General features: G+C 42.8%; 1 protein-coding gene across 2 annotated transcripts; it reads right to left on the bottom strand.

Moving 5' to 3' along the window:
- Nucleotides 1–56,420: 56,420 nt before the first annotated feature.
- AHCY (adenosylhomocysteinase) lies at nucleotides 56,421–123,649 on the bottom strand. Of its 2 annotated transcripts, XR_014225939.1 has the most exons (11): nucleotides 123,505–123,649; nucleotides 110,609–110,799; nucleotides 102,740–102,815; nucleotides 102,349–102,501; nucleotides 101,262–101,374; nucleotides 100,938–101,145; nucleotides 98,768–98,855; nucleotides 98,184–98,301; nucleotides 96,258–96,452; nucleotides 89,912–90,268; nucleotides 56,421–56,551 (listed from the first exon to the last, which is right to left on the bottom strand). XR_014225939.1 is itself a non-coding variant. In XM_082272951.1 (10 exons), the coding sequence occupies exons 1-10, from the start codon at nucleotides 123,530–123,532 to the stop codon at nucleotides 90,137–90,139; spliced, it is 1,302 nt and encodes a 433-aa protein (XP_082129077.1). In that variant the 5' UTR covers nucleotides 123,533–123,649; the 3' UTR covers nucleotides 89,793–90,136. The 2 variants fall into 2 exon arrangements, 1 of the variants encoding a protein (XP_082129077.1); XM_082272951.1 differs by lacking the exon at nucleotides 56,421–56,551 and having other exon boundaries at nucleotides 89,793–90,268.
- Between the last annotated feature and the right edge of the window lie 219 nt (nucleotides 123,650–123,868).

The following is a 123,868-nucleotide window of genomic DNA, read 5'->3' as shown; positions in this document are numbered from 1 at the left end:
GACAGTGAGGACTTGTTATATAATTTTTTTATTTTTTATTCAGGTTGTAACTATGTATAATTGAATGTCCTTAGCCTGATCAAAGGTCCACTATTAGGTGAGAGAGCACCAATTCCAGATTCTGTATTTACTAGGGAACACTGTCAAAGTTCTTAAATGTTACACTACTAAAAAATCGCTGATTCTCCTGACTCTTCTGCAGAAATATAAAATTATTGAAACATCATGGCTACAACTTTGTGTTTTACCATCTTCTTTCATTATTATAATTGGCACAGTTAACATGCTCTCATTGGTGACTCACCCCTGCCAAAAATAGACAACCATTGTGAGCCAGTGCAAGCTATGCCAAACTGAGCGTAAGCTGAAGTTTCATCTGGTGTCCAGGGCATGTTGGAAAAAGTGTTTACAAACAGCCATAAAAATTAATTGTTCAGATTTTCCTACAGATTAAATATTAATAGTTTTTTTGGGTAAAGTATAACCCTCATAAAAAATCCATGTAAAGTGCATTACAATAATACAAATATCCCCCCAAAAAAATGTAAATCTTTGCACTGTACACAACACTGAAACTTTCTCCTTGACATCATATTGGTGCATGAATGGGATGCAGCTGTATGTCCTTAAACTATGATGTGACGGACTTGCTCTGCCAATCACTGGGGCTGTGCTGAATCTGTAAGGCTGTCTAATAGGCCTCACTGATAACTATCTAGATAAAGGTGTTTGGGCTGTGTGTTGGCACCTCAGTTTGTTGTCCACAGAGGGATTGCTCCTCCTAGGATGAAAAGGCTTCCCCTGCTCAGGTGGTCCCCTTAGGCCAGAAAGTTGAATAGACGTGGGCAGAATGAAAAAATGTGTTTTGTTTAATTTCAATTTGTTATTTACCTAAACGTGTTTAGTTAAATTTCTTTAATTCATTTTTGCAATTTGTTTTGTTTATTCAAATTCAAATCAATTCAAATTTTCCGAATCCAATTCGACCAAATTTAGAAAACTCAAATTGAAATTGAATTCCATTCAAATTCCAATCTAATTGCATTTCAATCAAATTCCATTCAAAATTGAATTTATTATTTTCCTAATTCGAATTTTGGAAGACGGTCATATTCTTTCTATTCTATTGTTTTTTTCTATTCTATTCTTTTGATTTCTATTCTATTCTTTTTTTCTATTAAATTCTTTTTTATTCTATTCAAATTCAAATTTATTCTATTCAAAATTTGAATTATGGAAAACGATTATATTATATTTATTCTCTTCTATTCTATTCTATTATTTTCTATTGTTTATTCTATTCTTTTGAATTCTATTATTTTGTTTTCTATTCTATTCTTTTCTTTTCTATTCTATTCTTTTCTATTTAAAATTTGAATTTCGGGAGATGGTTATATTCTTTCTATTCTATTCTATTCTAGTCAATTCTATTATTTTATGTTCTATTCTATTATAATCTATTCTTTTCTATTCAAATTCAAATGTATTTTATTAGAATTTTGGGAAATGGTAATATTATTTCTATTCTATTCTATTGTTTTTTTAATTATATTCTGTTCTTTTATTTTCTATTCAATTTTTTTCTCTTATATTCTTTTCTATTGTATTCAAATTCAAATGTATTCTATTTGAAATACAAATTTAAGAATATGGTTATATTCTTTCTGTTCTATTCTATTCTATTTTAGTCAATTCTATTATTTTATGTTCTATTCTATTATAATCTATTCTTTTCTATTCTATTCAAATTTGTTTTATTAGAATTTTGGAAAATGGTAATATTATTTCTATTTTATTCTATTGTTTTCTTTAATTATATTCTATTCTTTTATTTTCTATTCTATTTTTTTCTATTATATTCTTTTCTATTGTATTCAAATTCAAATGTATTATTTTTGAAATTTGAATTTAAGAATATCGTTATATTCTTTCTGTTCTATTCTATTCTATTCTATTCTATTCTAGTCAATTCTATTATTTTATGTTCTATTCTATTATAATCTATTCTTTTCTATTCTATTCAAATTCAAATTTATTTTATTAGAATTGTGGGAAATGGTAATATTATTTCTATTCTATTCTATTGTTTTTTTTATTATATTCTATTCTTTTATTTTCTATTCTATTTTTTCTATTATATTATTTTCTATTGTATTCAAATTCAAATGTATTCTTTTTGAAATTCGAATTTAAGAATATGGTTATATTCTTTCTGTTCTATTCTATTCTATTATTTTCTATTCTATTTTTTTCTATTATATTCTTTTCTATTTTTCAATTTTTTTAAATTTATTCTATTTGAAATTCGAATTTGAGAATATGGTTATATTCTTTCTTTTTTATTAAATTCTATTCTATTTTTCATTCTATTCTATTCTATTCCTTTTGGATTAGTTTAAATTTGTTACTATTGATAAATCCGAATTTCCGAATAATGAAAAATTCATCCAAATTTCAATTCAAAACGAAATGAACAGCACATTTCTAAAGTTGAATCAAAAGTTATAACTGGCAGGATTATGAGGTTGAAATACAAGAAAAGAAAGTCAACAAAAAATAAATGAGTAAACAAAATGCATGAACAAGTATTTAATGATTTCTAATTTTTAGGACATACACTACAGATTGAATGTGCTCTGAATTAGCATTGATGACTGCAGTGTTTTAAGCTCTTCTCCTATATAGCTGTGAGGTCACAAGGCAATGAAACTGCATAAATTACTACACAGTGCACAGAAGCAGATGAATTAGTACACGGTGTTAAATAACATCCTTCACATGTCTTTAATAAAATTTGATAGGCACCTGGTTTTAATTTCCCTTCTGCTTTACTTTATAATAAAGCCGTATAGTGCTTTGTAAATCAGCAAACCCTTTCTTGATTATTCTTTGATTTTTTTCTTCCCCTTAGAATGTTTATTAAACTTTAAAACCAGCAGCCTAAGATAATAGCTGTGGGGTGCCTTGGTAGGTATGAAGTTAAGGTTATCACCACTTGGATCAGGACAGATTTAAGATGAACTCCATGCACACTTCTTATATCTAACCTGTACATTGACCATGCAGATCAAAGGAACAGGTTCACTTTTTTGCGGCCTCACCACTATATTGTCAAAAGTATTGGGACGCCTGCCTTAACACGCACGTGAACTTTAATGGCATCTGGCAATGGCTGATGTTGGACGAGAAGGTCTGGCTCAGAGTCTCTGCTCTAATTCATCCCAAAGGTGTTCTATCGGATTGAGGTCAGGACTCTGTGCAGGCCAGTCAAGTTCCTCCATCCCAAACTCACTCATCCATGTCTTTATGGACCTTGTGCACTGATTCAAATCATTTAGTGGAGGGGGATTATGGTGTGGGGTTGTTTTTCAGGGGTTGGGCTTGGCCCCCTAGTTCCAGTGAAGGGAACTCTTAAGGCACCAGCATACCAAGACATTTTGGACCATTTCATGCTTCCAACTTTGTGGGGAGAGTTGGGGATGGCCCTTTCCTGTTCCAACATGACTGCCCACCAGTGCACACAGCATGGCCTATAAAGACATGGATAAGCGAGTCTGGGGTGGAGAAACTTGACTACCCTGAAAAATCTGAGTCCTGACCTCAACCCGACAGAACACCTTTGGCATGAATTAGAGCAGAGACTGGGAGCCAGGCCTTCTCATCAAACATCAGTGCCTGTCCTCACAAATGCACTTTTGGAAGAATGGCCAAACATTCCCATAGTCACACTTCTGAACCTTGTTGACGGCCTTCATAGAAGAGTTGAAGCTGTTATAGGTGCAAACTCAATATTGAACCCTACGGACTAAGACTGGGATGCCATTAAAGTTTATGTATGTGTAAAGGCAGGCGTCCAAATATGGAAATAGACACCAGGCTAAGTATATTATTTTGAGGCAAAATACAGTAAAGGGCAATGCATAAAATCAATAAACAAGTAAATTAACCGTTTGAATGCAATGGACTAACTGATATGAATACCAGACTATATTATGGCAGTTAATCTGGATCACCACAGTACAGTAAAATTAAGGTAGAGTCAGTAACACTGGTGAAGAACAGCATAAACACTGAAAGGTATAAACATCAATAAAATGTATTACAGTAACTCTGAAACCAATGATCAATGTGTCCCCAAGTGCACTCTGTGTATATATCTCTCGGTGTAGGTATATGTATAATTTTCTGAGTGGGGTACCCCAGGAAGATGGTTGTACAGTACTTGACATCTAAATTGCAAACGTAAGCCAGCTAACGGTGGGGCCTGGTCTTTGTGGTGGTGCACTTAATATCACCACTTTAAGACTGCATGTAGTGAATTGATTTTGGTTTGCTAGACAAATGGGCAGTATTCTCTTGTACAGAATTGCTAACAGTGGCAAAGTAAGCACAGCTTAATCCACTCACCAGTCCTGGCATACAGCAAACCTTGTTCTGGACGCTTGTCTCTGCTGCCCTCAGAAGCCCAGTCCCCAGTAACTCAATTCTCATGATCAGATCCTCACAAGCTCTGCTCTCCCCTCTGATGTAGGCACAGACACACCAGCAACAGGTCTGTTCTTCTCCAGTCCCCACACTACAAGCCTGTTTCCTGTCAGTGGCTCAGTCCTCAATCTCTCCGCGCACACATTTTTAATCTTTAGTCCCCAGACACAAGGACAGATGGCACTACTCCAGATCCTGCACAGCATACGACAGGAAACTTCTGCTCAATTGCCCAGTAATAACTCTGCTCTCAATCTCTTAATTTTTCAGGGTGCTGTAGTCCACATGCTATCCCTCTCCACAGCCCTTAGGTGAGAGTGGAAGATGAGTGGCAGCATCGGAGGGTTCTCTTTCCCCTCACAGGAGCGGGAGAGGGAAGGCAGAGTAGTCAGATGAACAAATATAACTTCTCCAGTTGCATTGCAGCAGGGAGGGGGCTGAAAGAGAGAGGGCACAGGAGCACACAGCCTGCTTCTCCAAATGACAGCATACCTGACTACACATCAATAGCAGTGAAGAGAAGAAGGCCTATGTAAACCTTAGAACAGGACAACAAGCTCAAGAGACATAGAATAGGCCATCTATGTCAAACTGTAACAACTATGCCTATACAGATTTGAGGTCCTTCCACAACACCTGTCACCCACATATAATGCTAACCTGCCATGATGTGTAAACTATTTACAATATCACCTACCCCAGACCTTGTGACACCATGATGATTTGATTATGTACTATAATTGGAGCAGAGTGGTGTCATGAACTTTCACACCTCCAGTCTTTTTTTTTGGACAAACAGTGTGTTAGAGTTACCCATGCAGTTATAAATGCTGGGTAACTATGTTCCTGATACTCATTAGAACTGAGAAAACAACTTGGATGAGTGGGATAAATGTCTTCAACATTACTGAACAAGCCCAGTTCAATTTGACCAACTACTTATAGCTAGGCTATAAGTGGAGACCTTACAGAGGTGTAGCACTACCCTCACAGGAGCAGCTTTGTTGATTGGATTCTCTGTTCTTCTGCCTCGACTCTGAGAAAAACCTCAGTCCTACTTACATGCCAGGTTAAGCAAATGGTTATTACACTGCTACTGGGACCACAAAATACAGATACCCCCAAAACAATTAAGGTTCAGTATCAAAAAGCAAACATCAGACTGGATAGAGGTAAATTAACCCAATATATTGTCACGTGTTTCAGTATATAGCAGTATGCACATAAATTAGTAAATAAAGGATTGGCTCAATTATTTTTCACTGGATTATTGTTCACTAAGCTATAGCAGCATAGAATGGAGTTCTATGCAGCTAAATTAGAGTAAACCTGGTAATCCACAAAATCAGCAATAAGTAATTGCAATAGAAAACAGTAACAGCAATGATAATCAATACTGTCATATCTACTCTGTAAACAGTAGGCTATAACCACTTTAAAAGTGCAATCTATTTGAATGGCAGCAATAAAATGTAAATCTCCCTAAAGAGGTACCTCTTACTATGGACAACAAAGTTCCTGTGAACCAGAAATCTGAGTGAGAAGTCTTAAGCCCTATTTCTTCAATTGGCTAGCATTGGGCCCAGTCTTTATAGTGGTGCACATGTGTACAGTCCCAGTAATGTCTGCATGCAGTAAATAATGCTGCTAGTTTAATTGCCAGACCCTATGTGCTCAGTCTCTGCTAACAGCAACAGGTTGATGGTAGCAGTGTCCTCTCACTAGTCCCAATGATACAGCAACAGGGGGTCCCACTGTTCGGATGTCACATCACTTATGGATCTGCCTAGAAAAATTCAGGTCCTCTGCATATGGCTGCAGCCTTGTAGCAAGTTGATGTGAATACAGGTACCTCCTTTAAGCAAGAAGGAAATTTCTCCGTGTTCTGCCTGATGAAAACTACAGCGCTCTCTCTCTTTATACCCAGCTTGTATTGGAAATTGTAGTTCTGTCGTTTATTTACTCCCATAGCATGATCCTCCCCCTGCACTACATCTCCCATGATTCAGTGCTGCCCACCAGCAAGAATCTTGAGCTCCTTCTGCTTGTCAGATCCTCCTGGTTAATGGAGAAGAGGTATTGCTATTGCTAACCCATTCAGCTAAAACCTTTTGGAAGCACAGAAAGCTGTGCAGCAGTGTCCTATATCATTCTCTGTCTATAGCCATGCACATGACTACACAGGGCTAAAAACTCTCTTCCTATCCTCTTGTGCCATTATTGAGTGCTTCAACAGCCATTTACCAAGCAGCAAAGCTATAATGTGGGAGGAAGGGCTCACATGCTCTCCCATACCAAACATGCCTGGTATTTTCCTTCGTTCCTGGTGCCTAGTGCCCACCAAGGGAGCAAAGGAAAAAAAGCAAGTATGTGCTGCTGGTGAAGATGCCATTAAAGTGAACCTGCTGCTTTGTCTGCACGTAAAAGCTCCTTGCTGCACAGACAATTTATAGGTGAGGGCATTGGCGACTTGTTTGTATTTTTGATTATATCATCTTTGCTGCCATAGTGCTATGTGCTGGGTGATTAGTGTGCCCATGCACCTTTAAGGAGGGGTGACAAAGGCTTAGCTTGACAAGGCACAGGAGTGCGAAACATGTTGCTATAGCGACAGGACCGACCTCAGACGCTTGTCTCTTCCTCCGCCCCCCTGGTGTCCGGAGTCAAAGCGCGGTGAAGGACGTCATCCCCCAGCACCGAGGCAGGCTGACTGTGACCGAAGCGTCCCACGGCCGAGGCATGCAACAACTGACACCCACCCTGGTCACCCGGCTGGATTGCTTCTCCCCCACCAAGCGGCACTCCACAAACCCCCCCCCCCACACACACACCTTATCAGAGAGAGCCCTCTTCTGCCTGCTGCATACATCACGGCTCCAGTGCAGATTCCATCGTGGAGGACGGATTGAGGCTTCTTTTCAAAAAGTACTTTATCCCCTGCACATTGCAGTAGTGGGATTTGCTTATAGATCTGGCTTGCTCTGTTTTATTGCGTTTGATTTATAATAAACTTGGCTATAATTTTATGTCTCTTAGTGCTCCCTGGCTAGGGCACTATTAGTGGAAACCAGCAGCTGTTAGCCTGCTCCTGTCAGCGCTCTTTCTCAACTTGTGTGACAAAGAAATGGCCCCTGCCCCATCCATAACTGGCCTTCACAGCAAGGAGCACATGGAAGGGCAAACGCATGAAAGACAAAACCAGAGAAAATTCCCAGATCAACTCACCAACCAGTCTGATTACCAACAAAATTGTTGGCGCCAAAACCGAAAATGTGTGCTAACTAAACCCCTGTTTTAAATGCATACTGTTGGACAGTTTAATTCTGTTGGTAAGCAGACTGGTTGGTGAGTTGAGCTGGGAATTTTCTCTGGTTTTAAGGAGGGGTGGGCTCCTTCCAGGCTCACCTGCCCTCTGCCTATTCATTAAAATCCTTGTGCTCTCATTGAGGAAAAACTCTGAAGTTAGAGTTAGGGACTACAGAAAACAGGGTGCCTTGACAGAGCCTGTAGCTTATGCATGTACAGTATCTCACAAAAGTCAGTACACCCCTCACATTTCTGTAAATATTTTATTATATCTTTTCATGTGGCAACACTGAAGAAATAACACTTTGTTACAATGTAAAGTAGTGAGTGTACAGCTTGTATAACATTGTCAATTTGCTGTCCCCTCAAAAAAACTCAACACACAGCCATTAACGTCTAAACCACTGGCAACAAAAGTGAATACACCCCTAAGTGACAATGTCCAAATTGGGCCCAAAGTGTTAATATTTTGTGTGGCCACTATTATTTTCTAGCACTGCTTTAACCCTCTTGGGCATGGAGTTCCCAGAGCTTCACAGGTTGCCACTGGAGTCCTCCTCCACTCCTCCATGACGACATCACAGAGCTGGTGGATGTTAGAGACCTTGCGTTTCTCCACCTTCCATTTGAGGATGCCCCATAGATGCTCAATAGGGTTTAGGTCTGAAGACATGCTTGACCAGTCCTTCACCTTTACCCTCAGCTTCTTTACCAAGGCAGTAATCGTCTTGGAGGTTTGTTTGGGCTCATTATAATGTTGGAATACTGCCCTGCAGCCCTGTCTCCAAAGGAAGGGGATAATGCTCTGCTTCAGTATGTCACAGTACATGTTGGCATTCATGGTTCCCTCAAGGAACTGTAGCTCCCCAGTGCCGGCAGCACTCATGCTGCCCCAGACCATGACACTCCCACCATCATGCTTGACTGTAGGCAAGACACACTTGTCTTTGTACTCCTCACCTGATGGCCACCACACACGCTTGACACCATCTGAACGAAATACGTTTATCTTGGTCTCATCAGACCACAAGACATGGTTCCAGTAATCCATGTCCTTAGTCTGCTTGTCTTCAGCAAACTGTTTGCAGGCTTTCTTGTACATCATCTTTAGAAGAGGCTTCCTTCTGGGACCGCAGCCATGCAGACCAATTTAATGCAGTGTGCAGAGTATGGTCTGAGCACTGACAGACTAACCCCCAACCCCCTCAATCTCTGCAGCAATGCTGGAAGCACTCATACATCTATTTCCCAAAGACCACCAGAGACTGGATATGACGCTGAGCACAGGCATTCAACTTTGGTGGAACATGGCGAGGCCTGTTCTGAGTGGAACCTATTTTGTTAAACCGCTGTATAGTCTTGCCACCATGCTGCAGCTCAGTTTCAGAGTCTTAGCAATCTTCTTATAGCCTAAGCCATCTTTATGTAGAGCAACAATTCTTTTTTTCAGATCCTCAGAGAGTTCTTTGCCATGAGGTGCCATGTTAAACTTCCAGTGACCAGTATGAGAGAGTGAGCGCGATAACACCAAATTTAACACACCTGCACCCCATTCACACCTGAGACCTTGTAACACTAACAAGTCACATGACACCGGGGAGGGAAATGGCTAATTGGGCCCAATTTGGACATTTTCACTTAGGGGTCTACTCACTTTTGTTGTCAGCGGTTTTGACATTAATGGCTGTGTGTTGAGTTATTTTGAGGGGACAGCAAATTTACACTGTTATACAAGCAGCACACTCACTAGTTTACATAGTAGCAAAGTGTAATTTTTTCAGTGTTGTCAAATGAAAAGATATAATACATTTTTTACAAAAACATGAGGGATGTATTCACTTTTGTGAGATACTGTATTTGCAAATCTGTGCAGACTAAACCCCTGTTCTCACCCCAGGTCCAACAGGTCAGTTATTTCCTGCAACTTCCTTATTCCACCAGTTCAGGAATAAGAAATGTGAGAGGCATAGACTCTGAATGGCGGCCTCTGCCTAAGCAGTTAAACAGTGCCTCTTCCTTTCTCATTTCTGGTTCTACCAGTGGCGGCTGGTGCTCAATATTTGGATGGAGACGGATGGAAAAGAGGCGATCAGAGGCCTCCTTACCTTAGAAGGCAGATAGTAGGGCTGCTGCTCCTCACTCTGGGGCCGTTGCTTCTCCTCCAGGCTAAACAGGAAATGGGTTCTGAGACCCGATTGGCCAGAAGTCCTAAGACTCCCTGGCTGATCGGGACTCAGGACTTGCTTCCTGATTGGCCAGGAGGAGAATCAGGAAGCCAATAGCAAATAATAATTTGCTATTGTCACACAAGTGGGTGGGCGTGGAACACAGTGCTCTGCGCTCCAAGCCCACCCTTTTTTAAAGCCAATTAAAGACTCAGAATTTAATCATGTGTTCTGAAAAAAATATATATTGAAATCCTTGCGTTCGGCACCCTGCCTGTAGATTAGGGGCTGGGCGCATGGATTAGAGGGGCCCCCTTATGGATGGGCCACCACTGGGTTCTGGAAAACCTACTTTATCTCAAGTACTGTTCTCACTCACAGCTCTGTGTTCCAGTGCCAAATTTTTTACACGTTGAATCATCATCCAACCCACTGCCGGTGAGCCCAGGTTGTCATCATGCTGGCAGGGGCTCACATCATGGCTGCACAGAATGGCCCTAATGCCATTATGTGAGCCATAGGCATGCACACATTGGATACACCCTAATCACCCCAGGCCCATTAGTATTATCGCTCTGTGTGCCAGCAGGAAGATGGGAAAGATCTCCCTCTTATCAGCTCTGCCATAAAAGAAGTGTATGCTCTTCTCTTTCACTGTGCCAGCAGGGAGATCAATGTGCCAGAGTCATATACTGTATATGTAGACACACATACACGTGTTTGAGCTTTAGGGTGCACACTCTAATGCAATAGGTTGTGCACACCTACTGTATGATGTGAGCTCCATTTTGTGCAGGATTAAGGACAGTCCACCCCTTATTCAAGATAGAAAGAGGAAGAACTTGTGACATGTGACCAGCTGGAAGACACCTAGATTTTGGCTCCAGTAGACTAGAGGTAATATAAATTATTTCAGAAAAGTACCAAGTACAATTTTCTGGCATCAACCGCTAAATATGATATCAGTTTCACATGGAATGACCCTTTAAAGACTAAACCACATTAAGTCACTCAAGGTCCTTCACTGAAAGACGAGTAAAGAATTTATTTTACAGTGCTTTTATTTTGGATGGGATCTATTGAAATTGAAAATGCTCCAGTGATTTTGGTGAGCACAGTATGAAATATTACTAAGCAGTGCCAAGGTTCATTCATATTGCTTGTTTTTTCTATTTAATGAACTGAGATTTGTCATATAAATGTCCACACTATTCTAATCTTCTTCTGTGAGATTTTTGCAAAACTAGATTTAAAGTGCCACAATACCTCAACTGCAAGTTTTTTGCAGTAAAGAAGCTGTGGTTGACATGAATTAGGAAATATAGAAATATTTCACTAATGACCCAGACATAATCTCGGAGGTAGGAGTCCAGGACAACCTGGGCTCTAGCGATCACAGGATGATCACATTTAGTGTAAATAACAACATAACAAGACAAGTGGGGAACATAAGAACCCTAAACTTCAGAAGGGCAAACTTTCCAAAATTGTACTCAATGATGGAAAAGGTAAACTGGGACCAAACCCTGGGATCCCTGACCACAGAGGAAAAATGGGAATGCTTTAGGAACATATTAGGCAAAGGCATCTTGCAGTGCATTCCTATGGGAAATAAATTTAGAAGAGACAAAGCCAAACCTGGCTGGCTAAACTGTAGCGTCATAAAACTTATTAGGGGGAAAAAATTGGCCTTCAAGAAGTATAAATCAGAGGGCACAGTATCGGCTTTCGAGCAATACAAGGAGGCAAATAAGAAAAGTAAACAAGAAATCAAGATGGCTAAAATCAACTTTGAGAGACAAATAGCGGAGGATAGTAAAAAAAACCCAAAGAAATTCTTTAAATATATCAACAGCAAAAAAACTAAGGCAGAGCATATTGCACACATAATTAACAATGATGGGAGGATGGTTACAGAGGACACTGAAAAAGCAACCGTGCTAAATGCTTTTTTCTCGTCAGTCTTTACACAGGAAAAGGAGGGGTACACTGACCATGACTGTATGGTTAGTAGTAATAAACAGGACTTGCCACCATGGCTAACAGAGGGGGAAATCAGGGAAAGGCTGGATAAACTTAACACAAACAAATCACCAGGACCGGATGGCATACATCCGAGAGTACTCAAGGAACTCAGTAAAGTTATATCGAGACCACTGTTCCTGATCTTTGCTGACAGTATTAGGACAGGAGATGTACCAGGGGATTGGAAGAAAGCTAACGTGATTCCAATATTCAAAAAGGGCCAGAGGCATATCCCGGGAAATTATAGGCCTGTCAGTTTGACATCAGTAGTATGTAAACTTCTGGAGGGGATGATAAGGGACTATATTGTAGAGTTTGCTAAGGACAACAACATCATCAGCAGTAATCAGCACGGGTTTACAAATGGGCGTTCTTGTCAAACCAATCTCCTTACATTCTACGAGGAGGTGAGCTGTGAGCTAGATAGGGGGAGACCAGTGGATGTGGTGTACTTGGATTTCGCTAAGGCGTTTGATACAGTTCCCCACAAGCGCTTAATTTATAAAATAAGGTCTGCAGGTATCGATAGCAGGGTTTGCTCTTGGATACGGAACTGGCTAAAAAGGCGGGTCCAAAGGGTAGTAATAAACAGCGCATACTCAGACTGGTCTGAGGTGGTAAGCGGGGTCCCCCAAGGCTCAGTCCTGGGACCAACCTTGTTCAATTTATTCATAAACAACATTGAGGTCGGGATCAGTAGTTCGATATCAGTTTTTGCAGATGACACAAAATTGGGCAGGGCAATAACTTCACAACATGAAGCAGATATCCTGCAGAATGACCTGGACAAAATAACAGAGTGGGCAACGACATGGCAAATGAGGTTTAACGTGGAGAAGTGTAAGGTTTTGCACTTGGGGACTAAAAACATAAAATCACAATACACGTTAGGAGGGGAGCCCTTGGGGGAATCAAAAATGGAGAAGGATCTGGGAGTATTGGTTGATGATAGATTAGGAAACAGCATGCAATGTCAAGCGGCAGCTTCCAAAGCCAAGAGAATATTAGCATGCATAAAGAAAGGGATGCATTCCAGAGATAAGACTATAATCCTTCCACTTTATAAAACTCTGGTCCGACCGCATCTGGAGTATTCCGTCCAGTTCTGGTCGCCAGTCCTCAGGAGGGATGTGTTGGAGCTGGAGAGAGTCCAGAGAAGGGCAACTAAACTAATTAGGGGATTGGAGGACCTTGACTATGAAGAGCGTCTACAATCGCTCGATTTATTCTCCCTGGAGAAGAGACGTCTGAGGGGGGACATGATAGCAATTTATAAATATCTTAATGGGGATCCCAGCTTAGAAAAAAAGCTGTTCATTCGAAGGGATTGCATGAGGACTCGAGGGCATACAATGCGATTAGAGGAGAAGCGTTTTAACCTCAGGCAACGCGGGGGGTTCTTTACTGTTAGGGCAACAAGATTGTGGAATTCTCTACCACAAGAGGTGGTTTCTGCGGGTAGTATGGTGGCTTTCAAAAGACTCTTAGACTTACATCTCAAGGATCAGAACATTCAGGGGTATGGGAGATGATTACAGCCACACATGCCTACACAGGTTGAACTGGATGGACTATTGTCTTTATTCAACCTCACCTACTATGTAACTATGTAACTATATGAAAAGTACAATATACAGTACAAGTAAACCTTTCAATTTCCTGTGCAGGGCAATGCAATGATTCATTTAACTGTCTGTAAAAAAGTTGAAGTGTTACGAAAGAAAAAAAAAAATTATTAAAATAACAAACATGTTATACTTACCTGCATTGTGCAGTGGTTTTGCACAGAGCATCCCCCGATCCTCCTCTTCACAGGTCCCCCGCCGGCGCTCTGGGCCCCTTGCTGTGTGCCCCAAAGTAAGCCACTTGCTGTGGGGGAACTCCTGGGTGCTCGCTCCCGTGCCATCTCTCTGCATCCATAAGACACAGAGAGTGCGGCTCAGCCCCGCCCCTGCGCCCACCTCCTTGGTGTGATTGACAAATTGCAAATTAGCCTTCAAAAAGGTTAGGAAGCTCAGCATTATGTTCAGGGCTCATGGACTTCCCATCTGGTTCCCCAAAGTCCAGAGAACAGAACTTTACCCATTCCACTCATGTCTCTCTAGGCTATGTACAGCATGCTCTCAGAGGTAGATGGAGGCAAGAAGAAATTTGCAAAGTTCATGTCGTTCACAAATGTATTCATAAAAATGGGCTAGTTGCCCTTAGCCCTCGTTCACACTAAGGGTGGGTTTGAAATTGTTCAGCTGAACTCACACAATTTGAAACCCACATGTCAGTGCGAGTTCGGGGGCGATTTGACAGACATCTGTGCGGGTTCCTGCACAGATGTCTATTGAAATCTCCCCCGAAGTTGCCAAAAGTAATGCAGAAACTACTTTTGGGAATCGGTGCGGCGCTGCAGGGTTGGCGTTACACCAATTCAGAAGCGGTGCCGTTGCATGCAATAGGCTCAGATTTGGAATGCGATTTGACATGTCAAATTGCATGTCAAATCAGCTCGCTGTGAAGAAGGGCTTACACTGTTTGTTAATACAAATCAAATTAAAACTATTTAAATTATCTATTAAAAACAATCACAGTGTACTTTGGGAATAAAATTCCTCTAATGGATAGGATGCTGGCAAATTCCATGTCTTCACCTGTACTCTATAGACTGAATATCCCTGATAGTCAGCTATCATTTTTTCCCCACCTGCCCCCTCTAGGTGGTTTTGGCGTCACACACCTCGACAGATGAGCCGCTGACTGTCAAAATCATGACAAAGAACAAAGAAAACTAAGGAGAAGCCCTTAACGAGAGCAAAATACTGAAGGAAGTTGGTTCCTTTGCACTGCATATGGTACCTTCCAGACAAAGGTAAGTGACACTTGTAACATTTCGGGGTGAATCAACTCAAGTGGTGCATGCAATTTGAAGAAGTAGTGCCAGTCCAGACTGCATTTTTAAGGGCACGGCAACCCACTTTTATTAAAAGGCATAAGGAAAGTCCACAACATATAGTTTCCCACGCAGGGGGTTCTTCTCCAGTCAAAATATAGTAAACCAAAAATGCTAGCCCACCTGGCTATCAAGCACTCACTCAGTTTCTCAATAGCAGTACCTCTGCTCTTTTTGCTGGCCCCCAGACCATGAATTCCCCGAAGCTGGCAGCTTCACTCTGGCCTTAGTCCTTAGGCCATCTCCTGTCTCTTTCAGACACACGTGCTCTGGCTGCCACCTGCAGCCTCTGACTCCTAGAGACCTCCTGTCTCTCTTGAGCGGAGCTGTCTCCAACTGGGAGCCCTCCTGACTCCTTGTAAGATTCTGGTACCTTTGGTACCCTTATTTACCATTTTCCTTTCAAAACATTGCGTCCCACCTTTCTAGTTAGGTGGAACGCATACACCTTTAAGACGGATGACGTCATCGCTGAGCGCCGCTGAGCAGCTATTTCAATCGCCAGCGTTCTCTCTCACGTTGTTCGTTCAATGTGTGTCTACATGCTCACAAGCCTTGTCTTGCTGTCGGAACCTCCAGCTATTTGCCTTTACCTGGAACAGACCGGAACCTCGCAACTGATCCCGTATCTCGCTACCGGATCACTCCCTCACTACTGGACCCCTCTACTTACTAAACCTTACTAGTGATAAGTACCCCACAGGGGAATCCTCCATAACTAACTTACACTATCATCTTCTGCACATTAAGGACTGTTACTATCTATGCATACTAATTCTACCATCTGCACTGTTACATAGATTGCGAGCTCTTGAGTCTACTATCATCTATCCTTGCACTGGGTTAGTCTATCCTGTCTATGACATCTGCTGTCCTTACCACCTGTTACCATACATGATTACTAACCTATCTGCATTCTACCTATTACCATTTACTACTCTCCTAAACATTACTATCAAGTGCTTACCATTACTGTCACTGCTCACACCTGTCCCTTTAGCACATCACTTCCATACTATCATATACATCCTATCACTCCAGGAACATCTTATTGAGTGTGTGTATATCTGTATGCTGAAGCAGACAGGCCCACAGTGATGAGTCTGGAGAGTTGGATCTGGTATTCCAACACATCTCTACATGACTACTGAGTGGAGATTCTGCAGCTGCAAATCCAGCTTACAATAAAAACGCAGGAGCGTTACAGATTGAACGAACCATAAAAAAATGGATTCAGCAGAATTACCCACTCAAGTGACACAATTAACACAACAAGTAAATGCATTAATGCTTGCTCTTACTGAAGTAAAAGAAGACAATCAGACTCTGAGACAGCAGGTAACCCGTCTTTCCCAGCTTACTGCTGCTCAGCCCCCTGAACCCAAAATAAACCCTCCTCTAGTGTTTACAGGTGATCGGAAAAAATTTTCGTGAATTCAAAAACGCATGTCAATTGTTTTTTTTGCTAAAACCTCGTACTTACCCTACTGATCAAATTAAAGTCTGTACCGTCATTTCATACTTAACGGGTGATCCACGGGCCTGGCCAGACTCTCTCTTTGAGAAAAATGATCAGCTTCTCAACTCCTATCCTTTATTCCTAGCGGAACTCGCTAGTTTATATGATGACCCCAATAGGCAGAGTACTGCTGATATCCAATTGAGGGCTTTAAAACAAGGAAGGAGACCTGTAGAAGACTTTGTAGCAGAGTTCAAAAGATGGACCCTTGATTCAGGGTGGAATGATACATCTCTGCGAACTCAGTTCAGACTCGGGTTGTCAGAAGCCGTTAAAGACAAGCTCGCCCGAGCGGATTTACCTGGCACTTTGGATGCCTTAATGCAACTCAGTATCAACCTTGACAGGCGACTGCGAGAAAGAAAGGCTGAGAAAATGGGAATGCCATTGTCTAGTCCTTCTCGGATTTCGGACGTTGACCCTACTCCTATGGAGGTAGGAACCATACGCCCACCTTTATCAACTACTGAACGAGTCAGGAGAAGATCCAGTAATCTCTGCATGTACTGCGCATCCCCGGATCATTTGATAAGTGTCTGTCCCCTTGTCCGCAAAAAAGAGGGTGAGTGTTCACATGTCTTGCAAGGGGAATTAACGACTTCCTTTTCTAAACCTTATCTCTTTGTTCATTTAACATTACAGTGGGACCAGACTAGAATTACTACCAAGGCTATGATCGACACAGGATCTTGTGGGAACTATATCGATACACGTTTTGTTACCTTAAATAAAACACCTATTATTTCAAAACCTAAACCTGTTTCTGTTAGTTTCATTAACGGTATCCCGTTATCTTCTGGTCCAATCACCAATCAGACACAAGCACTCCTTGTCACTGCTAACGAGTCTCATATGGAGACCACCTCCTTTGATATACTATCTTCACCCCATTTTCCCATTATTTTGGGACTCCCCTGGTTACACACACATCAACCAATCATAGATTGGAAAAGACGGACTTTAACTTTCCCTTCTCACTATTGTGAGATTACGTGTAACCTCCCATCTTATGGAAAGATCCTGTCTGTGGTGTCAGACGAGATTGCACCACTATGCTATCAGGATCTGTCTGAAGTATTCCTTGAGAAAAATGCTCAAGTGTTACCTCCCTATAGGGATTATGATTGCACTATCGATCTACTCCCTAACAGCAAATTGCCTTTCGGTCATGTTTATCCTCTTTCACAGGATGAACTCTCTCATCTCAAGGAATACTTGGATGAGAATTTGACAAAAGGGTTCATCAGACCCTCTACTTCTTCCACAGCTGTAGGGACTTTTCTTTGTCCGCAATAAGGATTTAAGTCTTAGGCCTATTATCGATTATAGGCAATTAAATACCATTACAATAAAGGATCGCTATCCTTTACCGCTCATCCCTGAACTCATTGAACAAGTGCGTGGGGCTACTTACTTCTCTAAATTGGACTTAAAAGGGGCATACAACCTAATCTGAATCCGTGACGGAGATGAGTGGAAAACAGCATTCAGAACCAGATACGGATTATTCAAATATCTTGTGATGCCATTCGGGTTGTGTAATGTTCCCGCAGCTTTTCAAAGGTTCATAAACGACATCTTTAGAGACTTACTTGATGTCTGTGTTGTGGTATATCTGGACGATATACTTATCTATTCTCGATCTCTGTCTGAACATATAAAACATGTAAGACTTGTGTTATCCAGATTACTCGCACACAATCTATACGTGAAATTAAAAAAATGCCTATTCCATAAAGAAGAAATATTATTCTTAGGATACATCATATCCAAAACCGGAATCAAGATGGATATGAGCAAGATATCCTGTATTCTGGATTGGCCTATACCTACAGGATGATTGGGTGGACCTCCTCCCTCTGGCGGAATTTGCTTATAACAACGCAACCCACAGTACTACTAAGCAAAGTCCGTTCTACTTGAACTATGGGTTTCATCCCACACTTCTTCCACCACGCATTCTACCATCAAGTAACCTAGTAGCCTCGGATTATCTTACCCAAATAAAAGACTCTCTGGGTTTACTTAATACCACCATCACACACGCTCATAGTCAACAAAAAAGGTACTACGACCTTCGTAGAAGACCTTCTCCGCAATATGCTATTGGGGACCTCGTTTGGCTATCGACAAAAAATTTAAGATTAAAGATCCCTAGCAAAAAGCTTGGACCTTTATTTCTGGGACCCTTCCAAATTAAGAAACTCATTGGAAAAGCTGCAGTGCAACTCACCTTACCGGCAGATCTCAAAATACATCCCATCTTTCATGTGTCGCTACTGAAGCCACATGTTCCTAACCAAGGAATAAGGCCTACCATCTTGCCTCCACCTCCAGTACAAGTTGAAGGCGGAGAAGAATATGAGATTAAGGAGATTTTGGATTCTCGTATCCACAGAGGAAGACTCCAATATCTCATAAGATGGAAGAACTATGGACCCCAAGACGACACCTGGTTGGATACCTCTGATGTTCACGCACCTAGGCTTATACGAAGGTTTCACTCGAAATACCCGGAGAAACCAGTGCTATAGGCCTTCCGGAGCCGGCCTTAAGGGGGGGTACTGTAAGATTCTGGTACCTTTGGTACCCTTATTTACCATTTTCCTTTCAAAACATTGCGTCCCACCTTTCTAGTTAGGTGGAACGCATACACCTTTAAGACGGATGACGTCATCGCTGAGCGCCGCTGAGCGGCTATTTCAATCGCCAGCGTTCTCTCTCATGTTGTTCGTTCAATGTGTGTCTACATGCTCACAAGCCTTGTCTCGCTGTCGGAACCTCCAGCTATTTGCCTTTACCTGGAACAGACCGGAACCTCGCAACTGATCCCGTATCTCGCTACCGGATCACTCCCTCACTACTGGACCCCTCTACTTACTAAACCTTACTAGTGATAAGTACCCCACAGGGGAATCCTCCATAACTAACTTACACTATCATCTTCTGCACATTAAGGACTGTTACTATCTATGCATACTAATTCTACCATCTGCACTGTTACATAGATTGCTAGCTCTTGAGTCTACTATCATCTATCCTTGCACTGGGTTAGTCTATCCTGTCTATGACATCTGCTGTCCTTACCACCTGTTACCATACATGATTACTAACCTATCTGCATTCTACCTATTACCATCTACTACTCTCCTGAACATTACTATCAACTGCTTACCATTACTGTCACTGCTCACACCTGTCCCTTCAGCACATCACTTCCATACTATCATATACATCCTATCACTCCAGGAACATCTTATTGAGTGTGTGTATATCTGTATGCTGAAGCAGACAGGCCCACAGTGATGAGTCTGGAGAGTTGGATCTGGTATTCCAACACATCTCTACATGACTACTGAGTGGAGATTCTGCAGCTGCAAATCCAGCTTACAATAAAAACGCAGGAGCGTTACACTCCTGGGCCAGACCTCCTGTCTGCCCGGGTGCAGCTGTCTCGGACTGGGAGCTCTGAGTGCTAATCCTGGGAATAATATGAACCCAGCCCACAGGTGTGCAATCAGCAGGCCTGTCTTAATAAAAACCAGGCGTAGATTGCTAACATACATAGTGACCCGGGGTCGCCTCTCTACACTCTTCACCTTTTACACATTTTGTGGGAGAGGTCAATGTATAAGGTTAAATGGTTATCCTCTAAAATTACTGCTGTAAGTGACACCTACCTTTCTCACAACCTAACTTACAGCTTCTACAGTGGGTGGGACTTAATCAGAGAGGGGTACAACTCATTATGTTTTTTAAAATGCACCAAAACCTTCATAAGGAGGCAAAGCCAAACCCGATCCTCCCCTCGCCTCTTTCTACCCGCAATGCACTCCCTAGTGGGGCCTTTAAAGGGTCATCGCCAGCACATGGGACTGGCTGACCATTCAATAGACTTGTCATTGGCCAATTCTAAGGAATAGCAGAATTGGCCATGCAGCATTTCACATTTTCTTCACCTCACATGCATAGGGTCTAATTTCTATAACCTCAATCTTTCTTTTCTATGTACAGCATAATGTATTCTTCATCATGGAATACCTAAGTGGTGGACACCTGCTGGACTTCATAATGGAAAGGGCACCACTAGATACTGAGACGATAAGGTAAGGCAATGGAGTAGCATGATAATAGGGATGGAAAGTGTTTTTTTTGTTTTCTGTTTTGGCCTTACATACACTTTAGGAATGACTGTACAATCATATTCAATCACGTTTGGCCACCTTTACTATCACAAAAGACTTTTAGTGAGAATCTTCAGATATCTTTATAAAACACTTCTATGCATTTTTTTTAAATTTTGCCTGATGTTTTCTTAAAGATGATTTAGTTATAGCCAACATACATGACTGTACCTGATAAAGTGTTGGGATCAATTTTTTGATTCATTTTTGGCTTAGATTACAAAATGCTTCACATCGATGTTCTCTATCTCTCCACCAGATTCCTCACTACGGAGATGCGTTGCAGCCTGCAGTCCTTTCATGACCGGGGATTGTACACCGGGATCTCAAACCAAACAACATTCTCCAGATTATCATTGGACATGTGAGAATCGCCGACTTTGGCGTTTCAGAAATGGGTGTGGGCAAAGCCTCAACCCTGACTCACATGATAAGCTCTCCAAATCTCTCGGCACCAGAAGTAAGTATTGGATCATTTTGGTTTTGACATTTCCACAGATCTTTGTGGGTAAGCCATATGGATTTGCCGTTGACTATTTTTCCCTGGGAATTATAGTCTATATGATGGCGACAGAATATCATCCATTCATGTGCAAAGACAACAACAGGACAGGCGATGAGGTTTACACAGATTCAATTATCAACCATGATCCAGATTACCCTGAGGATTTTAGTATGGATCTCAAGGACATCATAGAAAGAGTAAGTAAACACCCATTTGTAGTCCCAGCAAAAAATGGCTTATCTGTTAATATTATGAAAGTAGAATTGTATAGGTATTGCCTTTGAACCATAAATAACCTACTTTTTGTAAATTTTTACAGCTCCTATGCAAATGCCCAGACCAAAGACAGAGGCTTGTTGAAGATCTGAGAAGCCACCCATTTTGTGAGGATTGAGGAACCATCAATGATTTAAGGCAAAGGAAAAAGAAACAGAAAAAGAAACAAACAAGAACAAGGAAAAACACAGCTTGAGACTCTCCCAAAATATGATGTTTGAATTGAGAGTCCACCAAAATATGAAATGCACATTGAAAGTCCACCAAAATGTGATGTCCAATCTGAGACTCTACCAAAATGTGAAGTCAACAATAAGACTCCTCCCACTGAGGTGCTATCAGCTCCCACTGCAGAACCCCCCCCCCCCCCCCCGTCATCCCAGGCAAAAGAAAAGGAAACTGAAAAAAAAACAAAGAATAAACAGTTAAGATAAGTGTAGTAGAGGATCTCCATGTCAAACCATCATCACTGGAGCCTCTTCTACATCATCACTCTATTGAAGGATTCTCATCAGCACCCAAGAGAGCAAAACCACCAACTCTCTTCACCAACAGTACTGCCACAAAAATATTTTTTGCAGGTGTGGGCTGGACTGGCTGCGAGAGGAGGTTAGGGGCTGAAAGCCTTTTTTCTGCAGGCGTGGATCGGGCTGGCTATGAGGGGTGGTTGGAGGCTGGTATTTTTTCAGGGATGTGTTGAACCAGCTATGAGAGTAAGTTGGATGCCGGTACTTTTTTCAGCAGTGTGTTGGATGGGCTGTGAGGGGAGGTTGGAGGCCAGTACTTTATCAGGCATGTGTTGGATTGGCTGTGAGGGGAGGTTGGGGGTCGATACTTTTTTTAGCCGTGTTCTAGCTTGGCTGTGAGGGGAGGTTGGAAGCCGGTCCTTTTTTCAGGTGTGTGTTGGACCGGCTATGAGGGGAGGTTGGAGGCCTGTACTTTTTTAAGGCAGGTCTTGGACCAGCTATAGGGGAAGGTGATTTCACAAATGATTGCAAAGAATGCAACCAAAACCTCTGTTTCGTAATTAATTTCTAGAGTAGAGTTAGAGACCGCACTGTACAGGTGCCTTGACATGGCAGCGTGGCTTTACATATATTTGAAATTGTATCCAACGTAGACCGAACACAAACTGTCCAATTAATTTGGACTGATATTTTGCTGACAGGCTGTGAGGGGAGATTAGAGACCGATACATTTTTCATGCGTGTGTTGGATCGGCTATGAGGGGAAGTTTGAGGCTGGTACTTTTTCAGAGGTGTGTTGGATCAACTAGGAGGAGAGGTTGGAAGCTGCTATTTTTTTAGACATGTGTTGGACCGGCAGTAAAGGGAGGTTAGAGACTGGTACATTTTTTACGTGTGTGTTGAACCGGCTATGAGAGGAAGTTGGAAGCCGGTACTTTTTTCAGGAGTGTGTTGGACCGGTTGTGAGGGAAGGTTGGAGGCTGGTAATTTTTTTCAGGCGTGTGTTGGATCGACTGTAAAAGGAGGCTGAAGGTCGGTACTTTTTTCAGGCATGTGTTGGACCAGCTGTGAGGGAAGATTGGAAGGCAGCACTTTTTTTAAGGACCGTGTTGAAACGGCTGTGCAGGGAGGTTGGAAGCCAGTACTTTTTTCAGGCATGCGTTGGAATGGCTGTGAGGGGAGGTTGAAGGTTGGTACTTTTTTCAGGCATGTGTTGGACCGGCTGTGAGGGAAGGTTAGAGACTGGTACATTTCTCAAGTGTGTGCTCGACCGGCTATGAGGGGAAGTTTGAGGCCAATACTTTTTTTGGGCGTGTGTTTGACCGGCTGTGAGGGGAGGCTTGAGGCCGGTATTTTTTTCAGGGGTGTGCTGGTTTGGTTCTGAAGGGAGGCTGGAGGCCCGTACTTTTTTCTGGCATTTGTTGGACCAGCTGTGCGGGGAGGTTTGAGGCCCGTACCTTTTTCAGGCATGTGTTAGACCGGCTCTGAGGGGAGGTTGGAGGCCGGTACATTTTTCAGGCATGTGTTGGCCCGGCTGTGAGGGGAGATTGGGAGTTGGTACTTTTTTTAGCCTCATATTTGACTGGCTGTGAGGGGAGGTTGGAGGCCGGTCCTTTTTTCAGGTGTGTGTTGGGCCGGCTATGAAGGGAGGTTGGTACTTTTCTCAAGCTGTTCAATTAATTTTTAGAGTAGAGTTAGGGACTGCACTGTACAGAGGTGCCTTGACGTGGCAGTGTGGCTTCACATATATTTGCAATTGTATCCAATGAACACAAACTGTTCAATCAATTTAGACATTTTGCTAACTGGCTGGTCAGTGAGTGGGCGGGGCCTGCTTTGGCTTGCATATGAAGGTACCTTTTTTTCGTGGAGTGTGCTCATCAATTCCGGGGACCAGGCAGGGACTGCGATCATGTGAAAAATCGAACATTAAGACCATTCCCTGACCTAGAGATGAGCCTTCACTGTGTTCAGTAATAAAGCACAGAGCTCCTTAAAAAGTACTGTTCCATGTCACTACACACTGTAACTGATGGATATGGCATTAGATGGGACGTGCTGAGCCTGCGCCCAGTGCTGGATTTAGACCTTGGGGGCCCCGAAGCACTTTAAGTTCGGGGGCCTCTTAACATAGAAATGAAATTATATAACAAATAAAAAAGTAGCTCAAACGAATGATAAACTGCATACAAAAATGAGTTAGGTTCCGAAGAAGATACTTGCCTGAATTTTTTTTACAGTCAATCTTATTGTCTGTAAGAATACACAAAATACAAGTAACTGGAACTGGCAAGTCATAAATCACAGTTATAGAAGCAGGTAGTGACCCCCATCATCTATAAACAAACATGAGATAAAAGATACATAGTGGCACAAGCAAAGGGCATGTTAAAACTGAATCATGTCCATGGGGCAGTCTTGAAGTAAGTAAGTATATTCAGATGTATGGGTGATCCGGTGTCGGGGGTCTGCATGGGTCCGCCTCTTGGGTCAGAAGGTGCCTCTCGTCTCGTGGTCCTGTCCAGCAGAAAGTGATGTTGCCATCAAGGGATGAGTCCAAGAGCTGGACCACAAGGTGAGCCACAGCGTCTGCCGTAGGTCAGTCATCGCATTTTGAAGCATGCGCACTGTGATAAACTAACAGCGCGCTCCTTTCTCAAGCTGGTGTGATGGAAGTAAACCGTGCCTATTTATATGCTCAGGATTAGTGCCGCCCGGTGGAGAAAATGCGCATGACGCTCCATAAGAGAGGCAGGGTACAGAGCACTCCAATGCCATCCAGTGGGAGAGATGCGCACTGACCCATTGGGAGGCATAACTGCGGGAAGGATATATGGGTGAAGACATCAATAAATGCATACAATAATGGAAAATAGGTATGCTTTTGGATAAATCAATCTATAGGTCTCATGATAATAGAGATGGATAATGTGCCTAAAAGTGTGGAAAAATAAGATAATGATAAAAGGATAAAACAATATTAATGAAAATACAGAAGAAAATAGAGATAAAAATTAGAATAATAATAAAAATAAAAATTAAATGTAAAAAATTAAAAAACAGATAAATGACAGATAAAATAACAGATAAAAAGTAATTTAATTTTGAATAAAAAAATGTTTTTAATAAAAAGAATTAATGGATAATGACACTAAATGGCTAAAAAATGTTAATGGTGCTGATAAAATATATACAGTATATAAAAAAAAACTGCTATATGGCCATAAATTAGTCCATATGGAAAGGCACCTTCATCCCAAATAGAAATATAGAAAAATAGAAAAAATATTCCAGAGAGTTTCCGCGGAGCAGATGCGGGATACCCCGTGCCCAGGCGGTGAGGGACGCCAACCCACCGCGCGGCCACGGGTCATCACAGCCGCAACACGGGGACTCAAAGGAATGAATGGGGGGCTTGTGGGATTTTTATGGTGCCATGAAAATCAATTAGCAAAAACAATCATATAGAAAAAAAATAGAAATGTATTGTTTTTTATTACAACAGACATTTAAAAACACTCACAAAAGAGTTCCAAAATCTATTCAGAGAATACATTAGTACAAAAAGTAGAGAAGTACTACAAAAGATGGATCATGGAGAGGTAAATATTCCAAAGAACCAGAAAATCCGGTAGGCTGGTAACAAAGAGGATCCATGTCCATCCACAAGACTTTACATGTTTTGCGGTGTTAAAACCGCTTCTTCAGAAGTTTGTTGTGTAAAGAGATATATATACTATAATCATAAATGAAATAGATAAAAGCGTCAGTAACATAGACATTTTATACATCACGTTTCAACTCATTGATTCCACATAAGAGCCACCACCGGTGTTGAGCTCCATCCCATGCCGTACATCCACAGATGGAAAACAAATAAGGGAAGCCCCCAGCCATATCAGGAAGTCCCCCGGGCGAGTGCGGTGACATGCAAAAAAAGAGAGGCCAGCCCCATGATGGACAGAGAGTTGTTAGAATGAAAAACAGAGGAAGTTGTAGATAGGTATTGATGTATAATGATAAAAGAGCCCAACTGTAGGCTATTTAAAGGAGATTTATGACTCCTATGTATATACGTGTATCCTCTGATGTTTATGTAGATTTCATAAGGGTGACCAATAACATAATGGAATTAATCAACGGCCGTACCCTATACCTAAAAAAAGAGATATGGGGTATAAAGGATCATGGGCAGTGTTGGGGTAGTTACTCAAAAAATGTAATTAGTTAATAGTTACTAGTTACTTCTGTAAATTGTAATGAGATTACTTTACTAGTTACTGCATTTGAAAAGTAACTTCACTACTTATTACCGGTACTTTACCTTCCTCTTTCTTAATTGACCGTGTAGAAGAAGATACATGACACTCTTTCTGCATAGAGTTTATTGTATAAACACAGGCTTTGGGAAACATGAGAACAAAACCTGAAAAAACTGAATAAAACATAAAGTGCAACAAAAAGTCATAAACTTCATCCCTCTCTATTCTTCGAAATAACGATTGTATCGCACGGCTTGGGTAACGCAGGAAAGCGCATTCCTATAGCCTAGTAAAGTAGTGTAGTTACCTCCTATAGCCTAGTAAAGTAGTGTAGTTACCAATATTAGTATTGTAACTAGTTACTTTACTTAGTTACCAAAAAAAGTAATGTAGTTACTGTAATTAGTTACTTTGTAACTAGTTACCCCCAACACTGATCATGGGGGTATATATGATAAACAGTGTATAGCATACTTGGAATCGTAATATACTCCTACCATAAGTGCAGCCTTCAATGGGCCTGAATTATGGTCAGAAAAAAACAGGTCATAGGGCCATCAACTAGGGATGTAGTTCAGACAGTTGGCATATTATGATGGAAATCTAAGCCGATAAATCTCTCTCTGCAGAGTAATGGCCCATACAGCATGTATTGTAACCTCCTCCTTGTAATCACAGCTCCAAACAAAGAGGCTAGATAGATAAGGGACAAGAAAAAGATAAAAAATATGTATTGGTTCAGAAAAGGAGTCAATATCCATAACGGATAAAAGAATTCCAAAGCTGAGGGTCAATTAGCAGAGAGATGGAGTCTATTACCTGATGTCTGAACACTGCTGAAGAATGACCGCCTATCTCTGTCATCATGCTGGAGCAGCGTCTTAAATTGCGCCACAATCCGGGCAGCCTCCAATCCCGAAGGACTGGAAGTGATTCACCGGCCCCGGTCAAAGGGCGCATGAGCAATGATGCGCGTGCGCACTGTGCGTTACTCAGCTGAGCCGGAGCAATGCTCCACAACCGGACGAACCAGGGGAGGTGGTGGCCACGGGCGGAGCCCCGCCCAGCGGACCGTCGCCACCCCTCCTGACAGCGCACACTCGCCCATTGGACCACGAACAGCCGTAGAGTGCCTTCCAGTGGTGGAAGGCAGAGGTAAAGAGATACAAAACAGAAGGAATCAATGAGCCGAATTACAAAAAAAACACATATATACATATAATATAGGGTACCTAAAAATGTGAAGAAACAGAAATGAAAACATTAGTGTCTGAACTACATCCCTTGTTGATCCCTAGTTGATGGCCCTATGACCTGTATTTTTCTGACCATAATTCAGGCCCATTGAAGGCTGCACTTATGGTAGGAGTATATTATGATTCCAAGTATGCTATACACTGTTTATCATATATACCCCCATGATCCTTTATACCCCATACCTCTTTTTTTAGGTATAGGGTACGGCCATTGATTAATTCCATCATGTTATTGGTCACCCTTATGAAATCTCCATAAACAATCAGAGGATACACGTATATACATAGGAGTCATAAATCTCCTTTAAATAGCCTACAGATGGCCTCTTTTATCATTATACATCAATACCTATCTACAACTTTCTCTGTTTTTCATTCTAACAACTCTCTGTCCATCATGGGGCTGGCCTCTCTTTTTTTGCATGTCACCGCATTCGCCCGGGGGACTTTCTGATACGGCTGGGGGCTTCCCTTATTTGTTTTCCCACTGTGGTTGTACGGCATGGGATGGAGCTCAACACCGGTGGTGGCTCTTATGTGGAATCAATGAGTTGAAACGTGATGTATAAAATGTCTATGTTACTGACGCTTTTATCTATTTCATTTATGATTATAGTATATATATATCTCTTTACACAACAAACTTCTGAAGAAGCGGTTTTAACACCGCGAAACATGTAAAGTCTTGTGGATGGACATGGATCCTCTTTGTTACCAGCCTACCGGATTTTCTGTTTTTTTGGAATATTTACCTCTCCATGATCCATCTTTTGTAGTACTTCTCTACTTTTTGTACTAATGTATTCTCTGAATAGATTTTGGAACTCTTTTGTGAGTGTTTTTAAATGTCTGTTGTAATAAAAACAATAAATTTCTATTTTTTTATATATGATTGTTTTTGCTAATTGATTTTCATGGCACCATAAAAATCCCACAAGCCCCCCATTCATTCCTTTGAGTCCCCGCGTTGCGGCTGTGACGACCCGTGGCCGCGCGGTGGGTTGGCGTCCCTCACCGCCTGGGCACGGGGTATCCCGCATCTGCTCCGCGGAAACTCTCTGGAATATTTTTTCTATACAGTATATCACATAAGTGAGTACACCCCTCAAATTTTTGTAAATATTTTATTATATCTTTTCATGTGACAACACTGAAGAAATGCAAATGTAAAGTAGTGAGCGTACAGCTTGTATATCAGTGTAAATTTGCTGTCCCCTCAAAATAACCCAACACACAGCCAAAACCGCTGGCAACAAAAGTGAGTACACCCCTAAGTAAAAAATGTACAAATTGAGCCCAAAGTGTCAATATTTTGTGTAGTCACCATTATTTTCCAGCACTGTCTTAACCCTGTTGGGCATGGAGTTCACCAGAGCTTCACAGGTTGCCACTGGAGTCCTCTTCCACTCCTCCATGACGACATCATAGAGGTGGTGGATGTTAGAGACCTTGCACTTCTTCACCTTCCGTTTGAGTACAAAAAGTGAGTACAATCCTAAGTGAAAATGTCCAAAAAAAAGTGAAAATGTCTAAATTGGGTCCAATTAGCCACCCCCCCTCCGGTGGCATGTGACTCGTTAGTCTTACAAGGTCTCAGGTGTGAATGGGGAGCAGGTGTGTTAAATTTGGTGTTATCGCTCTCACTCTCTCATACTGGTCACTGGAAATTCAATATGGCCCCTCATGGCAAAGAACTCTCTGAGGATCTGAAAAAAAGAATTGTTGCTCTACATAAAGATAACCTAGGCTATAAGAAGATTTCAAAGACCCTGAAACTGAGCTGCAGCACAGTGGCCAAGACCATACAGCGGTTTAACAGGACAGCTTCCATTTAGAACAGGCCTCATCAGGGTCCACCAAAGAAGTTGAGTGCACGTGCTCAGCGTCATATCCAGAAGTTGTCTTTGGGAAATAGACGTATGAGTGCTGCCAGCATTGCTGCAGAGGTTAAAGGGGTGGGGGGGTCATCTGCTAAAGATGATGCACAAGAAAGCCCACAAACAGTTTGCTGAAGACAAGCAGATTAAGGACATGAATTACTGGAACTATGACCTGTGGTCTGATGAGACCAAGATAAACTTATTTGGTTCAGATGTTTTCAAGCGTGTGCAACGGCAACCAGGTAAGGAGTACAAAGACAAGTGTGTCTTGCCTACAGTCAAGCATTGTGGTGGGAGTGTCATGGTCTGGGGCTGCATGAGTGCTGCCACCACTGGGGAGCTACAGTTAATTGAAGGAACCATGAATGCCAGAGCATGATCCCCTCCCATCAGAGAGTGGGCCGCAGGGCAGTATTCCAACATGATAACGACCTCAAACACACCTCCAAGATGGCTACTGCCTTGCTAAAGAAGCTGAGGGTGAAGGTAATGAACTGGCCAAGCATGTCTCCAGACCTAAACCCTATTGAGCATCTGTTAAACGGAAGGTGGAGAAGTGCAAGGTCTCTAACATCCACCAGCTCTGTGATGTCATCATGGAGGAGTGGAAGAGCACTCCAGTGGCAAGCTGTGAAGCTCTGGTGAACTCCATGCCCAAGAGGGTTAAGACAGTGCTGGAAAATAATGGTGGGCACACAAAATATTGACACTTTGGGACCAATTTGTACATTTGTACAATGTGTACTCACTTTTGTTGCCAGCAGTTTAGACAGTAATGGCTTTGTGTTGAGTTAATTTGAGGGGACATCAAATTTACACTGTTATACAAGCTGTACAATCACTACTTTACATTGTAGCAAAGTGTAATTTCTTCAGTGTTGTCACATGAAAAGAAATAATAACATATTTGCAAAAATGTGAAGGGTGTACTCATTTTTGTGAGATACTATATATATATATATATATATATATATATATATATGTGTGTGTTATGAAAGAAAAAGTTTTTTATATATGTATATATATATATATATATATATATATATATATATATATATGCGTGTGTGAAGGGGATTAAGATGGAGAAAAATTTAGGGAATACATTGGTATTACTCTTGTTGGGTAGTTTTAGTTGAGGGTGAAAGAATTATTTTGCTGGAGAGGTGGATTTATCAGAGACAGAAAGGAAAACCAATAGTGGGGGTTATTGAAGATAAAATATAATAAAAAGACGGGACGTTGTGTGTATATAAAACTGCATTCTATAATTATAGGGATATGACTAAAGAGAAAATTAGACAGTCACCGCTGGGGTGACCGGAATATTGGGAAATGCGGGAGGGATATGGGGACTAAGGTCATAGGAATTATTCTGTATAATGTGAAAGCCTAAAAGACCGCGGATCTAAATAGTGTATGAAAAATGTATCTATGGTAAATGGGATGGGTAGGGTCTGACAGATGCAGAATAGTAGGGTAAATATTTGGTTATTGGGAGATGTACTAGTTACCCGCAACAAAAATATATGTGTGTATCTTGGTTAATGGTGTGAGTAGATGTGTTAGGGAGCCATAATGAAGGTATGTGTTATACGTGTGACCTGTCATGGCGAATATGTCTACTTATTCCCAAAAAGAAAAAAAAAGAAAACTCAACCACCACCCAGTTAATTTGAATTCATATGATCATAGGAGGAGCGATTGGGGATCTTACCTAGGGAAACAAAGGGAAAGGCAAAAAACAGATTTTATTAATGATAATCATGTTTATAAGATGGTGGATACTTCTAATTCTTCATTGAACCCATTGAGCTAGAGGGTGTTGAGGAAATATATCCAGAATGTTTCACGTTCTTAAAGCTTATGGAACCTCTTGGCTTCTGAGATATCTTTGGGCATTTGCTCTATTATTCATACCCCCAAGCCTATGGTGGATTTGCTGTGGTGTTTTGCAAAATAACGGGGAACACTGTGCTTGTCTTCAGGGCCGGGACAAGGGGTGGGCAGGAGGGATGGTTGCCCTGGGAGCAATGGTTTATTGCAGGGATGGGGGGGGGGGCACCTTGACCCTAAACCTAAGGGAAGGGGGGGCGCACTTTGGCATCCTTGCCCTGGGTGCTGGTTGACCTTGTCCCGGAACTGCTTGTCTTTACCTAACTCTATCTTTCTCCGGTGCTCACCGAATCTTTGTCGGAGAGGACGGATGGTACGTCCTACATACAATAAATTACAGGGACAACTAAGGTAGTAGACTACATGGTCTGAAGAACAATTGTAGAATGAATCTATTTTATATGCTTTGCTTTGGGTGGAGAAATGTTTTTTACTGTGTGTGACAAAGGCACAGGTCTTGCACAGTTGCTTTTTGCACTGGAACATGCTTTGTAGGGGTATAAGGCACATCCTGGAAGAGGGTTCTTTAACTCTAGATTTAAACTTACTAGGTGCAGTTTTATTTTTGAGGTTGGGGGCTTTTCTATATGTGACTTGAAGTGTGGAAGGAAGGTCAGTTTTTAAATGGATGTCTTCTAAAATAATCGGCCAGTGTTTTTTGAGGATGTGTTCCATTTTCTTATGTTGGTAATGAAACTTGGTGGTGAACCGGACGGATTGATTGAACGATTCCTGTTGTTTGGTGGAAGTGGGATCAATCGGATAATGGGTATATGCTTGGTTTTTATGGGATTGTTATTGCACCCTGTTAGATTAAACCTCTATTATCTTACTCAGATGCACCTGTTTTCTCTGCTTCTATAAACAAACAGCATGTAGTGACCCCCATCACCTATAGACAGAGCATGTAGTGACCCCCATCACCTATAGACAGAGAGCATGTAGTGACCCCCATCACCTATAGACAGAGAGCATGTAGTGACCCTCATCATCTATAGAAAGAGAGCAGGTAGTGACCCCCATCACCTATAGACAGAGAGCGTGTAGTGACCCTTATTATCTATAGACAGAGAGCATGTCGTGACCCCCATCACCTATAGACAGAGAGCATATAGTGACCCTCATCTATAGAAAGAGAGCATGTAGTGACCCTAATCACCTATAGATAGAGAGCATGTAGTGACCCTCATCATCTATAGAAAGAGAGCATGTAGTGACCTCCATGATCTATAGACAGAGAGCATGTAGTGACCCCCATCATCTATAGACAGAGAGCATGTAGTGACCCCCATCATCTATAGACAGATAGCATGTAATAACACCCATCATATTTACACAAGAAGCATGTAGTGACCCCCCATCATCTAAAGACAGTCAATATATAGTAAACGCCATCCTCTATGGACGGTCAACATGGAGTGACCCCCAATTATCTATAGACAGGCAACATGTAGTTACTACCTTCATGTATAAAAAGGCAGCATGTAGTCACCCTAACATATAGATGTTTCATGTTGTGACCCCAATCATCTACAGACAGGCAGCATGTAGTGACCCCCATTATTTACACACAGGCAGCATGTAGTGACCCCCATTATTTACACACAGACAGCATGTAGTGACCCCCATTATTTACACACATACAGCATGTAGTGCACAGGTAGGCAACATACAGTGTAACCACCTGTATTTACACAAAAGCAGCATGTAGTGACCCCCATCATCTATAGACAGACAGCATGTAGTGACCCCCATTATTTACACATAGGCAGCATGAAGTGACCCCCCCCCATTATTTACACACAGGCAGCATGTTGTGGCCTCCATTATTTACACATAGGTAGCATGTAGTGGCCTCCATTATTTACACACAGACAGCATGTAGTGACCCCCATTATTTAAACACAGGGAGCATATAGTGGACCCTATTATTTATACATAGGCAGAATGCAGTTACCCCCATTATTTAGACAAAAGCAGCATGTAGTGACCCCCAATTTTTTTTCCATACAGGCAGCATGTAGTGACCCCCATTGTTTACACACAGGCAGTATGTAGTGACCCCCAATATTTAAACACAGGCAGTACATAGTGAAGCCCATAATTTACACACAGACAGGATGTAGTGACCCCCATTATTTAAACGAAGGCAGCATATAGTGGACCCTATTATTTATACATAGGCAGAATGCAGTTACCCCTATTATTTACACAAAAGCAGCATGTAGTGATCCCCAATATTTACACACAGGCAGTATGTAGTGACCCCTATTATTTACACACAGGCAGTATGTATAACCCCCCATTATTTACACACAGGCAGCATGTAGTGACCCCCATTATTTTCACATTAATTACACACACACATAGCATGTGGAGACCCCCATTATTTACAGACAGGCAGCATGTAGTGACCCCTATTATTTTCACACAAGTAGCATGTAGTGACCCCCATTATTTACACACAGGCAGCATGTAGTGATCCACATTATTTACACACAGGCAGCATGTAGTGATCCACATTATTTACACAAAAGCAGGACATAGTGTCCCCCATTATTTACACACAGGTAGCATGTAGTGATCCCCATTATTTACACACAGACCGCATGTAGTGGTCCTCATTATTTACACACAGACAGCATGTAGTCTCTCAGACATGCTTTGTCTCCAATGACACCAATGCAGCAGCCAGTACAGACACAAAGTGCTCCCATCTGACACTCACATCCACGGTGCCCCACTCCGGCTGTAGTTCTCTTACCTGGCGGGCTCCCTCTCCCCAATCTGGGTGCGAAGGTCAGTGAACATTGGGTGTCCCGTTCACAAGGACAGAAAAGCCGCCACTGCCTCCAGCACACACACACTTCAAGGAGAGGGAAGGTGAGAGCATGCGCCCGGATCTTTTCTCCAGTTCACCTGCTTTACTCTGTGCTCATCCAGCGCTCTGCATCCCCCTCAAACACTCTGCTGCTTGTCCCATCTGTACACCGGGCCAGTGAAATACTTTGCATAGACCCCCCTGAACTCTGCAGATAAGGGTGCATTTTACCACACCCCCCCCCCCCGAATCCTGGTACCCTAAGGCAGCCCTAGGTGGCGCCAGCCCTGGGCAGCATCATGCTGTGGAGATGTTTTTCAGCAGCAAGAACTGGGAGAGTAGCCAGAATCGAGGGAAAGATGAATTCAGCCATGTACAGAGACATCCTTGACAAAAACCTGCTCCAGAGCGTTCTGGACCTCAGACTTGGGGGAAGGTTCATCTTCCAACAGCACAACAACCCTAAGCACACAGCCAAGATAACAAAGAAGTGGCTATGGGACAACTCTGTTAATGTCCTTAAGTGGTCCATCCAGAGCCCAGACTTGAACCTGATTGAACATCTCTGGAGAGATCTGAAACGGCTGTGCACCGACGCTCCCCATCCAACCTAATGGAGCTTGAGAGGTCCTAAAAGGAAGAATGGGAGAAACTGCCCAAAAAAGGTGTTCCAGGCTTGTAGCATCATACTGAAAAAGACTTGAGATTGTAATTGGTGCCAAAGGTGCTTCAACAAAGTGTTGAGCAAACGCTGTTAATACTTTTGTTTGCTTTCTGTTTTTTATTTTTAATAAATTTGCAAAGATTTCAAACAAACTTCTTTCACATTGTCATTACGGGATATTGTTTGTAGAATTTTGAAGAAAATAATGGATTGAATCCATTTTGGAATAAGGCTGTCATATAACAAAATGTTATATTACATAATAATAATGTATACCAGGCTCCATTGGTGGTTTTTACAGCTGCGTTACTCCACCCATCAGTGGGTGTCATAGGGTTTATGGTTTGTGATGCTTTGATTTATATAATTTGTTTGATGTGGTCTCTGCTTTCAGCTTGGTTCTTCCAACTTTGCAGGTCTCCCATTTTACATTCATATTTTTAAACAATCCAGTAACGTATGCCATTTTTCTTTGTCTGATATTAGTGTTTTCTCTTCTAAACCCTTTTCCTGCCTCAAGTTTCACCTTTTGATAACCCAGGCCTATACCTTATCCCCAATATGTCTCTGTGTGTCCTCGACACATTAAAGGCTTTAGAAGCAGAAAGGTTAAATCAATAGAAGTAGTTTGTTCTAATTAGTCATGGAAAATCTGGAATTAGATGCAGTTTGGATATGCATAACAAGAGCCATACATGTTGACCGAGATTAACTTGAAGATTGCCAACAAATGGCCAAGAATTCTAACAACCCTTTTCTGTGCATGAAACTCATCCAGGCTCTAAAGTAACTATATTAGTTACTCTGATTTTCAGACAGCTGTGACTGATTTATCGACTATAAAGGGGATATATCCTTAGAGCACAAGAAAACTAAGCAAATGAGATTTGTAATGCAGTGGGTAAATCTAAAGCCTAATCATGTGTGTAACTCATATATGCTCCATATGCTAATTCCTAAATCAGAACATTTGGCAAGTAAGTGGAGAGTAAGCCTGCATTATATTATTAAAAATATGACACTTTGGTACAAAATCACTGCATATTCTGTACCTTAAAGACCAATTGTGCCTTTCCGAAAATTATAGCAATTAAGTAAGGTTGAATTAACGAGTAAATGATAATAGTCTCATTGTTCTTTATTCTTTTTAAGTGGACCTGAAGGCAAAAACTGAAGATTTGCTATTTTATAGGAAACATCTACAATTGTTAGTTGTGCTTAATTCTTAAATTCCTCTGCCAGGAAGGACATGTCCACGCTCAAAATGGTACATTATTATGGATATATGTACCCTGTTCTTTTTGGTTTATAGCTAGCTTTAGCTTGGGGGTCAATATTCAGCAAAAGCTAGATCCAGGTTAGGCATCCAACGGCTCAAAGGTAGTTGGAGGTCCAGTCATATGGCAGATTAGAAGCTACTAGGAACTAAGATGCAGAGTAGATGGTTTGAGTTCCAGTGCCACACCACGGTTTCTGCTGGTGGGACGCTGGATCCCATGCTGGTTGGATAATGGCTGGAGGATCTGCCCATTTTTCCTGATCTTGTCTTTAGGTCTCTGACATCAAGATGGCCATATCATGATCATCCTCATGGGCCCCTGCAACTGAACTTAGCTGCAACATTCATCGGGAGGTGTATTTATCGGCAAGGCTGATATATCGGGGGCCGATATGCACTTTCCCTGATATATCGGTATCGGCCCCGGAACTGGGCGATATTGCCGATATTTTTGTGACGTCATTCTGCCTTCTTAGGCCGCCTCCCTCACCTTGGACAGCCTCGTCTGGAGTTGGGACTAGTCTTGTGGAAGTGTATCACAGCCATACACCGACCCACAGCAGCCCAGTGCCAGCCAGCAACCCACATCCACAGGCTCTGTACCAGCCAGCCAGCCACAGGCACTGTACCAGCAAGCCAGCCAGCTACCCACAGGCCCTGTACCAGCCAGCCAGCCACCCACAGGCCCTGTACCAGCAAGGCACAGGCACTGTACCAGCCAGCCAGCCACCCACAGGCCCTGTAAAAAGCCAGCCACCCACAGCCCCTGTGCCAGCCACCCATCCACCACAGGGTGCCAGCCAGCCAGCCACTTACCACAGGGTGCCAGAAAGCCAGCCACCCACCACAAGGTGCCAGACAGATAGCCATCCACAGACAGGGTGCCAGACAGCCAGCCACCCACAGGCCCTGTACCAGCCAGCCACAGGCATTACACCAGCCACCCACCTACCACAGGGTGCCAGCCAGCCAGCCAGCCACCCACCACAGGGTGCCAGCCAGCCAGCCACCCACCACAGAGTGCCAGACAGCCAGCCACCCACCACAGGGTGCCAGCCATCCACCACAGGGTGCCAGCCAGCCACCCATTCACCACAGGCTGCAAGCCAGCCAGCCACCCATCCACCACAGGGTGCCAGCAAGCCAGCCACCCACCACAGGGTGCCAGACAGCCAGACACCCACCACAGGGTGCCAGCAATCCAGCCATTAAGCATTAAACAAAAATGAACATGTTCAGTACCAGATTTGTGTCGAAAATTTTCTTTATTTTTCAAAATTTTAAATGTACAAAATATCGGCCCATATCGGCCGATACTGATATGTTGTGACCAAAATATCGGTATCGCCCCTGAAAAAAACATATCGGTCTATCCCTAATATGTACTGTAAATGTGCATCTATATACATATTGTTAATGTTATACGCTGGTTGCAGTAGTTCCTCTGCTCCCAAATACTTTGATTAAATTACTGGTTAGTTTTCTAGCAAGGGAATACCCTCTGTGGCTATACTACCTTGCTTTAGAGCTACAACACCTTGTACAGTACTTGGATATGCCACTTGGAAACAGCAGAGGGTTTAGAGTGGCTCCACTATCAAAATTATCAGCTATACTTTAAATAAGGTTGATATTCCTGCAGCACTAGAGCCTCAAAGCCTTGGGAAATCTAACAAGCTCTATCCCACCTACGTCATGATGCAGAAAACCTGGAATAAAACTAGGCAGCTTCAATCGGTTACTGGTTTACTCCTTACATTCCTATTTGGGACAATGCCTCTTATCCTTAAAATCTTTTACTGCCCTACAGACTCAATTTGCTTTAACACTTGTAACCACTTAAACACAGGGGAGTTAGATAGTTATGTCCACATTTTAATAAATCATTTAATTCACTAAAACTCTGAAGGCTGAGGCCGAGGCCTCAACCTGTAGCACATAGGCTGTCAATGTATTGCTATTAACGTCAAGGGTGGAAAAGACCATCATTAATTGTGTATGAAGAAGACATTCTTTACAACTCCAGCGATCTTCTCCATGTTAGCATTTACCCAGTAATAGAGTGCTACAGACTTGATAAAGGGCTGTAAACTGTCTTTGGACCATGAATGTGCTGCATTGAGGGTATACTGAAATGGAGACCATAGCTCAACAAACAGAAAATGCAGTTAGCATGACTAATGTAACTCTCATCTTAGATTTGCCCTAACAGAATCGAGTCCTCTGTATTTGTATTAATTTGCTGTTTTACAATGTCCTCAGATTCAAGGTTAGCTTGGTTTAATTTAAGCATTGAGCACAGAGTAGCAAAATTTCTCTTCTGGTCACCTCATGTCTCCTCTCCCAGAGATTCCAGAAAATTATTTTAAGCTTGCAGGGGTGCAAGCTGACACTGAGATGAAGCAGAGCTGCCTCAAGAGATGGGTGCGCCGGACTCCTTCAGAAATTCTGGTACATAGCTGTGACTTGACACAAAGCAGAACCATCATCATTGTAGACCTGGATCCAAAATTCTCAACATGGTCTGAATTACTAACTGCGTGTCTACTTTAGAATACACCCCTGGACAGTATTTAATGTTTGACATCCTCAGCTATGTCTTGGATTAGAATGCTGTTTAACCCTTTTGAAGTGCAGGATTAAATGAAAGGAAGGAAGAATTCAGAGATCTATGTATAGAAAAAAATTAAAATTAGCCCTTATTCCTCTATAGCTGCAGACACTGTGGAGCAATCTGGTGGTTGCAATTTTTTATATTTGCGCAACTGTTTATCAAACACATTTTTTCAAGAAAAAATACACTAAAATAAATTTTTGTGTAAAAAACCAATACAATTTTACGAAATTTTCGGTAAAATATAAACTATCACATTGTAAAACAAATCATTCATTTTAAAATAGAAATGAAAGGCAAAACATTTTTATATAGATTTAAAAATACATCATAAATACATTTTTTAATAAGTGGTCACATTCCCTCTGTTCTCAGCTGCATAAGAGCTGGGGGGAGGAGAAGCAGCAGTGCACTAAGCTTTCCAGTGATTGGCTGTGTAGTGGGGGTGAGTGGGGACAAGTCTTAATATTTGAGGAGAGTACACTGAGTTCCCAGCACAGCTAAAGTACTGACTACGGTGTGTTCTTCTGATTAGTGTGTTCAGTTTTTAATAGGAAAGCAGATCGACAGCCAGGAACGCCAGAGATTTCACATAAAGAAAGCATACATAGAGAACAGGACACTTACAATAGGAATATATGGTACAGCAGCCATATTTCTGGAATATGACGTTTTGGGGTAACAAATGCTTTAAATCTGTAAAATCACAAAAAAGAAATTGGTATTTTAAATTCTCGCTATGTGATGCTTTAAAAGGAGCAGCAACTTTATGGTTTCTTGCTATTGCTGCATGATTTATCATGTGACAATCATTGCAAAATCCCATCGCATTTAGGTTCCATTGCTAATTAATGGCACCAGAACGTGCGTAGTGTAGTGCGAGATACCAAAACGCCAGATGTGAACGTGATCTTAGAAATTGTTATCTGGGGCTTCATTGTCACAGCAACGACAGTTTCACCAGAGAGGTGGTAAAGGAAAATATTTTACAGGGGCATAGACAGCAATAAAAAATGAAAGGGGTTCTTTTCTTTTTTTCTATGGAGCTTTACAGTGCAATGCCTGTCGAAACCCTTTGAACAAAAAAATTGATTTGTGAAATTACAGCCCTCGAAAAAATGCATGAAGGTACAGAATGGTTTGACTTCCGAAGAGGAAGGGCCTAAATCCCTAAACCCCCTGCCCCCCTGCCCCAACCCCAGGGCGCAAGGCTCCTGACAGGGGCAAGGTACTCTAATCCACCTAGGCCAAAACCAGGCAGGCTCAGCTAAATGTGGATCTGTCAAAACCAGTCCACCAAATACTTAGTGAGGGCTGTTCAGAAGGGAGATCTCCAATAGGGAGAGGAAAAAGACCTGAAAGCAATAGATCCTCTCCCCAACATCAGGGCAGATCCCATAGAACTTGCATCCTCCAACTCTGTGACTAAAAAAAACACATGTGTAGTACTCATGCAATAAATATGTGAACGATAAATAAAAAATGCCAACTGCAGTAAACAAGGCAGGCCTTTCAGGCTAGTAGAAACATTGCTCTAGGCTAACCAAAAGGCCTACTAAAGAAGTGTCCACAAGCAAAGCCAAGTGATGAGGCCTAGTGCTGATAAAACCAGTGGGATTCCAAACCCATTGTGTTTTGCAGTCACACCTTAGGGGGACGCATCCCTGGGAGCTCCTTGCCCCTCCCAGCCCCTGGCCAGACATGAACAGCCCCATCCCAACCAAAAAGGCATTAGCACCTAGGGAGAGCCTGCCTACAACTAGTGCACCAGCCAGAATCAACCACGGGAGTAAAGTATCCCTTCCCCAGTACCCACATTATTACATCAGGAATTGCTAAATGGCACCCCATGCTATTAGAAAGACAGCATTCTGTTTCTGAAATTTGATAAAAAAAAAAAAAAAAGGTAATACACTTAATCTTAGCTAAAGGGATTCTACTCTACAGTAATTCATTTACATTATCTCTGTCTATGTCAACCATTGTCACCATGACAGTAAGTGAAGGGAAATCTCTCAAGTCCCAGATAATATAAAAAAAAAACAAGGGCTCATATCTTTCCACTCTATCCAAAACTAAAACAAAATGTTTTGGGTGGACACTCACTTTAGTGCCTATACGTAATTGCTAATTTTTACATCCAGTATTTCAGCTTCTCAATTTTAGGGGAATTTATTGACAATTAAAATTCCATTTTCCGTACTTGTGGTATACTGTTCGGCTCGGACCTGTGAAAGACAGCAAGTGTTTTTTTAATGATGGCCACATACAAATTATACTAATTGAGGCATAAAACAAGAAGTACTGCCAGCTATTCCTTCTAATCATAACAGTATTTTTAATAATTAAATATGTTTTAAGATGGAATGTATCTGTGTTTCTGGGTTCTTTATTATTAGAAAGTAAACAGCTAATTTCTTTTGAAATATAATTGGCTTTCTAATCAAAGTCTGTGTACTTCAAACTGAAATAAACCAGGGATGTAAAATGGTTTTTAAACTTACAACTGTTTGTTTTTTGGCTTTGTATGCTTCATGAAATATTACCACTATTAAAATGCAAAAAAAACTGTATTACCAGATTCAATGGATAATTATTTACAATAAAATTATTGTATACACAAAAGTAAATAACATTATTCAAGAAATCTTTATTTCCCCAAAAATGACTATTAATGTATCCCATTAAGTATAGATGTCCTGCATATTAGTCCACTTTGTGGGCATAGAAATGTAGTGCATAAATCCAAGGTAGTATTTAGTTCCTGCATGGACCACATATTCATATATAGCACACATCTGCACTGGTTTCCAATTACCAGTGTCAAAACAAGGACATAGCCCAAAAATAAAATTGAGGCTGAACACAACATATACTGTATATCCAAGCACACATCAAGGAACTGTATCCTCATAAGCATCTACATACAGTATGTAAGACAGTCCTTTCATGTTTCAAAATAACCAGAAAATAAATCCAGTCTCTTTCGGACTGAGGATCATTCCGCTAAAGTACCTGACCAGTGTTGCGGTGACTGTTGACATCATTTTGTTGGTGTCCACTGTGATATGAGAGGCCCAGAAGAGACCTTCCCACAAATCCTCTTAACAAAATGGTATGCGAGCAAACTGAGCCGTACCTTTAGCAGCATGCTTTTCGGTGGCCAATATCGGAAGGATGTATCTTGGCTATGTTACCCACAGCTATGACGAGTGTCATGTGTTCTACCAGTGACATTCTAGTAATTAATCTGATTTTTCTATATGCAGCTACTACAACCCTGCACACTGCAGACTCCAGTGATTAGCTGTAATATACAATATAGGATCTTGCAGACCTTGTCCTGGTTAGGAACTGCTTAATTTGCCGGAAACATAGGATGCTGATGGTTCTATGTCTTTGTGAAAACTGGATACATAGAAGGACTGCTACTTTCTTGGGTTTCAGTTGTCCCTACCCAGCCCACACACAGGCTGGTCAGCACACAATACTGAAATTTTGAAATTTTGCACCTGAGACTAGGTCTAAACTTCAGAACCCTTTCTACAATTTCCAAATGGCATCCCTGTTGTTCAGCTGAAGCACGCTGATTTCTTGTTTTTAATACTTGTGGGCAGGCTAATTGTTCGTAATCACTACAGTAGAATATACCACTTTCCAAGGGCACCCCTGAGGAAGGAGTAATCACTGACACTCCGAAACGCGTCGGGTCATTACCCTGGGGCCATGTGGTCACTATCCATCTGTTAATGTGATGTATTACACAAGCTTGCCAATCTTTTAATCTTTTGTAACAATTTTTTCTAATAAATATTATTTGTCAAATTCAATTTGTGTATATGTTATAATCGAGTGCCTATAAAGTCCCACCACTAGGGGAATTTTTCTTCTTTCTCTTCATATAATTATGCATTTCACTTTTGGCCATTTGGCACGTTTCTTAAAGCATAATTTGTATTCATTCATTGCAGGTAAGTTGCCCTATGTTACAGTCAGTATGCAGTTACTGTCAGTATATAGTACATGTGGATATTTGGAAACATTATGGGCCAACTGAGACCACATGCCCTTTTTAGGGCGAAAAATGGCAGGTACTGAGCCAACAGAATGGCTATCATACCAGTCTATTTTAACTGTTGTGATCTACACCTTCTGGTGTCTATATCAAGATAAGGGGAATTGTTTTTTCTCAGTATATCTTTGCCGACCCTGGGCATATACGTACATCAATCCTGGGTGTCAGATGGTGCACACATACTACGACTTACTTTGCCCTCAGTGAAAGGGGAATGCTTCATTATTATCAATCTATTTAAAAACTGTTTCTGGTTATTTTCAAACAAATCATGAATGGATTTTATTGAATTTAGATATTGAATTTAGATAGTATGACCTTTTAATCAAAACCCAAGTTCAGGTCGAGGTTGAGTTTGAGGTGAATCCAACCCAGTTACAGTTCACGGACACAGTAAACTTATGTGGCTTTTCACCACCATTGCATTCACCTACCAATAATGCACTTCCTAGACTCTTAACTTAGGTCTGTTGGCTTAGAATGGCCAATAAGGTAGGGTTCCCAGAAGTCATACTGAAAATGCTTAGATGGGATAGGGAAACGATAGGGACTGCTGCTGATAGGCACTGCTGTCTTAAAGTAGATGTAAACCCTTCACAAGTGAGAAAAGTGCGGTGTATCTTTGGGAGATTGGTGGCGAGGGAAGGGAAGGATTTTACATCCTAGTGCTGATAAAGTGTGTCCTACAGCCTCTTTATAGATTCTCCACATGCACTTTCTACGGTCAGGCTGAATGTGTGTTTTTAAAAGGGAATATTATGTAATAATTGCCGACTGCAATTTTTAAAAATGCCTTTTTTTCGTTAAAAACAGTTTAAAGAACTTGGGAAATACACAAAACCTATTTTTTCATCTGAGGGGGGCTTGTGACAGGGTGATTTGCAGACAGGAGATTGTGATATGTGCTGACAACACTCCATCCCTGTTTTCCACAAAGTGCCCAAACAAGGACTTTTATATCAGTATCGCCAGCTAATCTAATATGAGATTTTTGTGGCTGAGTTTACATCTAGAGATCCAAATGGAAATTGCAGTGCCACTCTAAGCTGAGACAGATCTCCCCGCCTGTTGCAGTGAAGGGAGCTGCCGTCAGTGCACCATTCAGAGGTGTAAGAGCATTATCAAAGAGAAGAAAGGATGCCGCTCACCAACCCAGTGCATTAGTATGAAGATGAAAGTGGCCAGCGTCGCTCCAGCCACCTCCCCCTGACATGTTTTGCCCCGCTCATCGGGTGGTTGGTGGGGGTTTACATCTACGTTAACAAACTATGCTTGAGTTCTTTGAATTGCAGTGCTGGGGTATGTTTTTTTATGTGCAGATTTGTAAACCCAAAAATCCTTTTTATCTGCCTGCAACAACTGATTTATAGCCAGTTTGTAATTTGCCAACTACATCTTCTATTCACTTGGGTCTTTTATTTTTTTTTATTCTAACTTTAAGTTTGGGGTGATTAGAGCACATCATGTAGTTGTTACCAATAGTCCATCCAAGTCCATTCATCATTTGAAAGAAAAAAAAAAGTGCAAGCAATATGTGTACCTAGACCACCCCACTAAGCCACATCACTTACTGTTAGGCAGCTCAAAAGAGGGAACTCAGATGTGAGCAGGTGGGATCCCTCAGGGCAGAGAGACTAGAGGTGGGCTGCCATAGACCCTGTCATGGAAGTTTGGACTTCATATAGGTCATTACCATCAATTTCACCCTTCTTTACCGTGAAGACTAACCCGTAGCAATTGGAGGTGAACAGCAAAAAGGGGGAATTAGCAAAGACAAGAATCATTTTGTGTAGAAGAAACTGATCTGCAAAACAAGCCAAAGGTTCAGGTAGGTATCAGAAAAGCAAATCCAGAGGAAGGTCTGTAAATGTGAAGTCCACCAAGAAGCCAATTCACTGGAAGGGAACTGTTGGAGCAAACATGAATGTTGCTCAGACACAGGATGCTGGAAGGAAGCTCTTTTAGAATTCAACATTTTTATTGACTCTTTTAGTTTGCCCATTGGACTGCAGATGAAAGGCAAAAGAGGAGTCCAGTTTGGTTTCAAAAGAACTAGCCAGGGACCTCCAAAAGCAATCTGTATATTGAAGGACACTGTCCAAGAAGATGTGCTTGTTCATGGTGGTAGAACTGGTGAAATGTACAGTATGTGGGGTACTGAATGTGTTTTTGGTGCACATTAAGTTTAACAACAATGGTCATCATTTGAAAGCCACAGCATACCTGAATATTATTATTTCTATGTATAACTTTTGACCACTAAACCAGGTGTTTCCACTAAAAGGCCCATTGAATGTATGTAGCATGAAAAGAAAAATTTCAAAGAACATCTTACATTTCCTAACAGATGAAGTGACTTTTCTGGTCCCGAATCTCCAAATGATCCTATACTTGATATATGATGCATGTTCATATTTACGATTTAGAGAAAAGAACAAAACTAAATGCGTAATTCTATGTGTTGACTGGAAGAATTAATAATCGTTTTTTTCTTTAATATACAGAATAATATTGATTTGCATTGTATATTAACAATGAGACCTTGTGATTCCCTTACTCCCATTAGAGTGGTGAAACCCCAGCGCAAGCCAAATTACTCACGTCTCATGTTTGACACCATATGTGTGTCACAGACACCAGAGCTATTTTTTTAAAATAAAATACAAGTCCCCCCCCCCCCTCAAACTAATTCTGTTACAGAACAATATGTACTTTTTCATGTTTATAATGCACATGTATATGAATATTTAGGGACATTAAATCAGGAGCTTATAAGAAACAATGTTGCACAATATTCCATGAAAAAAGAGGACTTTACTTTAATGTGTCCTCTATTAAAACTTCTAATTGAGCAAATCTGTAACAACAATGTGATAATTAGACATATTGTTGGTTTTGCTTTTGAAACACACAAAATTTCAACATTTCATGATCAAAAAAAAATAAGAATGTTTAGAAACTATTAGAACCAGATGATAGCCAGGTCACCTATTTCTTTAAGTTGAGGGCATTATTTCTCCCCTATACCTACCTGGAATCCCAGGCAACAAGGACAAAGAAGGTGAGGCTACAGATGTAGGGCTAGAAGGCCAGCAGTTTACTCCTGCTTTATACTTAAAGTTTACTAAACCCAGGAGCCTGCAATCACTATGTCTGGTCTCCCACAATACACAGAACATGGAAATACAATTATTTTAGTAAATATAAACTGCTAAATACCTTTTCTCATCAGCAGTTAAAGCAGTCTTGTGACTTGTATCAGTTTCTGCTTAACTACTTCAGCTCTGGAAGGTTTTGCCCCCTTAATGACCAGGTAATTTTTTGCATTACTTTAACTAACAATTGCACGGTCGTGCGATGCTGTACCCAAATACAATTTATGTCCTTTTTCCCACAAATAGAGCTTTCTTCTGGTGGTATTTGATCAACTCTGTGATTTTTAGATTTTGCGATATAAACAAAATTTAAATTTAAAAAAAAAAAACACAATTTTTTTTACTTTCTTCTATAAAACATCTCCTTTAAAAAAAATTAAAAATCAAATTTTTTATCAGTTTAGGCCCATTTGTATTCTGCTACATATTTTTGGTAAAAACAAAATCCCAAAAAGCGTATTTTAATTTGTTTGCGCAAAAGTTATAGCGTTTACAAACTATGGGATAGATTTTTGGACTTTTTATTTTTTTAATTTGTTTTTATTAGTAATGGCGGCGATCAGCGATTTTTAGCGGGACTGTGACATTGCGGCGGACAGATTGGACCCCTAACTGACATTTTTGACACTTTTTGGGGACCAGTGAGATCAAAGACAGCTCTAGGCAACCATTGATTTTGAATAGAGGCAGAAAAACCCTGCTTAAAGCTAACCTGGATAAACATGCATTAACACCAATGGAAAAAGATACTAAAACCAAGTTTTTACAGCTGCTTTTTCCTGGCGTTAGTAGTGGCTCTGCAGCTCATTTTTTTTAAATGCCCTGTGTGCATGAGGCCTTAGAGGAATATTTATCTCTGCAGGCTCCAGGAAAAAAAAAGGAAAGAACTACTCATATAAACAGATTACTATCAGAGATACATGAGCTGTAACAGAAACATAAAGAAAGCCTAGATATTGAAACACAAAAAGCTTTATTGTTAAAAAGAGATGAGGAAGAGACAAGACTATGTTTTAATAGGGTGGCTAGGGAAAGATATATGTGGGGAAATAAACCTGGAAAATATCTGGCAGGACTATGAAAAATTAAACAACTACATAGAATAAATAAAGAACAGGGGACATGGTGCATTCAACTACAGAAATAGCTTGTGCTTTTCAAAATGATTATAATACTCTATATAACATTCGCCAAAAAGATATAACTGAGGTAGGACAACTTAGAAAACAAAAGATTATAGAATATTTTCAGGACTCAAAGCTTTCGAAAATAGAAACAGAAAAACTACTAGCCCTTGAGGCCCTAATCTCTCAGGAGGAAGTAAAAGAGGCCCTAAAAAATATACCAATTGGAAAAAGCCCCAGCCCAGACAGATATACTATCAGCTATTATAAGAGATTCAAGGAAATACTGGCCCCCGAAAATTTGCTCCTATATGAATGAAATAGGTGATAATGGGGAGAAGAGAACAGAATCCCTGCAGGCAAATATAACAGTAATCCCTAAAGATGGGAAAGATGCATCTCTGTACTCGAGCTACAGACCAATAGCACTGTTAAACACACATACAAAGTTATATGCAAAGATCTTAGTGACCAAACTGAAATACTTGATGGCATAATGGATCCATGCAGACCAGACAGAATTTATTCCAGGAAGAGAAAGTAAAGATAATGGAATTAGAACACAATTGGTACTACATACGTTTAAAAACCATGGTGTCCCGGCCCTCTTGCTGTCAACTGATGCTGAAAAAGCATTTTACAGGGTGGACTGGGACTTCATGGCTGAAACAATAAAGGATTTGGGTGTTGGACCTAAGGTGAACCAGTGGATAGGAGCGCTATATAAAAATCCATCAGCCTCGGTAAATGGTATCGTATCAGCTTGGTTTAAGACAGAGGCGTAACTAGAACCTTCAGGGCCCCGATGCAAGAAACCCATGAAGGGGCCCCCCAGACCCCTGGCTGGGGCCCTTCCCTTCAAGCCCGGGGCTCTTCCCACTAATCCTGGGGCTCTTTAATCTCATTGCATGGCCTTTTATTATGGTCCCACATCAGGATCCTTTCACAAGTTCTGCAGTGGGCCCCCTTCCTGCAATCTTGGGGCCTCCCCACAGTGGTGAAATGCCAGGGCCCGGTCGCAAGTGTGACCTTTGAGATCCTAGAAGTTCACCCACTGGTTTGCTACCGGGCCCCCTGGAGCATGGGGCCCGGTAGCGATTGCAACCCCTGCAACCCCTGTAGTTACGCCCCTGGTTTAAGATAACTAATGGGACAAGACAGGGCTGCCCTCTCTCGCCCCTTTTGTTCATCCTGTCACTGGAACCTTTGTTAGCATCTATTAGGAATAACGTAGATGTAAAAGAGGTGAAGATTGGACAGGACAAACATAAAATTGCAGCATATGCAGATGATGTGTTATTTTATGTTAGTAATTCTAGAATAAGTTTTCCAAATATCATCAAGGAATTGAGGAGATTAAGTGCCGGTTCACACTACCGCGACTTGTTGCGGTCCATTCTGTGCTACGAGAACCGTTCTAATAGGAGCGACTCAAGTCGCTCCGGCTTAGAAAAAGGTTCCTGTACTACTTTTGACAGAAGTCGGAGCGCCTTGCATTGACTTCCATTATGTGAAGTCCGGGCAAGTCGCGCCGAAGTCGTGGTGCACGGCGACTTCACTAGTCGCCCCCAAAGTCGGATCGCCTTAGTGTGAACCGACACTTAGGGAACTGTCAAACTTTAAGATAAACCCAGTAAAGAATGAAAAAGAAGAGCATGCTCTGCAGAAGGAATTTCCTTTTACATGGGCAAAATCAAAATTAAAATGCCAAGGGATAAACATAACACCATCACCTGAAAATGTATATCAAGCCAATTATTTACCTCTGTTAGAGGGGATAAAGGTAAATATCAGGAAAATTTTGCCCTGCCCAATCATATGGTTGGGCAGAATAAATATGTTTAAAATGATAATATTGTCCAAAATATTGTATAGATTTCAGATGCTACCCATTGCTATCCCACCAGCATATTTTTGGGATATAGTTAGGTGGGACCACAATGTTGAAATAGATCAATATTAGAACGATATTAGACCACAATGTTGAAATAGAACGATACGAAAGTTTGGGAATGCCAGGGGAGGTGGGGTTTAGAGGAGAAAAGATGATTTTGTAATATAAGGAAAGTTTTTCTTGTTGTTTGTAAAATTGATGTGAAAATAGTTAAAATTATAATAATAAAAAAAAAAAAAATATATAAAAAGTAAAAGATAGTTGGCATACATTGGGGGGACCAGTTTTCTGTTGAGAGATTATTTGGGTCAGGTAGTTCCTATGAAGTTCTGCCTGCCTGTCTTAGCAGAGATTGTTGTGCCTGTGGATGTCCTGGTCATGTATCCCTCCTTTAATTTGCAGGCCCCTGTGGTGTTTTTATTTCCCCCGTATAGTTGATTGAGTTCAGCAAACAATTAGTATTGAGCAGAGTCGAATAACAGTAGGAGAAAACTCACCTCTCTTGCTGAGGTGATCTGCAAAAGATAAAAAAAAAATAAAATGAAAAAGATAGTTGACATACGTTGGAGGGACCAAAAAATTGTTTGAGTCAGGTAATTCTTGTGGAGTTCTGCTTGCCTGTCTCAGCATGAGTTGTTGTGCCTGTAGATGTCCGGTCCTGTATGCTTCCTCAGTCTCGGTTCCTTGGCCGGTCTTACCGCTAAGAGGACTCAGTGGCTACTGTACTAATTCTCTGAGCCATATGATTTACTGGGTGATGGAAAATGCAATAATAATATAGCCTACCTATATAGCCTACCCCACTTGTTTGTTGTTCACATATGCAGAGGTTTTTCTGCACTGTTTTATAGTTTTATGTTTATTTTATTTCTTTTTTTTTTTTGTTCCTCATGTCTCAGGAATATAGATTATATTTGAAATATTGCACTAGATTGAGTGTCCCGTTTCCCTTTTATAGTATGCTAAGATACGTATTCTGTGAGATCGTGTATGTACTATTGCTATCAGCCACAATTACTGTGGTTGCTTTTTTCTTTTGTATGACTGGCATTTTGCTTAGTTAGTGTATGTACCCTTGTCAACATATAATGTGCATATTTTCAATAAAACAAGTTAATAAAAGCTAGATTTTAACCACTTTGCCACTGCTCACTAGAGCTCTACTGCGGAAAAGTGGTCCGTTATCGTCTGGCGACGTAGACCTACGTCGCCAGACACTCCCCATTCTCGGCGGCGCACGCGCACCGCCTGAGGCTCGCTCCCGCTGTATTCAGTCACAGCGGGAGTAGGGCCAGGGGAGGAGCGGCGTTGATCACCGTCGGGGAATCGAGTCTGGAGATCCGCCCGCTTGTGTAAACAGAGCGGGCGGATCTCCTAAGTGACAGGCATGGTCAGATTGCCGGGTTCAGCATAGCTGAACCTGTGATCTGTCCTTGTGTCACTCAGTCACCTCCCCCCACACACGTCAGTAAGCACCAGGCATGCATCAACCCCTCCCTCTCCAATAAAAATAACCCCTTCCCTGCCAGTGTCATTTTTACAGTAACAGTTCATATGTATAGCACTGATTACTGTAGTAATGTCACTGGTACCCCCAAAAGTGTCAAAAATGTCAGTCAAGGGTCCGATCTGTCCGCCGCAATGTCGCAGTTCCCGCAAAAAAAATCGCAGATCGCCGCCATTACTCGTTAAAAAAAAAACACCAAAAATGACAGAAATCTTTCCCTTAGTTAGTAAACGCAATAACTTTTGAGCAAACCAATCAAAATACGCTTATTGTGATTTTTTTTACCAAACATAGGTAGCAGCAAACAAATTGGCCAAAAATTTTAAAAAATTTTGATTTTTACATTTTTTTGGGGGGAATTTCATATAAAAAAATGCTAAAAATATTGTTATTTTTTCAAAATGTACGCTCTTTTTTTGTTTATAGCGCAAAAAGTAAAAATTGCACAGGGGATCAAATACCACCAAAAGAAAGCTCTGTTTGTGGGAAAAAAAAGGACGTAAATTTCGTTTGGGTACGATGTTGCATGACCACGCAATTGTCAGTTAAATTCGCACAGTGCCGAATCGCAAAAAGTGGCCCAGACGTAAGACAGCAAAATCCTCCGGTGGTAAAGTGGTTAATCAAGGTTAATAATTACTCCAATATGGCATACTCAGAAGGAATAGTTACACAACAGCCAAAATATCTTGTGCCGGAAGCATGAGGATATTGCACAAGGTAAGAATGTTTCGTGGACAAGGTAGTCGAATTTTTAAAAATTATGAATATAGGTTATGTGGCGGTTTAAAATACAAAGTGATGTTTGGTGGAGCCCTTTTAAAGTGTGGGCAGCGGTCTACATCCATAGCCCATTTTGAAATCAAGTGGAATGTTAATGGACACGTAATCTGATTATAGATCCCAGACTTACAGTATATGCCTGTGTTTTTCTCCGTGTAATGAATTAGACTAAAGTAAGTAGAAGATGTATAATTCTGCCATTATAAAATAGATGCCATGTGTGCATGAAGTACAAGTTCCTTGAAAAATTAGTATTCCTCAAATAATTACACATTCCTCAAATTAGACAGATTTTGTTTGGCTGTGTCTGACTAGTGATCTGACACGCAAGACTTTTCCTAAACTGGCTGTAAAAATAAAAAGCTCACCCCCAGAGCACCCACCCCCAAAAAAAATCATTTTTCTTCATTATGACGGCATTAGAAACTTTGCTATACATTACCTGTACCAAGAGGAGAATCACAGACCCTGTGTAAGGGACAGGGCCGGATTAACATAGGGGCTATTGGAGCTGAAGCACCAGGCCCCTCCCTTAAGATAGGCCGGACCCATCCAGCAGTATGAGCCTGATTTCTCCTGTCCATAAATGTCTATGGGACAGAAGAAGCTGTTTGTAAATGTAGGGGTGGCTGGCTGCACAGTGCACAGTCCCCCCCCTGCACAAATGGAAGAAGAGAGAGAGGCTGGATCTGCTCTGCCTTCTCCCGCCCCTCTCCCTCTGTGCCTGCCGACAGATACAACATGAACAGGATATGTGTGAGTGATAAGCCTCCAGGGACCATCCATATGTGAGCTCAGTGACTGGACTCCTTCCCCTGCCTCCTTTCTTCTCCCCCTCCGCCTCTTTTTTTACTTTTTCCTCCAGCTTTAGCTATTAAAGCGGAGTTCCACCCAAAAATGGAACTTCCGCTCATTTGCTTCCTCCCCCCCCTCCGGTGCCACATTTGGCACCTTTCATGGGGGAGGGGGGAGTGGGTACCTGTTTTTGACAGGTACCCCTTCCCCACTTCTGGGATGAGGCGCCGTGGTGCCGTCCCTCGGAAGTTTGGCCCCCTCCTCCTTCCCCCCCGCAACGGAGCCAATAGGAAGGCACAATGCTTTTCACACATGCGCAGTAGGGACCCGCCCGTGAACCCGCAAGGCTTCACTGATGGGTTCCCTTACCGGCAATGGCGGCAGCAGCACCCAACAGCCAATGGAAACATCGGCTGCGGTGCTGACATCGCTGGACTCCAGGACAGGTAGGTGTCCCTCTGTGGGAGATTAAGTTTGGGTGGGGACCCTCGCCTTCAGGCCTGCGGCCTCTGACTATCAGCGGGTGTGGTCCTTTGGATCATTACACACTTACCATAACCTTCAGGATCTCATCTGCAGGTATGACACCATCTTTAGAGCTTGTGCACTGACTCATTTATCTCAATATCAAAGGAATCAATGGATGTTATTCATTTAAATTGTTATATTTTGTTTCTCATATATGTATATTTTATTCATAGTTCATATCCAAATCCCTAAAGAAGCCAACCTGGCGAAAAGGGTCGGATTTGGAAAAATTTCATTCATGTATGACTTCATGGATGTTATGTTTTTAACTTTATTTCTCTTTACTTTACTTTATTTACTTTCATGTTTGTATGTACCAATAAAAATTTATATTTTACATTTATATAAGCGTTCTTTGCTTTCTTTCTAAGGATATGGCTTGTCATTCATATTATATTAGTGAGTACCTTAAAAGTCCCATACCCTAGAATTTTCTAAACTTTTAATATTAAAAGTCAGCAGCTACAGTATGACTTTTAATTTTTGGAGGGGGGAGCGGAACTCTGCTTTAAAACTGCAGCCAAAGTGTTCAGAATTGTGTCATCAGCCTATGGTAGTACTTGGTACTTCATGCTTTTAAGTGGGTTCACACTGGTTTGCTATGGTTTGTCCCATTGCATGTATATCCGCAGTTTTTCTGCATTTTAACCGCAGTCCTATTGATTTCTATTAAGTTGCATGTTTTTTCTGTATTTTCTGGAAGCGCAACAAAATTACTGCATGCTGCATCTTTGGCACACTTTCAGAAAATTAGGCAAAAACTTGCAACCTAATAGAAATCAATAGGACCAGGGCAGATCCTAGGGTCACAGATGCCTGGGTGCAGAAATATTTCTGACGCCCCCAAATGGGCACGGTTATGGCGCCCCCACGGGGGGGGGGGATTCATTTTCTCCCTTTTACAAATATTTCTATGGCAATTGATATGGGGGTGCCAGCACAATTTTGGCAAATGGTTCTAATGCAGCTACATTAAGATTTACGACATAGGAATGAAAGGTGACTGTTGTAAGCACCCCTGGCAGTGCTATCGTTTTTGCCAGCTCCTGTCACGTATGCTGTATAGCTTGGCCTGCATATAAATGTGAATAAAAACATAGGTAAAGCTATATATATGAGAGTTCTTCAAAAAGTTATTTTTTTTTTACTCTATTAAATCTAAAAAATAGCGGTAACTTTTTGAAGAAAGAAGGAAGAAAGGAATTTACACCCTGATAATTGCATTGCAAGTATTCATCAGATATTGCAATCAGATGCAGCATCTTTAATTTTCACAATAGTGGTCCTTTAACCACTTTAAGTCCAGAAGGATTTGCCCCCTGAATTCAATTCGGCACTGTGTTACTTTAGCGGACAATTGCGCGGTCTTGCGACGCTGTACCCAAATAAAATTGATGTCCTTTTCTTCTCACGAATAGAGCTTTCTTTTGGTGGTATTTGATCACCTCACCAATTTTTATTTTTTGCGCTATAAACAAAAAAAGAGCGATAATTTTGGAAAAAAAAAAAATATTTTCTCATTCTGCTATATGACATTCTCAAAAAACAAAATGTAAAAATCAAATTTTTTTAACATTTTAGGCCAATTTTTTTCTGCTATATATTTTTGGTAAAAAAAAAAAAAAAAATCGCAATAAGTATATTTTGATTGGTTTGCACAAAGTTATCGCGTCTACTAACTACAGGAAAGATTTATGTCATTTTAATCGTTTTTTTAACCGATTTTTTGCGAGATTGCAACATTGCGGCGGACAGATCGGACCCCTGACTGATATTTTTGACACTTTAGGGGGGACCAGTTACATTAATACACACACGATTCTCGTATTTGTTTAGCCTGGATTTCATCTTTCATAGAGGATTTTGGGGATCGGTTCTTTTAAGCTAAAGTGGAATGTTAAGTGCACCTGCTGGGGAACAGGAACAGTTTATCCCCGTGTTTCTGGAGTCAATAGGATAAAGGGGTGGCCAAGCAATTGGTTAAATTGCATACTGATCCCCATGTTATGAGCCAATTAAATTTTCTAGAAAATGCTTGGAAAATATAAGACATCTAAAGTGGGCGTAAACTCCCTTGGTTGATTTTTACCTATAGATAAGCCTATAATAAGGCTTACCTATAGGTACAATAAATATCTGCTAAATATGCACTATTAAGGAGATATTTACTTTAGAACCAGCCAGTGACGTTACCAGCACATGCGTTTTGAAGGGACAACATACCCATGTCGTTCTTTCAGAGCCTTGTGCTATAAACAGGGACTCCTGTGCACATGCGCGGGAGGGACGTCATCGCGGCTTGGCCATTCATACAACTGAAGACAGCGCACCACAAGGGGCCTTAGTTTTCAGGTAAGTCTGTCATAATGTGCTAGTATACAGTTCATGCTAACACATTATGACTTAAACTGTGCGGTGCCCAATTTTTAATTATTTTTTTTTTGCTGCAGTTTACTACTATTTTGAAAGCAAACTTCACCTCTGCAATAATTTGCATTTATTTTTTTAATCAGGAGCTTGCAAAATATTGCATCTGTGATCATATCGCACGTGCAATGTCAGGCTCCTGCACACACTACCTACACCCCTGTTGCCCATACCTCTGCACAGGCTGTCATCTGAGCGGTAAACAGTGTGATTGAACTATGGGCACATTGATCAACACACACCCATAGTTCAAACTGCAAGACCAAATCTCCCACAGTGGCAGACGCAATTTATAATTTTTTCAGCCACAAATTGCCATGCATGAATGACCTGTATAGGTGGAGCCAGCACAGCTTTCAAAATCTGACAGTGGTTGCAGGGAAAGGAACCCCTTTTATTCCAATAAAAGTAAGGGGAACAATAAAAAAACAAACCCCCCCCCCCCCCCCACACACCCCAACATGGTTCATGGGTCCAAGAGCATCTTCATCAGGACATTAACAATGTGTATAGACTAGAAGTAAACTGGACCTTTAGGCTGAGTTCACACTGGTGCGATGCGGGAAACACTGCAAATTCTGTGTGGGTTCCCACATCGCACCTGAATAGCAGACAGTTCACACTGACATCTCAAACTGCTGCAGGTGTCAATGTAAGGTTAAGCCCCAGATCGGTTAACAGATGGCAGTGCGAACGGTGAAATGGTACAGGAATCAGATCAGATCACCCATACAAACCGATTCCAGTGCGGACCAAACAAAAGGGTCCTGTACCATTCTGGTCCGAATGCGATACAAACTGTATGGCTGAATTTGCATTGCACAGACATTGCATGTGATCTCCACAGCAATGCAGTGCGAATCACATGTGATGTCTGTGTTCGCACCAGGGCAAACCCAGCCTTCATGTTATTTTTTCACAAGCACAGGCCTAGTCAGCAGCTGGTTTGAAAGCTACTGACAAGGCCTGTGCTTGTCAATCACACTGGAAAAATATTAAAGGTCCAGTTCACTTCTAGTCCATTGACATTGTTACTAATCAACCTCTAATGAAGGGGGTGCTCTTGGACCCCCAAAATGTGTTGGTATTTTTTGGATTGTCCCCCTGACTTTAACTGGAATAAAGGTGTATCTGGACTTCTTAGTAGCGGTGTGGCGCTTCAATTTCCATTTTTTGTTACATTACACTACAACCCAAAAGGAGATCATGGGGATCCTTTGAGATAGCAACACCAGTGTGATAACCTTACAGGTCCAGCGCTATTTTTCACACTTTCTTCAAATTAAAACCTTCTTAAAAAAACAAAAAAACACAAACACACACACCTATTCCTGCCAATTCCCCTTCTGCACAATCTCCATGAGGGAATGCACCCAAGCTAAAAATGGCATAAACTGGGCTTAAAAGCAAAAAGATGGAAACATCATTTGCTGACTCTTGTGCGGGATGGAAGATCCTCTTAGGTGTGTTATCATGGAGGATGTTTGAAGAGGAATTCTTGCAAGGGTGATTTTTCTAGCAAAAACTGGCAATGGACTATCAACACCCTGAATACCAAAATATGACAGACAAAAACCAAGGCACTATAACAAAAGGTGTTTTATATATCTTAAGTGCTTCCATGAAAAATCCGCAAAGCTGAGACAGGCATCTGAAAAGTAAAATCCTGTTTTCTTGAGATATAAGAAAGCAATAAAACAGGTTTAAGGATTCACATGTAACTTTCTCACACATCCAGGTACAAAAAAAAACAGGCACATTGAGGTACAGTCTTGGAAACAAGGTGTGCTCCCTAGGAGACTATAGAACCACAAGGTTTCCTGATCAGGGTTGCAGAGGTAAACCGTTTGGGATTATGAGGAAATGGTACATGGATGGTGACTGCGATCTCTCCACTAGGTCATCTTTGGCTTTTGTAGAAGGTTCTCAATGTCGGCAATGATCAGGATTGAAGGGTCCGTCTTTTCTAGACCGAGATACTTGGCTTGCTTGTCTGAAAGCTTAGTCAGTTTCACTCCTAGTTTATCGAGATGGGCAGCTGCCACTGCTTCATCAAGCTGCAAAAAGTAACAATTGATTAGGATATCAAAAAGGTCTTTGTTAAAATGTCTACGAAAATTTGGAAGGCAAGACCTCACATTTACACGATATACAATGAGACATAATGCCATTTTGTGGCCTAAGTTTCTAGCATAAAGAGCCTACCAGTAACAGGACTTCTGTATCAGACAACAACCCTAAGCCAATGGTGCAGCAACATAGACAGCTGTGCATATAGAAACATAGAATGTGTCGGCAGATAAGAACCATTTGGCCCATCTAGTCTGCCCAATATATCTGAATCCTATGAATAGTCCCTGGCCCTATCTTATATGAAGGATAGCCTTATGCCTATCCCATGCATGCTTAAACTCCTTCACTGTATTTGCAGCTACCACTTCTGCAGGAAGGTTATTCCATGCATCCACTACTCTCTCAGTAAAGTAATACTTCCTCATATTACTTTTAAACCTTTGCCCCTCTAATTTAAAACTGTGTCCTCTTGTGGTAGTTTTTCTTCTTTTAAATATGCTCTCCTCCTTTACAGAGTTGATTCCCTTTATGTATTTAAAAGTTTCTATCATATCCCCTCTGTCTCTTCTTTCTTCCAAGCTATACATGTTAAGGTCCTTTAACCTTTCCTGGTAAGTTTTTTCCTGCAATCCATGTACTAGTTTAGTAGCTCTTCTCTGAACTCTCTCTAGAGTATCTATATCCTTCTGGAGATATGGCCTCCAGTACTGCGCACAATACTCCAAGTGAGGTCTCACCAGTGTTCTGTACAGCGGCATAAGCACTTCTCTCTTTCTACTGCTTATACCTCTCCCTATACATCCAAGCATTCTGCTGGCATTTCGTGCTGCTCTATTACATTGTCTTCCCACCTTTAAGTCTTAAAGTCTGAAATAATTACTCCTAAATCCCTTTCCTCAGATACTGAGGTCAGGACTGTGTCAAATATTCTATATTCTGCCCTTGGGTTTTACGCCCCAGGTGCATTATCTTGCACTTATCCACATTAAATTTCAGTTGCCAGAGTTCTGACCATTCTTCTAGTTTTCCTAAATCCTTTTCCATTTGGCGTTTCCCTCCAGGAACATCAACCCTGTTACATATCTTTGTGTCATCAGCAAAAAGACAAAACTTACCATCGAGGCCTTTTGCAATATCACTTATGAAGATATTAAACAAAATTGGTCCCAGTACAGATCCCTGAGGTACCCCACTGGTAACATGACCTTGTTCTGAATGTTCTCCATTGACTACAACCCTCTGTTGTCTGTCACTCAGCCACTGCCTAATCCACTCAACAATATGGGAGTCCATGCTCAATGACTGCAGTTTATTGATAAGTCTTCTATGTGGGACAGTGTCAAAAGCCTTACTAAAATCTAGATATGCAATGTCTACTGCACCTCCACCGTCTATTATTTTAGTCACCCAGTCAAAAAAATCTATAAGATTTGTTTGACATGATCTCCCTGAAGTAAACCCATGTTGTTTTTCATCTTGCAATCCATGGGATTTAAGATGTTCCACAATCCTATCCTTTAATAGGGTTTCCATTAATTTGCCTACTATTGATGTCAGACTCACTGGTCTATAGTTGCTCGATTCCTCCCTACTACCTTTCTTGTGAATGGGCACGACATTTGCCAATTTCCAATCTTCCGGGACGACTCCTGTTACTAAAGATTGGTTAAATAAATCTGTTAATGGTTTTGCCAGCTCACCACTAAGCTCTTTTAATAATTTTGGGTGTATACAATGGGACCAAAGGCATATGCCTTTGGTCGCATTTTTACTTTAACTACTTTTCACCCAGGTCAATTCGGACAGTTCTAGCAACAAAAGGTCTTCATACCGTATTCCAACATTACTTCTGGTTCTTTTAAACCATGCTGTACTTCATGACATAAGCGGCTGCGACCGTGATTAATAATCCCGTTATGTGTCTTCTAAAATCAATACACTCTTGGAAGAAAAAAAAAAAATCAAAAAATTGACTGCTCTCTCCATAATGTAAAAAAGTAAAGTTTTTCTTTGCAGGAAAATTACTCAGAACCCCCAACCTTTTTTTTTTTAGCAGAGACTCTAGAGAATAAAATGCAACTTGTTATGTAACACAGTATTTGCACAGCAATTTTTAAAAAAATACACATAGAATATTAATGCATTCAAAAAATATATATATAATCCAATTTTTGTGTAAAATTTAAAAGATGTTATGTTGAGTAAATAGAAACCTAGCATGTCACACTTTAAATTTGCGCACAAGCGTGAAATGGCGCTAAACTTTGGTACTTAAAAATCTCCATAGGCTACGTTTAAAACATTTTTACAGGTTACCAGATTAGAGTTACAGAGGGGGTCTAGTGCTAGAATTATTGCTCTCAATCCAACGTTCGTGGTGATACCTCACGTGTGGTGCAAATGGCATTTACATATGCGGGCTGAACCTACGTATGTGTTCTTTTCTGCGTGCAAACATGAGGGGATAGGGTGCTTTAAAATTTTAATTATTTTTATTTTTACACTGTCCCTTTCATTTTTGTTTGATCACGTTTATTCCTTTTACAAGAAAGGTAAACATTCCTTATAATAGGAATAAGACATTCTATGCATGAAGGTAAAAAAAAAAACCTTGTGTGCAGCAGCGCCCTCAATACTTACCTGAGTTCAACTGCAATCCAGGGATGCACACGAGAGCCTTGGCTCTCCAGGGACTCATTGGCAGAGACAGCAGCAGGAGGCATCGGCTCCAACTGATGTCAATCACAGCCAGTGAGCCAATGAGGAGAGAGGGGGCGGGGCTGAGCAACAGCTCTTTGTGAATGGACATGCAGATCAAGCTGCTTGCTCTGGGGGCACTTGGCAGAAAGGGAGGAGCAAGCGGGGAACCCGAGAACAGGAGGATTGAAGCTGCTCTGTGCAAAAGTGCAGCACAGGGCAGGCAAGCATAACCAGGCTGTTTTTTAGACACATTGCCACACATCCACCTGAATGCATTTCAGCAGATCTATTTTGAGGTCAACAGTTTTCACACAACCTGTACTTACTCCGTTTCCAAAGTTCCCACCTCTTTCATTCATACAACACATGATCATGTTACTTTTATGTGCTCTCGTTTAGACCATTACAAAAGGTTGTGTAACATTTCTCAAGCAATGTTTCATGCAATTTCCCATTTTTCTTTGAAACGGTCAGAACCAAGACCATTCAAAGCCTTCTAGGCTGCTTGGTCTTCTCCTGGCGACAACACACAGGCCAATGAAAAAGCTGGTAGGGTGTTGGCAATTAAATGTCTATGGGCTTCAATGCAACATGCATGAATGCGTGCTAAAGGCACTGCAGCCGGCCAATGTTGGAGAACAAATGTTTCCACCACAACCTGTTCATGTGCCATTTCCAATTTTGGGTTTCCCTTTCATTTTTACAACACATGATCATTATGTTGCATTTATGTGTTCTTGTTTAGATCAATAAAAAAGGTAGAACATTTCTCAAGCATTGATTCAGGCAATTTCCTTTTTTCTTTTAAATCTCCAGATCCTGCTGCTGTAGCACAAGACTGTCCTAGGCATTATAGGCTGTTTAGCTTTTCCCTTGGCGGCAACACAAAGAGGCAATGTAAAAAGCTGGTGGGGAGTCAGCAATTAGGAGGCTATAAAAAAGGAGGTTCAAATATTAAAATTCCCATCAGCCATAGCAAATATTGAAGCAAAAGCGTCAGCTCACAGAATGAAAACCAACACACTTGACAAACTAAAGCTCTGCTGCCTTTGGCGTTAGAAAATTTACAAGTTGACCAATAATTGCCAAGGCATGCCCAGTTAGAAGGTCGGACTAGGTAGTTATAGGCTCCCTGTTGGGAACAGCGACACATGATCATTCTAAGTCTGCTGTGTAATTCAAGAATAATTGAAACCACCGTGTTGTATCACCTCGTAGGTTTTACAACTATTATCACACCTTAAGCATTCAGGCACAGTTGTACCTATGTACCACTAATGAGGTGTCAGTTTGTGGCCTATGGCTAAAGGTGTTCCTCTTGCATCAAGTGCTGAGCTAATCTTTATGCTCTAGTTTTGAACATTCCTCCATTCATTCCTATGGGACCAATTTCGCCACAAAAATACCGATATTTTGTGAACCATTCGGCGAAACGTTCCACAAAGTAATAGCCCATCAATCGGGAACAATCCGCACGTTTTGTTATATTACTGTCTATATAGTGTAAAAACTGTGGGAGAAGTTAGGGTGGTAAATTTGGCTATAATAATAAGAATATACAGTCAGGTCCATAAATATTGGGACATGGTCACAATTCTAATCTTTTTGGCTCTATACACCACCACAATGGATTTGAAATGAAACAAACAAGATGTGCTTTAACTGCAGACTTTCAGTTAAATGTGAGGGTATTACATCCAAATCAGGTGAACGGTGTATATATAAGATATAGTATTTAAAACAGTCTGGAATCAAAATACCCACCGCACAGTGCCACCCCCACTCAGATGTAAGGATGGGGAAACATAAGTGCCCGGGAAGAGACTTCTCCCTGGGGGCGGGTGCTGATCATTATGCCGATTGCACCACCCAAGGTGTAATATATCCGAGGACGTGTCATTGTAATATGTTTTATGCAGGCAAGACTATCAAGACAGTTATAGGACTACATCACAAATACGACAACTCAGTCGTCTCATACTTCGTGCTTGAAGTGATCCCTCCAGACCTACGATGGGGGGGGGGGGGGGGGTAGATTGGGATAGGCAAATCCTCCAGAGGGAATCCTTCTGGATTTAACGCCTCAACGCCACCCCCCGAGATAAACAAAGTGCTTACATATAATTATGTCATTTAAAAACAACACAGATTCTTTATTATGTATACACAACATTGACCAAATACAATTATCATTACACCCTTTGGTGCTGTAAAGGCTTGTCTGGATTAAAAAATCCCACAAACCCTGTTGGAGTAGGCTAATTAAATACCCCTTTCTATAAAGATACATATACTAATGTGAGCATCAACATTCCCTCTTGATTCCACTTAAGATTTATCTGTACGTTTTGTCCCTTTGTCCTTGAGCGGGTGGTCCTCCGGCTCTCCGTGGAGAGGTAGGAGACTGAGAGTTCTTAAACTGCAAGCACATTAATTGTTAAATAACCTCTCATTATATTTTGTAATTGTATGCTCTAAGTTTGTATAAGGATATATATATATTTTGTATACAGCATACTACAACTTTCTATACCAGGATACTGATTTTTGTTTTTATTGATACAATCAGTCTGGATTTTTTGGAACCTACATTTGCGCAGTGCCATCCACTCCCACTAGGGGGCGCCTGGTTTTCTTATCCCTCTGGAAATGAACTAATCAACTTTGGGCACATTAACACCAGTGCATTGAGGAAACATGCAGTAAAATGCAGGTTTTTATTGCAATTCATTAAACAGCGTGTGTGTGGGGGGGATCGAATAACTTAATATTAGTCCATTGAGGATATAGCATTTGCAAGAGAAAAAAAAACTGCTGCTGGTCTCTGTCAATAATTGTACGGTGACAATGCAACTACTGCACAAGGGCAATGGCTTTGCACAATCCTGACAATAGGTTTCAGCCTACACAAAAGTATACAGTTCCAGTGTGCAACATGCAGTGGTATTCTCCCCCTCACCCCCAAAAAAATTTTCTTACTACAACTACCTGTGCCAGCAATTGTATTTTTCAGGGTCCCACTTTACAGCCCAACTCTCAGCTTACTGCCATCTGTGTCTCCAGATCATGCACCACACCAAGCTTCCTTGTTTGTTCTATCCCAACACTGTGCAGACTAGAGAATATGGACTACATGTGCTAAAAACATTTCGCAAGCATCCAAAGAATAAAAATTGCAGACATTAATGCGTTCGTGGTTATGGATGTTTGCAAGTAACAGAACTATTACAGAACAATTAATTCTTATTAAATTACTGCTAGCTGTGCAAAATGGTTCAGGCTTGCATCTAAAAAGAAAAATTAGGAGGAGATTGTGCAATTAGGAGTTACTGACCTAAAACCAGTACTGGAAAAGTCAAAAGGGGTAAACCCTGTATGTGGTCCCGGTCAGAAATTAAGGTCTACAATCACCATCAGAGGATAGCATTGGCAAAAAACACTACCTACTTTAACCGCTTTCAGAAAGCCCGCCGCAGAAAAACTGCGGCAAGCTTTCCCACCTGCGCAAATCGCTGTAGGTATACGTCGGTCGCGCACCTGCAGCTAGGGGGCGAGCGCGCACCGCAGTAGGCGCGCTCCCGCGCCTACTCGGCAGCGGGGACTCCGATGCATGGGGCAGGCGGCTCCGATAGCCACCTGCCACCCGCGATCGCTCCCCGCTGAGAGAGAAGAACGGTCAGCTGTTGTAAACACAGCTGACCGTTCTTCTCCCTGGAATGATCACAGAGCTCCTGTGATCCTGCTATATAGGATCACAGGTCTCTGTGATCATTTCACAAGTCCAACCCCCATACAGTTAGAATCACTCCCCTAGGTACACATTTAACCCTGTGATCGCCCCTGGGATAACCCCTTTCCTACCAATGGCATTATTACAGTAACAGCGCTTATTTTTAGCACTGATTACTGTAGTAATGTCACTGGTCCCCCCAAAAGTCTCAAAAATGTCAGTTAGGGGTCCGATCTGTCACCCGAAATGTCGCGGTCCCGCTAAAAATCGCAGATTGTCACCATTACTAGTAAAAAAAAAACAATAAAAATGACATAAATCTTTCCCGTAGTTAGTAGACGAGATAACTTTTGTGCAAACCAATCAAAATACGCTTTTTGCGATTTTTTTTTTTCTTACCAAAAACATGTAGCAGAAAACAAATTGGCCTAAAATGTTAAAAAATTTTGATCTTTACATTTTTTTGGGAATGTTCTATAGCAGAATGTTAAAAATATTGTTTTTTTTTTTTTTCATCTTAGAGGTGATCAAATACCACCAAAAGAAAGCTCTATTTGTGGGGAAAAAAAAGACATAAATTTTATTTAGGTACAGTGTTGCACGACCGCGCAATTGTCCGTTAAAATAACACAGTGCGGAATCACAAAAAATGGCCTGGTCATTAAGGGGACAAATCCTTCCCGGTCCAGAAGTGGTTAAGCAGAGCAGGAGGTGTTCCAATAAAAATGGTAGTAAATTTCCCATTACAACTATTTGCCAAAATGTTTTTCTTCTAAAAATATAAAGTGCCCAGCTGGGACATGCATCGTGCCATTTTATATTGTGGTCTAATTTAGGTCTTTAGGGTTAGTGGGGAGCAAAAAAACACGTGCATATAAAGAGGCTGATTTGAGTTTGCATGGTCATTCAACCATGGAAATTTCACAAACATTCGTTCTGTGCAAAGGGGGCAAAAAAAAACACCAAACAGTTATTAGGCTATACAGTATATGTCATGCTTTCCAATTGCAAACTATTCATTTTAGACAGAAAATTCCACATTTGGCTATTAGATGGAGCTAAGCATTATAAAAAAAATTCCTATGATCCTTAGCGCAATCTAGTGGCCAAATGTGATATTTTCACCTGTGAGAAGCACTCATACTGGATGTGCCTTTACTATAGATTTAATGACCCTCTAAGGGTACAGCACTAAAACGTGATTATGGTTTACCTGCGGCTTAATGTTCACTTTCTAAGCAGCGTTTTCATCCAACCACTTCACGTCAAGTTCAACATCAAAGTGGCCAATGTTGGAAACAATGGAATCATCCTTCATCTGTTCTAAGTGCCTAAGTGTTAAAATAAGGAGGTCAGCTAAGTTGTGTGCATTGGGGGAAGGGGGTTGTAAAGAACTACATATAAGAAGCAGTGTGTGTAGGGATTATAACTCAGCAGCAAAATATTGAAGAAGTCATCCACAACCACATATACATTTACTGGTACATCTTCTCAATTCAAAATGGAAATAAAGTCAGTCCACCCAGCATAGATCAGTTGATATTGGGGTTCCACATTTTTTTGGAATCCCACTGTCCTCTGGTAAACACCCATACCAAGATCTTCCTGTTGCAAAAGCCTATTCTGCCCCACCAAAAAGCTCTATACTGCTGAGATCACATGAGCGGTGCACTGTCACATAGTCATGTCACCAACACCAGGAAACTAAAGTCGTTTCAATGTACCTTTTTTTATAACTGGGGTCATTTACAGTAGATGTCCTTTTTAAAAATGTAATAGTCTTGACTGTTTCTTACCTGCCCTCTATAATGTCTGTGCATGCTGTTGTGGTAACAAAAATGTTCCCTTCTTTGTAAGCTTCATCCATAGTTGTGACCTCATAACCTGCCAAAAGAAGACATTTTTACAGTCCTTGGGATGTCAAGTGGTGGCCTACAGACAATATATGCAGCTGCACCATCTGTGTTTACTGTTTTACAAAGTTCAAATTTCCTTGCAAGATTCAGGTTGACCAATTCCACAAGAATACACTGATTGACAGCCTTTAAAAAGGTAGAATTATGGGCTTTACCCAAATATTCTTAAAATGCTATACTTCCAACCTATGCTAACTAACCTGTGTAGGAAAGATGCAGATACTTACCTATTTTCAATGCTGCTCCATTCCAGTCACATCTCCTGGGTTCTCCTGTGTCAGTCAGTGCTGGCTGCAGGGGAGAGGAGAGAGCACTTGACAAAGGGCTGGTTATGCCTGGGAGCGGTGATGTCACCCATAGGCTTTAATGGCCCACCCATGGTCAACGTTTCCCCCTCCCCTGCAGAGGTGCCAGATCACACGACTGGACTACAATGGGCTGAAAATAGTAAGCATAGGCTTCTTTCTTTCACAGGTTGGTCAGCAATAGGTGTTAGGAGGGATGGGGGGAGGGAATATCAGTTAGGTAAAAGTCAAGAAATCTACTTCATGCTGCATCAAGCCAGAATCATCAGAAAACCTTATAAAGGAGAAAGTACAGCCAAAGTTCGTTTGGCTGTACTTCTCCTGTGGATCACAGGATTGCTGTTTAGTCTGGACTAATGTGAAGCCCGCTGTCTGCACAGAGCCAATCCAGGTTAAGGCAAGATTGCAACAATAGAGTCAGGATCCACCCACATGCCTGGACCGTTGTTGCGTGAAAAAACCCTACCCGTGAAAATTCCCTACCCTCGTCACTTCCTCTGCACCTACGTCATGGAACAGCTGAGCAGCTTACCACTGAGCATGCTCACAGCCCTGGAGGGTAGGAAATTTTCATGGGGTAGGGTTTTGTAACGTTACACCGCAACAGCTGTTGCCGCGGGTACATAAAATCATCTCTGCTGCAACATTAAATCATCTCCGCTCCTACCCCTGTGACTTCCCTGATCTCGGCTACTAAATGTAAAAGCGGCGGCGGGTCTATGAAAATATAAATCACGGAGCCGAGATCTCCGTGATTTATATTTATATTTTCATACACCCGCCGCTTTTACATTTAGTATCCGAGATCAGGGAAGTCACAGGGGTAGGAGCGGAGATGATTTAATGTTGCAGTGGAGATAATTTCATGTACCCACGGCAACAGCTGATGCGGTGTAATGTTACAAAACCCTACCCCGTGAAAATTCCCTACCCTCCGGAGCTATGAGCATCCGCAGTGGGAAGCTGCTGAGCTGCTCCATGACGTAGGTGCACAGGAAGTGACGAGGGTAGGGAATTTTCACGAGGTAGGGTTTTTTAACGTTACACCGGCACCCGGCTCCTACCCTCTCCACAGCCCAGCTCCAGTGAGCAATTTGGGAGGCAGAGCAGAGAGCCAGTGACTGACAGTCAGCAGCTCTCTGCTTGGGGAGCTGTGAGAACCAAGCAATTGGTGGTGTTATATCACTCGGTTCTCAGACTTGTAGGTGACGGGGGACAGATGCAGCATCCACCAAGGCAAGTATGATTACAAAATAAAATAAAATCATTAAAAAAATAAATAAACCCAATACATCACTTTTAAGCTGCCTACACATTATACAATTTTCCTTTAGATTTACCAAAACCAAATAATATGAGGTCAAATCTAAAATTGTATGCAATCAGGCAGGCCCTTGCACTACATAGTTGAAGGTAAATCTAAAGAAAATTGAAGAAAAAAAAATAAATAAAATCCCCAACACTTGCCTGTAGCAAAAACCACTCTGGTCATATTGCTACACACCCCACCTTGGTCTTCCAATAAATATACCATCTCACACTTAAAAGCAAAAATTCAGAGGAGGAGCACATATGAGCATTTACCATTTTTCATAGGATCCTGCAAAGCACTGCACTTGAGATCAGGGGGTGCAAATCATTATCTGATTGGAAAAGGTGGAGAGAGTGATGTCACCGACCCGCCTCCACGCTTTGCATTCAGTGAAGGGATTCAAAACATTCTCTGAATGGCACCTGTGCACAGCTAGCACCCTCCTGTCTTCAAAATGCAGCAGGGTAACAACTCAGCATTGGGCCCGGCAGCAAATACATAAACCACCGAGTTATCTTAACATGTTTGACCTCCGGAAGATTTACTGTGACAGTACTCACCGTCACTGGGAGTGAAAGACAGATATTTAATGGTTTGGATTGCTTCAAATGGGGTCAGTATTTACACTTATGCTAATGTGTATTGTACTTCAATGTTAGACAGGCTCTCCCTATTGTTTGTGTAATGAGGTGGGATGGGTATTCTTTCCAGACAGCTAGATAATTAGTTCAGGTTAATTATATTTCTGTATACAATTTCATCAGCATATGATAATGTATTCAGGCAACCCCTGACCTGTGTGTGGTAATTTGATCAGGAGGGGGATGTGTCCATGCTGTATATAAATTCTGTGTGACTGTTCAATAAAGAGTGATTCCCGTACAAGCTAAGTTGCTGGCTAGCTTTGTATGAGGGTGGCTGGGAAAATCTGGTATATATGTTCATGACTGCAAGGAAGCCGTATACCCACGAAAACCACAAGTACAGTGTGGGTCGGTGGTTCCATTACATTTACCCCCCCCCCCCCTTCATAACCAGGACATTCTTTTGCAATACAGCAGTGGCGTATCTAGAGCCTTTGGCACTTGGTGCGGATCCTATATCTGCACCCCCCCCCCAACTTTAAAATGTAAAAACACCCACAAATTGTTATGTTTTCAAGAATATTTATTGAACACATTTCATAGCCCCCCATCACAGTGCCCCTTGCAGTCTGCCCCCACCCCTGTCTCTCTAATCACAGTGCCCCCTTTTACATTCTCTGCCATCCCTGCACAGTCCTACCTTCGGCATAAACAGATCTCTAATACTATTAGCAATGTGTTTAAGTTTGAGTAAGAGATTGGAGATATGCTACCGGAGATGGTCAGAGACTGCGGACATAATACAGGAGATAGTCAGAGACCACGGACATGATACAGGAGGTGGTAAGAGACCGCAGACATGATACAGGAGGTGGTCAGAGACCGCAGACATGATACAGGAGGTGGTCAGAGACCGCAAACATGATACAGGAGATGGTCAGAGACCTCAAACATAATACAGGAGATGGTCAGAGACCGCAGACATGATACAAGAGATGGTTAGACGTCGGACATAAAACAGGAGATGGTAAGAGACTGTGGACATGATACAAGAGATAGTCAGAGACCGCAAACATAATACAGGAGTTTGTCAGAGACAGCAGACATGATACAAGAGATGATCAGAGACCGGGGACATGATACAGTAGATGGTCAGACACTGCGGACATGATACAAGAGATGATCAAAGACTGTGGCCCTGATACAAGAGATGGTCAGAGATTGAGGACATGATACAGTAGATAGTCAGAGACCGTGGACATGATACAAGAGATGGTCAGAGACTGCGGACATGATACAAGAGATTGTCAGAGACTGCAGACATGACAGATAGAAGAGCACTAGGGGGGCCGGAGAGCACAGGGGAAGCAGAGAGCACTAGAGGAGCTAAAGGGCACGGGGGGGGGGGGGACTGGAGAGCATCAGGGGGGACTGAAGAGAATTAAGGGGGTTGGAGTTTGGAAAGCATTGCAGGGGGGTTGGAAAACGTGTGGGGTGGAGGGCAAGGAAAAACCAGGGGGACGGAGAGCAGGGGGGGGGGAACTGGACAGCACAGGTGGGGACTGGAGAGCACTGGGGGGGGGAACTGGAGATCACTGAGGGGGGGAGCCAGGGAGCACAAGGGGGGTGAAGAGCACTGGGGGAGCAAGAGAGCATGGGGGGACTGAAAAGCACTGTGGGAAGCTGAAGAAAACTGGGGGGCTAAAGAGCACTGGGGGGGCTAAAGAGCACTGGGGGGCTAGAGAGGGGGCGCTGAAGAGCACTGAGGGGGTGCTGGAAAGCACGGGGGGAGCTGGACAGCACTGGGGGTCCAGCAGAAGAAGTTGGATAGGAGAGGAGCGGTGGGGCAGCTGCATATAGAGGAATTGATCTTTCCATATTTCTCCTGCAACCGCTGAATGCCTGCAGAAGGGAGAGGAGGGGAATCAGGCATTCAGCGGCTGCAGGAGGAATATGGAAAGATCAATTCCTCTATATGCAGTTGCCCCACCGCTCCTCCTATCCAGGCACACAGGGAGGCCTTTTTCCCATCCTCTCTGAGCAGCGTGCACTGAAGGAGTTGCTACTGCAGCTGCCTTCACAGGGAGATGCGGGCCGGCTAGGCAGCGCTGGCCTGACGCCCCCCCAGTGCATGGCCCCGGGCCGCCCACCCCCGCACCCGCCATTGGTTAGCCACTTCAACTATTGGTGTGATCCAGCACACAGGTGCCACCCTGTAGTAGTAAAATTGCTATAAGGTGGACCTGAATTAGTTAACCAGCATTCCTAAATCCACCTCAAGCTTAATTTTTCCCAGCTGTATTTCTTTGCATGATTTCAGATTCTGCACTTAAAAATATGAAAATACGCAATTCAGAATTTAAATGTTGGCGTGTTCTTATAGTCCTCACCTTCCATGGCTGCTTGCAGAGCATTGATGGAGGTCTATCTCTGTGATGATGACATGTGCACCAAAGGCTCTTAAAGCCTGAGCACAACCTTTTCCAACATTGCCATACCCTGCAACCACCTCAACCTTCCCTGCAATCATCACATCCTTGGCACACTTAATGCCATCATTCAGAGACTCTCACTAACCGTACAGGTTATCAAACTTGCTCTTAAAAAAACGCATTAATAATTCCAACAAGTAAAGTCCTCACCACAACCAATCATGCATCAAATTAGCCTTTAAAAAATCAGGCAAAGAAGGCCTGAACCTACCTTTGTCAGAGTCATTGACATTGATGGAGGGGACTTTCAAGGTCCCATCAGCTTTCATTTTGTACAGGTTGTGCACACCTGTGGTCGTCTCTTCAGAGATTACTTTAATTCCTACAGGAAAGAGAAAGCATCAACTGATAGGTCAAGGTCATAGTGGATGACCAAAGGCTGGCAGGTCTGTAAGGGGTTCTTCTGGGGTACTGCAATCTGATAGCCAAGAAGAATTGTTTCACATCACAAAAACATAAAAAGATTTTAAGGTTCCCATGTATTCTTACATTTCTGGGAGGTATTCAAGAGACTACTAGCCAGTTTTTCACGAGTCATGATCCAAGATATCTTTCTTTTCAGCAGAGTGAAAGAAACTGTGGGGGTTTCCATTTTTTATAATTTTACATGTAAATGTAGTTTTAACCTTTACAATAAATACTATAATATATTAGCACCTTTTTTGGCTCCGATTTTGTGAGCGTTCCATGCAGCCTGTTTTGAACTCGGCCCGATTTGATTGAATCCGCCAACTATCCTGTTCACCCTGAATAGCAGTGGTTGCGAGAGGGTTAAGGACACCAGGTTCTGACTGTGGGAACGATCCTGGGTGCAATAACAGTTCCTGTTCAGGGGCGTAACTACAGGGGTTGCAATTGCAACCGGGCCCCATGCTCCAGTGTGGCTCCCCTGTACACCTGGGCAGCATGTAGAGAAATCACTGTCCTCCTTTTTCTTTCCGTAGCTGCAGGAGGAAAATGGAGGAGATTGGTTCCTCTGTATGCTGCCCCCGCCACTCCTCCTATCCAGTTCACTTGTGTTCTGCTGTCTCTGGGCCCCTGTGTGCTCCCCTGGTCCCCCCCCCCCCCCCACACACACACACACACACACACACACAATTAAAATACCAAAAATTAAAAACTACTGACACCAGTGGGTGAACTTCCAGAATCGCAAAGGTCACACTTGACCGGGCCCTGGCATTCCACCACCATGGTGAGGCCCCAAGATGGCAGGAAGGGGGCCCACTGCAGAACTTGTGAAATGGTCCCGCTGCAGGACAATAATAAAGGGCCCCGCAATGAGAGTAAAGGGCCCCAGGATTAGTGGGAAGAGCCCCAGGCTTGAAGGGAAGTGCCCCGGCCAGGGGTCCGGGGGGCCCTTTGTGGTTTCTTGCACCGGGGCCCTGAAGGTTCTAGTTACCCCTCTGTTCCTGTTGAATAGGATTCAAGGTGTATATACACCAGACATTTGGTGAGTGTATAGGCACGGTGGAGGGGAGCACTATTTGAGTTGACTTTATATATAAGAAGTGCACTGGTGGCTTTTCATTTAACCTATATAACAAGAAGATCTTCTCCCCATATTCACTATAGCGTTTGAATGACATGCTTCTTCAAGGACTTACTATTTCTTTGACTGGATCCTTAGCAGGTGGACTAGCCTCATTACTGTATAGTTTGATATGTGGCTATTGGTCTCATTTATTTATATTTCGTTATAGCACTGATTTGGACACTCATTATCATTTTAGACTTTTTAGCGCTGCACTTTTTGTTTACATGTCTTTCTAAAGGGTTATATATTCACCTTTGTGTGCTAGCTGATGTTGCTGCATTTAGTTTCACCAGCTCACCTTCCTTGTGTGAGTTTTTAATAAGTGACCTGCTACCACGTGTAAATGGCGGGATGAGGATTCCACCCGTCGATCAACGGAATCCGCAAAAGTTGGTGACTCTTCCACTGGTACCAGAGCCGCTTTATTTAACCTGGACACCGGGGGATGCACTTTTGGTGGTACAGTCCACCTAGTGGACACTGCCTCCACAAAGGGGTAACGGCGTGAAAAATGCTTAGGCACCTTCAAATAAGCGCCACAACACCTATATTTTTACCAATCACCGCCTCTCCTCCCACGGCCCGACTCCCGCTGTGTCTAAACACAGTGGGAGCGCGCCGCCGAAACTGCTTCCCCTCCAGTCACGTAGTACTACATGACTGGACCCAGGGGAGCCGCACTGCCACAGTAATATTACTGTGGGTGGTCGGCAAGCAGTTAAAGGAGTTGTCAAGGCAGAAGGCTTTTCTTTTCGTACACCATGGGACACAGAGCCATAAATCATCTTATATGGGTTATATAGCCACCTACGGGTGAAGGACACTGGCAACCAATCAGAAAGGATGTCCCCCTATATAACCCCTCCCACACAAGAAGTACCTCCGTTTTTTCGCCAGTGTCTAAAGGTGATGGACACCTTGGACAGTCTCTCCACATATTCTTCAAAGGAGACGAAAGAAGATTATGCTATATAGTATATATACCCTGATCAAAGATCACTGAATCTAAGGGGTTAGCTATCTGATCCATCCAAAAAATTCAGTAGACTAAAAAGATGATACCTGAGCCTCAGGAAAGGAGATACAAGGTTTTGCCTGTAATGTTATCCTTTTTAGGCACTGGACCCTGGGATTCGGACCCTTGGTATTACCAAATCCCAAAGGTGCTCCGTGCAGGGTGATTTACAGGTCCAAGGCTGTGGCCCCTTTAAAACAAGGAGACCCAGTCCTTGACGGTCGGCAAGACAAAGCTCACCATGATGGGTGAAGATTGGATTCCTGTTTCAAACAAGTCCAATTTAAAATATTTACACATACAGCAAATGTAAATATTTTATGCACTGTTCCCTAGATAACAGAGTGCCATGTGGGTCTCTACATGAGACGATGGATGTTAAGCTATGCAAAATACCCCTTGCTAAAAGCTCTGGCTTTTCCTCAGGTAATAAATGTGCCAATTGTGATAATATGAGCTTGTGCAAATGTGGTATTGATGCAAAGATTGTTTAAACATTATTTCTTTACTTATTTTTTTTTTTTTAATTCATTTCAAATAAACAGAAAAAAAAAAGACAATACATCACCCAGTTATTTACTTACCCCTCTCCCACCTAATTTTCCCCTTCCCGCCCTCCCCCCAACTACTTCCTTAACACTATTTTTCTTTTTGCCTATTCCACAATCCACTTTGTATAACCCCTTGTTTTCTTAAAGTCCATCCAATCCTCCCAGATGTCATCCCAGTCTATGGTCTCATCTTCCTCCCACTCTTATAAGTATTCCAATGTTCTTATTTTTTCTACTCTTCTCACCCAATCACCTAATGTCGGTGCCTCGTTTTTCTGCCAAAATAACGGGATCAAACCCTTTGCAGCGTTCATCAAATGGGGAATTAATGTCGCCTTATATTGTTTAATTAAGCTTTTTGTACTGTGAAATAGACAGGACCAAGGGTCTTCTGTAATTTCTATTTTCAAAACTTTTTTAATTTGGGCTAAAACCTCCTTCCAGAATTTTTTTATTTTCGGGCATTCCCACCATAGGTGGGCCATTGGGCCAGCTTCTATACAACCCCTCCAACAATATTTTGACTTCTCTTTATGATAGTTGTGGATTCTATCTGGGGTATTATACCATTTTGCGATGCATTTATAGTTCATTTCTGCAGTGTTCACATCTACTGAAGAACTGTGTTTTAATCTAAGACTTTTTTCTAAGTGATAATCCTTATTCCTAATTCCCTTTCCCATTTCTCAATGTATGGCGGTACTCTCGGACCTATCAAGTCCACCAGTATTTTGTATCTGTTCGAAATACTGTTCTTATGTTTTTCCGATGAGCACAATTGCTCAAATGGAAGCAACTCGTCTCCCGATCTTAGTATCGTATATTGTATTCTGGGTTTACTCTTTTTCCATATAAATCTAGAAACTAAAGATTTCAGAATTTTGAAATATACTTGAGGAATCGGTATTGGCAGCATTTGATATTTATAGGCTATTTTCTGTAATATTGCCATCTTAATGATGTTAATTCTTCCAATCCAAGATAACGGTCTATGTGAGATCCTATTTAATTCCGTTTTGATCTCATTTAACAGTGGTATATAATTTTCTTTATATAAATTTTTGGGCTCTGTTGTTAATATAATCCCTAGATATTTTAGACCTGAATTTTTCCAAGAAAAGGGGAATTCCAATCTTAATTTTTCTTCTTTTTTTTAATGTTGATATTTAATATCTCTGATTTTAACGGGTTGGTTTTTAAATTAGAGAGTTCTCCATATTTTCTTAGAATTTCCATCAAATTTGCAAGGGTTATTCTTGGGTTGGAGATGTAAAGCAAAACGTCGCCCGCAAATGCGGCCACTTTGTGCTCCACATCTCCGACCACTACTCCCGTAACATCTGGGCACCTCCTTATTGTTGCCAGTAGGGGTTCCAGAGAGAGGACAAACAACAATGGGATAAGGGGCATCCCTGTCTCGTTCCATTAGACATTCCAAATGGCTCTGAGTGGATCCAATTTACCCTCACCTTAGCTGTAGGGTGGCTATACAACGTTTTTATCCATGTCATCATTTTTACTCCAGTCCCCAATTCCTCCAGGGTTTTAGTCATAAATTACCAACTTACCCTGTCAAATACTTTTTCCGCATCTATTGATAGTATTAGTCCCTGGGATCCACTCCTAACCATCTGTTGCATCAATAGAAGTGTTCTTACTCCATTGTCTCTTCCCTGTCTCCCTGTTATAAAACCCACTTGATTGCTATGGACCCATTTCATCATCAAGTTTTTCAGCCTGGTTGCCAACACTTTTGCAAAAAGTTTTGTATCTATATTTAGTAACGAGATGGGTCTATAGCTTGAAAACAATGTAGGGTCTTTTCCTTCCTTCGGGATAACTGTGATTGAAGCTAGGAGGGCTTCTTTGCTCATTTTGTATACTTGCCCTAGACCGTTAAAATAATCTTTTAATTTGGGTATCAGTAGATCTTTATATTTTTTATAATAGTTCACTGTAAACCCATCTGGTCCAGGGCTTTTTCCTGAGTTTGTAGTATTGAGGGCTATTCTTATTTCTTCCTCTGTGATTGGGGCCTCTAGCTGGTCTAATTTGTCTTGTTGTATTTTGGGAAGTCTCGACTCTCTTAGGTATTGTTGTATTTTACTTGTTTTATTCAGGTCTTTCTCATCTGATGACTCTTTAATATTATATAGTTTCCCGTAGTATTCCTGAAACACCTTTGCTATATCGGTAGTTGAATGTACTATTTCCTCCTTACCATCTTTTATCCTCTCTATATAATTCATTGTTTTCTTTCTTCTTATAACCCTCGCCAGATTCTTCCCGATCTTATTATTCCATTGGTAGTTCTCTTTTTTGATTTTATTATTACCGTGTGATTTCTTGTACTAATATTTTTTTTAATTCATCTCTTTTTATTTCTAATTGATGTTGGATCTCTGTATTCTGTGTGTTTTTATGTCGTTGTTCTAACCCTTAGATGTCATTTATCAGTCTATCTTTTTTTTTCTACTCTCTCTTTTTTCCTCCTGGCCCCTTTGGAGATTAGAATCCCCCTCATATAGGCTTTTTAAGCTTCCCAAAGTATATTTTTTGGTATTTCTTCCTTTTCATTTATTTGGTAATATAGTTCTATTTCTTTTCTAATTTCTTCTCCCCATTTCTTGTCTCTTAGTAGTTCCTCATTTAGTCTGCAGATGCCCATTTTGGTCTGTCCCCCTCCCATTTTCAGATTCATCTCGACTGGGGCGTGAACTGACCATGTCTTAATCCCAATTTTTATCTCTGTCACCGCCTCTATTCCTCTATGTTCAATCAGTATATAATCCATCCTTGAATGTATCCTATGTACCGAGGAGTAGAATGTATAATCCCATTCTTTAGGGTGTAACACTCTCCATGTATCCAAGAGTTGATGTTGAAATAACTTCTTTTTGATCATTTTCAATGTGAAGTTCTACTCCTCCGTACATTCGATGTATTGTCCACCTCAGGGTCCAAACAAAAATTAAAGTCTCCGGCCATTATCACCCACCCCTTTTTAAACTCCTCTAATTTATCTAGTATTTTCCCGAGATATTCCGTGGGTTTGTCATTTGGGCAATATATATATTTACCAAAGTTACCTTTCTGGAAAACAGTTTCCCTTTCAAGAAGAGGAATCTACCCTCATTGTCTGTCATCCTCTCTTCCAGGGTAAACTGTATTCCTCTTGCAATCCCTATGTCTACTCCCTTTGCTTTTTTTGTTGTAGAATCTGCATAGTACCAACTGGGGTGATCCTTTGAGTATAGCCTAGTATTGGATGAGTGTGGGATGTGAGTTTCCTGCAGAAAGACTATATTAGCTTCCATATTTTTAATTTCTTTCATAATTTTTGGTCTTTTTTCCAGAGAGTTTAAGCCTCTGTCGTTATATGTCACAATCACGAAATGTATTTCTGTCATCAATTTCCTAATAGGTTGTATAGCTTTCTTTCCTGACCACTTAATAAGGAGAAATTATTTCTAGTTGGGTAATAGAATAGGTTCTTAGGACAGTAGTTGTTTTTTCCTAACCCTCCTCCCCCCTCCACCCCCCCCTCGTCTCTCCCCTCTCTCGACCCTGGCCCCACTCCATCTCTCCCCTCCCCCCCACCCACAGGCTCTTGCCCGCACCCCAATGGGTTCCTAGGCCCTCACCCTTTGGACCTTTTTAGTCGATCTACTCCCTCCCTCCTTTTATCGACTTTCTCCCATAGGGTGGGGCTCTGCACCTGTACGCCTGGGTCCCCTCCCTTCTTCCCTGGATCCGTATTGGAGAAGAGTTGTAAAGTTCCCCCAGCTTCCCTTCCAGTCTTTTAATTCTCTCTTTATCTTGTTTTCCTCCCCCTTCCCCCCACCAGTCCCTCCCCCCCCCCAACCCCTCTCTCTCTGTGTTGTCTTTATCTCTTTCACTGTGTTTTCCCTGTATTTATTTCTTCTTGGTCTTCAAATGCCACTGTTCATCTTCTGTTCCTTTGTCCCTTGTGGCTGGCCATTCTGGGATCTCAGGCATGGGATTTTTCAAAGTCGCACAAAAATCTTTTAGTTCTTCCGGGAATCTTAGTTTTACTATCTGTCCCTCTTTTCTAACTCCTAGACATGCCAGGAAACCCCAGAAGTATTGTATATTGTGTTGTTTCAGTATTTCAACCATCGGTTTCAGTATCCGCTTCCTAGCCAATGACTCCTGTGATAGATCGGCGTATACTTGTATCTCTAAATCTTTATAATTTAAGAGGGGCGGCTTTTTAACTTTTCCCATATCTGAGATCTTGTTTCATATCTGTGGAACCTCACTTTGACGTCTCTTGAAGATTCTTTTGGTGAATTTCGTGGTTTTCTAATTCTATGTATTCTTTCGATTTCTAATTTTGTTGTTATTTCTCTTCCTAATAGGGGATTAAACACTATTTCCAACATTTCTGCTAATTTTTCTTCTTGCCCCATTTCTGGCAGACCACGGATCCTTTCATTTTTTCTTCTGTCTCTATTTTCCTGATCTTCTAATTTGTAGAGTAGATTTCTTTGTACTATTTGTGTTCTCCTCATTTCCTCTTTAAGTATTTTCAGTTCTTTTCCTTGGCATTCCGTTTTTTCCTCCACCTCTTCAACTCTTCTTAACATTTGCCCCAAATCTCCATGTAAGATTGCCATATCTTTTTTTAATAGATTGTTCCAAGTTAGAGAACATTTCCCTCATTTTATCCCATGTGGGGAGTTGATTTTTAACTCTTTGCTCTTCCTCTCCACAGGTATCAGGATCCTTGTCCGTCTGTACATTACCCATCTGTACGTCCTCTTTGGGCTGGTCAGTATTTCTTTCTTTACTTGTCTCTGTTATTTTCCGATTGCATGCTTTTTTGTTACCTTCATTGCTATCTTTTGGTTTTGTTGATACTTGTCTCTCCTTATTTTCTGTCATTCTCTCTGGGGTCAGTTTTTAATAGACCCTGGGCTGGCACTTAGTTTTGGTGGTTTTGCTCCCACGTCTTTTGTTGGTTTATTTTTCATTTTTCTGCCTTTTTAACATGTATTTAGTAATTTTGCTTTCTTAGATGGAGTTTTATAGCTCGTCAGCCTTCACCCCGTTGGTGATAATTTACAGAAAAGTCTACCCATAGATTTTCAGCATGGTTAATAATTTTAAATACATTTTCCAAAGAAAACTGACAGAAGAAAAAGCCGTCAATCTCGTTTTTGCCTTAGTCTCCCCGGGCCACCTCCCAAGCAATGGCATAAATTTCTACACAGTAGTCCAACCGAATATTCTCCACATAGTCAACAGATATTCCACAGATGAAATTCTCAGATCAGTCTGTATCTGTTAGAGTTAATAATTTTATTTTTGCAATTAAATTCAGAAAACCACCTCCTCAACCATGACAGCAGTCCACAGAGGTGTTTTAAGTATGGTTAATAAGTATTTCCCAAAATGAGGTATCTAGAGAATTCTGAGTTCATCCAAATTCATCCAAAACAGAATTCATCTAAGTTAATGAACTTTCTCCTATGTCAGTTCTACTGCAGCCTCTCCAGTTATAGTAGCATTTTTCATTCAGAAATTCAGCACAGTTGGCAGTTTTGATATAGCTTCATTATCAGTGCTTTCTTATGTAAACTTTCTGTGAATCCTTTTTTCCCCAAACTTTAAAAAGGGGGGGGGATATTACCCCTCTCACCTTACCCGACCACTGAGGGATTGCTGTGGCCGCTCCTCCGCTTGTCACCGCTTTTCCTCCAGCCAAGGCAGTCTTCTGTGTGGCTCAGGGAGATCTCCTCCACCTGAACTCCCTGCACACCGCACGCCGGGCACACGTGACCTCCCGGCGTCCGCGGTGTCTCCTCTCTCTCTCTGAGCTCTCCGGCGCTTATCCAGCGGCTCCTCCTCTGGTGGATGTCTGACTGTGGAAGCAGGCTCGAGTCTGCAAAAGCAGGGACACAGAGCTGAAAGTAAGGGGTAGGAACAGCGGGATCGGCGGGGTTCAGCAGGTACATGTGAGGGAGTGACACTCTGCAGCAGTCATTCTCCTGGAAGGGCGCTTTCACGGGCTCACTCCACTCTCCTCACTGGCGCCATTAGCAGGCCCCTCCCCCCTATCACCGTGAATGGCCAGCAGCTCAGTACTCTTCATTTCTTTACTTATTTGTTTGACACACTGTTTTTACCCTGGGCTGATCACCTGAAAAGGCATCAGCTGTGACAAACCAAATTCGGCCTAAGCTGTTCTCACCCCATGTTGTTGTTTTTGTCTTGGCAAGAAAGCGCCCGTGTGTTCATCTCCTCCCTCGATAGTGTCTGTGGCAAAGGCCCATTCGCGTGCCAATCTTCGCCTTTTAAAACGGGCGTACGTCGCATGCAGGACGTGTTTGAATGCGATTGGCATGCATGTGGACGCCAGGTAGCACACAGCGCGTGCACAATACAGCATCAATAGGCTCGATTTATAAGCAACGGTTTCCAATGCGCTAGCCTCTGTCAGAGGCTGAAGGGGACACAGGGCAGCAGCAGCTGGGTTGCATGAGTCACTGTGGGTGTATGTTACTGGCACAAACAGGTCCTGTATCTTTGGGATAATTAGTGCTGTGTGTGATAAGCTGTATAAGCTTTGCCCAAGCCTTGAGTACACTGAAGCTAGTACCTCAAGGTTTGTCTTGCTATAAAACAATGTCAACCCAAAAGAGGGCAGGGGGGGCACAGTTCTAAGGGGCACTGTGATGCCATTAGGCCTTGAAGGTCCTAGCTGTGCTTCCTCTATGTCTACTCATCCTGAAGAGCTAGAGGCGACTAGCCAATCTGAGGGATTACGGTTGTCAGGCATAGTATCTGCTCCAGGTCCTTCTGCCGCAACCTACGTCACTAAGGACGATTTGTCATTGGCATTAGTCAGCCTTAAGGGTAAGATTGCTTGCATGATTACAACATCACAAGGAGGGAGGAAACGTGATAGATCCCCCCTCACTTGAGCCACCCCCTGAATCAGTTCAGGATTGGGCAGAGGATGTGGAAGAAGTAGCTGATGATGGCCCTATGGAAGGTCAAGCTGAGGTTTCTATTTTTGGGGAGTCAGGGTCACAGGAGTCCTTATGAGCCTCTCAAACCCAGACATTGTTAGTTCAGTCTCTTACTGAAATGGTATGGTCTGGTCTGAATACAAATTTCCTCCCTTAGAGACGGCTGAAGTCTCTTTTTCCTCACTAGGCTCATTGCGCCCTCCTCATAGTCCTCTGACATTTTCCATATAATCCGCTCTTGGAGCAAGTAATGTATAATGATTGGGATCCTCCTGATAGGATTTTTGTTTCTCCTAAAAAGGTTTTTTTCTATTGTATCCTATGGAGGAAAAGTTTACTAAGAAATGGAATATACCCACTGTGGATGCTGCCATTTCGTTGGTTAACAAGAGCTTAACCAGATCCCCTAAAAAGAAGATCTCTCTTTCTGGCGTTGGACCAGCTGGGGGCCCAAAGAGTGATAACGGAGGTTCCAGAGAGCGAAAGGTTCAGGGGTTTTTACTTAAACCTGTTTATAATCCCCAAACCAAATGAGGATGTGAGACCTATTCTGGATCTCAAACCTCTAAATCAGTTTTTCAACGTTCGTACTTTCCGTATGGAGTCAATTCGTTCAGTCTTAGCCTCCCTTCAGGGAGAGGAATTTCTAGCATCCATAGACATTAGGGATGCATATCTTCACATGCCTATATTCCAGGCTCATCATGGGTTTCTACGCTTTGCAGTGAAAAACCATCATTTTTAGTTTGTGGCCCTACGCTTCGGGTTAGCTACGGCTCCAAGAGTGTTCACAAAGATCCTAGCTCCAGTACTGGCTGTTCTAAGGTAACGAGGGATATCTGTAATAGGATATCTGGGCAATCTATTACTTATAGATCGATCGGCTTTGATTCAAAGCCGAAATGTCCTCCAGACAGTACAGTTCCTAGAATGTCTGGGTTGGATTCTGAACATGGCAAAGTCAGCTTTACAGCCGGTCCAGCATCTGGAATATCTGTGTTTCCTTGTGGACACAGTACAGGCAAAGGCATTCTTGCAAACAAGAAAGATCACAGACCTGAAGGATCTGGTTTGGTCCGTAGTAAGGCTAAGATATCCTTCTGCACGTCTTTGCATGAAGTTATTGGGGAACATGGTGTCCGCATTTGAGGAAATTCCCTATAATCAAGTCCATGCCAGACCCCAGCAGAACAACATTCTGTCTACATGGACCGGAAAGGTTCAGTCTCTGGTATGGTCTAGGTCTCTGGTACCAAGAGTACGTCAGAGTCTGAATTGGTGGTTGGTGACCAAAAATCTGGAGAAGGGGAAATCCTTTCTTCCAGTAACCTGGAAGGTGGTGACTACAGATGCCAGTCTCTCTGGCTGGGGAGCTGTTCTGGAGGAAGCCACTGTCCAGGGGAAATGGTCTTGGGTAGAGAAAGGTCTCCCCGTCAACATTCTGGAAATTCGAGCAGTCAGTCAGGCTTTGAAATACTGGATGCCCAGACTTCGGGGTCACCCTGTCAGGGTGCAATTCGACAATGCTACGGCTGTGGCTTATATCAACCATCAAGGAGGCACAAAGAGTCAGTCAGCCGAAAAAGAGGTGGATATCATTCTGTCCTGGGCAGAGATGTTTGTGCCATGCCTGACAGCAGTTTTTATTCCAGGAAAAGAGAACTGGGAGGCAGATTTTCTGAGCTGTCAACAGATGTTTCCCGGGAGAATGGTTCTTACATTCCAAGATTTTTCAATCAATCTGCCTACGCTGGGGGGTCCCAGACGTAGATCTGTTGGCATCCAGGTTCAACAACAAGATTAAAGAGATTTGTGCCAAGGACCAGGGATCCACTCCCAGTCGGAGTGGATGCTTTAGTGACTCTTTGGATAGAGTATTCCCTGATTTATGCCTTTCCTCCAGTGCAGCTGATACCGTGTCTGTTGCGCAGGATCCAGCTAGAGGGGAAACCAGTAAACCTGGTAGCTCCGGCATGGCCGAGGAGGGTTTGGTATGCACAAATCCAAAGGTTGGCAGTAACAAGTCCTTGGGCCCTTCCACTGCGTCCAGACCTACTCTCTCAAGGTCCAATATTCCACCCTGCTTTACGGTCTCTAAATTTGACGGCTTGGCTATTGAAGCCTTAATCTTGAAGGAGCAGGGTGTATCCGGCCCTGCAATTTATACCCTGAAAATGTTAGAAAACCAGTCTCTAGAAGTGCATTTATTACAGGGTCTGGAAATCCTACATTACCTGGTGTGAAGCCAGGAAATGGCATCCCCGCAATTATATCATCAGGAGAATTCTAGCTTTCCTTCAAGCAGGGGTAGATATGAAATTAGCCCTGAAGACTATTAAGGGCAAATTTCAGCCTTATCAGTTTTCTTCCAAGAACCGATCGCTTCCCATTCCTTGGTTCAGACCTTCGTCCGGGAATGTTATGTTTGCTTCCACGTGAAGCCACCGATATGTCCTTGGGATTTAAATTTGGTGCTAGCAGTTTTACAAAAACAGCCTTTTGAGCCCATGGGGCAGGTTTCCCTGATTCTTCTGACCGGGAAACTGGTCTTTTTGATTGTGATAACTTCAGCTAGAAGGGTAACGGAACTACCAGCCATTTTTTGTAAACAGCCATTCTTGATTTTTCCTCAAGATAGGGTGATTCTACATCCACACCCAGATTTTTTGCCCAAGGTGATGTCCGTCTTTCATTTGAATAAGGACATTATACTACCTTCTTTTTTTCCAGATACTCCATAAGAGGAAAAGTTATTGCATTCTCTTGATGTAATGCGTGCACTTAAGTTTTACTTAAAAAGATCAGCTCAGATTCGTGAGATTGATCTCTTGTTTGTGCTGCCAGAAGGGACCAGGAAAGGGTTGGCAGCATCTTAAGTCTACGATTTCTCATTGGATTCGCCAGGTTATTACCCAGGTGTATGATTTAGAAGGGAAGGTTCCACCTTTCCTGTAAAGGCACATTCTTCCAGAGGAGTAGGTGCCTCTTGGACACTTCGCCATCAAGCCTCAATGGCTCAGATTTGCAAGGTTGCGACCTGGTCGTCGGTTCATACGTTCACTGCTTTCTATCGAGTGGATGTTGGGACCCAGGAGGAATCTGCATTTGGCTGCAGTGTTCTGCAGGCAGCGGTGTAGTCCTTTTTGCAGTCTGGTATTTTTGGTGTCCCGTGATGTACGAAAAGAAAAATTGATTTTTAATACATACCTACCTGTAAAATACTTCTTGAAGTACCTCACAGGACACAGAGGTCCCTCCCTTCTTTTATGGGACCTTTATTGCTTGCTACAAAACTGATGCACTTCCTATGTGGGAGGGGTTATATAGGGGAACATCCTTTCTGATTGGTTGCCATTGTCCTTCACCAGTAGGTGGCTATATAACCCATATGTTATGAATTATGTCTGTGTCCCATGATGTACTTCAATAAACAGATTTTACAGGTATGTATTAAAAATCAATTTTTTTCTGTAGCACCCTCCTAGATAGGTAGTGTATATTTGCTCTGCCTGCTTATCAGGGAGAACGGTTTCTATTCAGGCCTGTTGCATTGTCCATGTGTGATTCATCTGGTCTGAGGGAGTGTCCCCACTGTGTCCAATAGGGGAGCCTGTTGCACAGTGGAGGAAACCCAACCAGTGACACAGGGTTTTGTGGATGTCCCAGTGGGTTGACACCGACAGTGGTGCATCCTGGGATAGGCTATGAAAGGCAAGGGCACATGTGGCAGGGAAGCCAGGTCCCTGAAGGAGGGTGACAGCTGTCTCTCCTTCCATTTGCTGTGGAGGGTGTAGACAGGCGGTCGGCCTTGTGGACAGGAAGTGTGGTGCTGAATCCAGAGGTCCAGGAACGCTGACTGGTGGAGTAGACAGCAGAGCAACTCTGGAAACCCAGTGTCCGTGAGTACAGGGAAGCTTGCCAAGGGGTCTGCCCAAGAAGGGGACCACTCCAGTGGATAGTCAGTGGACGGGTGTCAGCACAGACAGGCAGTGAAAGTAAAGGGGATACCAAGTTAGAACCCTGAAGAGAATGACTAAAACAGGAACCATTTAACTACTTTAAGACCAGAAGGATTTGCCCCCTGCCTGACCAGGCTGTTTTGCAATTCAGCACTGCGTTACTTTAACGGACAATTGCGCAGTCGTGTGACACTTTACCTAAATAAAATTGATGTCCTTTTTGGTGGTATTTGATCACCTATGCGATTTTTATTTTTTGCACTATAAACAAAAAAAAAAAAAAAAAGGAGCGACAATTTTGAAGCAAAACAATATTTTTCACATTCTGCTATATGACATTCTGCAAAAAAAAAAATTAAAAATTTGACATTTTAGGCCAAATTTGTTTTCTGCTACATATCCTGTTGTACATTTAAAAAAAAAAAAAAAAATCGCAATAAGCATATTTTGGTTTGCGCAAAAGATCACATCTACTAATCACAGGAAAGATTTAGGTGATTTTTATTTTTTACTTAATAGTAATGGCAGCAATCTGCGATTTTTTTTGCAGGACTGCAACATTGCGGCGCACAGATCCAGACTGACATTTTTGGGGGGACCAGTGACATGACTACAGTAATCAGTGCTAAAAATATGCACTGTTACTATGACACTGGCAGGGAAGGGGTTAACATTATGGGTGATCAAAGGGGTTAAATGGGAGCCTAGGGGAGTGATTCTAACTGTGAGGGGCATGGCTTCTGAAATTACCATAGAGACATGTGATCCTATATAGAAGGATCACATGGGCTCTATGATCATTCCAGGGAGAAGAACGGTCAGCTGTGTTTGCAACAGCTGACCATTCTCTCTCAGCGGGAAACAATCACAGGTGTCAGGCGGCAATCAGAGCCGCCTGCCCACTGCATCAGCTTCCCTGCTGACGAGCGGGGGCAGGAGCGCACTTTCAGCAACGCGCACTTGCCCCCCAGCCACGTGTACGCAAGCGATGTACACCTATGGCAATTTGCCTGGGAGTGGCTGCCTGCCGCCGTATAACTGAAGAGGGTGGTTGGCAACTAGTTAAACTTCCTTCACTGGAGTGGTAAAGTGAAGCAGCAGCCTTGCAGCATTCTACAGCTAGTTGTCTTCAAGTTTGTACATAGTTGGAGTATCCCACTCATCCCTTTTCCTATCCTAGTTCTGAATAAAAACACAAAAACCAACATCCCCTGGATTGATTATTGACTGAGCCAAGGACTTTCAATGCCGTTTGTCTATCAGTTGCTAAGGGTGACCAAGGAGAATCCAGAAAGTGTAATTCTCAGCAGTCCCCTAGTGGGCAGTGCTACAAATGCATTTTATGCATTAAGATAAAAAGCCTTCTGTGTGGAGCAGCCACCCCAGCACTCCCTAATATTTACCTGAGCCCAATCTCTCTCCAGCAATGTCCACGAGTCCTTTGGCCATCAGTACTCTGGCTGAGAAACAGCAGCTGCGCCATTAGCTCCCACTGTTGTCAAAGTCAGTTAGCCAATCAGGAGGGAGAAGGGGCAGGGCTTCTCAGCCACATCAGTTGTCATTACAAGTCAGCCGTCGGCTATGGCCACCAATACCAGGGTGATACCTCTAGCTGCAGGCATCACTCAGGTACATGCACTTTCCCTAAATATCAGTAACCTCAGGTGCCGATTCTGATATCTGGCAAAGTGCATATCGGCCCCCAATAGATCGGTGTTGCCGATAATCAGTCGATCCCCATTTAGAAGTAGCCGGTGACGTCACCAGCACATGAGTTATTGAAAGTGTTATACCCATGACAATCCATTACTGTAAATGGTGACTCCAGTGCACATGCAGAGGAGACATCAATGCAGCTTGGCCAGTAATACAACTGAAGACAGTACACCGCAAGAGGGCTTTGTTTTCAGACAAGACAGTCATTATACTAACACATTGTGACTTAAAACTGCCCGGTACCTTTTTTTTTGCGCTGCAAAGCAAACTTCACCCTCTGCAATAAATAATTTGCAAGCTCCTGATTGAAAAAAAAATAATGCAAAGTATTGCACCTGCAATCATATCACAGGTGCAGTGTCAGGCTCCTTCTTACACACTACTTACACCCTGTTGTCATCTGAGCAGTAAACAATGTGATTGCACTATAGGCACATTAATCTCAACACACCCATAAAACTGCAAGACCAAATCTCCCACGGTGGCAGCCGCAATGTGTAATTTTTTTTTTTTCCAACCACAAACTGCCATGCATGAACAACATGTGGAGGTGGAGCCAGCACAGCTTTCAAAATCTGACAGTGGTTGCAGGGAAAGGAACCCCTTTTATTCCAATAAAAGAATGAAAAAAAAAAAAGAAACCAAACAGCTCATGGGTCCAAGAGCATCATCTTCATTAGGAACATTAACAATGTGAATAGACTAGAAGTGAACTGGACCTTTAGGCTGGGTTCACACTGGTGCGATGCAGGAAACCCTGCAAATCTGTGGGGTTCCCACTGCCATCTCGAACCGCTGCAGGTGTCAACGTTAAGGTTTACCCCCAGATCAGTTCACAGATTGCAGTGCAAACTGTGAAATGGTACAGGAATTGGGATTAGATCAACCACACGATCTAATTTAAGATGGGACCCCAAAAAAAAAAAAAAAAAAAAAAAAGGGTCCTGTACCATTCTGGTCCAAATGCGATGTGAATTCAGTCATACAGGCTGTATGGCTGAATTCGCATTGCATGTGATCTGCACAGCAATGCAGTGGGAATCACGTGATGTCTGTTCACAAAGATGAACCCAGCCTTCATGTTATTTTTTTCACAACTACAGGCCTAGTCCAGTCAGCAGCTGGTTTGAAAGCTACTGACAAGGCCTGTGCTTGCCAATCACACTGGAGAAAAAAAAAAAAAAAAAAAAAGATTTTTGTAAGATCTTACCATAAAATCTCTCTCTGATGTTCATCAACAGATGCAGCTTGATCCTAATGAGCTGAGTGGGTTATGCTGCATCCTGCAGGAGTAGTCTAGGCAGTATAGTACAAAGCTTTTAACCCATCCATGCCCACAGGGCTCTCTACAGACCACATCCACTCTAATGGGGCTGTCCCTCCAGGCATATAACCCCCACTGCCAAAGCCAGACACATCAGTTCAGTTGCAAGCAGTGAAGACAAAAAGAACCATCCCCAGAGGGGTGGGTGCTGCATCTGTCAATGGACATCAGAGAAAGATCTTGCTATAAGATCTTACAAAAATCCTTTTTCTCTATCGTCCATCGACAGACGCAGCCTCATCTTCATGAGCTGAGTGGGCCCATCCCAAAGCAGTATAGGCATGAGGAGTGGGAAAACAACCAGACAGTATCAACTTCGAGAGGCTAAACCTAGCCAACTGGGCAATGTGGAGCTCAACCAAACAGGAGCTCGCCCAGACCAAAAAAAAAAAAAACACCCCCATTCTCTTCTGAAACAGGAGCCTGCAAAACTTTTGTAGCCAAAAGAGGCATCCGAAGAAGCCAACAAATCCCTCTTGTAAAATTTTGTAAAGGTGTGCACAGACAACCAAGTCGCTGCCTTACAAACTTATAAACAGAGGCCTGTTGGCAAAATGCCCAAGAGGAACTCAGCGCTCTAATAGAACAGGGAAAGGAGGAACCTAACCCTTGATTGAATAAGCCTGAACAGTCTGCCTGATGCATTTCAAAAATGGTAGCAGCGGATGCAGCCAAACCTTTGCAAGGATCGTCCAGAAGGACAAAGAGTCCAACTTCCTGAAGGACTCAGTAACCATCAGATAAAGCCTTATTGCCTGAACCACATCCAGAAAGTGCAAGGCAACCTTTGTGATGTTTAGGCTTAGGACATAAAGGAAGGCAACAATGTCTTAGGCAAAAATCAAACACCACTTTAGGAAGAAAAGACAAAATTTATGTAGGAGCGCCACCAACTCAGACTCTGCGGGCAGAGGTGATAGCCACTAGAAAGGCAACCTTCTGTGAAAAAGAAAGAGAAATCTCCCTAATATTCTCAAAAAGGAGGCTTTTGAAGAAAGCCAAAAACCAGATTGAGATCCCATGGAGGCAACATGATCTCCTCAGAGGGGCCATATGACGCACCCCCTGAATGAAGGTGCGAAGCAAACTACTATGAGTAGCCAACAGACGTTGGAAGTAAATAGCCAAGGCCCTTGGTAGTTCCCCACGCCAAGCACTGCTCAACCCCTTTTTGTAAGGCCAAAAGCCTAGCTAAAGAGAATAAGCGAGGGTGCAGCGGCAGTGATTCACACCATGAAATTGTACGATTTCCAAATACGATGATAATCTTCCTAGACGTAGACTTCCTGGCCTTCAAAAAAAAAAAAAAGGGTAGGAATCACCGAATAAGAGACCTCTATCCCTTAACACCTTGCTTTCAACAGCCAAGGCGTTAAAGCCAGCAACCATGAAGCAGGATGGAAGGTCAGTCTTTGGAGATAGTAGATCTTCCTGCAGAGGAAGACGCTATGGAGGAGCCACAACCAATTTTTAGCAGCTCTGCGCACCAGCACCGCTGAGGCCAGTCTGGTGCAATCTCAGGAGAACGAGTGGAGGGAAGGCATAGATCAGGCAATCCTGACTCCAAGCCACCAGAGCGCCTGTGGAATCGGCCAGAAGATCCCAAGACCTGGCCACAAACCTCTGAACTTTCCTGTCGAGTCTCGACTCAAAGATCTACCTCAGAGTCCCCCACTGGGCACACAGGAGATGAAACACCTGGATGAAGGGACCATTCTCCTTGATCAAACACCTGACGACTCAGGTAATCCGCCTGCCAATTCTCCACACCCGGGATGTGGACTGGAGAGAGCCAGAACATTGTGTTCTGCCCACACCAGAATCTCAGCCACCTCCTTGGCCGCCAGGGCACTCCTGATGCCCCCCTGATGATTGATGTAAGCCACAGTCGTGGCATTGTCCGACTGGACGCGAACCGAAGAGACGTGTAGCCGACCAGTCCAGCGAAGCAGGCAGAGCTTGATCGCTCTCAGCTCCAGAATATTGATCGGCAAGGAAGACTCTGTCGTCCAAGACCCCTGGGCACAGAGCTTTCCCAGCACTCCACTCTGACAGATTTGATCCGTGGTGACAGCAGTCCAAAAACCGGCAGGAAGGACGTGCCCTGGCACAGGACAGCTGACTGGAGCCACAAAGCCAAATTTGTCAGATGGCTCAACCGAATCATTAGGTCCAATGACCGAGGACCCATGTTCCATTTTGTCAATCTCCTTCTGCAAATGTCTCGTGAGAGACTGAGCAAACAGGACTGCTTAGAAGGTTGAAAACCATCAGACCCAGAGCCCTCATGCAGGTCCGCAAGGAGGAGGACTGATCAGTCTCCATCAGCAACCGGACCACCCTTTGCTCTGGTGAGGGTCTTCCTTCCCTAACACCAGCTTCAGAAGTTGCAGAGTCGAGGATCATCCCCAGATAAAGGACTCGCACGGACAGTGTCAGGGTAGATTTTTTTTTTGATTGATTGTAAAACCAAATGGAAAAAACACACACACACACACACACACACACACACACACCATGAGGGAATGCAACCAAGCTAAAAATGGCATAAACTGGGCTTAAAAGCAAAAAGATGGAAATGTAGTTTCCTGACTTGTGTGGGATGGAAGATCCTTTTAGGTGTGTTATCATGCAGATGTATGAAAAAGGAGCAAGGTTAATTTTTCTAGGGAAGAGAAAAAAAAAAAAAAAACACACAGCAATCAACACCCTGAATATCTAAATATAGCAGACAAAAACCAAGGCACTATAACAAAAAGGCGTTTTATACATCTTAAGTGCTTCCAAGACAAATCCACAAATCTTAGACAGGCATCTGAAGTGTAAAATTCTGATTTCTTGATATAAGAAAGCAATAAGACAGGATTACGGATTCACATGTAACTTTCTCACACATCCAGGTACAAAAAAAACCAGGCACATTGGAGGTACAGTCTTCGAAACAAGGTGTGCTCGTTAGGAGACTATAGAACCACAAGGTTTCCTGATCAGGGTTGCTTGCAGAGGTAAACCGTTTGGGATGATAAGGAAATGGTACATGGATGGTGACTGCGATCTCTCCGCTAGGTCATCTTTGGCTTTTTGTAGAAGGTTCTCAATATCGGTAGTGATCAGGTTTGAAGGGTCCCTCCTTTTCTAGACCGAGATACTTGGCTTGCTTGTCTGAAAGCTTAGTCAGTTTCACTCCTAGTTTATCGAGATGGGCAGCTGCCACTGCTTCATCAAGCTGCAAAAAAAGGAATTGATTAGGATATACATAAAGTTTTTGTTAAAAGGGCTACAGAAATTTGTAAGGGCAAGACCTCACATTTACACGATTTACAGCGGGACAGAATGCCATTTTGTGCCCCAAGTTTCTAACATAAAAGGCCTACCAGTAACATGACTTCAGTATCAGACAGCAACCCTGAGCCAATGGGCAGCAACATAGCCAGCTGTGCATATGCCTTGGTCCCATTTTTATTTTAACTACTTTCCACTCAGGTCAATTCGAACAGTTCTAGCAACAAAAGATCCTTCATTTTGTATTCCAACATCAGTTCTGGTTCTTTTAAACCATGCTGTACCAAGCGGCTGCGACTAATAATCCAGTTGTGTGTCTTTTCTAAAATCAATACATTTGAAGAAAAACAAAATGGAAACCAATTTTGGGTAAAATTTAAAAAGGTTATGCCAAGTAGATACCCAGCATGTCACGCTTTAAAATTGTGCACATGTGTGAAATGGCACCAACTTTGGTACAGGTTACCAGTTTAGAGTTAGAAGTGGGTCGGACTAGTGCTAGTATTGCTCTCGATCTAACATTTGCAGCGAATACCTCACATGTGGTGCAAATGGCGTTTACATATGCGGGCGCAACCTTCGTATGTGTTCTCTTCTGCGTGCGAGCATGAAGGGATGGGGCACTTTAAAATTTGCATTTTATTTTTACACTGTCCCTTTAATTTCTGTTTGATCATGTTTATTCCTTTTACAAGAAATGTAAACATCCCTTGTAATAGGAATAAGGGAATGACAGGTCCTCTTTATGGAGAGATCTGGGGTCAATAAGACCCCAGAGGAAAGCATGAGACATTCCCTCCCTCTGCCTGTAAAAGCAATCCAGCGGCTAAATAGTCGCTAGGATGGCTTACATTAGAGGGAATCGCCGGCTAAAAACAAGATATCTGAATGATGCCTGTAGCTTCAGGCATCATCCAGATATCACCACTTCAACCCAAGGACATCATAGGAAGTGGTTAAATAGCTTTCCCTCTAGCAATTCCTGAACAAGCTATCCAAACAAGTAGTGCCACCTATCAGATAATCGTGTGTACGAGGCTTTATAGTCAAGTTAACCATCTGTGCTCAATTTGTTCCAAGCTTCTATGACTCGAGCCTTAACTGTTTTATAACAGACTCTCCAACATAACCAACTCTTGGGTACGAAATTCTCCTGAATGCCTCAAGCTAAGTAAGGGAGCTCTATGTAGCTGTAATTGCCTATTTGTTTTCTACATCGCAACTTTTCATTCTTTGCAACTTTTCATTCTTTTGTGAGTATTTATGAACATGTATGCTTGAATGTGTTCAAACACCTGGTTTTTAAAAAATGGGATGCAAACAAACAATGGTGCTCAGATCCAGACTTCACTGCAACATAGCATTAAAGGCTCAAGTTTGTTACCTTCATGCATTCTAAGCATGAAGGTAAAAAAACCTTGTGTGCAGCAGCGCCCCCAATACTTACCTGAGCCCAATCGCAATCCAGGGATGCACACGAGAGCCTTGGCTCTCCAGGGACTCATTGGCAGAGACAGCAGCAGGAAGCATCAGCACAAACTGATGTCATTCACAGCCAGTGAACCAATGAGGAGAGGAGGCGGGACTGAGCCACAGCTCTTTGTGAATGGGCATGCAGAGCAAGCTGCTTTGCTCTGGGGGCACTCAGCAGAAGGGAGGAGCTAGCAGGGATCCTGCAGCAGAAGACTGTCAGACATTAGAGACTGCTTAGCTTTTCCCTTGGTGGCAACGTAAAAAGTTTGTGGGGAGTCAATAATTAAGAGGATAGAGATATATATATATATATATATATATATATATATGAGGTTCAAATATTAAAATTCCCATCAGCCATAGCAAATATTGTAGAAAGTCAGCTCACAGAATGAAAACCAACACTTGACAACCTAAAGCTCCGCTGCCTTTGGTGTTAGAAAATGTACAAGTTGACCAATAATTGCCAAGGCATGCCTAGTTAGAAGGTCAGATTAGGTAGTTCTAGGCTCCCTGTTGGGAACAGCGACACATGATCATTCCAAGTCTGCTGTGTAATCCAAGAATTGAAACCACCATGTTGTATCACCTCGTAGGTTTTACAACTAGTATCACACCTTAACCACTTAAGCCCCGGAAGATTTTACCCCCTTCCTGACCAGGGGGCATTTTGCGATTCAGCACTGCATGATTTTAATGGACAATTGCGCGGTCGTGCGACGTTGTACCTAAACGAATTTGACGTCCTTTTTTTCCCCCCACAAAACAGCTTTCTTTTGGTGGTATTTGATCACCTGTGCGATTTTTTGATCATGCGCTATAAATCAAAAAAAGCGACAATTTTGCAAAAACCAACAATATTTTTCACATTTTTTTTTATATGAAATTCCCGAAAAAAAAAAAAAAAAAAAAAAAAAAGTAAAAATCTAAATTTAAATTTTTGGCCAATTTGTTTTCTGCTAAAAAAAAAAAAAAAATCACAATAAGCATATTTTGATTGGTTTGCGCAAAAGTTATTGCGTTTACTAACTAAAGGAAAGATTTGTCATTTTTGTTTTTTTTTTGTAACGAGTAATGGCGGATATCTGCGATTTTTTTTGCGGGACTGCGACATTGCGGCAGACAGATTGGACCCTTGACTGACATTTGACACTTTTGAGGGTACCAGTGACATTACTACAGTAATCAGTGCTATACATATGCACAGTTACTGTAAAAATGACACTGGCAGGGAAGGGGTTAACTTTATTAGAGATGCAGTGACTGTGTCCCTAGGGGCGTGCTTCTTACTGTGCAGGGATGTGGCTGTGTGTGTAAAAGTACAGATCAACGGTCCTACATAGCAGGACCGTTAGATCAGTGCTTTTACACAGGCAAGAATGACGGGCGGCTTTGTTTACACTAGCCGCCTGGCTTTCTCCCTTCACTGTGGACGCTCGCGAGTGACCGGCGGACATCGGGCCCACCGGTCACACGCACGGAGGTGTCCGTGAACGAGCCGAGGCGGGAGCGTGCCTCTGCTATTGGCTCCCAGGCTAGTGACGTACCGGTACGTCACTTTGCCTGGCCGGGGCTGACCGCCGCAGTATATGTACTTGTGGCGGTCAGCAACCGGTTAAGCATTCAGGCACAGTTGTACCACTAATGAGGTGTCAGTTTGTGGCCGATGGCTAAAGGTGTTCCTCTTACATCAAGTGCTAAGCTAATCTTACCACACAATCAGGTAAGGATCAGTAATGTACATACAGGAACGGTTTTACATGTTAAGACCACTGACTTTTCCCCAACTCATTTTTTTCTAACTGTTTTTCACTAGTTTTGCATTTGTTTAGGGTCAGTGTCACTACTGGTAGCATGAGGCAATACCTGGACTCTATAGATGTTGCACAGCCAGTCCAAGTCCTCCAGGATGGCACATCACTACATTCCATTGCCAGAGGGTTTGCTGTGTCTCAAAGTGCATGGAGGAGATTCCAGGAGACAGGCAGTTACTCTAAAAGCTGGGCAGGGTCGTAGAAAGTCTAACCCATCAGCAGGACCGGTCTCTGCTCATTACGCAAGGAGGAACAGGAGGAGCACTGCCAGAGCCCTACGACATTACCTTCAGCAGACCACCGGAGTTAATGTCTGACTAAACTTTCAGAAATAGACTTCATGAGGGTGGCCTGAGGGCCCGACGTCCTCTAATGGGCCCTGTGCCAAGTGCCCAGCACCGTGAAGCTTGGCATTTGCCACTGAACACCAGAATTGGCAGGTCTGCCAATAGCACCCTGTGCTTTTCAGATGAGAGCAGGTCCACCCTGAGCACATGTAACAGACATAAAAGGGTCCGGAGAAGCAGTAAAGAATGTTATGCTGCCTGTAAAATTGTTCAGCATGACTGGTTTGGTGGTGGGTCAGTGATGGTTTGGGAAGGCATATACATGGAGGGATGCACAGACCTCTACAAGCTAGACAATGGCACTCTACTGTCAGTTATCGGGATGAAATCCTTAGACGTTGTCAGGCATGCATACAAGCACATGGGGGCCATACTAAACTACTGAGTACTATTGAGTTGCTGCAATGAAATTTTAGCAAAATGGACTAGCCCGCTGCATCATTTTTTAACCGATTATAGGGGTGTCTTTGAATTCAGCCCTTTTGTAGTAACTTATTTTCAGTGGGTCCTACATTAGGAATATAATGAAAGATAAATCCCACTTCTTATTAATTCATTTCTCTTAACCCATCTCCCATGGTTAAGAGGTGAAATTTATCTTTTCATTTTATTGATAGCGTAGGACCCACTGAAAATGGGGTTTGACGCAGTGGTTGTTTAAGCACGGTATGGCCATATGGTGTGACTAAATCCCTACATTTACTCATTAAGATTAGGTGTTTTGTAAGATGTGAAAGTAACTTCCTATCTACACCAAAAACCTCTTCAAAAAGTGAACTCATTCTTTAGGGCGGGTTTGAAATAGTGTGAGTTCAGCATATTAGTGAGAATTCGAGGGCGATTTGACAGACATCTGCAGCTTCATGCACAGATGTTTATTAAAAAACCCCCAAAGTCAACAAAAGTAGTGCAGAAACTACTTTTGGGAATCAGTGCAGTACCGTAAAGTCAGCGTTGCACCAATTGGGATGGTTCCGTTGCGGGCAAAAGGCTTTGATTTGGAATGCGATTTGAAATGTGACATCGGCCCGATGTGAACAGGGGCTTAGAGGGGAAACTCCAAAAGTGGAAGTTTCGCTTGTCTGCTCCCCCCTATTACTATTGGTCAGTTTGGGGGGGGGGGGGGTTTTGGGGGGCTGGAAAGTTAACCCCCCCCCCTTTTGAACCCTTCTAGGGCACATCACAGGTCCCAGAAAACTGCAGGACCATTCACAAAGTGCAGCTCGGCTACGGCACGCACATTATGAAGCCCCTAGCCTTTACAGTCTGAAGCCCCATACACACACGCAGATCGTCGTCATACAAATGTTCGTCTTTTCTCCCCGGGATGTCGGTGTCTGTTGAAAAGTGCAAAGACAGCACAAGAATTTCGTCCGCAGACTTCAGCGGACTGCAGAAGTGATGTCATGTAATGGTTAACTTTCCCTGTGTTTTTTATTTTCTGAGCATGCCCAGTCTTGCAAATCTGCGGTCTGTCGGCTGATTTCTGTACTGACAGGCGAACAATCGTCCGTTCTGGTGTCTGCAGACAAAAATTTTCATGTTTGCAAGAAAGACTCTTGTCCGCGGATTGTGTGCAGACATCTGTCGGAGGCACCATACTAACACGCGTACAATCGGCAGATCTTTCGTCCGCCGATGTTTGTATGACGACGATCTGCGTGTGTGTATGGGGCTTGAGTTAAAAAGATGCCAACACTAGGGATCTGAAGCCCAGTGGATAACGAGATCAGGCGAGGACAGTGCTGGATCCCTGGACAGGTAAGTGTCCTAAAAAAAGGTCAGCAGCTACAGTATTTTAATTCCTACTAGGAGTTGCAATAAAGGACCATGCGCTTCCAGGTTCTAGATGAATAGTAGCAGTCTAAACAAAATAAAAAAAAAAATTAAAACAATTGGAGATTTTTTCCCCCTTAAATCCTAAAAAATTTACAGCACTGTGGGAACAGATTAAGCTATGGGGGAGGGGGAACTGAAGCTCCTCTAAGTTTGACATTTAATGGCAACGGTCGGTGTGGATAAAGACAGCCAATCTCCGATCAGGGATTTGGCTGTATTAAGGCAAGATATGGTCAAGCAACATAATTCTGGCAGATGAAGACTAGGAGTGCCTTCTCTTTAAAAACACAAAAAAGAAAAAAAAATAAATTCAGCTTGTGTGTTGGGGCATGATGGGAACCAAGTATACAGAACAGTGCTATTTAAAGTCATTAACAATTCTCACTAAACAAAGACAATAACTAAGCGTTCTGCAGATTTCCAAGTTGCCTCTATGGACATGGCCCTCTTTGGAACCTACCTTTTTGGGCAGGAAGTACACTCCTACAGGATATTTGTCAGTGTTGGTCCACAGTTCAATCTGCGCCATGACCTGGTTAGTGAAGGAATTGCTCATGACGAAGCTAGGGTGACCCATCGCACACCCTAAATTTACTAGACGGCCTTCAGCAAGTAATATGATGTGGCGTCCATTTTTCAGGAGGTACCGGTCCACCTGTAGAAAGCATTGAATTCATTATGAACCTCTTTACAAATTAAAATGGATGTAAAGAGAAAATGTAAACACAAGCTGTTCCACACCCAGCTTAAACTATACAGGGTCACTTGGTACTTGCAATAGCAGACCTGATATATGAACAGAGCATATCCCTCAGGGTGTACTTGTCTCAATTGAAACCAGTAAGGGATTGATTTACTAAAACTGGAGTGCAAATCTGGTGCAGCTGTGCATTGTAGTCAGTTTCTAACCTCAGCTTGTTCAATTAAGCTTTGACAAAAAAAAAAAAAAAAAAGCCTGGAAGCGGATAGTTTCTTTGCAGAACTGAATTAGATTTTGCACTCTTTAAATCAATCCCCAAGTGCAATTTCTTTCTGCTGCCTTGTTCCTCTGCTATCAGCATGAAATCACCTGTGACAAGTTTTCCCGGAAACAAAATGACAGGAGAGGGATCTCCTGCTGGACAGCCTAGGCCAGTGGTGGTGAACCTTGGCACCCCGGATGTTTTGCAACTACATTTCCCATAATGCTCATGCACTCTGTAGTGTAGTTGAGCATCATTGGAAATGTAGTTACAAAACATCTGGGGTGCAAAGGTTAGTCATCACTGGCCTAGGCTCTGTTCATGTGAGCTGGGGGGGAACCCCCTTCCCTTTAATCAGCTCTCCTCACTGAGCTCTGCAGAATAACTCCGCTTACTGCAATCTGTCTCTAGAGCAAGCTCCCTTTTTGGTTCCATCACAACACTCTGCAGACTAGAGATTATGGGCTACATTTGCTAAAAAAAAATTACTGAAGCATCCAAAAAATAATTTGCTGACATGTATGTGTTCGTGGTTATGGATGTTTGCAAGTAACAGAACAATTATTCTTAATCACCGCTAGCTGTGCAAAATGCTTTAGGCTCGCCCAGTGGTGTATTTAGGTTTTGTGCTGCCCTAGGCCTGACTAAACTGGTGCACCCCCTAAAGTAAATAACATACCGGCAGGTAGCAATGTTAGCGCTTTATGGGGGGTGCCACACTGATTTGCTTCCTGGACCCTGCCCTCTGGCCCAATTCGCCCCATAAGACTGTCACTATACTAAAAGTGTAGTGCAAGCCGGCGGGGACCCTTTTTGAAGCCGTGAGGAGGCAGGTTTATTTTCAGTGTGGGGTGAAGCTTTTTTGCTGCCCCCCTGCAAAGTGCCGCCCTAGGCCTGGGCCTTGTCGGCCTAGGCTAAGATACAGCACTGGGCTCGCCACTAAAAAGAATTAGGAGGATTGTGCAATTAGGAACCATTGACCTAAAACCAGTACTGAAAAAGTCAATAGGGGTAAACCCTGTATGTAGGCTCTACAATTGCCATCAGAGGCAAGCATTGGCAAAACACTACCTACTTTATGCAGAGCAGGAGGTCTTCAAATAAAAAAGGTAGCAAACCAAGGAAAGTGCACAAACATTTGTTCTATGCAAAGGGGGCAAAAAATAAAATGTACATGAAAATAATTTTGTTATGTTATTAGGCACTCTCTCATACTTTCCAATTGCAAACCATTATTTTAAAACAGAAAATTCCACATTTGGCCATTAAATGAAGCCAAGCATTATGGAAAATTCCCATGATTCTTAGCTCAATCTAGTGGCCAAATGTGGTATTATGTGTGAGAAGCACTCATACTGATGTGCATGTACTATAAATTTAACGACCCTCTAAGGGTACAGCATTAAAAAGTGACTATGGTTTACCTGCGGCTTGATGTTGACTTTCTTAGCAGCGTTGTCATTCAACCACTTCACGTCAAGTTCACAATCAAAGTGGCCAATGTTGCAAACAATGGAATCATCCTTCATCTGTTCCAAGTGCCTGAGTGGTAAAATAAGGAGGTCAGCTAAGTTGTGTGCATTGGGGGAAGGGGATTGAACAGGACTACAAATTAATAGAGAGTGTAGGGATTAAAATTCAGCAGCAAAATATTCCAAGAAGTCATCCACAACCACAAATTAAAATTTTAATGATACATCTTCTCATTTCAAAATGGGAATAAAGTCAGCCCACCCAGCACAGATCTGTTAATACTGGGGCTGCACATAGTTTTGGAATCCCACTGTCCTCATGTCAACACCTGCAACAAGATCTTCCTGTTGCAAAAGCCTATTCTGCCCCACCAAAAAGCTCTATACTGCTGAGATCACATGAGCGGTAGACTGTCAGTCATGTCACCAACACCAGGAAATTAAGTCCTTTCCGGCGTACGTTTTTTTTTTTTGTTAACTGGGGTCATTTACAAAATATATTTTTAAAAAGGTAATAGTCTTTGACTGTTTCTTACCTGCCCTCTACAATGTCTGTGCACCCTGTTGTGGTGACAAAAATGTTCCCTTCTTTGCAAGCTTCATCCATAGTTGTGACCTCATAACCTGCCAAAAGAACATATTTTTACAGTCCTTGGGATGTCAAGTTACTGTTTTACATAATCCAAGTTTCACTGCAAGATTCAGGTTGACCAATTCCCCAAGAATACACTCATTGACAGCCTTTAAAAAAAAAAAAAAAAAAAAAAAAAAAAAAGAGTGGAATTCTGGGCTTTACCTAAATAGTCTTAAAAATGCTATACTTACAACACCTATGCTAACCTGTGTAGGAAAGATGCATATACTTACCTTTTTTCAAGGCTGCTCCAATCCAGTCACATCTTCTATGATCTCCTGCGTCAGTCAGCGTTGGCTGCAGAGGACAGCGTACTTGACACAAACTCCTGGTTATGCCTCAGGGCAGGACGACGTCATCCATAGGCTTTAACGGCCCATCTGCAGTCAACGTTTTCTCCTCCTCGCTAGCCCAGAAATCTACTTCATGCTGCATCAAGCCAGAATCATCAGAAAACCTTAAGGAGAGTACAACCAAAGCTTGTTTGGCTGTACTTCTCCTGTGGATCACAAGATTGCCATTTGTTCTGTGCTGATGTCAAGCCCGCTGTCTGCTGATGTCAAGCCCGCTGTCTGCTGATGTCAAGCCCGCTGTCTGCTGATGTCACAAAGCCGATCCAGGTTAAAGAGGTTGTAAACCCATACACACTTTTTTGTTCGATCCGTAAAGAGAAACACATAATGAGCTAGTATGCATCGCATACTAGCTCATTATGCAATACTTACCTTAGTACGAGCCCCCGCCGTGCAGTTCGCTTACCTCCATGACGGGCGACATGTCCAGTCGCCAGTCTTCCGGGATCGCGGCATCCGGCCATCTGATTGGCCGGAGCCGCGGTGACGTCACTCCTGCGCACGGGAGCCGACGGTCACGGCACGGGACTCTGAAGGAACGGCATCAGCGGTCGTTCCTTCAGAGCGCATGCGCCAATGACGTCACTGGCTGCATGAAAGGTAAATATCTCCTAAACGGTACATGTTTAGGAGACATTTACAGTACCTATAGGTAAGCCTTATCATAGGCTTACCTATATAAAAAGTGTCAGAGGAGGGGGTTACTTCCTCTTTAAGGCAAGATTGCAACAATAGAGTCAAGATCCACCCACATGCCTGGACCGGCACCCAGCTCCCACCCCCTCCACAGCCCAGCGCTCCAGTGAGCATTTTGGGAGGCAGAGCAGAGAACAAGTGAGAACCAAGCATCGGTGGGGTTAGATCCCTCGGGTCTTGGAGGCACCGGAGGACCGATCCTGCATCCACCTAGGCAAGTATGATTACGTAAAAAAGCAAAAAAAGAAATAAAAACCAAACCCCATACATTCACTTTTAAGCTGGCTACACATACAATTTTCCTTTAGATTTACCAAAACCATATAATATGAGGTCAAACCTAAAATTGTATGAAATAAGGCAGGCCCTTGCAATACATAGTTGAAGACAAATCTAAAGGGAAATTTATGGAAAAAAAAAACCCCAACACTTGCCTGATGCAAAAACCACCCTGGTCTTATACCATCTCACACTTAAAAGCAAAAATTCAGAGGAGCACATATGAGCATTAACCATTTTTCACAGGATCCTGCAAAGCACTGCATCTGAGATCAGTGGGTGCAAATCATTCTGATTGGACAAGGTGAAGAATGACGTCACTGACCTGCCTCCACGCTTTGAATTCAGTGAAAGTATTCAAAACATTCTCTGAATGGCACCTGTGCAGAGCAAGTGCCCTCCAGTCTTCAAAATGCAGCAGAGTAACAACTTAACACGGGCCTGGCAGTAACTACATTAACCACTTCGTAAAGTTAACATGTTTAACCACTTGACCTCTGGAAGAATTCCCCCCCCTCCCCTCGAGACCAGGACATTTTTTTTGCAATACAGCACTTTTGGTGTGGCGCACAGGTGCCATCCTGCAGCATTAAAACTGCTGAGGTAGTTAACCAGCATTTCTAAAACCACCTCAAATGTCATTTTTCCCCAGCTGTACTTCACTACACAATTTCTGATTCTGCACTTCAAATTATTGATACACAAGTCAGAATTTAAATGTTGGCGTATTTTTATAGTCCTCACCTTCCATGGCTGCCTGCAGAGCATTGATGGGGTCTATCTCTGTGATGATGACACGTGCACCAAAGGCTCTTAAAGCCTGAGCACAACCTTTACCAACATCGCCATACCCTGCAACCACCGCGACCTTCCCTGCAATCATCACATCAGTGGCTCGCTTAATGCCATCAATCAGAGACTCTCGGCAGCCGTACAGGTTATCAAACTTGCTCTGAAAATTTAAAAAAAAAAAAAAAAACCCATTACAATTCCAACAAGGGAAGTCTTTACCACAACCAATCACCAATTTAGCCCTTGATAAATCAGGGAAAGAAGGTGTGAACCTACCTTTGTTACAGAGTCATTGACATTGATGGCGGGTACTTTTAATTTCCCATCAGCCTTCATTTTGTACAGGTTGTGGACGCCTGTGGTCGTCTCTTCAGAGATTCCCTTAATTCCTACAGGAAAGAGAAAGCATCAACTGATAGGTCAAGGTCATAGTGGGTGACCAAAGGCTGGAAGGTCTGTAAGGGGTTCTGGTGTACTGCAGTCTGATAGCCAAGAATTGTTTAATATAACAAAAATTTTTTTTTTGTTTTGGTAAAATAAAAATCAAAGCATACAGGCTGTAAGATTACCCAGGTTTTAAGTATACATGCAGTATATAAACTGGAAAGTGACCTATTGCTAGTCTCATTATACAGGCCACCACACAGCTCAATATAAAAAAGTAAAAACAGCGCTGAGGGGGAAAAAAAAAAAAATAAAATGTGTTCCAATACCCTCGCTGCTGCTCCCAACTAGGTGTTGGAATCTGAAACTATTACCCAAGATGATAAAAAAAAAAAAAAAAAAAAATATATAAAAAAAAAAAAACTTGCATGACCAGTGCACAAATGTAAGCTGTGCTGGGATGACAGTGCCTAAAGTTTTTTTTATTTTTTTTTAAACAAGTTAACAGATTAAGTCCCCATTTTGCTTTGTGGTCCTGAGCATACGCGGAAAAAAAAAAAAAAAAAAAAAAAAAAACAAAAAAAAAACAAAAAAAAACAGCCCTGTTTGTAGATGACAGACTTCAGAAAAGTCACTCCATTTACCCACCCCCCCCCCCATAGTACCATTTTGATGGTCTCAATATTTGCCTGGAGTTCAGTTTTAAAAAAAAATACAACTTTTTTTAAGCTGGTAAATATTAGAGGTCTATTGAAGAAAGCAAAAAATACAAGATAACTTGAGCATAGTGAAAACCAAAGTAATAGTCTTTCCTGGCTAACAGAACAAATTTTAATTGTAATTTCATAAACTAATAAAAGCCCTAATCCATGTATGTACTTTACAGAAAATCATTTAGTCTGTACAAGACTCCCACCTAGTGGTAACTTTATAAACTGCAAAATATAAAATGCAATGAATGGATTATCAGTCTATTCACCTTTCAGCAGCTCTGGATGTTTGTCGTGAACAAGGTTTGTGAGATCTCCTCCATCGTCAAGGATCATGTTGAGTGGTTTTCCATCAGGAAAATATATGGTTTGCTCAATGCACCAGATGTACTCTTCATCAGTCTCCCCCTTCCAGGCGTACACTGCACGGAAACAGCTGGATTATACACAAATCCATTTCTGCTAGATAATTAAATTAGAACTGCAAATAAAATTTCTCAAGCAAGCTTCCCCCCCCCCCCCTTTTGCCTTTACAAAAGCAAAAATACTTTGTGTTGGGGGGGGGGGGGGGGGGGGAGGGGTGTGAATACGCTCATTTAGAATGATTGTGCGTACTTGCAAAACAAGGTTTGATTCACAGCACACCTTCTCTGGTCTTACCTGGGACTCCAGTCTTAGCAATGGCTGCAGCAGCATGATCCTGGGTGGAGAAGATATTACAACTTGACCATTGAACCTGGAAGAAAAAAAAAAAAAAATGATGGTATCATGACTTCACAAAATGTACTGCTCTATATTGAAAGACGATGCCACCATCACTCCGTGCCCTTGGCCGTTGTGTGTTTGGATCATTGCCAGATGAGAAAAGTGCAAATCTAAGACCACTGGTACATTTCTGGAGAAAAGGGTGAAAGTGATTTAGTGGCCAAATAGGTCTCCTGATCTAAACCCAATCGAACACCTATGGGGAATTCTGAAGACACAATCTGAGCATATCTCCATCCAGCCTCTAAAAAGTCGTTCTTGAAGAATAGAAAAAGATAGATGCTGCAATACGTCACCAGCTTGTTCATTCCATGCCTAGAAGACTTGGTGCTGTCCTTACAAATCATGGAGGTCATACAAAATACTAGATGGAGCAGGTGTGGCGTGTATTCATTTTTGCATCCACTAATTTGAGTAAAACTGATTTTGTATTTCTGGTTACATTATAAATATATTTTAAATATTACTTTATTGTAATGGAGCTAAAACAGGGCTTGACAAAATTGCTTGGAATCTAGGAGCCAGTTTTCACACATGCCGATTGGCCAGCTTCTGTCGGACCGCCTGCCATACACACGGGACGAATGGCAGCCAGTTTAGTGAGCTTGCAGATGTTGCCTGGCATTCGCCTCGTGTGTACATGGCTTAAAAGTGTGATGGGCAGTGGCTCACTTGGGAAGGACAGTGCCGCAAGGTGGGGGTTGATAGGAGATCCAGTAACTCATGCCACCTTAGGCCCCTTTCATACGGGCAACCTTGGCTAAGCGGAATCCTCCTGCTCAGCTGGGATTTCTCCACTTATCCCAACTGAACAGGCGGATGACAGGTCCGTGTCTGCTCCGCTATGCAGAGTGAACACCAACAGACCCGCTCTCCTCTATGTGGCAATCAGATGGAAATGGATTGCCTGTCCCATTTCCATCGGATTCGATCCGCCGGACGGAAGATAGGACCACCATCCCTCTATTTTTGGAATGGTCTATTTTTGGAATCAGCCGACATCCACCATTCCATAGAAGAGACTGGAGGGTCCGATCAGATCCACCCGAGAAACTGACAGGCAGACCTGATCCAACAGCCCGTTTGAAAGGGGCCTTCAGCTGTGTGGCATGACCGGGAGAGAATAAAAAATTTTCATGAAAAAAAAATAAACTGTTTCCATCTTTGTGAGGTTGTAACTGGAACGGAGGCTGTTACAACCAGCTGCCCCACACTCCCTGTCTACTCTCCGGTAAGGACAGGGCGTCAGATCAAGCCCACAACACCTTCAGCCTCCTTTCTTTGGAAATATGCGCAGGCAGGAGAACCCTCAGCGCCGCCAGTGACTACTTGTTGCAGCCCTGGCCACCACAAGAGGGCGTCAGTTCCCCAATTTAAGAGATCTGGTACCATCACACCACTAAGGGGAGGGAGAAACCACACAGGAAAAAGCATTCAGTGTGGGATGAAGAGGATACATTCACCTTTCATATCAGGTTAACATCCATATTCAGGGTGTAAACATGTTGTGAAAGGATTAGCCACCACTCCTCTGCTGACAGCTGGGGGGGTAATCTTTCAAAATTTGAGGGGGGAAAAAAAACAAAATAAATAAAACACGGCACTCCCGTGTTCTGTGACCACCATTAGGGGCTGTTGGCTTGCAGTTCTCAAACTACCACAGCACTGAGGGCTGTTCATTGATTCAGAATTTGATTGATGTCAGAATATATCAGCTTCCTCATACGAGCAAGCAGATACAGGGACAGATCTGCAGCAGACCTCCATGGCATCAGCGATCTGCTGATCACTGGTGCAATGCTTTACAGGATCCCAAAACAAAAAAGCACATTTTAAAATACCTGCAGAAAGGGGATTTGACTTGCCATAAAATCAATTTCTCTGATGTTGATTGACGACACAGCTCCTGATCTTCTTAACCATTGGGTTATACTGCCCTCTACAGGAGTAGGACACTATGCGGAAAAAAAAGTCTGGCTATGCCTATGGGCAGTCCAGGGGGGGGGGCCATAATCCCTCTGCTATAGGTACTCAGTTTTGTTATAAGCCGTGTCAGAAGAGTTACAACTCCACAGAGGGGTGGGTGCTGTGTCCAGCAATGAACATCAGAGATGGATTTTACAGTAAGTCAAAATTCCCATTTTCTCTTTCGTTCATTGATACAGCACCTGATCTTAACCATTGGGACCTCCCAAAAGCAGTGTTAAACATGGAGGCATGGGAACAGTGAAAAAAATTTAAGGCTAAAACCATAGCCAACCAGGTACACAGGAGCTCAACCAAAACTGGAGCTCACCTGAAAATCTCCTGAAGATTCTCAAAGGGAGGCTTCTGGAGGCCTGAGCACCAAATTGAGGTCCCAAGGCTGCAACAGAGACCGCACTGGAGGAGCCAAGTGCTGAACTCCCTGAAGTAAAGTACACACCAGGGAGAGATTATGGCCAAGGGCAGTTGGAAGACCACCAAGGCCAACACCTGGCCCTTGATAGTACTAAAGGCCAGTTTCTGCTCAACCCCCAGTTGAAGAAGGTCAAGAGCGGAGCCACCGAAAAGGGCGAGGACAAACCCCAAGAGACTTTCTTTTCTAAAGAAATAAAAACTGCCAGGACTAGAAATTTCAGCAAGGAGCTAGGTCCATACTGCTAACAAGGCAGGAAAAAAATAAAATAAAAAAAACCAGATCCTTTAGCAGAGAGAGGGAGTATACCCATTGGGGACTGCCCATAAGCGTAGCCAGACTTTCCACCTAGTGTCCCATTCCTGTAGGGGGCAGTGTAACCCAATAGTTAAGAAGATCAGGAGCTGTGTCCGTCAATCAACAAAAAGAGAAATGTGCATTTATTACTTTATCAAAAGGTAAACTTATCCTTTAACTGAAGTTCCTGACCTGCATCTGCATGATTTTGCTGCACGGCTGCCACATTGTAGACGGGCAGTTATACAGCAATTCCAAAAAAAAAAAAAAAAAAAAATGTTATGCTTGGTGAGAAATTTCCAGAAAGGTTGATAACTGGTCAACATTGAATGAACATGCAGTTTTGCACACCAAACATGGAATGATTTCAGTAACCCGTGTCTATAAAATATGTAGATCCTGAATATTCGCCTCAGCATATGCCAAATGTTCAGCAAATCACTCAAACTTTTGAACTTGTGTTTCTCTTTCAAGGTAAAAAAGGGACCCAGGTGAACTGGAAGAAATCCAGAGACAGCAGGTGCGGGAAATCCAAGTCTCCAACTAATTTTCCCAGAGCACCTACCAACACAGGGCAGGTATTAACCTTCCTGGCGGTATGATTGTTTCAGATTTTAGGTGATGAAAGTGGTACAATTATTTTGCATGTAATTCTTAAGAATGAGCAGCCCAAACCAACTATTTACATATGATTATTTTTACTGTGCGTTCTTTATAACATCTCGTGTATGATAAAGTTTGAAACACAAAATCATAATATAATAAATAACTATTAAGTTAAAGTCTCTAGCTCCCCCTCTCTCTAGCTCTATATAAAAAATACAGTAAAACTGCAGGAAAGGGCACTGGGGGGGCAAACTAATGTCAATTTTGTAATGTAATCCAATAGGATTACAATACATCAAGTGTGTTTGTGTGTTTTACTTTTCAAATTTGCCGCCAGTTCGCAGGAGACGGAAGCCGAGGTTCACAGCATCGGGTGGAAGATCCGGCCGCCGTATGCTGCAGTGACACATCAGGGGATCCCAGGGACAAGGTAAGTACCCTCTACAAGGATCCAGTGATGCTCCCTGGCGGTACCCCGAGTGTGGCTCAGGGTTATTGCTAATGGCACTGAAAATCCACCCCGAGCCACACACAGGAATACCGCCAGGGAGGTTAAAGGAAAAGTTGACCTTAAGAATTTTTTTTTCTCGTGTTAAGGACCTGTAAAGCATTGCACCAACAATCAGTGAAGATTGCGCCTGTAATGCCACAGTCCAGCAGGCTGTCTGCCCATACCTCCGATAAAGCCTGGTAGTTACACCAACACAAAGAAGGAATGAACTACCACAGCACTGGTAGCCTGTACATGGGCATAGGTAGAAGTACAAGCAGACATCTGCAAAGGCAGTCAGAACTGGTAGTTTTCCCTTTCACAATGGATGACGCGGCGTTGTGGTTTTTTTTTCAGACCGTGACGACAAGGGGGGGGGGGGGGATGGACGGTTGGACTGAGAAGTTTCCCCGCCAACTGTGAAAACAGGGGGTATTGGGGACTGGTGTATATGCAACCTATTGTAGTTTACAAAAAGGTGAACTTCTCTAAATCCAGGGGGGTACTACTACAATAGGCCACCTCCCTTGTATTGCCAGCTAATGGGAGGAAAATGGTGAGAACCTCTAAGGTCCTCTCACATGACCGTTCCAATCCAGTCCGCCTGTGTTTTTCAGGCAGACCTGATCAGACGGTCAATTCAACCCTTATGGACGGGTGGGTGTAAATGGACTTCTGTCCGTTTGCACCGCCTACCTTCGATCTGATAAAAATAAACAGAAGTGGATCAGTTTTCCTCTGCGTAGGTGGATCGGAGGTAGGTCATGTGTAAGAGACTCCACTGTCCCATTTACAGCCGTCACCCATACAGCAGAGCAGGCTCTGCAGAACTGTCATCCGCCCGCTCTGCTTCGCTGCCATATCTTTTGCTGATCAAAACGGAAGGTGCCCGTGTGAAAGGGAACTAAGGGTTGCAAGATCTAATCGATGCATAATGGTACCCCAAACAGCTAAGGGGAAGAGAAGGATAAGGCAACTAAAATGGTTCTCTTCCACCCAGACCAAATGCATTTAACACTTGCAGTGTGCGGTGAGCCCCACTGCAAAGGGTAAGGGTAAGGGCTCGTTCACACCTAGCAGTTGGGGTGAGGAAGGGCATAAAGCCCCACAGTTGAGCCACACTTTCTGCCCCAAACGCTACCCCCAATAGACGCCAGTTGGGGGTGTACACATGAAATGGCAGAAACTATACCCACTGTCACTTTTGACAGGTGTTACCTCCCACCGAACTGGACCTATTCAAGTAAATGGGAATGCTCAACTGAATGACAGTGCAGGGGTCAAGGAGGTTAAAGTAGATGGTGAGAGCAATAGAACACCCTCCTCTATACCTGTCAAATGCTCTGAAGCGTGATCCAAATACAGATCACTCTTTAGACAGCAAAGCTAGTGTGAATGAGCCCCAATATTCATTTTACCCAGAGCTCAGTTGTAAATCCATCAGAGCACTGGTAGTGAGACCTCAATTCACAGCTCTTACAGAGCACACAAATCAGAAAAAATAAACTATTTTAAAACCAAACTAAAGCCAGCAATAATTTCCTCCCTGTACGGTCCCAACATCCACAAGGTCACCACCTTCCCTTTCCAAAATGTCAGGTTTTGGGCCAGAGAGAGGATGCAACTCCTGCGCACAAGTTCATCCATCCCAGCACACAGGCACCGTACAGGGAATGTAGACGGAGCTGTGCATGCGCAGCTCTGACCATTTTGAATACTATGAATAAGCAGGTATTGTGTTTCAGGAGACATTGCATGTCTCTTCTGTAATAAAAAAATAAAAAGAGCCTGCCTTTAAACTTTCCTCAATGCACTCTAGCTAGTTCATCAAAATAAAACCCGGCATTTTCTGTCACTTTGTTTACATGTCAAAATCAGTTTTGTTTTTTGCTACAAAAATTAGTTAGACCCCCAAACATTTTTTTTAAAGCAAAGGCAGTTTTTTTTTTTTTTTTTTGGGGGGGGGGGGGGGGGGGCGGTTGGAAGAGATGTCATGCTGAGTAAATACATACCAAACATGTCACGCTTTATAATTGTGCACGCCCACACAACGGCAACAACCAACGTAAAATTTTACTATCCATATTTGACGCTTTGAAAGCATTTACAGGTTACCACTTTAGATGTGCAGAGGAGGTCTAGAGAAAGAATTACTGCCCATGATCTGACATTCATGGTGATACCTCACATGTTTGGGGCATACACGTTCACCTTTGCCCACTTTACACATACATATATAGCACTGCCCCCCCCCCTGCTGCTGAGAATTAAACTTCTTGGGTTCCCCTGGGTTACCATTAGCAACTGACAGCAGATATATGGTATTAAAAGTTTCGGCTCAGACAATGAACAGTCCAAGGGGGGGGGGTTTTTTTTTTTTGTGTTTTTATTGGAATTTGAGAGAAGGGATGAGTGGGATACTTCCAATTGAACTATGCACAATTCCTGAGGACGACTGTAGACTGCGGCAAGACCGCTGCTTCACCCTGCTACTGAAGATAGAGAACATGTAATCTCGTTTAGATTTCTCTTCAGGGTCCAACTTGGCACCCCCTTTCTCACTGACTGTGTGTGCTGACCTTCTGTCCACTGACACTCTACTGGAGTGGTCCCCTTCCTGGGCAGACCCCTGGCAAGCTTCCCGGTACTCACAGACACCGTTTTTCCCTGGGTCGCTCTGCCTTCAACTCCTTTGTCATCATCCACTGGACCTCCTGGATCAGCGCCACACTTCTTGGCCACAAGGCCAACCGCCTGTGACCACCTTCCTCAGCAACAGGAGGAGAAAGAGAGAGACGTCACCCTCCTCCTGGGACCTGGCTTCCTGCCCAAAGACGTCCTGTCACATCTGCCCTTGGCTTTTATAACCTATCCCAGGATGCACCACTGTTGCGCTTACCCACTGGGATAGTGTAAAGCCTGTGTCACTGGCTGGGTTTCCTCCACTGTCCAACAGGCCCCCCTATAGGATACAGTGAGGATACTCCCTCAGACCAAGTGAATCACACATGGACACATGCAACAGGCCTAACTACTGATCAGGCAAACTATTCTTTTTCCTAGCACATAGATGATAAGATAGATGATAAGATAGATGATAAGATAGATGATAAGATAGATGATAAGATAGATGATAAGATAGATGATAAGATAGATGATAAGATAGATGATAAGATAGATGATATTTCCCCCCCCCCCCCCCCCTTTAAGTGCCGGTTCACATTTGTGCGGTTTGGGAGATCGCATGCAATTTGGAGCGCACCGCTCCTTCATTACATGCGATCGGATGTGCGGATGCGATACAAAGTGTATGGCTGAATTCGCACCAAACATGCACGAGGCATTTTTTCAGCCGCATCAGGATCGGATCGCACACTGGTTCACACTTGTGCGAACCGATTATGTGCAAACTGCGATATGCGATCAAACTGGGGGTGTCGTTAACATTTAATTGACACCCCCTGCGTATCGCATATGGCTGTGTGAACTGCTAGATGTGCGGATGCGATGCGGGATCACGCTGCATATTCGCAGCGTTCCCGCATCGCACAAGTGTGAACCGGTACTTTACACAGTTGGAGTTTTTTTTTTTTTTTTAATCACATTCGCCATCACAAGGAATATAAACATCCCTTTTGACAGTAATGGGCATGTGACAGGTACTCTATTTGGGGGGGGGGGGGGGTCTGGAGTCTATTAGACCCCCAAATCCCTCCTTAGTACTTGCATTAAAAAAATGCCAAGATGTGCGTTTTTTTTTTTTTAAAACTTGATTTAAAAAAAAAAAAACTACAGCTGGCGGACATGTTGGCTGGTCGCTCAGTTGGACTGAAGAGCCTGGGGAGCAGTGGAAAGGGAGGGGCTGTCAGGCATCACCTCAGTACACTCACTTGAAGTCAAATGACTTACAGGTACATGATATGGCATTAAGTGGTGTAAATAAAATAAATAGTCCTGTATAACCAGTACATACCTCCGCTCCCAGTGCAGTCAGGGTCTCGATGAGCACAGCTGTCTGCAGAGTCATGTGCAGACAACCAGCAATCCGGGCCCCCTTCAAAGGCTTGCTCTCCGAGTACATCTCCCTCATCTTCATCAGGCCAGGCATTTCATTTTCTGCAATTTCGATGGCCTTCCTGCCCCATTCTGCCAGGGTGATGTCAGCTAGAAGAGAGACACAGATTTCACTGGACATGAACCACAACAGTAGCTGCTCACTGATCAACACCAAAATTACTGCGGGTTTTAGGTTTGCATTCACGCCTGAGCATTTCCTAAACATGCGATAAACCACACAAAATGTGTGTTGTGCTCTTTTGGAAGAAAGCTGCAATCGCAGGCCACACTTGCATTGCCATTAATTGGTGATGGCACCCCATGCATGGGTAGCAGGCACACTTTGCCGCTTGTCAAAATGCTCAGAGAAAGGGAAACGGAAAAAACCCCCCCACAACACAGACTCTCCATAAATCGAAAAAGTTCTGCCGCTACTATGGAGAATTGGTCACACCTAGGTCAGCCCATTCCAGTGAATCGGCTGCCCTAGGCACAACACGTGAAAACAGAAGAAACTTCCTTTACATAATTGACACTCTCGCATGGGACGTGAGGAGAACGTCAATCTCTTTCCCCATCCCTACTCCCTCCAATCCCTCCCAGTGTCGTTACACCAAGTTCACTAATACCCCTGTGTATAATATTTGTGATACTGTTATTATAAAATGCAAGAACACTGAATGTTTACATAATTTTTTGCGGTTTTACGAAATGTGCCATTTTGCTGCACTACAGACCTTGTAACTGTTTCATATGTTCAATAAAAATATATTTAAAAAAAAAAAAAAAAAATGGCAGGAATGCACGTTCCAGCTAGACTCAGGTGTAAATGGGGCCTTAAGAGTACAGGCAGTCCCTGGGTTACAAGATAGGGTTTGCAGGTTTATTCGCAAATTAAATTTGTACACAAGTCGAAACAGGTTCCCTTTTCCAAGTGTAGCTCGAGCCAAAAAAAGTTTACGCTTTTTGGATAGCATAGGAAGTGTTAACACCCCTGGAACGTTTATTTTGCGGTCTGTGCCCCTGTTCAGAAGGGGTCACCTTACTTTCGGTCCCTGTGACAACTGCAGTTTGAACATTTTGGGTTGTTGTGGAAACAAGGATTGGTGATAAAAGCTTCAGTTCAGACACCTTTTTACCCATGAGAACTCCCTTTTCCCTTCCTAGGGGGGAGATTTCCTCTCACTTCCTGTTGTCTCCTTCCATTTGTAACCTGGGGACTGCCTGTACTGGACAGAGTTCACAGGACATTGAACAGCCTATGAAGCATACATACAGTCAATCAAGAGACAAAACTATATGCGATTCTGTCAAGTTTATGAAAGTGTACAAAATCTTCATTCTACAAACCGGTTATACTGTAGGCAGGACAGTTAGCAAATCATACCGGATCTACTGTACAAGAAAGCCCCAGACTGCCTTTACATTTTCCGGCAGAATGTTTATTCGGTATTTAAAGCTAAAACTATACTGCATCTGAGAACAAAAAAAAAAAAAAAAAAAAAAAAAAAAAAAAAAAAATCAAAAACGCCATTTCATGTATTTTTAATATTTAACCACTTAAGCCCTGGAAGATTTTACCCCCTTCCTGACCAGGGCCTATTTTGCGATTCGGCACTGCGTGACTTTAACGGACAATTGCGCGGTCGTGCGACGCTGTACCTAAACGAATTTGACGTCTGACGTCTTTTTCCCCACAAACAGAGCTTTCTTTTGGTGGTATTTGATCACCTGTGCGATTTTTTGTTCATGCGCTATAAACAAAAAAAGAGCGTCAATTTTGCAAAAACAACAATATTTTTCACATTTTTTTTTTATACAAAATCCCCCCCCCCCAAAAAAAAAAAAAAAAAAAAAAAGTAAAAATCAAAATTTAACATTTTCAGCCAATTTGTTTTATGCTACATATGTTTGGTAAAAAAAAAAAAAAGTCGCAAAAAGCGTATTTTGATTGGGTTTGTGCAAAAGTTATCGCGTTTACTAACAAAGGGAAAGATTTGTCATTTTTGGTTTTTTTTAACGCGTAATGGCGGCGATCTGCGATTTTTTTTTTGCGGTACTGCGGCGGACAGATCGGACCCTTGACTGACATTTTTGGGGTTACCAGTGACATTACTATAGTAATCAGTGCTATAAATATGCACTGTTACTGTAAAATTACACTGGCAGTGAAGGGGTTAACTTTGAGAGGGAGGGGTTATGTGTGTCCCTAGGGGCGTGATTCTAACTGATTGGCTGTGGCTTGAGGTGTAGGAACAGTGATCAACGGTCCTACATAGTAGAACCGTATGATCACTATTCCTACACAGGGGAGAATGACAGGCGGCTTGCTTACATTAGCCGCCTGCCTTTCTCCCTCTCCACCGGCGATCTGGTCCGCCGGTCACATGCGCAGGGGGGGGGGGTCCGGGAGCGCGCCTCCGGCGGCGCTCGCTCCCGAGACCCTCACAGGCTAGCGACGTAGACCTACGTCACTTTGCCTGTGAGGGGCTGACCGCCGCAGTAAATAGTCGTGTGGCGGTCGGCAAGCCGTTAAAGCAAGCCAACTCACCCACCCATCTATGCCTTCTTATGCTGAGAAATCACTTTATAAAACACCCCCTAGCATTTCTGGCCATGGTTATCTTGAGTAAAGCCAGATGATTAATGTAGCATTTTCCTTAGATTGCCATCTGCCCTTAGCTCAGGCATGCAGTCAGGAGAGTGCTTAGAGAAAACCCCCTCCACTCCAGATGACTCATGGGATGGAGGACATTTCCCTAGGCATGAAAACCAGGAGGTAGGGCTCCATTCACACTTAAATGACTGCAAAGTTAATACAAATGCTGTACGACCGGTCTTAAAAAACAGAAGTTCCTACAATAAAGACTAAGTGCAGGGTTTGTTTTAAAATGGGAAGAAAAAAAACACACATGACAAAATTTAACAAGCATACACATGCTTCCAAGCCTGGATTCACACTTATGCTAATTTTGGAGGACAAAAAGCATACTAGCTCATTATGCCTTTGTCTTTAGAGGTTTTTAATTCACATTTTTTTTTCAGCGTGTTTACTTCCTCTTTAAAGTCTGAAAAAACATGCAAAAGAAACCCCCCTCCAAAATTAGCATAAACTCGAAGTGCCGGTTCACACTTCCACATTTGCGGCGATCGCATGTAATTCGGAGCGCACTGCTCCTAATTACATGTGATCTGATGTGCGGATGCAAGTTCAGCCATACACTTTGTATGGCTGAATTCGCACATGAGGCTTTTTTTGAGCCGCAGTAGAATCAGATCACACAGTGGTTCACACTTGTGCGATCTGATTCTGTGCGTACTTGCAGATCGCACTGCGATAGCAACTGGGGGTGTCGTTAACTTTTAATTGACACCCCCTGCGTATCGCATATAGCAGTGTGAACTGCCAGATGTGCGGATGCGATGCGGGAACATGCTGCATATTCGCAGCGTTCCTCCATCGCAGAAGTGTGAACCGGCACTAAAGTGTGAATCCAGGCTTGGAAGCATGTGTATGCTTGTTAAATTTTTGTCATGTGTGTTTTTTTTTTTTTTGTCCCATTTTAAAACAACCCCTGCACTTTGTCTTTATTAATAATCATACTTACCTAGGCAGATGCAGCATCGGTCCGACACATCTAAAACTGATAACTGAGCGATCAAACGCCACAGATCGCTCGGTTCTCACAGCTCCCAAAGCAGAGTGCTGCCGACGGTCTTGTTTATAGCGGAAAAAAATAAGCCCAGGAGGTGATCAAATACCATTAAAAAAAAAAAAAAGCTCTATTTGTGGGGGGAGGGAATAGGAACACAAATTTGGATTCAGCGTCACAACTGTGCAACTGTCAGTTAAATTAATGCAGTGCCCTATTGCAAAAAATGGCCTGGTCATTAAGGGGTGGGGGGGGGGGGGGGGTAAAACCTTCCAGGGCAGGTTTTTTTTCCCCAATGGAGCAGTGTGAAAGCACACTAAATGCTGCTAGACACCGCATTACATTACAGCCCATCTAAATTGCCCTAGTGCATTCAGAACTAGATGCCACTTGCATCTTAGATTGTAAGCTCTAACGAGCAGGGCCCTCTGATTCCTACTGTATTAAGTGTATTGTATTTGTACTGTCTACCCTCAAGTTGTAAAGCGCTGCATAAACTGTCAGCGCTATATAAATCCTATAGAATAATGATAATCTGTATGTGGCAGTTCACAACAATGTGAATGCTTCCTCTTCTATTCTACCAACAGTCATGTGTGGGCACACCATCTACCCCTCTTGTCATGGCGTTGAGCTGAGAGCTACTGAGGCAAGTGAGAACGCACATGCGTGGGGTTTTGAACGCAAGCACACGCTCTTCATGGTGCAGCATCTACGGCCTGAGAGGTGACTGAATCATAGCAATGAGGAAGGACAGCAGAATGCCAGATATAGGGGTTTTCCAGGCAGGCTTCTGGAGGAGCAAAAATTGTCTACAGTAATAGCAGGTATACAGGCATACCCCACTTTTAAGTACACAATGGGACCAGAGCATGCATGTAAAACGAAAATGTACTTAACCACTTGCCGACCGCCGCACGACTATTTACTGCGGCGGTCAGCCCCTCACAGGCAGAGCGACGTAATACTACGTCGCTGGCCTGTGAGGGTCTAGGGAGCAAGCGCGCGCCCCCGAGTGGTCACGGACCCCCCCCCCACCCATGTGACCAGCGGACCCGATCGTCCGCCGGTCACTCGCGATCGTCGGTGGAGAGGGAGAAAGGTAGGCGGCTAATGTGAACAAGCCGCCTGTCATTCTCCCCGGTGTATGAATGATGATCATACGGTTCTACTATGTAGAACCATTGATCACTGTTCATACATCTCAAGCCACAGCCAATCACAGTTAGAATCACGCCCCTAGGGACACACCTAGCACCTCCCTCTCAAATAAAGTTAACCCCTTCCCTGCCAGTGTAATTTTACAGTAAGGCTGCATTCACACTTGAGCGTAGCGTTTTTTACCGCTATTTTTTCAGGCGTTTTTCATTGACATCTATCAAAAACGCTGGTAATCAGCCCAAAAAGAAGCTCATGTACTTTTTTCAGTTACAGGCGTTTTGCAAAACGCTCAGATGTGAACAGGGGCCATTTAAATGAATGGGGTTTTACTTGTTGGGCGTTTTGGAAGCGTTTCTTTTGAGCGTTTTTGGAGCTGAAAACGCCCAGGTGTGAATAGAGCCTTACAGTGCATATGTACAGCACTGATTACTGTAGAAATGTCACTGGTAACCCCAAAAGTGTCAAAAATGTCAGTCAAGGGTCCGATCTGTCCACCGCAATACTGCCCAAAAAAAAAAAAAGGGACGTCAAATTAGTTTGGGTACAGCGTCGCACGACCGCGCAATTGTCCGTTAAAGTCACGCAGTGCCGAATCGCAAAATAGGCCCTGGTCAGGAAGGGGGTAAAATCTTCCGGGGCTTAAGTGGTTAAAGTGAAGCAATACCTTTTTTCATTTCTCAATGCATGTAAATACACTAGCTCCATAGGAAATCTTGGTCAGCTTGACATGGCACTGCTCCCAAACCATAAGTGACAAGGACACCAAGCTTGGGGAGCATGTTAAAGGGATCCAGGACTATGACATAGTAGATTACCTAGGCAAGCTGGCCGGCCACAAATAGGATATGTTGTAGTCTTGGATCCCCTCTCGGTGCTCCCCAAGTTTGGTATCCCTGTCACTTATGGTTTGGGAGCAGTGCCATGTCAAGCTGACCAAGATTTCCCATAGACTCCAATGTTAAAAACCGGGAGTAGTGCCATGCCAAGCTGACCAGGCTGTGTCTGTACTCGCGATTTTACGTAAAGTTTGTGTACTTAAAAACGGGGTATGCCTGTACTAAATATTGTTCATAGCAGTGCAGATTGATTTTATACTGACACCCCTTATAGCACACAGGCAGTTTGTTTTCTTATTTTGCAACAGTAATAACCCTTATCACATTTCTATAAAAACACGAGCTGTAAGCCAATTATCCTAAATCCAGGGTACAGCTTACATAAAGCAGGCACACGGAGCTAATCTCTTGTATAATAAAAGGTTAGGCTGGAATTCAGTGCAGGTCTGCTCTAGTGCTGCTGTCAGATCCTGTTACAGCGTGCCAAGTCATGGAAGCTGCTGGGTGTGAAGCATGCTGGGAAGTGTAGTTTCAGACACTAGAGCAACACCCAGCTGACAGTCCATAACACTACAACTCCCAGAAGCCTCTGCCTGGGTTAGCAGCAGCGTGGAGCCCACATGAAGCAGTACACATCCATGATTACATCAGGAGCATGAAGACTACAGCACGGCTTCCTGCCTTGTCATCTTCCCTGAGGGGGTTCGTGCAGAAAAACAAAGAATCTTAGATCTCCTCCTCTACAGCCCCAAAACGTAATGTTCCACCATTGTGACTCAGGAATAACGAAGTGGTAAAACGCCATATGCATTAAAAGGAATGGGTATAAAAAACAATCAGAAAATAAAAGCAGCAAAGAGATCCCTTCTTCGTTGATATTTTCAAATGCAGCAAAGGGATTTCATCATTTAGAAATCTTAATTCAGTAAAAACATTGTTGGCAGTCTTCTTTAGGCCCAAATCACACTTGTGTGACTTGTCCTGCAACATCGCATGACAAGTCGCACCCCATGATTTCCAATGAGTATCGTTCATGTCTATTCAACTTAAAGTTGCAGCGACTTCATAGAAGTCCCTGCACTACTTTAGTGCAACTTTGATGCGACTTGAGGTCCATAGACATCAGGATTACACAGGCATTGCTTCAAGTCCAGGCAAAAAAAAACTGCACGACTTTCAGGTCGCACAAGTGTGAAAGGTGCCTTAACAGTGACCATAGCTGGGCGTTTATATAAACCAACTGCATCCATTGGACGATCCAAAAGCACTTTGTAATTAGGGTGGCTTGGCACACCCACACTATTGGAGCTCATGCACACGGGCATCATAAAATACTGATAACCTAGCTAGAATATGCAACAGCCCCCACCCCCGAAAGAAAAAAAAAAAAAAAAAAGGAGATAACGTATTTTCTGTAAAGTGCTTCCATTTGCAAACACAAAAGTCCATTGAATTATTGTTCCATTCATCCAGCTCAGTTTTTAGTTCCATTTAAAAAAATTAAACGGCTGCCCTTCTGCAAAGTGAACGCTAGGTAATTTGTTTGGAATGCCTTATATTTTATTCAATGTACACAAGGCATTTTCAGAATGGATGAGGTGGAGGGGCAGTGACATCCCGATCTTGACCGTGTCTAATCAGAGAATTCCTTGTAGTCGTAAAAAAAAAAAAATGCCATGCCAAGCGGGCGACTTCCTGTCCATACATAATGAGGCAGTTGCAGAAGCTACTACAGTAATCCTCCAAAATCATAGGTTAACCGGTTGCCGACCGCCGCAAGTACATATACTGCGGCGGTCAGCCCCGGCCAGGCAACGTGACGTACACTACGTCACTAGCCTGGGAGCCAATAGCGGGCGGGCGCACGCCGCTGGAGGCGCGCTCCCGCCTCGGCTCGTTCACCTCCGTGCATGTGACCGGCGGACCCGATATCCGCCGGTCACTCGCGATCGGCCACAGTGAAGGGAGAAAGTCAGGCTGCTAGTGTAAAAGCCGCCTGTCATTCTCCCCTGTGTAAAAGCACAGATCTAACGGTCCTGCTATGTAGGACCGTTGATTTGTGCTGTTACACACACAGCCACATCCAATGACAGTTAGAAGCACGCCCCTAGGGACACACTTAACCCCTCCCTCTCCAATAAAGTTAACCCCTTCCCTGCCAGTGTCATTTTTACAGTAACAGTGCATATGTATAGCACCGATTACTGTAGAAATGTCACTGGTAACCCCAAAAGTGTCAAAAATGTCAGTCAAGGGTCCGCGATCTGTCCGCCGCAATGTCGCAGTCCCGCAAAAAAAAAAAAATCTTTCCCTTAGTAAACGCAATAGCTTTTGCGCAAACTAATCAAAATACGCTTATTGTGATTGTTTTTACCAAACATAGGTAGCAGAAAACAAATTGGCAAAAAATTTAAAAAGAAAATTTAGATTTTTACATTTTTTTGGGGGGAATTTCATATAAAAAAAATGTGAAAAATATTGTTTTTTGCAAAACGGTCGCTCTTTTTTTGATTATAGCGCATTAAAAAAAAAAAAAAAAAAAAATTTGCACAGGTGATCAAATACCACCAAAAGAAAGCTCCATTTGTGGGGAAAAAAAAAAAAAAAGACGTCAAAATCGTTTAGTTACAGCGTCGCACGACCGCACAATTGTCCTTTAAAGTCACGCAGTGCCGAATCGCAAAATACCCCCTGGTCAGAAAGGGGGTAAAATCTTCCAGGGCTTAAGTGGTTAAAGAATATGAAACTTTAATCCAAGCTAGACTAAAGCAGCAATTCTATAGAAGTCACACCTGGAGTTCAGCTTTTAAGGCCGGGTTCACATATGCTGTGGCCGCAGTTCACATCATGGGGTCCAGTGCCTGTGTTCCCCGTTTCAGGTGCAAATCAGGTCTGAACATTTACCTGAATCCAAACCAAAGATGCACAGGACCCTTCTTAAAATGCCGACTGCCGCCACCCTGGAGCTGTGTGAACTGGCTCCATTGAGAGCCAGTCACACTCCCCCCATCATGCGAACTGGATGTGGGGAAACCCAAGTGTGAACCCAGCCTAAAGGCCACATTTGCACTTGGGTGCTCTGAAAATGTAGGCAGAATCGGACGTTCCTGCCTGCGTTTTCAGAAACGCAGTAAAACACTCGATGTGTGTGCAGTGCCATTATTTATTGATCAGTAGGTAAAAGCACTTTTACTCTCCACTAGAACAAGCAAAATAACCCTTGCAGTGCCCATGTAGCCCCACCACAGGGAAGAGTTCAAGTCACCAAGAGTTGGCCTTTAAGGATGTAAAGTGGTTATAAACCTCAGACATGAAATATGAACAAGGCATATCCCTCTATAGTGTGTACTTGTCTCAAGCCAAAGCACTTAGTGTCATTTCTATCTGTTGCTTCGCTCCTCTACTATCAGCATGAATCACTTGACACGTTTGCCTGACACCAAGAGGCGGGAACAAAACAAAAAAGGGTGACAGGGGAGGGATCTCCAGTTGGTTGACAGCTAGGGAATCGGCAAAGCCGATATAACAAGGGCCGATATGCACTTTTCCCCCAAGATATCAGAATCGGCCCCGGGGGTTACCGATATTTCGGGAAAGTGCTTGTACCGGAGTGATGCCTGCAGTTAGAGGCATCACCCCGGTATCGGTGTCCATAGCCGAAGGGCGGCTGTCTTGTAATGACAACTGATGCCGCTGAGAAGCTGCTAGGCCAGTGATGGAGAACCTTGGCACCCCAGATGTTTTGGAACTAGATTGCCCATGATGCTCAACTATACTGCAGAGTGGATGAGCATCATGGGAAATGTAGTTCCAAAACATCTGGGGTGCCAAGGTTCGCCATCACTGCGCTAGGCTGTCATTACAAGGAGCGGGAGGGGGATGTCCCCTCCCGCGGCTCGCCTGGGTCTCCCGTCCCACTGGGAGACCCGGGCAACTAGCCTGCATGGCCGCGAAAGACCCATTGGGCTCTGATCGGGTCGCCATGCAAAAACCCGGAAGTGATGTCATGAGTGACATCACTTCCGGGTACTGTCTGGTGCCAGATTTAAAAAAAAAAAAAAAAAAAAAAAAAAAAAAAATTTACAGCATTCAAAACAGCCAAATTTGGCGTGCAGAGGGGTTTGGGGTCTTTTAGACCCCCAGATCCATCCACAAAAGTACCTGTCAAAAAAAAAATACAATTTCTTTTAAATGTACAAAAATATCGGTATTGGCAACGAGAGACCGATATCGGTCGATAACTTGACAGCCTCTGTTACTGTATGCTGGGAGCAGTGTCCATTCCTTTCAATCAGCTCTCCTCACTGAGATTTGGTGTGTAATTTCAGATCTCCGTCTCCTGCTTTCTGACCGCTCAGACAATCTTTACAACTCCTGGACTTTGAATGATGTAGAGAAGAGAAGACCGCAAATAAACAGGTACAACTTATGCAGGATTTGCTTCATCTCTATCACCTGAGGCCGCTCACTTCAGTGGGTATATGGAAGGGTTTACATCCACTTTAAAGGCCCGTACACACGTACCGATTGTCGGCCGAAAATGTTCGGCCGCCGAACGATCGGCCAATTTTCGGCTTGTTAGTATGATGCTTCCGACAGCGCACTTTCGGCCGAACAGAATCTGTCGTGCAAGCATTAACATTTTTGTATGCCGACACCAGAACGGCCGATTGTTCGCCAGTCAGTACAGAATTCAGCCGACAGACAGCAGATTTGCAAGACTGGGCATGCTCAGAAAAGAAAAAACACACGGAAAGTTAACCATCACATGACATCACTTCTGCAGTCGGCTGTTGTTGGCCGACAAAATTCGTGTGCAGTCTTTTGCACTTTTCAACAGACAAGACAGCCCTCAGACAAAAGACGGCCGATCGTTTGGCCGACGATCGGTACGTGTGTACGGGGCTTTAGAGTCAATTCACACCACAGAAACAATTTGGATTGTTCCAGATTGTTTGTACGTTTTTGATGCATACCATTGCGTTTTTTTTTTTTTTTCTAATGCAGTCAAATGCATCCCCCCCCCCCCCCTTACCATAAAACGGAGTTCCAGCCTAACCGCACACTCACCTGTCCCACGGTCCAGCGATGCGCTGTCTTCTCCCTCTCTGCTCCGCAGCGCCGGCATCACTGATGTGGGCACCCGGCTGTGACAGTTTGCGGCTTCACAGCCGGGTACGCACTGCGCTATGCGTCGTGATTGGCCGGCAATCTTCTGGGACCTCTGACATGTCCCAGAAGATTGCAGGGAGGGAGGGAGAGAGGAGAACTTCTGCTCAGGGCGCCGCGGCACTCCGAGCGGAAGTGGGAGCGGGTACATGTCAAAACTAGATACCCGCCCCCCCCCCCCCCCCAAAATTTTTGGGTGGAACTCCGCTTTAAGGACATGCGTGTTCCAGTGCATTTCGGTGTACTGTATTCTTGATGTATTACACAGCACTCCAGTACAGTGCAGAAAAAAGGCATGTTCATTTTTTGTCCATATAACCTACTATCCAAGGGTTTTTGATGCATAAAAAAAATAAAAACACAGCTGGACTGCAATGTGGTGTGAAGTGGCCCTAGTAGCGGATATGAAATAAAATTGACTAATCCGATGATTTGCTATCCAAATATGCCAAATCTATCTAGTGCCTAGAGGAAAACGCCACCTACTACACCCTTCTTCACACTGAGGGCGGGTTAGAAAATCGTGCAAGTTCAGCTGAACTCACATGGATTTTAAGCCCGCATTTCAGTGGGAGTTCGGGGGAGATTTGACAGACATCAGTGCGGGTTCATGGACAGATGTCTATTGAAATCACCCCCAAAAGTAATGCAGGAACTACTTTTGGGAATAGGTGTGGTGCTGCAAAGTCAGCATTGCACAGATTCAGACAGTGCCATTGGCCGGCAATAGGCTTCGATTTAGCATGCGATTTGGACGTGTCAAAGCGCATGTCAAGTCGGCCCAATGTGAACGGGGGCTGCTGGACAAATTAGACACAGTTACCATATATCAACTGATCCAAATTATCTGATTATTACTATTCATCACCCGATCCAAATATCTAATGATTATCATGCATCACCTGATAGAATTATCTGATGAAGATCTTAAGTTCCCAGATCCAAGTATTAGCGGACAACCATTATCTGATCCAATTATTATCTGATGGCATTGGCTACTATTCATAACCCAATCCAAATGGCTAATGGATCATCATGCAACACCCAATATAAATATTTGAGGATTATAATCCCATCGCCTAATAAAAATCATCATCAGGCAATGGGATTATAATCAGATATTATTTATTATTAAATATCTGATTATTCTAATCCCATCGCCTGATGATAATTTATTATCATTAGTATTAATAATAAATGATCAGGCGATGGGATTATAATCAGACAATATTCATTAGGCAATGGAATTATAATCAGATAACGGTAATGAAAAAAAAAAAAAAAAGTTTTTTTTCTCATTACCGTTATCCGATTATAATTCCATCGCCTAATGATTATCTGATTATAATCCCATCGCCTGATAATTTATTATTATTAATAATAAATCATCATCAGGGGATGGGATTAGAATAATCAGATATTTAATAAAAAATATCAGATTATAATCCCATTGCTTGAGGATTTTTATTATCATCAGAGGCGATGGGATTATAATCTAATAATAATAATAATAATAATAATAATAATAATAATAATAATAATAATATTATAACCCCATCGCCTGATGACGATTTTTTTTTTTTTTTATTAGCTGATGATATTATTAAGATAACAGTAATTAAAAAAAAAAAAAAAATCATGATCAGGCGATGGGATTATAATCCGATTATTATCCTGATCCCAGAACTCTTATAATGCTGATGAGCTGTCACTCCCCACCATACCGCAGTTATATATGCAATGGCTGATGATTGCAAAGCCCGGATTGGCTGATCTGTGCCCCCATTGACAGTCATGCTGGTTCTTGTAGTGCCCGTGTAGCTGGATTGGAGCAGAGGCCAGTGGCTGCGATCCTGCAGCGTGCAGCTGTTCCCCATTCTACCCCCCAGAACCCTCCTCAGGCTGGATCTGCATGTCCTCCCTTCTCCCGCAGCATAGACCGCACTGTCCCCGGTACAGCATCCTCAGTGCCCGGGCCGGTGCCGCCTTCTTACCAACTTTGTAGGAGAGCTTGTCAGACATGATGATCGGCAGAGAGATCCCAGCACCACCACGAGTCGCTGAGCCAGCAGAGGAAGAGGAGGCGTGCTGCTGAGTTCCCTTTAAGAATAACCCGCTCTATTCCATATAAGGTCATGTAAGGGGCGGGGATAGGACCATCTGACCGCCGGCTGGGGCGGGTCGCTGCGTTGAAGGGCGAGGAAGCGAGCCAATCAGGGGTGAAGGGTTGACAGGCAGCCCTCTGTGATGGAGGCGTCTATTGGCTGAGCGGTAGACTTTGAGGGCAGGTGACGTCATCTATCAGTGGGCAAAGGTGGCGGGTGATAGAGTGTGTGTGCCGATTAATGATTGTTCATC

This window comes from Pelophylax lessonae (genome assembly GCF_965119305.1).
Source record: "Pelophylax lessonae genome assembly, chromosome: 11".
In the NCBI taxonomy this organism is placed as follows: Eukaryota; Metazoa; Chordata; class Amphibia; order Anura; family Ranidae; genus Pelophylax; species Pelophylax lessonae.
Note: the sequence above shows the minus strand (reverse complement) of the source record. Positions and strands in the feature narration are given on the sequence as shown.

What these genes read in the sequence shown, in the direction of transcription:
- AHCY (XM_082272951.1), bottom strand. Translation starts at nt 123,532, where the DNA reads ATGTCTGACAAGCTCTCCTACAAAGTTG. An exon ending in TGACTGCACTGGGAGCGGAG is followed by an intron (nt 102,816 to 110,608) that starts GTATGTACTGGT and finishes TTTTTCTTCCAG; the next exon opens with GTTCAATGGTCAAGTTGTAA. An exon ending in AAGTCAACATCAAGCCGCAG is followed by an intron (nt 96,453 to 98,183) that starts GTAAACCATAGT and finishes TGCTTTCTACAG; the next exon opens with GTGGACCGGTACCTCCTGAA.